Raw genomic sequence first — 144,179 nt, forward strand, 5'->3', positions numbered from 1 at the left:
AGGAGGGCAGGGGCGAGAAAAGAAAGGCAGAAAACACAGAAAGAAGCATTTCATATTCCAATGTACTTCTTAATGAACAGATAGGAGGAAGGTTTTTTAAGTTAATTTTACTAGAATGGCAAAACTTCTTCACCCTCTGATTTGCTTAAGTCTGAACAGAAGCATTCTGTCAATGGGCTGGTTAATGAAAATAAGTAACCAACTATTAAACTCACTACCTAGAAATACTAAGATACTTATTAACAGAAACCTTTCACAACAGGTTGAAAATACCAACAGTAGCATCTTCTTCAACCAGGGCATTATATATGTCAACTACGCATAAAAGTACCATCTTTAAGAGAATCTGGCCTGGGACCCTTAAACATTCTGATAAAGACAAAAATGAAGAATGCTAATTACCATCTCGTCTACGGATTCTATGTACCATGTCACTGTCCATGCATGAGTAAGCATCTGGCGAAATCATGTGCAGGTCGACATACTTTCAGACTATCAAAAATTTCCCTATATCCACGGCTAGATGTCATTCTCTACAAAAGAGAAATTTTGTAAATAGGCTCTTCAAGATCTCCATATCCCATAAAGGGCACTATTAAAGATCGAAAGTAGGGATACCTGAGTGGCTCAGTTGGCTAAGCACCTGCCTTTGGCTCATTTCATGGTCCCAGGGTTCTGGGATGAAGTCCTGTATCAGGCTGGCTTCTTGCTCAGCTGGGAGCCTGCTTCTCTCTCAGCCTGCCACTACCCCCCCACCTCCCGCCACTTCTGCCGTCTCAAATAAATGTTAAAAAAAAAAAAAGGTAAATACAAGGTGAAGGAACTTGGATCTCTAGGGAATGCTCTAATTAGAACCATTTCTTTCATCAGTTATTCAGTTTCTAAAATAGGATTTCAGAAAATCTTTCCCAAGGTGAAAATTCCTAAAATCTCAATAAGAATACTGTGACATAACCTCAGAAATAATATCTCAGTATAGCATTCCTACACTTCCTAGAGAACATGGTCACCTCAGGCTTTTCTTAAACTGCAGTTTCAAACAGATTTTTACCAAATTGCAAGCATTTTAATGGAGCTGTAATAGAAGTCAAATCACATTTACCACCTTTTCAGACCCCCTCATGAGAGCATATTATGGGACAAATATTCAAAGTTTGGCAGACCTTTATAAAAATGTTCTTTGATTTTAAACTCTTCTGGTGTCATGTACTTGAGATAAGCATGAGGGAGGATTATGAAATATTATATAATGTTTTAGAGTACATATTTTTTGAAAGAACTTTGTATGTTTAAGTTTCAATATGCCATACAAATAAAAATTAACTTAGCTTGAAAACAGATGCTCCCAATATGTAGAGAAGTTACTAGTTTCTTCCTCAAATGGTATTATTTGGACATGCCAGGATATGCTTTACTTAAATCGATCACAAACTTTAAAGAGACATAATGTAACTAATCAAGATATTTCTTCCCTTCAGTTTTAGGCTTAACATTTGCTGCTTCCATTAACTAAGGCTGTGAATGTGCGGGTCCCTATTGGTTCTGTCCTGCTTTATCAATCAATGAGACTCAGTTTTACTTGAGTGTCTAAGAGTCCCATTTCTCTTCCCTAAATATAAACAATTTCTCAAAATGCCCAGGAGGAGAAAGGAGGCGTTGAATGTTATGCCGAATGTTTACTGGTCACTCCACCATGAGCTTTCGGAGTTTGAGGTCTACCTCTGCAAAGGCTCTATTGATAAGAGCTTCCACAGCCTCTTTTGTTGCTCCGATGTCACCAGGAATTTTATCAACATTACAAGATTCATGACGTTGCAAGTTTCAATGCTACTTGCAGCGTGAGCCACTACTAATAGAACTACATGATGTAGCAACCAGCATTAATAATTTTAAAATCTTTACCAGAAACGGTTTTTCTGAAAACATAGAGAGGAAGTAAAACAAAGCCGGGGGCGGGGGGGGGGGGGGATTTATGAGGGGGGGAAAAAAAGAAATCAAACTTTAGATTCTAAATACATTTTGTAGTGGTTTGTTAAACAGTTACCTTGTTCCACAAGTGCTCTGTTTATGAGAGTACCATGAAAGTGCTTTTTTTTTCTTTCCTTTTTTTCCTGTGGGAGAAGGGAAGCAATGAAGGAAATGAAAGAGTTCATTTAAGTGCCATATTCACATAAGGCTAATTTGTAAAAACTCAATCCAGCTGAATATATTTACAGCCACCACTGGCCCACAAAACTGCAGTTGAGAAGACTAATTGAGATTCTTCAGGAGACGTCCCTTGTCTTTAGTAGTTACAGAATGTCTCATTAGGCATTCTGTGCCTCCCCCTTCTCTAGAACACGGAGTCTGACTCTGCTTGGCCTGGGTCTGCGGCTTGTGAATTTCCAGTAGATTCTAATTCACCATTATTATAAGGCTGTTGATTTTGTTTTGCGGCCCCCTTCGCTTTCTGGTTTTGGGGTTTTTTTTTTATTTTTGGTGTTGGTTTTTAGCTTTTTTTTTTTTTTTTAGTTTAAAATTGAAGTTTCATTTAAAAGAACTGTATTACTTATATTCAAAAAAACGAAAACAGAACTGTGCCCCACATCCAGGAATGTAACATACGGGCTACAGTCCCTATTAAACACCGTCTATAGTCTTGTACTGGAAACGTGCTTCCTATAAAAGAGGATCATTAGAGCTGATGGCTAGAGTTCAGAGAGACTAGCAAACTCCATAAAATCTTATTTTCTACCCATTTTCAATTCTCTATATAGATGCGATCTTTGAGCATTTGGCTTTTATTAGGTCAGCGAGAACATGACGCCCATTTGACTATTTTTATTTTCCTCGTTACTAAAATGACATGTTGTAGACTCCTCTGTGTTGCTTAAAGATGTTGGAGAAATTAGTGTCATGGGAAACCACGTGTTTACTTTAAAATATTTAATTAGAGGGTCTCTCCCATGAGCTGGAAAAGAATCTCTTAGCAAAATTACGGTATAACTCTTTTTCCTCTCACTGCTATCTTAACATCTAGTGTCACAGGCTGACAAGCCTGGATGGAGCTGAACTAGCCCGAAGGTCTCCAGGTATCTGCCATCATGACTGTTCTTCAGTTTTCATCCGTACGTTAAGCAGTGACTCACACGCACACATTTACATACACATCCACATGTACACGTACATACCCATCTGCCTAAGCCCAGTTTAGCTGAATTATTCCATTTGTGCTTTTCCCATAAGAAAAAAAACCTGCAGACTTGCTTCTAACTAAAAAGTAATGTCATTTTTCCAGAGTAAAGGTAAAATTCCCTACAGTCGTAAAATTTAAATAAGTATTTTTCTTCTAATTAAATGTAATTACGTATTTGAATATACTATTTCTTTTCACTTCTAACTACTTTTCTAAAATGACATTCTGAAGAAAGGTCTATTAGTAAATGAAACTCCACTGCCAATTTATTTCAGCCTTTAATATACTGTCTACTAAAAATCAAGTTGTCAAGACAGGAAAATATTACTGGTTTTGTTATTACAAAAAAGAACAAGTGAGAATTTTTAATTCACAAAGGATGAAAACACAAGACATTGATCTCACTGTACATACAATATTACAATAAACTAATTAGCTGCAGACTAATAAAACATTTAAGACTCCACATACATACATATGTACTTTGAAACAAGAAACACAGGACAATTTTAATCTTTGTTATGTCCACAGCTATCAAGAGAAAGAGCATCACTGGTTTGAGTCTAATGGTTATGCTGGCATACAATCACTATATAGGCCAGTTCTAAAGCATATTGTATTGTTCAGGACAAATATTTGTTAGGCAAATATAAACGCTCTCATTTTGGGGCTTTTTCTACCTGCCCAAAACAATCCGCTTTCCATAGCTATCAAGTAGCTTGGTTTGTTAGCAATTCAACAAGACCACAATAACAAACAATATTTTTACCACAAAACTCAACGAGAGATTTTTAGGCAGATTGCACAAAAACTACTTGTTCCCAAGGAAGGCAACCTGTTAATTACAAATGCAATTCTAAGAAAAGGAGTCTTGGTCACAAATCATTCACTTTCAAATGTTGATGAAGAAATAAAAATTGGAGGGGGGAGAGTGGAGGAGGTATTGGCATGGCAGGGAGTAGAAAAAGTATGAAAAAATGAAGAAAATATATTTACCACAAGAAATCTTGGATTCAGTTGATTTTTTAAAAATGAGGTATAAGAGTATGCCAGTAAATGCAAAAACAAGAAAAATATTAAAAACCAAAATGCACATTTCCAATGGAAAATCTCTAAACCTCTTATAGTTTTCTTTATTCAGATTAGACATTTCATATACATCAGTTAATCTAGAAAAATACATCTTAAAATATCTTCAACAGACCATGCTCTCGGTAACAAAACCTTCCAAACCCTGTTTTATTATACAAATCAATCTACATTAGTAATGTAAAAAGAAATTCTCAAATTTAGCAATGTCATTTTCCATTTGACATCCATCTAATTTACATATGGGTTTCCACTATTCATACTGCAGTTAGAATTTTGTAATAAATTTTTTTCTAATGTATTCTGTACATATTAAATTATCTAAAAGGTTCCTCTTGTAGTGCATTTACCATTTAGCAAGTCTATTCAGTATTTTTCCAGTACCATTTGCATTACAGTGATTTGCCTGTAAATGTAATTAAAATCTAAAAGTGCACACAGTTAAGTTTCTCAAATAACAGCCTATTTCTGGAGGAACCTAATATTCACGGAAAAGATTACCAATATCATGATTAGAAATGTCAGGTTAGGATGTACTCTGAGACTATACAACAAAATTATATACATAAGCTAAAGGACATTAGTCTTTAGCTTATATTTACATCAAATAATGTCTGTTTCCACAGGGTCATACCAAGAACTCAGTATGGCACTAGATATAATTAGGATTGTTAGCTACAAATCAGGGTAGCACAGACAGCCCCCAAATACCCTGAACTGACTTATGCTAAATTAAACTCCAGTATATCACAGTGTGTTAAGTAATATTAGTGTGCTGCCCAAACAAGCGACTAAGACACCCATCCAATACAGACAGTGTGCAACACAGTGAAGGTGGCAAGCCTTCGCCAAAGAATTACATCTGGGTTATGATGAACTGTAGTACTTAAGACTGCCACTGCATGCAGAACCTCTGAAAAAGAAATACACAGGTTTCAAAAAAGATATACTTCATTTTGTTTAGAATGCCCAAGAGCGTCTTCAAAATAACGGATAGTGAGTACTATTCTATCAAGTGATGAATCTAACGAATGATGAGAAGAAATTCTACATTATCCAGTTTGAGAAAAAAAAACATGTTTTTCTTACCAAATTATCCAGTGTATATGACTGGTTAGAATTGCAAGTTTCAATTTTTACTGAAATTCAGAGTATGAAATGCAAACATTCAGGATAAAATTAATTCAAAATTACACACAGTTATATCAACTTGCAACAAAGCAGCAAATATGAGGGCCTAATACACATCTTGACTCCCATTCCCTTCTGATCCCTCAAAAAAGTGCAAAATCAAAGAGTCACTGCTTGGTCCAAAAATAAAATACATCATGTTTAAGGGCTTGAAATCTGATGGAATCCAGCTTCTATTCCACAGGTTGTCTTCTGTAAGAATCAACGCCCGAAGATGGAATTTATTTCCAGCAGAATTAATTCTACAATCTGATTTTGGTAGACAGTATGAACTGCTATATTACCAGTCTCTTTCTCTGGCTTTAACAGAGTGGGACCAAAAACAATTGCTATACTCTGATAAGTCATTCGGTTTTTTTCTCCATTTTCTATAACTCTAAGGGGGGAAAAATAAATCGTTAAAGAAAATATAAAACATACAACAGGAAAAATTCTTCAAATTGCATTATAAACATAAACAGTTTACACTTAGAAATGAGAAATAGTGCTCATCTTCCTAAGATATATTCAAGCTACTTAAAACAAGTAGAATTCAGTCCAAATGTCATATGAAGACTTCTTTTGGATAAACACAGCTGAAAGGTATAATTATATCCACTCTAACAAACTTTGTACGTGTGATATTTCAGCTTAGTGCTTAAAGTAAGACACAGACTTAAGTATGAACTACAATTCAGGTAACCATAATTACTCCACTAAGGTGATGGGGAAAAATTTCATTAGTATACAGATTAAATTTTCATTTTACTAATTCTGTATTTGTTTGTTTGATTTTTAATCTCCTTCACTGGCATAATTTGCTATCTAGTGTTGTGTCAGAAAGCAAAAATCAGTTATTAAAATGGTTACATAGTCACCTGAAAGCCATGATGGCTTTTTCTCCAAGGTAATTTAATAGTCCTCATTTCATAACCAAAATCTTATTTTCAGGTTAAGTCAAACAACAATTTCTGAATCCTTACACACTAGGCATTATGTAAATGCCTCGCATATAATACTTACTTTAAGTATTTTTCGTACCAGACCATTTTACCTATGAAGAACAAGGCCCAAAGGAGTTCTCTTTCTCAAGCTACAAAGACAGCAAGTAGCACAGCTGGAATGTGAACCAGTGTATGAGGGACCCTGGCCTCATGACTACTATACCACACCTCATAACTGTGCACTTCTCTTACCTTTTTCTTTTTTTCTGCCTAATTACTATTTCTTTTCTGTGGTGAACCTCTTACCTTTTGAGATGTCTAAAAAGAATCTGCATTGTATCTTGATTTGGCTTTGGCAACTGTCTGATGAGGTCCTTAACAGCAGTGACTCGCTGTCTTGGTTCTTGTTCTTTAAAAAAAAAAAAGAGAGAGAGAGAGAGAGAGAGAGAGAGATGGAGAGATAATGAGAGATTATGCATGAAATTGAAAACAGTGACATATTTTAGAACCTAACATTTGGTAATACACAGTGACATCTGGTGGCCACATTTAAAACTTCTGAAGTAAAACAATCCTTTGAAATAATTTAAAAGAAAAGATCAAACAATGTAGTGGCTTCATCAGTACAGAGGACTTTCAATACGTAGAAAAAACACTGAGTGTAACAACATACTTACTAATTGCATTAACAAAATCATTAAAATGGTTAAATGTAAAAAGAGGTTCTGGTAATTCTCGAAAAAACATTTTGAGTGCTCCAGTAATAACATGAATATCTTCCCATTTACTATCATTCAAGTCCAATTTCTCATCTGAAAAACAGAACAGGAAATGTTTTTAAATAACTTTAAACCAATTCTAAAAGTTAAGAGTGCCTTTTTTTTTTTTTTTTTGCACATAGCAACAGGGACTATGATCTTACCATGATTAACAGCAAATCTCAGTTTCTGGATCACAGCAAGGTTGCCACTTACTCTGTATATCCCATCAATATCCAAACCTAAGAGAAAATTACAGTATTTTTGTGTTTAAAGTCGGTCTTTGCCTTTTCTAAAGATGCTTGCATGTTTCAGAATCCTTATTCATTAACATAAGCCTAAAATCAAGTGGGCAAATACTCTTTTCCTCTAACTGGCTTTTTTATAGAGCTTGGCAGAGGGAGAGGGGGTGGAGATACACTCTGAATTCTACTTAATAAACAGGAACAATTCTACTTTGTTTATTATGTAGACTGTGGATCATCTCAAAAAAAATCATCTCATTAAACTTGAAATACTAACAATTTAAGATAAACTTCTAAACCTGGGGATAGTTCAGAAAGTAAAAGAAACAAAGATAAAACCATTCCGTCCATTTTTTGGCACATTTCATAATGTAAATGTACATATTCAAGCACTCTTTTAAAAATGGTTATTCTGTTAAGTGCTTGTAATAAATAAACTTAATAATGAATTAAAATAAAAACTGATAATTTGATGTAGTTTACTCGTTTTTTTTTAATATGTGGAATAGAATCATTGGAATTCACCCAAGTAAGCCTAAAAAATCCAAATATTCATTAAATGATAATGCTGTACACATTTAAGAAAGCACATTATCTGATTTGCTATTCACAGAAATTCAAATAAAGGCACAGTATCTCCATTGTCATGTTGACAAGAAAGTCAAAGACAAGGTCTGAAATTGACAGAAATTACAAGTTATGCAAATGTTTTAATTTTACAAGATGTTTTTGATGATGTACAAGTTAATGTGATTACCATCATGATAGTTATTTTCTAGTATAAATATTAGGTTAAGATCAACCAAAATATAAATTGATTTGTCCTACTTAATAGGAAATGGCATAAGAAGGTTTGTCTCTTGTCTCTTTAGACATTTTATAGTTGACGTAACAAGTTTTAAAATGTCATCTCATTTTTATTATAAAGAGAAGCAACTTGCTCTTGGTAAGTAAACACAATCACCTATTTTCTACACTGTCAAATCACTTTCTAATAAACTCAGTTTCATAATCACCACCTTCTTCATTTTAAGCAAAGGCCAACTCCAAATGGCTTCAAAGAATACCATACACTTAATCAGATGGAAGTGCTGAGTTTCAACAGGTGCCTGAAAAGGTCTTAATTTAAAACAGATAGACGTAATCATTAAAGCGTGCAATTTTGCCAACGATGCCTTTCTTAACATCTACGACTGTTCCATCACTCAAAATCGTAAAAAATCCTAAGGATTTTAATGCCAAAACAATGGGTTAGTGTGCTTAACATAAAAAAAAAATTCATTTCCTTACCATACGCTTCAACATGTTCAATGCATAACTTCACAAATTTTGGCACTGTGCCATTTTCTCTCTGACAAAGATTAGCAAGATTGGCTCCAAATACCTGATCTGAAAAGAGATTTTATTTTTTTCAATCAACCACCCTGCTAAAATTGAGTTTGCAAAATGGCAATCACTATTCACGATGCTACAGAAAACATACAATGCACCCTGCTGTGGTCTGCCGTGACTCGTGCCGTCTGTAAGCTGTCTACCCACCCGTTCCCATTCCACTTCCAACAATTTTCCTGCTTTACTCAACTCCAGGCACACCCCCTTTTCACCTGAAAGCCTTTTAGTCTTCTATACCTTTTGCAGAGATCCGTCCTCTCCCCCAACTGAGCTCCTTTTATCACTCCCACCCCAGCCAAACTGTCATTTCCTTAGAAAAACCTTATGACCAGCCTAAGGTGACCCAGTTACAGTCACTCCCTATTTCATTACCATGGTAGACTGTTCAGAGTAGTCATAATTATCTGGTCTGTCTCTTGTTTTTAGAGAAGTTTCATGAGAGCAGGGACCTCTTAATTCTCAAACCAATAGGTATTCATGGCACACAGGCTCACACCCAGTACTTAGTAAACAACTAAATATTTTTTAAACTATTAAAACAAGCATGGTGCACATCCGTCATTGCTAACCCTTGATTTCACAAAGTATATTTCAAAGGCTGTTCTATTAGTCTTTCAATCCAACACTTCTGAAATGCCACATTAGTACTAACTATTCAGGAAAACAAAGTATTTGAAGTCCTGAACAAATAAAAAATAAATAAATAAAGCAGCAACAGTTCATATTTCTCAAAAAAGGCCTGGTAAAAACTTAATAGCAATTTCTATTCACTGATTTGTCAGGTTTTGTTTTGTTTTTTTAAGTTCTAAACATAATATGCTAAATTCTTATGTGTTATCTGGACGTCCCTATTTACCTCTCTTAAGGTTAATCTGAATCACTTAATTAGCCAAACTCTACCGAGAAGTTTTAAATATCTTTTTAATGAAACCAATTTGCGTATTTTAATTTAGATGCTTTGCAAACAGATGTTCCAGCGATGGTCTTTTTTAGAAACTTTGAGGACATATATATATGTTATATATTATTACCCTTATCTATGTCTTCATTTACTAATTAATGTCACTGAGTCCTTTATTAGAAAATTTCATCATCGAAATTAAAAGTGCTTGTAAGAACTAAAGGTATACAGGAAATGACAGATGCTGGCGAGGATGCAGAGAAAGGGGAACTTTCCTATACTGTTGGTGGCAATGCAAGCTGGTGCATCCACTCTGGAAAACAGCATGGAGGTTCCTCAAAAAGTTGAAAATAGAGCTACCCTATGACCCAGCAATTGCACTACTGGGTATTTACCCTAAAGATACAAACGTAGTGATCCGAAGAGGCACGTGCACTTGAATGTTTATAGCAGCAATGTCCACAATAGCCAAACTATGGAAAGAACCTAGATGTCCATCAACAGATGAATGGATAAAGAAGAAGTGGTACATATACACAATGGAATACTATGTAGCCATCAAAAGAAATGAAATCTTGCCATTTGTGACGACATGGATGGAACTAGAGCGTATCATGCTTAGCGAAATAAGTCAATTGGAGAAAGACAACTATCATATGATCTCCCTGATATGAGGAAGTGGAGATGCAATGTGGGGGGTTGAAAAAAAAATAAATGAAACAAGATGGGATCGGGAGGGAGACAAACCATAAGAGACTCTTAATCTCAAACAAACTGCGGGTTGCTGGGGGGAGGGGGGCCAGGAGAGCGGGGTGGGGTTATGGACATTGGGGAGGGTATGTGCTATGGTGAGTGCTGTGAAGCGTGTAAACCTGGCGATTCACAGACCTGTACTCCTGGGATAAAAATACATTATATGTTTATTAAAACATTTAAAAATTTAATTAAAAAAAAATAGACTATCTTCTCTGAAAAGCTGGGGGGGAAAAATAAAGGTATATACAAGTATATGTGATTTTAAAGAAGACTCTGCTATGAAGATCTTGTTAGTGCATTATTGCTATTGTTGCTCATAAATGAAATAATAAATATAAAAAATAATTAGGAAAAAACACCTTATACTAATTTTAGAATCATCTAGAATGAGAACTGAAGGCAAACAATCAAGATAAAATTGTTCATAGTTAAACTTTCTGTGTGCACTGAAAAATCAATTTTAATCACTCAAATGTATTTTAAACCAATGAACCTGGTAACTTCAAAGAATGAAAACATTTTTACTGTTAGAAATTTGTCAGTTTTTAATTTAAAATGTCTAACTTCTTATTTTGGCCAAAGTTCATTATTATAAACATCACTTCTACCTACCTTTAATATAACCCTTTTCACGAACAGCTTGCAAAGTGGGGCGTCGTGTAAGAAACTTCTTCAAGTTTTTCTTGGTTTTCTTCTGTTCTGAAGAATCTATACTAGATACTTTCGTGGCTTAAGACAAACGGATATTAAGCATTTCATAAAATAAAAACTTAACTGATGAAAATTGTTCCACCTAGCACTCAAAAATATTAATTTCATATGTAAAAATCAGTTATAAACTTATTCTAACCTTAATATAGTTTAAGAGTAGTATGTCAAGAATCAAGTTAACAAAGACCTAATTTCAAAGGGCTAAACCATTATCACCAAATACTGAACACGAACTTTACCTTCTTTGGTTTATGTGCTAAGACACTGGTTATTCTAATTTATAATCATTATTTCATAAATGATACTACTTATCTCCTTTGACTCTCCATCAGTTTTAGAAGGTAAAATGATGAGGGAAAAAAAATGTCCATAAAACATAAAAAAGTCTATCCTGAAGTATCCTTACAGGACTAGGAGTCTAGAAATATATATATCTATCCATCACTACTATTTGTACTTTAAGTTAAACACACCTCATCATAATTACCTCCAAACTAAAAATGGGACCATCTGAAAAATTTCCCACATTGCCATAACTCTGATTTCTTTTTTGGTTCCAAAAAAAAAAAAAAAAAATACCCAAAAAGTAAATTTCTTGAAAAGAACCATATTTGAGGAAAGTTGAGAGCATAAAGAACATATTAGTAAAGCATTAAAATAATCAAATTTTCATGTGTTTACACTGTTACATGTCAATGACAACGTCTGTTAATAGGCCTAACCTTCATTAGAATGTGGAAGAACAAAAGTAGAAATGGTTTTCTAATCATTCAGTTAATCCAGAAGTCAATCCAAGGTCAAAAATTCTCAGTTAAATGTGGACTTGTTAAAATATTTTTAACAAGTTCAGAGCCACAGCTAATTTCCTATTTAAACAATGTAATTCACAAGGGGCCTGCATCAGAAAATGCTATTCTCAAATATGCTGGCTTTAGCATGCATACACACACACACACACACACATATATATATATATATATATATATATATATATGAATGATCTGGGGATATGAATGCAGGCAGCTGCTCCTGCACACTCCTATCCTAGCAGAGATGGTTGCCCAGTGTCCTGTGTGCACTATGGTACATTGTCCCATGACTTTTGACGTCTTAAAGTATAAGATTCTATCTAGATCTTAAAGAGTAATTATATATATATATTAATTTATTTAATTATTTTCAGAAAAACAGTATTCGTTATTTTTTCACCACACCCAGTGCTCCATGCAATCCGTGCCCTCTATAATACCCACCACCTGGTACCCCAACCTCCCACCCCCCCCCGGCCACTTCAAACCCCTCAGATTGTTTTTCAGAGTCCATAGTCTCTCATGGTTCACCTCCCCTTCCAATTTACCCCAACTCCCTTCTCCTCTCTAACACCCCTTGTCCTCCATGCTATTTGTTATGCTCCACAAATAAGTGAAACCATATGATAACTGACTCTCTCTGCTTGACTTATTTCACTCAGCATAATCTCTTCCAGTCCTGTCCATGTTGCTACAAAAGTTGGGTATTTGTCCTTTCTGATTATATATTTTTAAATCAATATAGTTCAACTTCCTGGATACCTCAATAGAAGTGCATTCTAATACACTTTTTTTTCTTTTAAAGAACCACAACATCTTAAGAATAGTAAGATGCTGTATGGGTGCACACGATGAGGCTGAAAAGTAACAAGGAGTTAACAAGGAAGAGAGTACTCCTAAAATACTGAGATTGCAAATACCTGACCTTGGGATTTCCTGGTAACACTGGAGATTCCACTCAGCCTTTATATATTTAAAATACTCGAAAAGTAAGAGAAGATACTCAAACAACTAACAAAACAGGTAAAGAATAACTTACAACGAAGTTTCTTAGGATCCTTATGGTCCTTCTCTTTATCATGCTTTTCTATTCCTGGGGAATCTGGTATCTCCTCTTCGATTGCTTCATCGGTTTCTGTCTGTTGATTAGAGATTTCCCAAAAATGTATTACTTTTGAGATTATTTTAGATATAATAGCACAATTCTCAAAACTGATCCTCCCAACTGACTTTAGGGACCCAATCAGTACACAGAATATCTGATATGATTTAGATACTTGGTAAATCTTTAAAAAGGTATTCTTTTTCCCCCTAAACAGGGGGAATTAATTCTGAATTCCAAAAAAGAAAAAAACGTTGATTATTCACAGGATAATGAGTTTATATACTGATGATGAGGCTATCTTCACTCATGTAGATCAAATGCTTAAGAATGACAGTAACAAGAGTCAAAAGGTTCTGACCTACAGGCTATGGTGAGAGAACATGATGAAGCTACATTCTGTGCTAACAGTACAAGGCTAACTAGCCAATGGCACATTAATTTTTCACACCAACAATCTTTTCAAATTATATTTTGTATCAATAGCTAGTAATCGCACTCACAGACTCATGGATGTTAGGCACTGAAAGAAATCCTAGAGCTCGTGTACAGCCTAACCAAAGTCTCTTCTGCCGGTTAAAAAATTGAAGTGAGTTCTCAAAGCTAAAATTACTGCTTTGCCTTTCACACTGATGTCTTTGCTCCACTCAGAATTTATTTTTGTGTATAGTGTTAAGAAAGGTTCTGATTTCTTCCTGGATATCCAGCTGACCCAGCACCACTTAAAGTTTATTCTTCCTTACTTTTCTACAGTGCTACATCTGGCTTGAAGTGTCCAAAGAACGCTTGTTTCTAGGCTCTTTACTGTGCTCCACAGGTCTGTAGATCTACCCTGATATGGAGAGCATGTTGTATTAATTAATACAACTAGAGAAGTCTTGACATTGGACAGAGCAAGTCCTTACAGTTTCTTCTTCAACAGTGTCCTGCATATTTTTACCCTTTATATTCTGGTATGAATTTTAGAATAAGCTTGTCAAGCTCCACCAGAAAACCTACTAGGATTTTGAAAGAGATTCAAAAATCTCAAGTCTATAAATTTATAAATCATTTGGAAGAATATTTTATCTTTATACTATTGAATCGTTTAAACCATGATATACTTCTCATCTAATTAGCCTTTCTTTAGCGTTTAAAGTTTTGCAATCTTCCCTGTGGAAGTCTCATGCATCTTTCTACATTTATTGTGCATATTTCTACAGTATCTTTTGCTACTCTGTAAACAGTAAATGTTTTAAATTTCATAGTAATATGCTACTCTCTTTTCACGTGGGCTTATTCTCTGATCCTATGGGCTTCAACTAAAAACAAAACAAAACATGGGGGCATCTGGGTGGCTCAGTGGGTTAAGCCTCTGCCTTCGGCTCAGGTCATGATCTCAGGGTCCTGGGATAGAGTCCTGCATCAGGCTCTCTGCTCAGCAGGGAGCCTGCTTCCCTTCCTCTCTCTGCCTACCTCTCTGCCTACTTGTGATCTCTCTCCCTCTATATATATATATAAATATATAAAATCTTTAAAACAAAACAAAACATATTTTCTCTGCAAAGCCTTCCTGGACTCCTAACACTAGGTTAGCCCCTCACCATCATTAACCTCATCACATTTCATTGTATTAACTGCTCAGTTGTCTGCCTCCAGTCATCTTCTGCCTTTGGCTGTAAACTCCACGCAGAAAGGTGTAGCACCTGGTTGCATGCTGCTCTATCTCCAGGGCAAAGCACTCCCACATGTGTTAAATGAATGCAGCCATACTTGCTTTCAAGGGATTGGAAACAGATTATAGTGACTAGAGTGGAAAGCTCATATTAGGTAGAACAGAAGGTACATTTGAAAAGATAGATCAGGCTCAGGTTGTTGAATTTTAATGAGAGTCACAGAAGCTTTTCTGAGCAGGAGAAGATTATAAAGTTAACATTAGGAAGTTTTATATAGCAATGCTATTAAGAATGGACTGGTGGGGGATGAAATAAGACAAACCATTTAGGAAGTGACTCTTGTTTAATATATAAAGTCCTGATGATGGTTTCAAGAATAAACGGAAAGGAAGAGACAAGATTCAGAAATACACAATATTACAAATTGCAAAAGAAGAATATTTACATAGATGGGTAAATAATGGGCTAGAAGAGTTAAAAGAGAAGAAAAGTTGATACTCAAGATTCCAAATCTGGTTGTTCTGAACTGAGTACACCATAAGAATTTTAGAGTTTAAAAGGATACTTGGAAAAAAATCAAACCCAACGTTTCTATTTTGTAAGTGAAAACACGAAACCCACAGACGTAGAATACTTCAGTAAGATTACAAACCTCATCCTAAGATTTCACCTATAGTCTCTGAAAGACTTCTCACTCTCCAATAAAGCCTGTGATTCCCAAATTTTCTTCAATCTGTTTAGTTTAAAATGATAACACACTCCCGTAAGTATTCACTTTGCTTTTTGTCACTGACATATGATCCTTAGTCAGGAGTCATGTCCCCCTATAGTGAGGGACAAGAAAATAGTCTCAAAAAGTATAGCCCCTATCTGTTTCTTCCTGCTCTTATTAACAGCAGAATATAACAGCAGAATATAATTGGAGGTTCTTTTTGGTTGTTATACATATACGCTACATATAAAACATATTATATTATGTGTCTACTACATATACATATATATACACATTATACACACACATGTAAGAGGTTAATTTACCAGGAACATGAGGGTACTGAACACCTCCCTGGCTGGGGGACAGGGGAGAACTAGAACACCTCCAGGGGTAACTAAAGAGCTGTCACAAGGAAAGAAAATGTGCTCATGAAGAATCTACAGCTTCATTCATTTCATACCTTTACCTAGGGCCTGTCACCACCAAACAGTACTATTCCCAACTCATTAGTCATTGAATAAATACTATGTACTAGAAACGGTTTGTCGCTCTTCTTGAAGAGAAGACCATGGATCTCATGGTCTTTTTAGACCAATGCCTCATGGGAAAATTATTTAAAATCCACTACTAGCAAGTATTCTATAACTGAGAATATTAAATCATTCACCAGCCCCAAGGAATTGCTAAACCACCATTGCCTTTCCTACCTCTTGTCAAAATACATATTAAAGAAGTGTTTATCACATATAAACTGGAAACCAGATATGCAATAACCAATTAGAATGCAGAAAAGAAAAACAGCTCTGAAGTAAAAAAAATTTACATAATTCAAACACATACCTGATTACTGATAGTACTACTAAGAACTTTAAACCAATCGTTAATAACCGTGTCATTATCAGACTGAATTAGCAGTTCTGTTCCTTGACGGGTCTTCAGCTTTAGAGAGAAAGATGAAAAAAAGAGGATGGTTAGTGCTTTCAACCAAATAAATGAAATTTATGTATTTTTAAGATTTGATTTTTAAGTAATCTCTACACCCAATGTGGGGTTTGAACTCACAATCCCGAGATCAAGAGTTGCATGTTCCACTGACTAAGCCAGCCAGGAGCCCCTAAATAAATGAATATATTCAAGCCAAAGTCCACAAAACCCCTGGCAGAACACTAGATGCCATATTATATTGAGTGATGAAAGATTAATGCACAGCAATGGAAGACCTTTTAATATAAAATAATCCCAGAGGAATTATTTTATAAAACATGAAGTTTTCCTCACAAAAAATTCTCAGTGAAAATCCAATAATTTAAGGGTCCCAAATTCCAACACATAAATGCCATAAACCTTGCTGAAATCTAGCATCCTGTATCATTAAAAAAGTAGTTCAAGGAACAAAGCTGTGCATTTTCCATTAGAACTGAAAGAAAATTCATTTGTAAAGAAATAAAATCTGTGATATTTTTATGTAAATCTGAGTGTTTTTCTCTCTCCAGTTAAAATTAAATATAGAAAAAATATATGATAGTGTTAAAACTTTCATGATTTCCTACTTAATAGGCAAATAAATATAATAGCCTAATATAAAGAGAAGGCCCAGACAATAAATGTTACATCACTTTTGGGCAGAAAGTACTAAATTGTGTCAAATCATGAGCTAACTCATGTAGAAATACTACGTATTATTCTATATGAGGGCAGAAACTAATTTATGTAGAATTTCTTTGGTTCAAAGTTTCTTACACTGGATTGAGGAAAAATTTTGAGGTATTAAGAGAAAGCATTCCTCCTATTTTCTGGCTGGTAACTGTTTATTTTTCTTCCTTGTGGAACATATGGTAATGTTTCCCAAACAACATTCTGAAACATATGCCTCAAACATAGTTTCTAAAGTAATGTTTAAAAAAGGTATTCCACCAAAAAAAAAAAAAAAAAAAGGGAAAAAAACACTTAAATGATATTTATTTGGGAAATACTAGATTAAAGAAAGCTAATAAACAAGATTCTCTCCTTCAAAATGTCTCAGGGCTTTGATACTCCAGGGTGCTCTGATTTTTTAAGGAAAGAAAAACATCTATATCACTACCTACATTTATTTGACCATGGATTTGTTTTCACTCTGAAATCACGTATTAAAACTGCAAGGCTAATTCAGGAAACACTGACTTCCTTTCTTGTACTTCTTTCAAGAGAGTGAGTCAAACCAGTCAACCAATACTAAATAATCAGTGCACATAAGATAATCTCAGTTAGAGGTTCTTCCTTAAAGATAAAGAAAAATACAGTCTCTCTACTTAAAAAAAAAAAAATAATCATCTAGTGGGATGAGTAATTTACAGATGATGGTAATGTAAGGTACACTAAATTAAATGCTATTTTAAAAGCATAAGTAAAAAGGCAGCACCGGTGTTGTGGTAGCATTTCTGATGGGTCTTGGAAGATAGGTTAACACTTGACAAGCAGAGACTGCCATGGGTCAGTACTAATAAAGAATAAAAAACACAGCAGGAAAACCTAGGTCTCACTTGAAAACCAGCAACTCAGGAACAAGACAGGAAAAGATGGACACATGAGGTTATAAAGGAAGGCTGGGTTCTGGAAGACTGTTTGCAAAGACAGTCTGAGTAATTCCTCCCATCTCCACATATACACCCTTCCGCCATGTGCCTTTACTGCGCCCCCAACAACAGGAGAGCTCTATTTCCCCACAAACCTGAGTACTCAGCTGACCTTCTGACTGCTTTAGCCAAAGGAATACAATGATGTGTGACTTTCTAAATCTAAGCCTCAGGAAGTGTCGTAGCTTCCACTCTCATCCTCTTGGAAGCCTGGCACTGCCTTGTGAAGAAGCCTGGAGCAGAATCCTTGAGGGCAAAATCTTATAAAGAAGGAGGCCTAGCAAACTGCTGGCACTGATATCAGACACGTGAACAAGACCATCAAGATCCGGGAGAGTCACTGAATGACTAAAGCCTCATGAATGGTCCCACATTGAGATCGGAATCACTCAGCTCAGCACAGGCCAAACAGAACAAACAGAACGGCTCTTTTCCTAAGCTACTTAACCCTGAGGTAGTCTGATATGCTGCAATAAACAACTGATACAGAATCCTGTATTACAGGGAGGAGGAGGGGACTGTATTATTTATTTATTTATTTATTTTTATTTGAGACAGACAACAGAGAGGGCACGAGGGAGCACAAGCAGAGGGGAGAGCAGAGGGAAGAGCCCACTCCCCGCTCAGCAGGGAGCCAGACACAGGGCTTGATCACAAGACCCCGAAATCATTATCTGAGCCAAAGATAGCCCCTTAACAGACTGAGCCACCCAGGTGCCCCTACGGTGGTGGTGGTGGGAAGGTGTTAATGACAAAATGGAAAGGTCTCAATTTATTTTCCATATTAGATTTGGCAGGTAAAGGAAACCACCCCCCCCCCATTTTAAGATTTTATTTATCTACTTGTCAGAGAGAGAGTGAGCACAATAAGGGGGAACAGAGAGAGCGAGAGGCAGGCTCCCCACTGAGTAAGGAGACTGATGTGGGGCTCAATCCCAGGACTCTGGGATCATGACCTGAGATATGGGCAGACACTTAACTGACTGAGCCACCCAGAAGATCCAAATGAAACCATACCCTTGTTATTGTCGGTAGGGAAAGGCGAGATTATGGAACAAAGGCTCTTCATCTATAGTCTGAGATCCAATGACTTGTGCAAATGAAGCCAAGCTCTTCATGCCAGCTTCTTCTTAAATTATGATACCAAACTGGCTTAATGACCACCTTTCCCTTAATCAGTCACATTGAAATACAACTCAAAAGAATTCAAAAAGAAGAACATCCAATTAGTATAGTTAAGAATGTGAGTCATACTTAGAAAACAAACATATTACCTCAAATACATTCTTTTTGCTGGATTTATCCTTTGAAGCCATCTCCACTGTCGCACCCTTTAGGTCCACTGTGAACTCTGGCTTGGACTGATTACTCCCAAACTTCATTTTAGAAAAAAGGAAAAATCTTTGTGATGTTCATGTACATGTGCATATCAAAAAGATTTAAGACCAATTATTAACAATAAACCAAATAGGCGATTACCCCAAATTTGTCTTTATTATAAAATAACAATTCCTACTTTAAAATTGAAATGTCTGTAAGATATGAATATATTGTTCATAGAAATGGAAATAAAATAGCTCAACTTCCATCTTAATAAGAAAAACATAAAATAAGGCCACACAAATCTTTTTTCACCCATCAGTATAGGAAAAAAAAAAAAATCCAGAAGTTAGACGAAAAACTGTTTTCAATGATGTACTATATACTGGTTAACTGAACATAATAATAAAAAAAAATTCTTTGTTTTTTCATACAGTATGGAGCCTTCATATGCTGGAATAAAGCCTAGAGAGGGAAAATGGATAATACTGTATTTGCAAATTTACAAACACATGTATTGTTTGGTTTTAGCAATTTTATTTCTTGGAATTGATCCTAGACTATATATGACTATAGGAAATAGTCATATACCTATAAAATAGGTAAAATGATATGTTCAAAAAGGCAAGGCAATATTCTTACATATGTATAAATAATATCTGGATTTGTCATATTTATGGATTATGCCACAAAACAAAAATTAATCTGGGTATCTGCAGATATCAAGAGCTTTTCCACCTAATAAACATTCTCTAATCCTGATTCTGTGCTTTCAAGAGTTATTTCCTTATCGACTATTTATGCTGTCAACAACAGTAACTTGTAAAAACAGAAAGCTCTAAGATCCATATTCTTTTATTCAGCCTTTCTTAGAAATTATAACTAAAGCCAGATGCTAATAAAGCCTCACCAATTTAATAAGGAACTGTGAAAAGAATAGGGTGGTTTGAAAAGAAAAAGCACTTAGCAAGCTATTACACTTTGTTAACCAGATAAGGAAAAGATTAGCAAGTAGCAGAAAATTATGTTAAAAATAGACTTACTCTGTATCTTGCCATCATTAAGTTAAATTTTTGTTTAGTCTCTTAACTAAGAATAGAAAATAGCATTCCTATTTACTGAAAGGTTAAGAGGTTTTAAAATCTTAAAGGGTTAATGAATTGTAACCTTAAGGTCAAAGATTTATTTTAGGAAATTTCATTTCTTAAAGTATTTTCAAGTAAAATTGTGCTTGTCATTGGAAATGGATCTTACTCATCAACCTGGTAAAATCTTGTGCACTATTTATAATGTCAATAGCTACTCAGTAGCTTCGCATTTAATAAATGGTTCGACTTCATCTGTTTCCTTTTACTTCATCTTTTCGGCTAGCAATGTGGTCTTAAATAATGTACTTGTAACAAAACAGTATTTAGAATATTATATTGAATTTATTAGTGAAATCAAAACAAAGTTTAAGATATTATATTAAATTTTCATTAGTGGAATCTTAATAACAATCACAAAAATTTTAACTTTTCTACAAAGTCTTGGCCTTTTTAAGTACTTTTGTCATTCAAAAGACATTAACCATAAAGCTACAATGGGCAAAGGTAAGTTTTTGAGTAAAAATGACATATCTCAAAAGTTATAAACCTCAAATGTGCACATTTAACTGAACTGAACTTGTTGCCATCACACGCTCTGTCAATGGTTAGCTATAAGCTAAGATACAAACAACTAACCAAGTACGACAGAGCAACCAAATACAAGTACAATGATAGGGCACGGAATGCTGGTAAAAAATGCATTCAAAACGGTTGGCAAAATTTTGTGTTTGTTATTCATCCTTTTTCAAACTTTAGTCCCACTCTACCATACACCCTCCAATGTATTCAAGGCAAAGAAAGTGGAATTATTGTGGCAAGGAGCATGCAACAAGAACACATACAGTGACAGCTGAAACAGGGGCAGATTTTACATATGCAGGCCGTCGGCTGACAGAATTTTTCCAAGAAGAAAGCAGCGAAAGCAAGAACTCAGAGACTGAGCCCTGTTGGCAGAATGACTTGATGGAAAAAGGGAAGAAAATGATGATGTCATAATAATGCACAATGGTAAAATGACACACAAGAGAAAAGCATATGGAACTAAATGGGACACAAATACAATTCCACAAGCAGACACAACACAAAGCTTAACTTCCAAATATTTTTATAAAGGCCTTCGCATTTATATCTCAGAATATCATCTGACTCTTACTACATAAATTCATATTTGATTTTTAAGGTGAATGCTTTTTAGAAATTACATTAAACAAACTTGCCTTAGCCTATAATCACAACAGAAGACATGAGGGTTAATCAGGAGAATTGCATCGGGCCCACTGCCACCTTGCTCAGCCCACTACTCAGAAAACCCTGAGCTTCCTCCTTGTGACCTGCCGGGCAATGTCCTCTGGTATCCCTTTCTAAGTTCTCTCTGGGGAGTGGCCCTACCATCCAATTTGCCTTCCCCTTCCTCTAGGACAGTGGTTCTCAACCACGGGCAATTTTGTCCTCTAGAGGCCATTTGACAAAGTCTGGAGACGTTTGCAGTTGTCACAACTGGAAGTGGGGCTGCTTCTATCTCCTGCTAAATACCACAGCATTTATAGGAGGGCCTCCAGAAGAAAGAATTATCTGACCCAACAAGGAGACAAATTTTAGAAATTTTGAAGTACATATAAGCAAACTTGAATAACTAGTGATATTTGTGAGGTGATTTTTCTAATGCTCAAGGTACATGATGAATGATATCTGAAAGGGAACACAATATATGTCATGTCCTATTGTCACCATGCACTTGTCAGTCTTCCCCATTCCAGTGTAAGCCATGAAAACAGAGACCATGTTACTTACTTCTAAACTTTCAAACTTAACACAATGTCTAGAACAAAACAGGGTTTTATGTCTGTTGAACAAACTGGTGAAATGAAGTAAGAAAAAAAGCAAGTATGATTTATGCTATTGATACCACAATCTAGTAGATAATACTACACAGAAAACAACTGGAATGTAACCAGCCTAAAGGAGAAAAACCAGCTCATGGGATGATACAGCATCTATGTAAAGTGTATATTACGTGCTCGAGTTGCACGCTGCATATGTACATTTTGTTTACCCAATATTAACTACCCATGGAACCATACCTAAAATACAAAGCATGAATTATTTGAAAACAAAAACAAAAACAACTTCAAATAGTGTGGATGCTTTTGCTCAGTCTTCAGTGAATATATGAATATATGCTCAGGAGTGAGCAAAAGATTTGAACCAGCTCTTTTTTCAAGTGGACCAAGATGTAGGTTTTGTACTACATATGAAAAATAATCTTTAAAGAACCAAACTTCCACAACATGTCCCCTTAACATATACCAAACTCAAACTAATAATAATGATCATAATAACAACAACAACATAAACCAAACTCAACTGGAGGGAAAGCAATCTCTTCCAACCTCAAAGGTAAAAAATGGCTCTGCTACAGATCAACTAACACCTTCCTAAGAGATACTCAAGGACAATTTTCACTTATAGGTGATTTCTGGTTTTAGCTTTGATACCAGTCTTTAGAATCTCATCCTCAGGTGTGATTTCACTATACAAACAGGATACATTTTACCTACAATAAATCCACTTGGTGACTGAGCAAAGAAACAAAACTATGATCTTCTTCCAAATCCTTTTTAATAATTGTAATTACAGAGTTAATTAAGAAGTCTCTCACATATTTCATCAATTTTTAATATTTATGAATGTTGTATAATGCCAGAATACATTAGATACATTCATATACTTTTATTTGAATAATCTTACTTGCTTTTACTTAGACTATTTAGTTTTCATTCCCTTCATAAGTGTTACATATGGAAAGAAAAAGCAAGAAAGTCTGATCTTTAAATATGTCATAAAACAAAAATTAAGAATTGACTGCAATAACCAAGCACTTTGTCTCCTCCCACATTTGTTTAGTTTTTATTAAGACTGTAAATACAGTATGACTATATTTTATTTATACTAATCTGAAATAATATATTGTATGATTCACAATATATTAATAAAATTTCATTTAAAAGCAAAAATTCAAATACTGAATGAATCTCCAAAATTAAAAACCCATTAAGAATTCTACAATTTCCAAATTGGCTAGCTCAGTGAATTTTAAACTCTGCTTCCCTACTGCCACATGGCAACAAAGTGACACAACTCTGGCTGATGAACAGACATACCTCACACCCTTTGTCAGGATCGGATTTTTTTTTTTTTTTAAGATTTTATTTATTTATTTGACAGACAGAGATCACAAGCAGGCAGAGATGCAGGCAGAGAGAGGAGGTGCAGGAGGAAGCAGGCTCTCCGCGGAGCAGACAGCCCGATGTGGGGCTCGACCCCAGGACACTGGGATCATGACCTGAGCCAAAGGTAGAGGCTTTAACCCACTGAGCCACCGAGGTGCCCCTGTCAGGATCAGATGTAACTGTGAGTTCTCAATTATGTAAAACCCTCAAGAGTGAAAACCTTAAACAAAATGCAACCAGCCTCTACTAACAATCAACATCTTCACATTTAAAAAGAAGTTTCTATTTTCTTTTAAAAGCATACAAACCTGCCTACCTAAATGATGCCTCTTACCATAATGCTCTACTTTATTTGTATATACCACAACCTCCAATCCTTAAGTATCAGAAATTATCAAATCAATGCCCATTATCCAACTTTCTTTGGGTACTTTTTAAAATTTATTAATCTCTAACTGTTCTCCATTCTTCTTCTTTCATTCATTTCCTGCACTCAATTTCAAACAGAAGTTGAGCCATAAGTAGGAGGAAATAATTACATAACCCTGTAGGAATGCATTAACATAAATGAAAGTACCATATGTTTTACCTCAGGGGGAAAAAAGGAGAGACACATAATTATCAATTTACTTTAAGATAAGTGAAACCAAAATTTCAATCTTTAAATATGGAAAGCATATTACAGGTCAGTTCCACTGTACTGGCTAAACAATGAAGCAAATCAAAGGTAGAGTAAAACAGAAGAATCATTCTAGAATGTTCATTTTAGTGCCCAATCCAGAGAATTTGGGGGCTGCCACATCAAAGTATTTGTGGACTAACATGCTCTGTGGCATTCCTGGTTCAGAAGAATGTTAAATGGTTGCATTATAAATGCAGATGAGTAGAATTTGCTTGAATTTTATAAATAGATTTTTTTCATCAAATATAAGATCCATAGGTCCTGTTAATTTTAAAGCAACTCAGTAAATGTAAGAAAATATTGGTTAAGGTAGGATATATAAAGCAAATTAAAGACATTAGATTGATTTCACTTTAAATTTTACTTAAGCACTGACTTTTCAAACTCAATTACCAAAAATTTTTTTTTAAATATCCAGAGCATGGACTCTGGAGACAAAATGCTACCTAGATCTGCCACTTAGTACCAGCTATACAAAATTCAGCAAGCTCCTTAACTGTTTTATACCTCATTCTCTTAACTACAAAAGGGGAACAGGGGATGAGAAACAGTAGCTATATCAGACTTAAGAGAGTAATATATACATAATCTGCCCTTAGAACAGTACCTGATACATGAAGCTTTCAAAAAGTGTTAGCTGTTACATGTCACAAATTATAGTTTTTAGTATTTGTTTTACAAATTAACCAAACAGTAATAATAGTAAACATTCAGATACACAAAAACCTTCAAAATCCCATGAGTAATGGGACATTTACTTATTCTTCTAAAAGCGGGCTGACATTATCTACAAATACAGACACTGGAATCACCAACGGGTATCCAAAGATCAGATCACAATTCAAGGTGGGGCTTGACTTATTTCTTTGCTTATTTTCTAACTAAATAGCTGAATTAGCCAAGTCACAAGCACAAAAAAGCTTTATAGGTATCCCCTGCTTTTCGAAAGTTCACACCACACCACTTTGCTTCTACAAAACACAAAACACATTGTTGTTTTTGCTAACCAAAACAAATCTGATGAGTATTTTCACTTTCATTAAAAAAGGTGAAAAGTGAAAACAGTGTTCGGCATTTGCTGTGCTGCGAGCAACTACGGAGCCAGCACATACCCTGAACAGTGAAGGTGGTCCACTAAGCTCCTTTTCAGGAAACCACACTCAGCACGTCAGCACCTCAGTTTTAACTGTGTGAGCATCTGTGTTTTAGCTCCTTTGGTGCACTGGTTAGCAAGAAATATCCTAAGGTATCAGAAAAGCCTAAAAGAGGTTTTTTTCTTGGTGGGGGGGGCGGTCTGGGAATGCTCAAAAACTTTCCCATATAGATTAATGATAACTGCGTCTTCACAAAGGTTTCAGAAGAGCACCCTGCTTTCGGACAGCAGGGGAAACCTGTAATACCCTGGAGCTTATTCAAGAAATCTATTTTGTTCTATAATGTCCAAGTAGTAACACCACCTTTCAGTTCAATGGATAAAATGGACTCCGTTGATTTTAATAATACAACTAATCAAATTTCCAACTAGCCTTCCTCTTTTGTTTCAATTCAAAGTGCATCTTTTAAAAAACTTCATTTACTTTTATTTGCATACTAGTTGTAGCTAGCCAGGACTCTGAAATACTTTGTGAAAATCAGGTAGGATGCCATCAACGTAATTTAAATGTGTAAAGCCTTCAGAAAGAAGATACTTACCCAGCTTGTGCTGCTTCCTTGAGTTTTGGTGAAGAGTAAAGATGAACCTTGCAACACGGCCCAAGATGACAACCAGTTCTTTCTGTAATTATAAAGAGAACCAACTAGAGCTTTGCTATTCAGTTTTTCCAACCAAATTTAAAATATTACAATCTAGTTATCAATGTTGTCCACAATTTACATTCATTATTGAGATTCTAAGTGTTTTTATTGAGGATATACTGCTAATGGAATTACATTCATTTTATGATCCCAAGACGGACCATAAAGGCCCCCAAACAAATGAAGGTAATAGAGACACCTTATCAGAATAACTATATACCTAATTATGTTCACGTGGTAATCCAGCACACTGGATCAAAGGTACCAAACTACTTTGAAGGAACATGAATTGAACTCTGTATTTGGCAAAAATTATTCATTATTAAAAATCAGGCAAATGTGTCCACCTCACCTAATTCTTTATAGATACAGATTATTTTATATTTCTTGGATATCTCCCTTCCCCTAATAAGGCTATACCAGGTAAGTGGGAGATACTAGGCACCTAAGTAGATAGTAGGTATAATAAATTACATACTCATTGATCAGAGGTCACTAAGATGACGTTTCTTTTAAAATTTTGTGGTTTTTGTTTTATATTTTATATTTGTATATGTTTATATATTTGTTTATAATGACATACACAAATTGATTTTTATTTATTTTTGTATTTCTTGGTTATCACCCTTCCCCTGATAAGGTTACACTATGTAAATGGGAGATACTAGGTACTATAAATTACATACTCACTGATGATGAGGTTACTAAGCTGAGGGTTTTTTTAATTGTCTAAGTTATAAAAAAAAATATATCTATCTATCTATATATATATATATATATGGATATCTCAAAACTCTAAATATAAAAATGTATAAAAAGGAAGGCCCCATTTCTTCTCCTTCAATCCACATTGTAGAAAAAAACAATATTTACCTTATAAGAGAATTCAATTGATGGAAGGCTAAAATGAATGTCAAATATATATATGCATACCTTACTGCCAAACATACTGACAGTTTTGTGAAAACTCTATGGGCACTCAAAAGGAACACTTTCAGAATGTAGAATTCAGTAACTATAAATTAGACCTACTTTGTTATTTTCTATGTATACTTGAACTTCATGCATTAAAAGTGAAATAAGGTTTACTACTATTGAGTATTTTTCCTTTTACTTCCTGTTGGTTTTGCTTTTGGTTGTTAATGCTACTTATTTGGTGAATGGCTATTCTTAATGATTAGATCTTTACTGTACATTCATGGTTTTGACCTGCCTTTTTTTTTTAACTTTTCTGAATCATTTTTCTTTTTTTTTTTTTAAGATTTTATTTATTTATTTGACAGAGAGAGACACAGTGAGAAAGGGAACACAAGCAGGGGGAGTGGGAGAGGGAGAAGCAGGCTTCCCACTGAGCTATCTCTAGTGGGGCTGGGTCCCAGGACCCTGGGATCATGACCTGAGCCACAGGCAGATACTTAATGACTGAGCCAACTAGGAGCCCCTGAGCCACAGGCAGATACTTAATGACTGAGCCAACTAGGTGCCCCTGAATCAATTTTCTGATGTCATTCATATATATAATATTTAGGTGGGTTTTGTTTTGTGCTTCAATCTGAACATCGTTATCTTTCAATAGAGGAAGAGAGTCCATTTACATTTATTGACACTGATATATGCTTGGGCCTTTCGTTATCATTTTGTAACGTCTTCCTCTTATTATTTTGTTTTGTGTGGATCTTAAGATATTAGAAAGGATTTATTTTTATTTGTAAGTTTATTTTATACTCAATCTTCAATTTTATAGAGAACATCTACTAACTCCCTCCTCTGGAAAATGCTAAAATAAGTATATTTCCACTTTAAATGAACTTTTTTTTTAAAATTTTATTTATTTGACAGAGAGAGAGAGATCATAAGCAGGCAGAGAGAGAGGAGGAAGCAGGCTCCCCGCTGAGCAGAGAGCCCAATGTGGGGCTCGATCCCAGGACCCTGGGATCATGACCCGAGCCGAAGACAGAGGCCCAACCCACTGAGCCACCCAGGCGCCCCTTAAATGAACTTTTTAAATTTAATTTTCAAATTAAGAAAACTGCAGAACTAGTCAATGTATCTAAAATTATTGGGTATTTGAATACTGAATTAACAACAGCTGCCTCAAAGACTGAAGTTCTTGTGTACCTGGGTTGCAAGCAGAATTAGTCACATTTTTTTCCTGGAAAAAAATAAAAATGACTGACGGCCACACTATGGTTATTCAGACTTGTGTACCTGGCAGGTAGACATTATCTCAAAAATAAATGAAGTGAGCCTGTCATTTAAATGATAGTATTTGTTGACAAAAAACTGAAGCTTTCAAAGGGAAAACAGAATTTTGGAAAACTTGGCATATCTGCCACTGTGAGGTTGACAATTTTCCAATATCTAATGACTCTTCTGATGATGTTACTGATTTGTGATTCTTTGATATTGTAAAACATGTCAACATTTGAAAAATCAGCAAACTTAGTGAACCAGTGTTTTCCAAAGGATCTCCAAGATGCTACAAAATTATGTACAGGTAGAGATAGTAAAATGCACCACAGACCGATGGAGTTTTTTTTTTTTTTTAAAGATTTTATGTATTTATTTGAGAGAGAGAGAGAGAGAGCACGCGAGAGCACAAGAGCAGAGTATGGGGCAGAGGGAGAAGCAGACTCTCCGCTGAGCAGGGAGCCCAATGTGGGGCTCAATCCTGGGATTTCAGGTGCCGAAGGCAGACATTTAACCGACTCAGCCACCCAGGCGCCCCAGACCAATGGATTTTGAGGTAACCAAGTATGAAAAGTTCAATAACGGTTTTACTCAGTCTTAACTTGTGGCATTTTGGTGTAACAGAAAAATATATGCACTTATCTAAGGAGAGTATTAAAACACTCCTCCCTTTTCCAACTTTATATATGAAAGGGGGGATTTCTCTTCATATACACTTCAGCCAAAATAATGTGTCACAGAAACTGACTGCCAGCAGAGATGAGGTTCCAGCTGTTTTCCATTAAGCCAAATATTAAAGATTAGCAAAAATGTGAAACAATGCCACACCTCTCATGGAAAATTTCTGTATTGGAAATACAGGGGGTTTTCTTCATAAAAATGTTACTTGTATTAACATATAATGGGTTATCAGTTTTAAAAATTAAGAAACTTGAAATTTCTCAAATCTACAGCTATAAACTATACACACAAAAGTTCTTTGCAAGGGGCTCCTGGGTGGCTCAGTGGGTTAAGCCTCTGCCTTCAGCCCAGGTCATGATCTCAGGGTCCTGGGATCGAACCCCGCATTGGGCTCTGCTCAGCAGGGAGCCTGCTTCCCCTTCTCTCTCTGCCTGCCTCTCGGCCTACTTGTGGTATCTCTCTCTGTCCAATAAAAGTAAATAAAATCTTAAAAAAAAAAAAAGTTCTTTGCAATAATCACAAATGAAACAAGATGGGATCGGGAGGGAGACAAATCATAAGAGACTCTTAATCTCACAAAACAAACTGAGGGTTGCTGGGGGGTGTGGTTACGGAGAGGGTGATGGGGTTATGGACACTGGGGAGGGTATGTGCTATGGTGAGTGCTGTGAAGTGTGTAAACCTGGCGATTCACAGACCTGTATCGCTAGGGCTAATAATATATGTTTATAGAAAAATAAATATTATTTTTTTAATTTTGTAAAAAAGTTCTTCGCATTTTGCAAAAATTAATCAATAATTTTTAAGAGTTTTTTAACGAGGTCCTCAGATCAAAATGTTTAAGAACCACTAATAGGAAACTAAAAAACTGGTTTGCTCAACTCTACATAAATAAATTTAAAGATGATGAAATGGATGATATTCTTAGAAAACATAAATCACCGGAAGTTTTCCAAATGAAGTAGAAAATCTAAAGGGCTAATTACCACAGGGAAAATGACAACAATGAAAACAGAGAAAGTGGCCAAAGAACTATCCGCACTACACATGCCCAAAAGGGAGAAAAAGGAAAAAACAGACTCCATTCACAAGTGACTTCACCCATGGAACAATTTAAGGATCAAATAACTGCAGTATTTGTAAAGGTATTCCAGAGCACTTAAAAGAAAAATTTCCAAGTACTAAAATGTGACAAAGACAGGTCAGTTAAAGAAAATCTTAAAAACTTAACTATATGTAAATTTCAAACTCTTCTTTACACAACAGGCTGATCTCTGTTGACTATAAAATCATAGCCTTTTGGCAGTTCTTAAAAACTGGGGAAAATGCAACTTGCTTACAATTTTATTTTATTTATTTATTTGACAGAGAGAGATCACACATGGGCAGAAAAGCAGGCAGAGAGGGAGGCGGAAGCAGGCTCCCTGCTGAGGAGAGACCCAGATATGGGGCTCGATCCCAGGAGCCTGATCAGGAACCTGAGCAGAAAGCAGAGGCTTAACTCACTGAGCCACCCAGGCACCCCACAGAGTTAATTTCCTTAATTCATCAGGAGGTACCACACATTAACTAAAAAAGCCAACATCACAACAAACAGATAAAGGGGATGAACTGACAATTCACCAACAAAAAAAGACACACAAATGTCTTGGGATACTCTACCACACTGCAAAGTAATAAAAATTAAAAATATAATTCTCTAATCTCTATTAGCAAAGATAACAAAAGCAGACAACATATTGAACTGGCAAAGGTGTGGAGAAATCCACTGCTTCTGGAAGTATGAACTGATTCAATGCCTTAGAGCATAATTTAGAACACTATCAAAATGACTGCTGCATATAGCTTAGCAATTCCACTTTTGTAAAATCTATTCAACAGGGATATTTATATACTTGCAAATGAACTATGTAAGATCTAAGTACAATACTGTTTGCAACAGCAAAAGAATGTAAACATTCTAAATGTCTAGCAACAGACAGGCGTATTTACCTACCATATGGCTAAATAACTAGCTACACAGTATATAACCATGGAGAAGTTAGAAACAATGTGGCGGCTCCACATGCAACAAAATAGAACCATCTCCAAAATAAAACTGTTCAAAGACTGTGTTTAAAAAAATTAATCTATGCAGGGGTGCCTGCTTGGCTCAACTATTTGAGCATTGGATCCTTGCTTTCGGCTCAGGTCATGACCTCAAGGTTGTAAGAGCCAGCCCTGTGTTGGGACTGGCACTCAACTAAGAATCCACTCAAGATTCTCTCTCCCTCCCCATCTACTCTTCCTACCAATGTGCACACTCGCACTCTTTCTCTCAAATAAATAAAATCTTTAAAATATATATATTAAAAAAATTAACCATGCATATAGATACATATATATCGTCTATCTCAAGGAAAACACTACATCTCATTCACTTAACTAGTTACTTCTGGATAATGGAAACCATGGTTGGGTGACTGATTTTTGGCTAAATATTTGGTATATTTCATTAAGTGTACACTCAATGCTTACTGAAACAAATTACTTATTTTTTATTTTAAATATTTCACTTCTTTGAGAGACAGAGCGTGAGGATAAGCAGGGGTAGGGGCAGAGAGAGAGGGAAAAGCAAAGAAGTTCACTGAGCAAACAGCTTGATGTGGGGTTTAACCCCAGGACACTGGGATCACAACCTGAGCCAGAGGTAGACTCCCAACCAACTGAGCCACACAAGCACCCCTGGAAAAAATTTTTCAAATAAAGCTAATGCTTGCTCAGAATCCTCTGCTTTATCCCCTCTGCATTTAATATTACCTTAAAAAATATGTCAAGACAAAGGAAGACTTTCATACATTTTATGACAATACTACATACATTTTAGAAAATTTGAAATTTGAAAATTATTTGACTTTATGAAACTTGCAATCATTTCTACTAGAATATAACATACTCATAATAGATAACATACCCATAGCTTTTATTTATTTCAATCAAATAAAACATGTCAGAACGTTAATGGTTTTCGTACTTACCGAACCTTTTTCCCATTTTCAGTAATTTTTGTTACATTTAATAATCCATATTTTTCTTGGCCCTATGGAACAGAGTAATACCGTTTACATATCATTCATATAGACAATGAGGTCCAAATTCTTATATATGATGGAATCAAAATGATCTGGTACTTTAAAAATTAGCTTGGAAAAAGAGATTAGTCACTATGTAATGTGATTAGTTCTAAAGTATATTAGGAATACAATTTCCTAATACTTCTATATAGTTATTTTCAGTAATTTTGCAATTAGATCTTTCCTCTTCTCAAGTCCTGGCAGCCATAAGGTACTCTGCTATCAACTCAAATTTCCACATGAATACCACCTATCAGCAGTAGAAAAATGATTTATGACTTCCTGCTCAAAGAAAGAAATATAATACCATACTGACAAATATCATAAAAAGCAATTATCTACTTTGCTATTATTTTACAGCAATACAGTCTCAAAATTCTTTATGATACTAACCTGCTTTGTCAAATGTGGAAATAACTAGATAGAACAAATGCAATAACTATATTAATAAGTTACTCAAAAGTAAATGTTATTATGCATAGAACTGGCCTCAGGGTGGCATTAAAAATTCAATAATGCTTCATTAAATGTATTATCAGATGTACACTGGGGCTCTGCATAAACCAGATATACTAGTTTGCTGATGTCAAACACAGTGACACAGCTATAACATCAAACCCCATGAAGGCATGAGCCACTTTGCTGAGGTTAACGGTCATCTTAAAATTCCTCCAGGTAGAAGAAAGGAAACACTTTCTCATTGCTTTAGCTTCTGACATGGAACTGAATGTAATCAAAATGAGTAGATATCTACAGCAATCACCAATATTAGTAAGCACTGTGTGCACATGACAGAGCAATTATACTTCCACTGAAACACACACACACACACGCAGCACATAGAAAAAATATCCCCAATTAGGATTTATTTTTATTTAATCCATACCTCAGCTATTTTCTCAATGTACTTCCATTAGAAAAAAATAAATCTTTCTTGTATGGGAGATAAACATAATTTGGAGTATTTTCTCAATAAGGTTTAAAAATAATGCTTGAAAATTTTGCCTAGTCTGATAAAAATTCTCATCTATAGACAAAGCTGATAAAGTATTAATATTAATTCATCTATGGTATATTGGGAACTTGGGGAAATCGTCGTAGGAAGTTTTATTGTAATTTCTTCGTGAAGCATAGTATAGATCTCCTTAGATATCTAAGTCTGATGCTTCTAAGAACTGTGCCCCTTAACAAAAACATCAATCACACAGTTGTAAATATGTAAAAAATATTTACAAGATACTAAGTAAAAACATTCCTAATTTACTATCAGAAGCAGGAAGGAAAAAAAAACTCAAAGATACAGGAACTAAGTACAACATTAATCTGAGGATGGCACTGCTTATGTGAGCTAAGGAGCATGGGAATTAAAATAGCAGAGGAGTGGGAATCAAGTCTACAGAAAATGCTGAAGCTACAACTGAAGAGGACAAAAGAACTGAGGCATGAAGGGAATACAGAAGAAAAATGGAAGGGATAGCAGTAGTGACAGATAAGCTTAAGGATGAGAGAGAAATTCTAAATCAGGGATTCTTTTTTTTTTTTTTTTTTTTTAAGATTTTATCTATTTATTTGACAGAGAGAAATCACAAGTAGATGGAGAGGCAGGCAGAGAGAGAGAGAGGGAAGCAGACTCCCCGCCAAGCAGAGAGCCCGACGCGGAACTCGATCCCAGGACCCTGAGCCGAAGGCAGCGGCTTAACCCACTGAGCCACCCAGGCGCCCCTAAATCAGGGATTCTTACCTGAGTCAATGGATGGACTGAAACTGGTACAAAATTGTGCGTGGATAGTATATACATTGTTCAAGGGTCCAGAACGCTCATGAAATTCTCACAGGGATCAAGACGCCAGTACTACTGCTCTAAGTACTAAGCATTCTAATTTGAACATAAAATAAGGACAAAATTTGCCACATTCAAAATGTAAAAACACAAAAATACTTAGCATACATGTTAAGTGTTATGAGAAAGGTGTATCTAACTTCACCCAAGAAACAGAGGGAGTGAAGAAGATGGCTTCCTGGAGACTCCTGAGCTAAGGAATGGGGGTTAGCTAGATGATGACAGTGAAAACAACAAAGTACAGAGGTACAGAAGTGAAAGTGAGCCGATCATATCTGAGGGTCTTTAAGTTCCCTCAAAGTAACGGGTGAGGTGAAGTAGCAAATGAGACAGTGTAAAGAATGAACTAAGAAAGGGTGGAAAGACTGGAAACCAACCAGAATACATTCTAGTAATTACCACAGGAGATGGTGAAGGCCTGGGCTAGAGCAGTACCCAAAAGCAAGTGATGAGGAGCCAAATTTGAGAGATCCAGAAGACAGAATTAACTGGGAGTGGGTAGGAGGGTAAGAGGGAAGCTCTGAGGAAAACTCCCAAGCTTGAACAACTAGACAGATGGTGGTATCTCAGTTTTAATGAGACTTTTTTAGAGAAGTTTTCCCAGACCACTCTTAAGTGAGAGCTCCTCTACCCCTCCCATTATTTACCACTGCCCCCAATTTGGTTCCTTCATTGTACTTAATGCAAAGTACAATTAGGTATCTTTTATTTACTATCTATTTCATAGGGCTATACACTGAGACCACATCTGCTGTGTTCATCAATGTATGACAGGTATCTACAGCATGTAGTTGATGTTCAATACGATACATAGCTGTTAAAGTAATTAACCAACCTATTAGCAGTGCTATTCCAAGAAAGGAATACAAAAGAATGCCAGTCAGTGATGGAGAAAATAAAGCTTTAACTTTTAAACACTTAAGTTTCTGAATTTGATATAAAAAGTGCTGAACAGGCAGATGAATAATAGAGGTTTGGCTATACAGGCTATACAGGTGAGAAATTTGGGGAAAAATTCGGACAGATTTTGAACATGCTATTTGGTGTACTTTCACTACTTAATAGGATTCAAAATCAACCAATGTTTTTGTGCTGCTTACTAAAAAAACCCCTTAAAAATATCTTGTTAAATCTTACGAAAAATGGGGACGCCTGGGTGGCTCAGTTGGTTAAGCAGTTGCCTTCGGCTCAGGTCATGATCCCAGGGTTCTGGGATCGAGTCCCGCATCGGGCTCCTTGCTCGGCAGGGAGCCTGCTTCTCCCTCTGCCTCTGCCTGCCTGTCTACCTGTGCTCACTCGCTCTCTCTCCCTCTGTCTCTGACAAATAAATAAAGAAAATCTTAAAAAAAAAAAATCTTACGAAAAATGCCCATATTTACACATTAATATTTCTTAGTCTAAATACATTTGCTACTCCAAAGGAAACTTCATACTGAAAATTAGCAGAAATGTTTTAATAAGGACTAGCAAAATATGGTCAAATTTTAATCAAAATGACTGTACTTAGATTACCCTATCCTAACAGGGTAAGAAAACAATAAGATGTTAGTTCTATTAAGTAATCTGAGAAAACTTCTACAGGCTCATAATAACTTTACAGGCTCCAGAATTTTTTTTTTTTTTTTCCAATGTGAGGCTTGGAATCATGACCCTGAGAAATCAAGACCTGAGCTGAGATCAAGAGTCGGCTGCTTAACCAACTGAGCCACCCAGGTGCCCCTGCAGATTCCAGAATTTCTAATCAATGTTGCATACATTAGTAAAACGGGAATTTTCCCAATTTGGCTAACAATTATTATATACCAACATCAATGCAACCCATCAAAACTCTTATCTTCAGTTAATCATGCAATCAGTATTTTTTTTGTAATAAAGAGTAAGAAACTTTGCACGGTGATATCATTTGAAGAACAACCAGGTGAAGAAACTTCCAGAACAGGTAAGTTGACAGGGAGAGAAAACAAACTAGTGGTTGCCAGGGGAGAAGAAAAGGTGATAGGGAAATGTGGAGTGGATGCTTAATAGGTATGGGTTGCCCTCTCAGGTAATGAAAATGTCCTGAAGCCAGGTAGAAGTAATTGCTGCACACGATGACACATGATGCTGTATGTCATTTGAATGTATACTTTAAAATGGTTAATAACAAAATTTTCCATTATATGAATTTCACCTCAATAAAAAACATATATTTTAAGGGCACCTAGGTGGCACAGTTAAGCATGTGACTCTTGAATTAGGATGAGACCATGATCTCAGAGTCATAGGATTAAGCCCTGTGTCGGGCTCTGTGCTGAGCGTGGAGCCTGCTTAAGACTCTCTGCCTCCCTTTCCCTCTCTCTCTACCCACCTCTTCTTTCTCTTTCTCTCTCCTCTCTAAAAAAAAAAAATTAAAAATAATATACTTTAAAGAACTAGTTTTTTAAAAAATTAGATGTCTAAATCACATTTTTTAAAAAGGCTTAATGAAAAAAATCAGCAAATATGTCCATGATACTTTTGCTAAAGAAAGCGTTAAAACATTCTTTTCTCCAATGCGTTTTTTTTCTCTCCAATGCATTTTAATACCATAATTAGGGAATACAGGGTCAAAAACTCAAGTTTCCAAATTATATATTCTAAAATTTTATTCGGTATGCAATGAATAGAAACTTCAAAATGCATATTTATCACGAGTATTGCTCAGCCATAAAAAAAGAATGAAATCTTGCCATTTCCAAGGACATGGATGGAGCTAGAGAGTATGATGCTAAGCAAAATAAGTCACAGGAAGACAAATACCATATGATTTCACTCAGATGTGAATTTTAACAAAATAAAACAAAGGGGAAAAGAGAAAGGCAAACAAACAGACTCAACTGTAGAGAACTGATGGTGAGCAGAAGAGAGACAGGTGGGGAGATGGGTGAAACAGGTGACGGGGATGAAGGAGGACACTTGTAAGGAGCACGAGTGATGTATGGAAGTGCTGAATCACTATACTGCACACCTGAAACTAATATTACACTGTACGTTAACTGCAACTTAAAATAAAAACTTTAAAAAGATAAAATAAAATGCACATCTGCCACAGACACACTGGAACAAACGGAGACCGGGTTCTTAGATCAGTCCACAAAATCCTATTTAACCCACAGTGTGCTCATATTGTACATAAATAGAACAATGAGCTTTTTAAAATATGCTGGGTATTTCAAAAAAGGATTTGAAGGGGCCATGAAAAATAACAATAATGCATCTGAAAACTGCAAATGAAACCAAAAAAATAAACATGTTTAAAATTTATGTTAAGGGATGAAATTTTAAATCTGGCTTGATTAGAAGAGATTACATGAAAACATCATGCTAAATGAACAAAGTCTGTCAAAAAAGACTACATATTATAGGATTCTATTCTTGTGAAATGTGTAGAACAGGCAAATCTAGTGAGACAGAAAGTAGATTCCTGGTTGTTCAGGGCTTGGTGAGACATGGAGGTTAGACAGGTGATACCAAATAGAATGTGGCTTCTTCCTGAGGCGATGAAAGTGTTCTAAAATTGACCGTGATGATGGCTGCACATATCTGAATATACCAACAACCATTTAACTGTATACTTATGTGGGTAAATCATACATTTTAAGAATTACATTTCAATAAAGATTTTCATAAAAACAAAACAGAAAAGACTGAAGAGGCAGATGGGCAATCTGCAGAGATTTTAAGATGGCATCAGATAGCTAACACGGATTACACTATTTTTTTTTTTTAGGATTTTATTTATTTATTTGTCAGAGAGAGAGCGAGCGAGAGCGAGCACAGGCAGACAGAGTGGAAGGCAGAGTCAGAGGGAGAAGCAGGCTCCCCGCGGAGCAAGGAGCCCGATGTGGGACTCGATCCCAAGACGCTGGGATCATGACCTGAGCCGAAGGCAGCTGCTCAACCAACTGAGCCACCCAGGCGTCCCAACACTATTTTTTTTTTTTAAATGACAGCCTTTTTGGATTTTTTTTTTTTAAGATTGTATTTATTTATTTGACAGAGAGACCACAAGCAGGCAGAGAGGCAGGAGGAAGCAGGCTCCCCACTGAGCAGAGCGCCCGATGTGGATGCGGGGCTCAATCCCAGGACCCTGAGATCATGACCTGAGCCGAAGGCAGAGGCTTTAACCCACTGAGCCACCCAGGTGCCCCCAGATTACACTATTTTTATTCCTAAATGTGTAGATTCCTTTTTCTTACCACGAAGGCTTAGGATCTTAACGCACAAAGAGGGAAAAGATATCTCCTTGTATGAACTGGGTAAGAGTGAGAAAAACAGGTGAGACTCAGGGGAAACACAGTACAGAGGGAGCAGAGGGCCAAGAGAGGGAAAAGTCAAAGAGGGAAAAAGCCTCAGCATGGAGGGGCAAGACAGCAGGGAAGAGGTGCCCTCTGCAGTGGAAAAGCAGAGTTGTATGTTTATGTGAAAAAAAGAATGGACTCAGTTAGAATGAACAAAAGCTGTTTCATCTTTCACTCTAAGACAAAAGAATCAAAGATACTGGTTAGGCAGTTCCGTGTGGTGGCCAGCAGGGGGTATCGTGAATCCAGGATGGTCCAGTTACTGTCAAATTTGAGAAAAGGGGTAGATGGTTTGGGAAATAATTTGCAAACTGTCTTTTTAACTCCATGTGGAACAGTTGCAAATTCATGTTTCTAGGCTAACCTAGAGATTCCTTTTAACCTAAATGTAAATAATTTATAAAAGTTTTCCTTAGCAATTACGTATTACCCATATTTAAAATACATTGGAGAGGGTTTCTTCTTTTTTCTAGATGCACTGATAGAGTATTGCAGTAATACCACCTTAGACGGATACAACAATTGTTGACAGCACCACTAAAATCATGTTCACTTTTATGTTTAATGTTTTTGTACCCAAAACAGTATTAAATAATGCAAAAGACAAAAAAGAGAAAAAGAGTCACTATCTATCCTTTAGTAGGAGTTTAAAGCCTTCGGAGGGAGGAGTCCCTGAGGTAACATTTATAAACACTATCTAATAAGTGACTTAGAAACATAGGAAAAGGGGGCGCCTGGATGGTTCTGTGGGTTAAGCCTCTGCCTTCAGCTCGGGTCATGATCTCAGGGTCCTGGGATGGAGCCCTGGCATTGGGCTCTCTGCTCGGCAGGGAGCCTGCTTCCCCATCCCCCTCTGCCTGCCTCTCTGTCTACTTGTGATCTCTCTGTTAAATAAACAAATAAAATCTTAAAAAAAAAAAAAGAAATTCAGGAAAATAAGAAGAGATCATTATTATGCTAAGGTTAGTCTGGCAAGGCCTCTTAAAGAATCAGTCTTAAAAACTTTTCTAACTTTGGGGTACCTTGGTGCCTCAGTCAGTTAAATGTCTGCCTTCAGCTCAGGTCCTCATCCCAGGGTCCTGGGATAGGGCCCTGCATTAGGCTCTCTGCTTAATGGGGGGCCTACTTCTCCCTCTTCGTCTCCCTCTCCCTACTGCTCCCTCTTGCTTGTGCTCTGTGTCGAATATTAATGAAATCTTTTTTTAAAAATTTTTTTCTGAGTTTAAGTGTAAAAAGCCAAGGACAATTGTAGGCAGGGGGAACTCCCTGAGCAATGTCAGAAGGAAATGTGTAAAACATGTGATATGAACCATAAAAGATCTGATTCTGTTAGGGAAAGGACAGAGAGAAAATTCAAATGACTTTTGTGAAAAACTTTGCCTCTAAAAAAATCAGAAGTATCCCATAAACAACTCTATTACAGTTTTACAAAATAAGGAAGTAACAATAAAAGTTTGTCTTTTAAAAAGCTTTAAAAGTTTCATTTATTCATTCAATATTTACTGAACAGCTAACATATGGTACACAGTAGTTATGGAGCTTATTCCTGCTCTAATGAAACTTTTCTTTTTCTAGTAGGGAAGACTGACACAAATAGAGGGTTTGAGGTTTCCACAAGAAATAAAAAATGAAAAGTCCTATTCTACTTAATAGAATCAAGTAACATATAATTATATGCTACAAAGAGCATTACAGAGAAAACTGACCAAATCTAGAAGATTCGAATAAAATTCTCTGGGAAAGCTAAGTCTGCACCGAACTCTAATGAACGAACAGAAGTTAACAGGCAAAGATGTGGGAGAGAAATGGTTCAGTGGATAGAAGAATGCCATGTGCCAGGACCTTGAGCTGAAAAGTAGGCTCTTTTGAGGAAAGAGATACAGTGTGGCTGGAAGAAAACAAGCAGGGAGGCAAGAAGAGGACACAAGTAGGAAGTGAGGCTGGAGAGGCAGTCAAGAGCCAGCGCTTGCTCAGTCTTACAGTCCTCATTAAAAATTCTGGCCTTCATTCTGAAGGAGAAGGAAAGCCACTGAGGGGGTATAGCAGAATCAGCCAACTATAGGAAAGACGCAAGGGACTACAAAGATACCAATCAAGTAACTTTCACCCAAGTTAAACCAGGTTTCTAAAGTCAACTGGAGATTTTCAGTTTAGGGCAAACTTACAGCTGAGCTACAGATCTCTAATATCCACCTGGCATGGACTGGGTACTGTTATTTTAAAGTACAGAACAAAAGTGGTGCCTGTGGTCATTAAGAAGGAGGGAAACTGCTTACCTTTGGACTGCGGGCCTGAGGAAAAAAGATTAAAGTAGAATATGATAGCATTTTCCAGGGATTTTATGTTTATTTTTAAAAACCAAACATGAATGTCACTTGCAAATATGGTATATAAATTAATCACAGAGATACCTTATTTTGCATAAAAAGGGGCTTTTAAGTCTCTAAAACTGATTAAATTCTTAATTTAAACCTATCTTAATGGTTATTATCTGGAAAACCAATGAAAGTTAATAGAAGCCCAAGAAATAGTTATACGTTACATTTACAGAAAATTAACTTATTGAAACTGATTGAAATAACTGGACTATATTATACTATAGGCTATCATACTAACTGTATCTTGGTGCTTTGGTGAAGAGGGAGAAGACTCATTTTCAGGAAAGCAGGGTTTTGAGGCAGTTGGAGATTCCTACAAGAAATAAGTAATGAAAAATGTTACTCTATTTTATATCATTATAGTTCTCCCTCTATTCACAGTGGGAGAGCTTAATAAGGGAAGCTCCGAAATTTTTTTCCCTAATTATTTCCTTTCAATATTCAGCTCTGAAACTATTATGGTACGGATTTGCAAACTACAGTTGTCTGAAGGTTTATGAAATATGGTGTATTTTACACTCATTATAGTTTAATTTAAATACTGCATACAGAATTACTCAACAAAAATAAGGCATGTTGCCTTAAAACCATGACGTTTTATCCTTGAACTGACATTTAAATGGGTAAAATCTAAACATGCAGGGATAAAAATGTAATATCACCATACGAACTGGGCTCTTAGTGTACCATGAACACCAGGGACTAGGTAAGCCAACAGCCACAGGAATGACAGGCAACCGCCAGAAAGAGAACTTCATTTAAGTCAATGGCTACGTAAGACACTTAATTAAACTGCTATTAATATTTAAAGTAATTTACAGGTAACTTTCCAATTATTAGAAAAAATGAGATTTTTTTCAAATGCAAAGAAGAAAATTTAATAAGTCACCAGAAAAAAAAATCTTTTAACACCTAAGCCTACAAAAATATATAATAGGAGCAAATTAATAATGTGTTTTTTAAAAGCAATTCTACTTTGTCAGTATTAAAACACACTATGTGATTTCTACCTCAGGTGTTTATAAGATTCATTATAGAGGACAAGACTGAAAAAACACATTTTTGGCACCAACAGCCAAATCTTTTCTATTCCCCTAAATGCTTTGCATAATCTCATGAAAAGAGAATTAGAACAATCATAGGCCAACACCTCTTATTTTCTTATAAAACCAAATAATGTCTTTGCATATTCATCTCTACATTTTTATCAATCTACTTTACCATACTTATGAAACTGGACATGGTACTGTTAACAAATCTGGATATTCATATTATATCACGATATACAAGCCATTAACACATCCATTCACTTGGAAAAAATAAGTCTTCAGGTTTATACCATATAAAATTTGTAAACACAAAAACTAGATAGTAGTGCAAGTTTACTGGGAAATCCTTGAAGGTAAAACCTTACAAATCAAACATCCAAGGCCTATACTACTAGTGAAGAAAACATTAAAATGATATCAAATCATATCTTTGCCAAAAAAATTACACATAATATCCAAATCTAGTATACCCTCATTTTAAGTATTTTTTTTCTGACCACTTCAGATGTTTCACTTTTTAATTTCTTGACTTCTAAAAGTGCCTAATATTAAATGTTTGGAAAAAAGATAATGACCCACAAAGTAGAAAATAAGTGAATGGTAATCACAATTTATTTTTCATGGGATCATCAGTCCTACAGAAATAAAAACCACAGCAAATAGAGAATAATGTATATTCAATAATTATAATTACTATAAACAATGATTTTACACATATATTTATATATATTTATAAATGTATATGGATATATATCTTAAATGCCTACAACTAGCAGATTTTAGTAAAAACAATACCTAGGCAGAAACAGACGCACCCACACATCTACACACACACACACACACACACACACACACAGATACACACATCTACCTCCTCCAGTGTAGTCTGACAACTGAATTAGGACTTAGATAATCAGTTTGTTACATAGTAATAGGCTTATTACATTTCAAGTCACAAACCCTTTAACCTTTACCATACATTAGTCAGCGAGTTTGTTCAGGTACAGTCCTTCTTTCATACCTCAGATCTTAAAAACATATACAGTAGGTGGTGATAATAAACAGGTTAAGGCGCAGGTTTAAAAAAGAAAAAGAAAAAAGATATTTCTACCAAAAATAAGTAAATCTCTGTTCTCAAGAAAATCATGCTCCCATAACTCTGACTCAGATTGAAAAAAAAAAAAAGAAGTCATGAGAACTTCAGGTAACTTATTCTAATAACACACTGAAAATAAATCTCAAAAAAGATTTTAAAAGAGTAAGAAATTTTAAGTCTACATCAGCAAAATAATCATCCTTTTTGTTCCAAAATGAAGAGGCAGTGGAATTGGAATGGCTTTTGCATTAGAACATTATATAGGACATTTACAAGCCTGCGTGCACTGAATTGTTAATTTTGTTCTTGGAGTTAAATGAATTTTCTGTTAAAATCTCTAGGAATCTTAGCTACTCATGTTATTCTTAATGCTAAAATATTTTCAAGTTTTCTTCAATGTCAGATTCCAGACTTTCTTTTCTTTGATATGCCCTCTACGTTCAAATCACAAAATATCCTTACAAAATATAAATTACAAACTGGTCTACTACTTGCATTGTGGTTCTATTAGTCTATCTCATATGTGTAGACTGTTTCTACAGCTGTGCAAAAAGTCTTCCATTTAATTTCACGAAAACCAACATTATAGTCACTAAAAAACAAAACAAACTTGTTTTGACTGATGTGAGATAATTTGCAAAGGAATTTATAACTCAAAGTACCCAAACACAGAGAAATATGCCCTAAGAAAGTTCATTCTGTTTTCACTAACACCTGAAAAATGCAAGAAACCTACTCATTATGCCAGAAGAGAAGTCTGATGGTAAAAAAGAGTCCCCAGTGACAGATATCTTTTTAAAATATACTTTTTACAGTGTTGCCACCGCCCTCAAAGTTTTTACATATTAGTATGGCTAATGTTCTACAAATTCATACAAATTTCCTACTCCATCCCCCAAAATGAAGCTACAACATAAAGAAAAAACTCACAAGGAAGGTAAAAACTTTATGGGTTTTCCATTCTGATCTTTGCATCAAAATCTATCTCTTATTTGAAACAGAGAACATTCCTTCTCAGATTCATAAAAGAAGTCCTTTGTGCAGAGAACAATTAAGGAAACAGAGGATTGGGATTCCAATTCTCCCACGGGATGAAGAAATTAATTAAATATCTTTATTATTAAAACCTCCCAGAGGCCAAACAACTACAGATACAGAACTTTAAAACAGGGTTATCAAAAATATCTATCACCAGCTAGGCTCAAACATATACATTATCAAACCACAGATGAGTCAGTCCACTGTGCAAAACTCAATGAACTACAAAACCAAAACCCATTCCAGGACAAACTGATGCTACACACAATAAAAGAATTGTTACCAAAGTACGGGATGCAGCTAAGAAAAAAATAAAAGAATAAAAAGAACTTCCGATATTCTTAAAAAATTTTCTCACAAAGACCTACCTTGTCATTGGTGTCCAACACAATGGTGCTATGTCTCCACTTTGTTAATACAATTGGTTCTTGCAGCCGCCTGTCCAAGCTTCTACTTTTAATTATTTCTCTTTGCTGCTGGGATGAAGCATTATACTTTAAAAAAAAAAAAAATTACACCTTATAAATAATAGAAACGAAAGTGGAATCTAACTATGACATACGATGTTCTGCAAAGTTCATCACAGGAATTTTTCTGGCCTTGGTATTTTCATCTTTGACCACACTGTGCCCCAACTGAGATGATCAAAGATTTTGGTGTTTGAGAGACCCAGTTAACATAACTTTGGCAAAATATTTAGTCTCCCTATACCTCAGTTTCCTCAACTGTAAAACAGACATAACAGAAAAATCCTTTCATTCACAGATGTATTAATAACTGATAATAACATATTAATAACATAATAATTAAGCAGTATAAAAATGCCAATACTGCCCTAATAGTAGGTTCTCAATAGAATATTAATTACCGTAATTTCTAAAATTGGACAAACTTTTTTTAAGGTTCCTTCTACCTTGAAAATCTACATGAGTTCAATTTTTGGTTTAGGTTTTAAAAATGATGATTACATATACAACAGCATCTTCACTTATTTAAAGGGTTGGTTGTTTTTGGTTTTGCTTTCATTTATAGGCCAAACACACCATTACTTGTTTCTCTGAAGTTGTAAAACATAATCATGTCTGAAGGTAGAGATAGTACTAGTTTGAAAAACCAATCCTGAATATATCAGTTGTGTACAAAGAATAGATAATAACTGCCCCCGAAAATAACATATAAAATTAAGAACACATTATCAATAAGGTATTAAATCATACATTTGAAATTCAAGTAGACCACCAAGCACAAACATTTCAGCAATCTGAGATTTAACAGTTATGCTGTTCTATACAGCCAATTTTAATAAATTATAAATAAAATAATATTAAATGACAAAAGAAAATTAAAGGCTCTATTCTTCTGAAAGCAAAGGATACCTAATACCTATCTACCTCTCCCACTCCTAAAACGCCCAGTAAATCTTAAAATTTTAATGATTCATGGGGCACCTGGGTGGCTCAGTGGGTTAAAGCCTCTACCTTCAGCTCCGGTCATGATCCCAGGGTCCTGGGATCAAGCCCCACATCAGGCTCTCTGCTCAGCAGGGAGCCTGGTCCCCCCCCCCCCACTCTCTCCCTCTCTCTCGGCCTGCCTCTCTGCCTACTTGTGATTTCTGTCTGTCAAATATATAAATAAAATCTTTTTTAAAAATTTAATGATTCATTATACTTTCAGTAAAATTATAAGAATGTTTTTAATATTAAAAAATTCTTCCAACATCTTTCTCTACAATATGCCATTTCTTTACTTCCCAAAATGAGCCTACACACAAACTCCAACTATCTCCCAAATCTGTTACTTCATTCTTCACATTAAAATTTGCCAATGCAAGGCAATCACATATGGCATCTGCTTTTAAATCACTGCTGCTTAACAAATAGCAATCTAAAAATTTGTCACAGAAGTTCACAGAGGGATCATTTCTAGGAAGAACAAAGATGAAACTTAAAGGCTATCCCCCAAAAAATTCACTGTCAGAAATCTCTAAGAAAAGAGACCTAAACAGAGCTATACTTTCAACAGAATCATTAGCAATAATTAAAATGTACAGTTGTGTAAAAGCATGTGCATGAACTTTAACAGATACAACTACCTTAGCTTATGAGCTTTGTAACTAACTACTTCAATTGTTTAGAAATCCTTTCAATAAGGCAACAAAAATAATGTGAAACTAAACTGGGCAATAATCACAACTAATCACAACTGTAAATGTGCTGGTAGTTTTACCAGGCAACAGTATGTTCACAAAAACAAAACATAAATAAAATGTCAGATATAAAATATAGTCTAGTTAACAAGATGGCTAAGTTTAAAACTTTCTAATCCCCCTGCAAAGAAACCAAACTTTTCTAATCCCTTTACAAATACCTTTTTTAAGAATTTTAGAAGAAAACATATACAAAAGAATAAGGACTATAATGAAAACCCACCAACAAGGTTTAACATATCTAATATGAAACAATAGCTTTAGGTAACTAATATTAATTAATTAATTAAAATAAAAAGAGGGGCACCTGGGTGGCTCAGTGGGTTAAAGCCTCTGCCTTCAGCTCAAGTCATGATCCCAGGGTCCTGGGACTGAGCCATGTATCAGGTTCTCTGCTCAGCAGGGAGCCTGCTTTCCCTCCCCCCATCCCTGCCTGTCTCTCTGCCTACTTGTGATCTCTCTCTGTCAAATAAGTAATAAAATCTTAAAAAAAAAAAAAACACAGACATACTAGATCCCTTCTGAATACATCTTCCAGATTCCATTCCTCCCCCTCTTTCCCCAGCAGCACCATACAACTCAGTGGTCATCACTGTAATCACACTTTGATACATACTTATTTATCTATAAATACACATACTTGTGGAGTTTTAAAAGTTATATAAATGGAGTCCTACCACATGCATCATTTTTCAACTTGCTTCTTGCATTCAATAAGTTTATTAAAAAACATTCCATGCTGATGAGTATGCAGTTCTAACTCATATTTTCACTGCTATATATATTACATTGTAGATAGATGTAATTTAATAATTTTGCTATAAATGGACATGTATAAGGTGGGAGTACTAATTTACATTTCTACCAGCAGAACAGATTGGTTTGCACAACCCTAGTTGGTACTGTTGAATTTATATGCATTCGGGTATATAAAATCTTAAGTACACACACACATTAAAAAAAAAAAAATGTGAGAAGTGAAATGTTAGCTCGTTGTTTTAATTTACATTTTCTGATTACCTGTAAATTTGTACATCTTCTCACATACTTATTTCATGTATTTCCTCTTCTGATTATTGCTTAGTCATGTTTTTTACACAATTTCAACTGGGCTTTCTTCTAGTCTTACAGAAAGGACCAGGAAGTTCTTAATGTATTTTAACTTCAAAGCCTTTTTGTAAGCTACATGAGTTAAATATACCTTTTCCTAGTCTATAGCTCAGCTTTTCCCCTTTGTGATGGTACTTTTTATATTAGAAAGTGTTTTTTTTTTAATTTGATGTAATCACATCTGTCAATCTTTCCTTTTATAGTTTTTCCTGATTATAGTTTTAAGAAATCCTTCCCACTCTGAAGTCAAAGATATTTTTTATATATCCTTCTGTAAACATTAAAGTTTGCTTATTACATTTGTATCTCTCATCTACCTGGAATTAATCATTAAGGTGAAGTGAGGTCAAGAGCTACACTTCATTTTTTTCACATGAATAATAAATAATCTTAGCAACATTAATTGCAAACTCCAGACTCCATGCTTAACCCACTGATATGTAATGCTACATGTGAGCTTTTTACTCTGGTTTATTTCTCAACTAGTTTCTCTGTATGTCTGCTCTTACTATGCCATCTTAATCACCATAGCAAGAACCTCACCCCACACACACCCCACACACACCCCACCTGCCATTTTCAGGAATACTTTATTTCTTCATAGACCTTTGTTTGAAAATAAAATTAGCATCGGTTCTCAAAAACATGGAGAGGGAGAAAGTAAATGGAAAGGCAGTGAATTTATAGATTAATGCGGACACTGTTATAACACTGAGCCTCCCAATCCAAGATCATAATGGTATATCGCACCATTATTCAGGTTTTACATACTTCAATTCTGCTCTGAAATTTTCTTAAGATCTTACAAACCGGCGTACCTGGGTGGCTCAGTCGGTTAAGTACTGGCCTTCAGTTCATGATTTCAGGATCCTTGATCAGGGGGAGTCTGCTTCTCTCTCTCCTTCTGCCCCTCACCCCACTCATGCTCGCAAGCATGAGCTCGCTCTCTCTTGCTAATAAATAAAATTTTTGGAAAAAAAAAAGATCTTACAAACCTTTAACAGGCATATTCTTAGTTATACCTCTTCCTGTTGCTACTCCTGGTAATGAAAAGGGGATCTTTATTTCTGTCACAGCTCAAATCTGACTTTTTACTAGAGAGATGGGTAGTTTTGGGGTTTTTTAAAACATTTTATTTATTTGAGAGAGAGAAAGAGTGAGTGAAAAAGAGAGCACAAGCCAAGCAGAGAGGCAGAGAGAGAAGCAAACACCCCACTGAGCAGGGAGCCCAACATGCGGCTTGATCCCAGAACCTTGGGATCACGATCTGAGCTGAAAGCAGACACTTAAACGACTAAGCCACCCACGCACCCCAAGAAATGGGTAGTTTTTATGTTGATTTTATATCCAGCAAATCAACAGCTTCGAGTATGTAAATTCTCTTCATTTTTCTAATAATTAAAACAACTGCACCTTTCCTCTCGACTTGACTTTATTGTTGAACAGAAGCAGTGATTTTAAAAAGTTCAAATCTAGTTTCTAATTCTAATGAGAAAGCTCCTATAATCCCACAAGTATGGGATTTAAGTATGAAATTTACTGTAGATCTGACAAATAACCTTTAGCATGATATAATATCACATTACATTTGAAGTAATTTTCTTATGGAAGCAAATTGTTGGGTCATGGTTTTTTATTGTTTCTGAAAAATTTTTAACAGGTGTGTTTAGACCATTTATATTTAATGTAATTATATATGTTAGGATTCAAGTTTGCCATTTTGTTTTCTAACCTATTATTCATTTGAGTTTCTCTTTTCCTGCCTTCTGTGGGCTATTTGAAAAGTTTTTACTATTATAGTTTATCTATGGTTTCTTGAGTCTTTCGTTGGCTTGTTAGTACTTATTCTAGGGATTAAATTCACATGATTAATTTACCACAGTCTACTACTATCAATATTTCACTATTTCAAGTGAAATGCAGAAATCTTACCAACAATTATATTACTCTCCCCTCTTTATGGTATACAGCTGTTGTAAGTATCATCTCTACCTACAGTGAGTTATTTCAGAAATGTTTCGATTTTTGTTTTGAATGTCAAACATAATTTTTAAAACTAAGACAAGTGTCCTCAGATATTCACCCTTTCCATTGTACTTTCTTCATTCCTAATGTCTTCTTATCATTTCTCTCCTGTGTGAAGGACTTCCTACGGCAAGTCTTTGAAAATATGATGCTGGTAATAAATCTCTTAGTTTACTTTCATTTGAGAAGGTCTTTATTTACTTTCATTCCTGAAGGACATTTTTGTTGGATGTAAAATTATAGGTTTAGAGTTTTTTCTTTCAGCGTTTGAAAAATGTTATACCACTTCCTTCTGGCTTCATGGTTTCTAGTAAGACATCCACTGCATTCAAATCATTATCACCCTATAGGTACTTTCAAGATAGCTGCTTTCAAGATTATTTAGGAGGGAATGAAAGGGGAAGTGTTTACTTCTCAGAAAACTGACTACTATGTGTCAAGATGTGGATTTCTTTAGGTCTATCCTGTTTTTTAGGTGTTGCTCAACTTCTTGATTTCTGTTGGTCTTTTACCAAATTTGGGATGTTTTCAAACATTGTTTTCTGCAAATATTTTTCAACCTCACACTCTTTCTTCTCTTCCTCTAAGAACTCCAATGAAATGTTAGATCTTCTGTATTTTCCCAAAGATCTCTGAGGCTCTATTCATTTTTAAATTTTTAATTAAATTTTTAATGTTTAATTATAATTTTTGCTGCACATGCCCATTTCAATACTATACTTTGTGATACATTTACTAACAAATCATCAGGGAAAGCAAGTCATTATGACTGAACTCAGGTAACAGCAGAATATACCCCCACACACAGTGGAAGGCCTCTACAAAGGTAAACATCAAAGAGCACTTCTACTGGAATGGCTAAAGAATGAACCCAATGATGCAATCTACCACTGCTGGAAATCTGGTGATTTACCCTTTGATAGCTGTTATAATTGTCTCCCTATATTGAAGTTCTGCACATCCAGGAAAATCTGTCAACATATATATTTAATTTATCCTGGTCAGTATTTAAATTTTTTTGTTATTTATTTATTTGATAGACAGAGATCACAAGTAGGCAGAGAGGCAGGCAGAGAGAGAGAGAGAGAGAAAGAGAGAGGAGGAAGCAGGCTCCCTGCTGAGCAAAGAGCCCGACTCAGGGCTCAATCCCAGAACCCTGGGATCATGACCTGAGCCAAAGGCAGAGGCTTTAACCCACTGAGTCACCCAGGTGCCTATCCTGGTCAGTATTTAAGGCATATTTTCAAGTTATACCCTCATGCCTTCTTTTGATTTTAGAAAATTCCTAGAAATTATTAGAAATTAGATATTATTTCCCCATCTTTCCTTCATTCTTCTCTTCTGGAACTCCTAGTTTATGAATACAGGAAACTTCCCACCCATCTTCCATTTCTTTTAACTATGCTTTAGTATTAGTTATCTTTCTGCCCTTCTGTCTATAGTTTACACTACTGACTATACTTGTTAATTCCAATGACTAGCTTTTTCATCTGAAATATTTCTATTTTTTATCATAGTCCCCTATTCAGATATCACTCATTTTTATTTTTCATAATTTCTTGTACTTTTTATTTTTCATTTTATTTTTTTGAGTGCGCAGCAAAGCAAAGTTTACTGAGTGATAGCACAAAGCTTCCAAAGAGGGAGGGGACCAAAAAGAGTTGCCCTTCTTGTTCTTTCTAAATGAAAGCCTTTATTTAACTCCAGACACCTACAACATTATTTAAAGTCTATATTAAGTTATTAACAAAATTAATTTCAACTGGAGTACAATGTTCTGATTCTTAGATTTTTTTCGTGTTTATATTAGCATTGGTTTCTTCATATGTTTTATGTGGAATTTTGAATACCAGACTCATTTTGGGTGGGAGACATTTTGTTTTGTTCTCTTTTCTTTTTTTTTTTTTTAATAAAGATTATTTATTTATTTATTTGACAGAGAGAGAGAGATCACAGGTAGAGAGGCTGGCAGAGAGAGTGAGAGCGAGAGAGAGAGAGAGAGAGAAGCAGGCTCCCTGCTGAGCAGAGAGCCCGATGTGGGACTCGATCCCAGGACCCTGAGATCATGACCTGAGCCGAAGGCAGCAGCTTAACCCACTGAGCCACCCAGGTGTCCCTTTTGTTCTCTTTTCATTCATCCTTATCGCCTCCCCTCCCCCCACCCGAGTGCTTCCTCTAGTCTTGTTTTATGGTTCCCTTCACCTATACCCAATCTACAGCCAGGTATGCATAAATGTATATGTGTACATATTTTGTCTCACTTAGCTGTCATATATGTACATGCTTCTGCTTTCCAGATTTATAGCAAACTCCTTGAGGATAAAGACCAAGCCCTGTGCATCTGCATTCATGATAATATCTATACAATGCTGACCACCAAAGATGTACTCAAAAAACAAACGCTAAGTTTCTAATATCTGCACTGGGAGTTACAAAACCCTCTGAGAGACTTATTTTGGACTTACTAAGTAGAGGTTCTAAAACATTTTGCCTTATTTCCTCATTCCCACTATACCCAAATCCAACCTTCTCCTCACATTCATTTTAATTAGAAATTCAAAAAACTACCCATTCTGCTTTTATCCTAAGTGGCAAATCGTGGCCAAAAATGAGATAATACCACTAAATGGCTCAACAATGATCACAATCAACACCCATTTCCACTGTCGTGGAACTACCCTGAAAGGTTTTCATATGACTCAGTCCCTTCCCTTTCTTCTTTCTTTCACCCAGGACATCTCCACAAGTAGGTATTTTAATGTTGAACCTATAAGTTTTCTGACCAGGGAGAGTATAGGAGTTAATAAAAAAACAAATAGAATATTAAGCTATACATTAAGTATAGATTTCAAATTACTCCTTGTATTGGGTCATCTGGGAAGCCTCGTCTTTCAGTGGACCCCGACCTGGGACAAATGACTCAAAAGAAGTCTTATGTTCGATTCCATTACTCCAGGCAATTAGAAACTACTATGAAGGAAGATGCAATACAACAAAAGATTCCTCTATAACACAAATGGTGAGGAACTGACAGGAGCGACAACTGGAATTTGTCAACTGTTAGAAAAATGTAATATGTTTAAATTATGTAATTATTATATTAATAAAATATTTTTCTATAGTCTAAATCATTTTCAGTGACTTAAGCCTTCAGCAGATATATCTTTTGGTATCTTTTTTTAAGATTTTATTTGTCAGAGAAAGAGAGCACACAAGCAGGCAGAATGGCAGGCAGAGGTGGAAAGAGAAGCAGGCTCCCTGCCGAGCAAGGAGCATGATGCGGGGGTCAATCCTTGGACCCCAGGATCATGACCTGAGCTGAAGGCAGTGGCTTAACCGACTGAGCAATCCAGAAGTCCCTCCTTTGGTATCTTTAAGTCGAAATCAGATTTCATATTTTATAAGCCCAATAGCTCCATCAATGTCACACAGTTTTCAATATTGAACAGTTATATACCAAAAACATACTCCTTTCCCAGCACATAGGTATTACGTATATAAGATTTTTCTTTCCAATTTAATCACTAAATAGGATTTTATTTGTAAATGGTACTGGTTTTGAAAAATAAGAGCTGATGTATTCTATTTCTTCCCAGTATATTTACAAATAAAAATATTGTTAATCTTATTACATATATCTTTTCTCCTAAAAGTTGATAATAATCATATTAAACTTGGAATATTATTTCCCACTAAAACATTTTATTAAAGGACAATTAAATTAGGGAAATTTAGGCCATTTCATATCTAATTCTTTGTAAAACAATCAACCTCCTCCCCAAAAAACCACAATGAAACAAAGCTAAACAAACATCTCACAAACAAAAAAACCCTAAATGTTACTACAGTATTATTCAACTGCTATTCTCTAGTTTATAAAATACTATAGGATTCCAAGGGGTTGGTACAACTTCAAAGTTTAAAAGGTAAATATGGTTTTATCTGAAGAATCAGATTCCAAAAGTACTAATTAGTGACGAAAATGGAAAAAAAAAACCATGAATGTTTTACTGAACTCTATTTCATAATTTTAAAGAGTGATAATAGAAAACTTCTATCCCTGAAATATGTGAGGAGCGATTTATGGCATTTTAAGTATATTTTTATTTGGATCTTTACTCATTCTCAGTATTATTTTAGATATATATTTTTAGAAATATATATATTTAAATATATGTATATTTAGATAGATATTATCTATGGTTAATTTTAAATAAAAACCATGTGATAGGGCACCTTGGTGGCTCAGTTAAGCATCTGCCTTCAACTCAGGTCATGATCCCAAGGTCCTGGGATCAAGCCCCACATCAGGCCCTCTGCTCAGTGGGAGCCTGCTTCTCCCTTTCCCTCTGCCTGCCACTCGCCCTGCATGTGCTCTCTATCAAATAAATAAATAAAATTTCAAAAAAAAAAAAAAAAAACCAGAATGTGACATAACCATGAAGACAATAGAAAGATCAGTAGTTGCCAGGGGCTGAGGGAGGTAGTGAACAGAGGATTTTTAGGGCATTGAAAATACTTGGTATGATATTATAAGGAAAGACATATCAGTATACTTTTGTCTAAATCCACAGAATATACAACACCAAGAATGAACTCTAAGGTAGACTATGGACTTCAGGTGATTATGATTTGTCAATGCAGGTTCATCCTTAGTAAAGAATATACTACCCTGGGGAGTGATGTTGATAATGAGGGAGGTTGCACATGTGCAGGAACCAAAGATATATGAGAAATCTCTATACCTTCCTCTCACTTTTATTGTAAACCTCTAACTGTTCTAAAAAAATTAAGCCTTAAAAAAAGAAAGCCCACAATGTGATAATATCTTCATAATTCTTTGTATGTTGAGTTCTGAAATTAAAATATAGAAATTATCATCATTATCATTAATGTTATGTTGCAAACAGCATTATTTTCAAAAAACAATCCTATTGTCTATATGTAAATTTTAATACAACCTCTCATTTTGAAAGTATTAAAAAATGGTTAAAAATAGTTTCTTCTGCTGAGCTGTATTTTACTTGTATAAAATACATGCTAAAATACATGTAAAATACATAAATACAAATGCTTATTTGAAGATCTGACAAGGTTGTTGTTTTGTTTTGTTGTTTCTTTTGTTTTTTAAAGACTATTTATTTATTTATTTATTTGACAGACAGAGATCACACGTAGGCAGAGAGGCAGGCAGAGAGAGGAAGGGAAGCAGGATCCCTGCCAAGCAGAGAGCCCGATGAAGGGCTCTATCCCAGGACCCTGGGATCATGACCTGAGCCAAAAGCAGAGGCTTTAACCCACTGAGCCACCCAGGTGCCCCCTAACAAGGTTTTTTTTAACACAAGAAAATTCTGGGGCTGTACCTGATAGCTAAATTAACTAAAAGAATTATTATTTCCTTTATTCTCACCCCTCTCCCCCAAACCCTGAGTCAAGTTTGCATTATAGCCCTACATCGTTCCTTGATATCTAGGCATTTTAAAAGCTGTCAGATTTATAATGGAGTTCTTATGCTACTAACTCAAGACAGGTCACAAAGGTGTTCTTAATAATCAAGTGCTCACTGTATAGCTTATTACACTAGTATCAAACCTTATAATTTCATAAAATAGAGGTCAGATAAAATTCACAAAAGAAGAAACCATAATTATTACTACTTTACTAAACAGTGTTTTCCAACCTTCAAGTTATTAACATCTAGTGATTTTTTTCTATATCCATGTATCTTTATAATAACAGCACTTTTCTTTAAATTGATTTTCTTTGGCAAAAAGACAAATTTCTTTAAAAATTAAAGTCTATCTAACACTACAGATAGGTCTGCTAACATTATCATTTTCTAAAACATCAAAATTAACTACCAATTAAAATTTAAACTTTTGCTCAGATATCATTTAAAATTATCTCAATACTAATAGTGTGACAAGCACATGACCACTCTGAAGCCCACGGCCTTAAGATCAACTGAGCCCTGATGTACTCATCTGGAAAAAGACCCAGTGAGACCCTAGAAGATTTTATCAGCACATGCTGCTAATGACGGACACAATTACAACCCATATTCACATACGAGAATAAACTGGAATACTGAGTCACTTTTTTCTCTTAAAAAAAACACAAAAACGATTAAATGTTAAGACCAACCTCAAAAATTCAATATATGCAAGATGACTAGATATAAGATAACCTTATTGGCACTGAAGGAAATTCTTATTTCCAAGAATGATGGAAAAACCAATTTCAACCAAAAGAACTTTTGAATAGAAATTATCAGTATTATATAGCAAAGATCATACACAGCTTAGAATATTTTAGCCAAAGGATTCTCAATGAATTCCAAAAAAAAGTTCTGCTTTTTAAAAGTTGAATAAAAATTTTAAAGTAAATCTGCTGAGACCATTTTCAGATATTATTATATCTACTATTTTAAAATATAAATTCAATGTTAAGGTTTATTACCTTTGGCAATTCCCATTCTGAACGAGATCCATCTGCACTGTAGTAATACTGTCTACCTTGATCATCAACATGCTTGAGCCACTATAAAAACAAAACAGGTGTAAAACACAAAAAACAAAAAAAGTTTTATTTTTTTAATTTAAGTAAAAGTGAGTTTAAGCTTATGCAACTGGAGATATTAGATCTTTTTCTTATGAACTTTATTCTGCATACTCAAGAACACCGCAAAAAAAATTTACAAGCTTATACTAATAGATTTGAATTTTAAGTTTGGTAAAAGTAAATAAACTCAATATTAAATGTGAATTTATTTCCTCTCTCTTTCAGTATCAAGCTAGTTCTAATGTGAAGCACCACTTAACACAAGAAAATATAAAATAAAGACACACAGATATACATATATACTAGACACAGGGTCACTCACTTGAAAACAGGGTTGGGAAAAAAACGAGAGAGTATTTTTTAAATCTTCAAATATAAAACTACTAAACATTGTAAGCCAAACTTCATGTAAAACCCTAGGAATTACCTCCTGTAGCCAACACATTCCTCATTCAATATCATTTAAGTAACACTAATAATAAAACTTCATATGATAAAACATAGGGACTATGAGGGGCAAAAGACTGGAAGTACTGCTAATTTAACATATGATCTTAATTGTGAAATACATGAAAACTAATGTGTCATGTTCGAGTGCGAAGTAATTAAAGCAAGCACAACCAATCAGTTATCTTCTCTGATGATACCAGATGTTAATACATAAAATTTCAATATGCATTCCCAAACTAATTAATCATAAGGTACTAGATTCATGGTTTTTGTTTTACATAACTTGATTATAAAAGAAAAAGGAGTATAGAAAGTGAGGTGGTATATCATAGTGACACATGCTGAGAAAACTATTCCTTAAAAACCATTCATTCCTTGAGAAAAATACAAAATAATATGTTTACTGACGAAGTCTTAACAGAATGACACTCAACAGGTCTACTCTTAAAAAGTTGTCTTAGATGGTTTTGACACCACAAAAATCACTGTAATTATAAGCAATTTAAAACCATGAATCAGTAGTTATATAATGAGATTTCATGTTGTCAGTTGGCATGATTTCAGAATTAAAGAATATTTTCATGTGTTTTTTAAATACTACTAAAACTTCAGAACACGACTATTTTATGTAAGGATTCTGCCCCAAAAAACTAGGTGAGAAAAAATAATGTACCTTTTCATTAGTATAGTCACTGGTATATAAGGTATGCCCACGTTCATCCAACTCTTCTGACCAACCCCTTGGAGGAGAACCACACTGACTATCTGACTGGCTGTAACAAATGCTGTGGTAGTTTTCTTCTGATGAAAGAAGCTATAAATAGTCAGAAACATAAGGATTTTTCTTCTTTGAATATATATATATATATATATATATATATATATATTTACACACACACATATGCAGCCATTGCAAATCTAAACAATAAACTGTAATAGCTATAAGCACACTAAGATATCTTGACTATATCTGAAAATTTAACTCACAAATTGTTAGTCTTTTAAATGGTACAATGTTACATGGTAAGGGGAAATTTATAATAGTTATTTTATCACAATGATGTAACCCTGTAAAAATTCACCATAATAAAATTGAAAACTATGTTTTCAGAATGAGAGATAAAATGCTACCTTCTATTATTTAATTCTGCTTTTGAACTGAAATCAGATTAAAAACTGACAGGAGTATGTATGGATATATACATCCCTGTGTAAGCAAAATACAGGATGACAGTACTTCCTCAGACCGAATTTCTTGAAAATTCTCATGCCTGGCAAACAATAGTGCTCAATAAATAGAATTATTGTTTTTTTAATGTGTGGAACTGGAGGGGGGGTCACTAGTCTTGTAATACTGTATTTTATGTTCTCTCTCATTCATTGCTTTTATTTGGCTAATTTATTTCCTCAATCACATGTTTATTAAAGATAGTTGGAAACTAAACTTCAAAACAGGAAAAATAATATTGAAAAAATTCAAACGATAGAGAGGTGAAAATTCAGTATGAAAATAACTTAGGTATGCTTTACTTTTAAAAGCATGATAAAATCCAGACATACAAGAGAAGCAAATAAGATTGACAAAAGTTAATTTCTGCTTTTTCAAATAGGCACCATAATGTGAGTAAGTAGCAATTTGCTTACTGCACTTAAACTTCATTCATTCATGAATATTTATGTGATTAGAGTTCTTGTAAATGACCCCTCCAGGATCACTTCTAGGTAAAATACTTCCTGCAATTAAATCTGACTCAAACTATATCTTCTATCATCATAATTTGGTCTAAAACACTTAACTGTGTAGATTCTCAATGTTGTAGAAAAAAGAAACATACTAATAGTAACATGTTCACAAAAACTGACATAGACGACTTTACAGGAACCCTGCATAAAGTGACCTATATACATTTTTTAAGAGTAATGTTAAAAATGGAAAACCTATTTTAAAAATCAAGACTTGTTTTTAAATTGAGACCACTTAAGTACAGTACAATAAAATCTTCTAGAAACAGAGAAAAGAAATCTATACAATGGAATATTATTCAGCCATAAAAAAGAACAAAATTTTACCATTTGCAAAAACACAGATGGACATTACGGCCATTATGCTAAGTCAAATACGTCAGAGAAAAACAAATACCATATGATCCCACTTATGTGGAATCTTCAAAACAAAACAGAACAAGCTAACAGATAACAGAGAACAGACTGGTAGTTGCCAGAGGTGAGGGAGAAAGCAGGTTCACCCACTGGGAAAAGGGCTAAAAAGCACAAATTTCCAGTTATAAAATAAATAAGTCATGGGGATATAGATATAAAGTACTGCATGGAAAACACAATAATACTGTATTACATATGTGAAAGTTGCTAAAAGAGTGGATCTTAAAACTTCTCACATGACAAAAAAATTCTTTACTAGACTTAATGTGGTGATCATTTCACAATATACACAAATATAGAATCATCATCATTGTACACCTGAAACTAACAATGCTGTATGTCAATTATGTCTTATAATAGTAAAACTAATTTAGGAAACAAAGTCACTAAATCAATATTTTCATAGACATGACTTTCTAGCTAATGAAATGCTCCCATAATTTCCCAATTTTTGTGCAGTAAGATGTTCCTTTTTTTTTTAATTTTAAAATTCCATTTATTTATTTGGCAGAGAGAGAGAGAGATTTCACAAGTAGGCAGAGAGAAAGGGAAGCAGGCTCCCCGCTGAGCAGAGAGCCCAACACGGGGCTCGATCCCAGGACCTGAGATCATGACCTGAGCTGAAGGCAGTGGCTATACCCACTGAGCCACCCAGGCACCCCAAGATGTTCCTTTTTTGCATGAAGAGAAACATGTATCTCAATATGTTTTATTATTTTATAGAACCGGGGGTACTGGGATGCTTGGATGGCTCAGTCATTTGGGCATCTGCCTTTAACTTGGGTCATGACCCCACCGTCCTAGGATCCCACATCAGGCTCCTTATTCTTTTGGACGCCTGCTTCTTCCTCTACCTCTGCCTGCCTATGCTTGCTCGTGCGTGCACGCGCACTCTCTCTCTCTGACAAATAAATAAATAAATCTTTTTTTTTTTTTTTTTTTAAGGCAGAGGTACCTCTAAAATCTTGATATTTACTACTAGAAATTAGTGGTAATTAAATAAAATTGATTATTTTTGGTAAGCATTCTCTAAATGCTTTCTGTGCTATACTCATAACTCCATTCAACAGGGTACTTGGCTCAGTAATGTTGGGGTATATATTTTGCAGCAAATATAGCCTTATAGAGTGTGCTACAGAGGCGTTCCATTTACAGGACAATGACACGTAGGTACTGAAATGACCACCTGGATTAAAACAATAAAATATTACATAATTTTTTTTACGACTCCTCAAGAAGCAAAAGGCTAAGAAATACTCAGAGGTCAAAAACTAAGTAGAATGTTGGGGCGCCTGGGTGGCTCAGGTGGTTAAGCCGCTGCCTTCAGCTCAGGTCATGATCTCAGGGTCCTGGGATCGAGTCCCACATCGGGCTCTCTGCTCAGCAGGGGGCCTGCTTCCCTTCCTCTCTCTGTGATCTCTTCCCTTCCTCTCTCCTACTGTGATCTCTCTCTGTCAAATAAATAAATAAAATCTTTAAAAAAAAAAAAAAAAAACCTAAGTAGAATGTAATGACCAGCTTTCTCTTTGAAGGCATATGTCAAACCTCACACTAGAACGTTAGTTTTCAAGGCATCAAGTAGTGGGGAACAGGAGTTGAGACTACCAAAAGTACGGAGTATAACCAGATTTCCCCCTGATAAAGACCTGACACCCCAAAGTAGTAACCCTCAGATTACCAGTGAGGCAGAAATAAGTCTTGTCCTTTTATTCCACACAATGGAAATAACAGGAATCTTCCCAGATAAGTGGGGGGAAATGGGAGAATCCCCAACCGCAAACCAGGCTTCACGCAATCTAAATTACTACTACTTGGATGGCCTAAAAAACTAAAGCTGAAAATTCAGTTTCAAATGTTTACAGGATACTACCTTCCTGGCAGAAACAAAAGCAAGTCCTCTGTAACACAACAAGCTTTCAACCCCAGCATTAAAGACTTCCTATATATAAAAATTTCTAAGCACTATATATAGTCACATATTAAAACACACATACAGGGGACACCTGGGCAGCTCAGTCAGTTAAGTGTATGCCTTCAGCTCAGGTCATGTTCCCACAGTCTTGGGATCAAGTTCCACATTGGGCTCCCTGTCAGCAGGAAACATGCTCTTCCCTCTGCCTGCTGCTCCCCCTGCTTGTGTGTTCTCTCTCTTTCCCCCTCTCTGACAAATAAATAAAATCTTTAAAAATAAATAAATAAAACATATGTGGACACGATGTGAAACAAAACACCTTGATTAAGAGTCATCAGAAAAGCAGAATAATTCAACTCTTAAAGACCTTATATACTAGAATTATCATATATATATATATATATATATATATATATATATATGCACGCCCAAGTGGCTCAGGTCACGATCTCAGGGTCCTGGGACTGAGTCCCACATCGGGCTTCCTACTCAGCACGAAGTCTGCTTCTCTCCCTCTGCCCAAAACAGCTCACCCTCTACCCCACTCATGAGCTCTCTTGCTAATAAATAAAATCTTTAAAAATAAATTAAATTAAATTAAATACAAAATAACACTAAAGAAAGATATGAAATACATTATCCTTCACTGTGTCTTTCAGTGCAGGAAAAAAAAACTATAAGGAACATTACTTGACAAGTGAGAAACACTGAATATTAACTGTGTATTAAATAACATATCAATATTAAACTTCTTGGGCACAATAATTTTTCACCAAAAACTGACAACAGTTTTGCTGGAAAACATCCTTATACTTAGACAACAAAATATTATGTTGTCTTAATCCAAATGGTTTAGAAAAGAAATTACTAGGAGGTAGAAGGAGAAAGAAAAGAAGAAAAATGTGGCAAAATGTTCAAACAGATAAATCTACATGAAGCGCTACCTAGTATGTGGATGTTCACTATACTGTTTTTTAGGTTTAAAACTTTTCAAAGTAATAAGATGAGACGCTCTCCCAAATAAATAAAAACTAAGATGTTTTTAAAATTTAAGGACTGGGGCGCCTGGGTGGCTCAGTGGGTTAAGCCTCTGCCTTCGGCTCAGGTCATGATCTCAGGGTTCTGGGATGGAGTCCAGCATCGGGCTCTCTGCTCAGCGGAGAGCCTGCTTCTCCCTCTCTCTCTGCCTGCCTTTTCTCCCTACTTGTGATTTCTCTGTGTGTGTGTCAAATAAATAGATAGAATCTTTAAAAAAATAAAATAAATAAAATAAAATTTAAGGACTAGTTTAATAATAAAGATGAAAAATAATGAACAAGAACTACATCAAAAATCATTGAGAATGAAGCACAAAGAGAAACAGAGATAAAATTCACAAGTAGGGGCACCTGGGTGGCTCAGTGGGTTAAAGCCGCTGCCTTCGGCTCAGGTCATGATCCCAGAGTCCTGGGATCGAGCCCCACATCGGGCTCTCTGCTCTGCAGGGAGCCTGCTTCCTCCTCTCTCTCTGCCTGCCTCTCTGCCTACTTGTGATCTCTGTCAGATAAATAAAGAAAAAATCTTAAAAAAAAAAAAAAAATTCACAAGTAAAGGGAAATCAAAAGACATGACCAATGCAAGCAGATTAAATATTCATCTAATCAAAGCTCCAGAATGAGAGGAAACAGAAAGTGGGACAAAGGCTATATATAGACAAGTAGGAATTTTCTAGAACTAATCAAAGATAGGACCCCTCAAGTTCAAGAATCCCAACAAAAGGGGCACCTGGTAGCTCAACCGCTTAAGAGTCTGCCTTCAGTTCATATCATGATGGGGGTGGGGGGGTGGTCCTTGGTTGGGCTCCTTGCTCAGTGGGGAGCCTCCTTCTCCCTGTCCTTTTTCCCCTCCCCCTGCTTGTGCTCTCTCTCTCTCTCAAATAAATAAAATCTTTAAAAAAAAAAAAAAAGAAAAAGAATAGAAAAGGAAAAAAAAAAGAACCCCAACAAAACCCTGGGCAGGAAATAAGATACCTTCACCTAATCATATTATAGAAAAATTACAGATACAAGATCTTAAAAGCTGCCAGCCAGAAGGGACAAGCTGTTCTTCAAGGAATGAAAAATCAAACTGACAGCTGAATTTCCAACATCAACAACGGAAGCCTGAAAACAGGAGAATAAAATCTTTAGTGAACCAGGAAGAAACAAACAAGTAAGCAGTCAAGTTATAACTGTATATCAAGGGGCGCCTAGGTGGCTTAGCTGGTTGACTGACTCCCTTCAGCTCAGGTCATGATCCCAGGGTCCTGGGCTGGGCTCCTTGCTCATCGGGAAATCTGTTTCTCCCTCTCCCTGTTTGTGCTCTGTCAGATAAATAAGTTTTTAAAAATCCTTTAAAAAAGAACTGTGTATCAAGTAAAGATATTCTTCAAAAATGAGGAAAAATAAATTTCTAGACAAAAACTAAGATTCTATCACTAACATCATCACTAAATTTTAAACTAAGATTCTATCACTAACAAATCCTCACTAAAAAAATTTTAAATGTATGTGCTTAAGACAGTAGTTATCCAAGATAAAAGTTATCCAAAATAATCTGATTTGCATAAAGGAGTGTGAGGGGGAAAAAAGTGCCAAACAGGAGGATGAATTTAAGAATCACCATGTACAACAATACGCGGGCTAAAAACTGAAATAAAAGACAACAATAGCAAATGGCACATACAGTTCTCACTTGGCTCTAAAGAGCGAGAGGACGCTGACTAGGCTCTGGTGAGTATGCACGTTAACATTTCTAAGGCAGGGTTTGCAACAGCAGCACTACTGACATTTAGGGCCAGATGAGTCTTTGTTGTGGGAGCTATCTTGTGTATCACAGGATGTTTAACAGCATCTCTGGCTTCTACCCACGAGATGCCAGTACCCCTCCTTGAGTTTAACAAAAAAATGTCCCCATTGTCTAATGTCCCCCAGGAGGCAAAACTGTACCCAATTGAGATCCATTGCTCTAAGATAACCACTAAAATAATAAGCTCTGAATTACATGGAAGAGTTAACACTTATTCCCCTTCTCAAACCCCACTAAAAGTACTGAAATATGTTTTTAAAGACTTATACTACCAAGAATAGGGAGAACACAAGATGTAAGCAATCACAAAACTCTGGAAGCTGAGAAGCAAATGAACAAAAGACTAACTCATCTACAAAGAAAGCAGATTCTAAAATGGTGAAGGGAGGCTGTGGAGTTGGAGAGGGAAGTGAAATCCAACCACTTTACAGAGCAGAATCTTCAAATGGCTCAGGAAGTAACAGTATTAGGTCCTCCTGGAACTAGGGGTGAAGGCAGGGGTACTGCAATGAAGACTAAAATTGCCAGAATCCCTTTCCTTCTGGCCTGCTTGCTAGGTGTGCACCCTTCCCTTTTCCTAGTTGAAGTACAGGAATTCATTACCTCTTACAAGAGAAAAACAGTAAGATTCTGATTTGGAAGACAAGAGGCACAACTGGGACACAAGGTACCAAACAGAAACGAGGAGACTGAGGGACTATAAGCAAAACTAATACTGACTACCAAGACGCTGCAGCCCTGACTTTCTTGGCAGATTTTAAGACTTCTGTGAAGAGTGAAGACTGAGTAGTCTAAAAGAAAGACCTAATGGTCTTGATACTGGAGACTCCTGGCAAGCAGCTGATCTGTATCGCCATACACTGAAGTTCAAAATGCCCTCCAACTGTGAGAAAAAAGTATTTCCAACCTAGAACTCTATACTCAACAAGCTACCAATTAAATCTAAGTGCAGAATATAAACATTTTTCACAAAGTCTCAGTATCACCTCCTATATGCAACCTTTCTCAAGAAATTATTAGAAAATGTGCTCTAGCCACTTTGTAATTATTTTTAAACAGTGTGTGCAGAGGCCAAATAAGCAGAGATTCTGATATACAAATCACTCTCATCTATTTATTAATATGGAAAGCTAAAAAGCATGCTTAAAGTTGTGTACTTTAAATCTCCTTATTCTATAATTGAGCTCTCCCTAATTCTTCCAAATTATTAGATTTTACTTTATTATTCACATACAGGACAATGTAATTTGATATCTTTCTAAATCTACAATTCAAATAACTTTCTCAACATTTTTCTTATTATAGTAACACAAGAACAAATTTCTCTCACTACTCTTGATCTCAATCTTGAACACTAAAAAGTACAAGTTATCACCAAACCAAAGCTATAAATAACCAACTGAAAAATAGGACAAGAGGAGTCATTAACTACAAAAAGCTTTTCGATTCTGCTAAATACAGGATGCGCCACCTGATTTTTCCAGCTTCTACCTAACGAGTTGTTTTTATTCCACATGCTTTCTGTAAGAGCAGTGTGTCCTATGCAGGTATAGGGGCCTCCCTCTACCAAACAGCAGGATTTAATTCCATTCTGTCAATTCTACCCAAGCCTCTCCTGCATGTCTAAATGGTCCCAAGGAATCTCTCCAGATCTCTGACATGACTGTCTCTCAAAATATAGCTGGCCAAGTTCACTGCACCACCCTCTAAGAGGTGAAGGTGAAACAAAGGTTGGGGCGGGGCAGGGTGGGAGTAGTAGTATGAACACTAGATACAGAAAATAATGATTTTAGACTGAACAGTCATACTTTACAAGATGGCCCATTTATAGCAAAGGAATTACATTATACTTATTTTCCTTACATATAAATAAAAAGTGATCTTGCACCTCTGAAACACTGAAAAGCATCTCAGTAGTCACAGCAAACCAATACAGAAAGTGTCTATTTTAATTAGTTCATAACTTTGTTTTTATTTATGTGGCTAAGTCACATCATATATTTTCTTTCCTTTTTCTAAAAAAGTCCCTGATTTGGCAATAACAGTAACTAAATTAGTATCTTCTATAATGTGAGGAAAGCCACTGGTACTAAGCAATTTTAAATTACTTAATTCAGGAACTAGTAAACACATTATAAGGTTAGCTACTGTCTATTAGTTAGATATTAGAATTAGCATTAATATAATGAAAGTGGGAAAGAACATTTAATAGCTTAGAGATTTCAAGTATTCTATCATTTCAATACCAAGAAACAAACCTCTCATTTCCTTGGCCTTGAATAATGAAAAGAGAGAAAGTTTGGTAAGCCACTGGTTGATTCCTTAATTATTCATACCTCTTGGTCTCCTGGACTCTGGAACTCTCCCTTGCTTATGCTTGTATCCCGAGTCCAACGAGGTGGTTTCCAGGTTCTTTCCTGGGTTCCTCTGTTATAATAATAACAACGCCCTGAACTATCTTTATGAGTTTCCCATTCTCCATTAATCTGAATTGCTGGGCTCCCAGGAAGCGGAGGGAGAGCAGACTGGGATATTTTCAGTTCTTGTAGATTAGCATAGACAGGAGAATCCGGACGTCCTTGATTTGGAGGTGTTGTTGCCTGTGAAAAATGTGAAATATTCACGCTTAAACTGGAATAACATTTACAAATAAAAATTAAATGAAAATTAAATGAGACCCAGAAAATACATATAAGCTTATTTTAAAACACATATACAGGTATGTATATATATGTATTCTCTCTAAAGAAAAAACAATTTCACAGTATTAAAATTCATGATTTGGTTGAAGAAAACATAAAAGCTTCAAACACAATCCAAAATATACTTAGTAACTTTCCCTCACCCTGAAAGAATAGTCCACTAGAAGTCAGGAACTGTGAGTTCCAGTTCAAGATCTGGCACTAACAAGTTGTAGAACATTGGATTAGATCATCTCATCCTTCCTGAAATTGAATTTTTACATCTCTATAAATGAGGGAATCAGATTAAACCACATAGGTCTTCTTTGTCTCTGAAAGTCTATGATTTTAGGCAATTTTTTTAAAATACGAAAAGTCTTACACATGCGTAATTCAACATTTATTCAGAAAACTATCAAAAGAAAGATTTTGATAGAAAACTGTCAAATATTAAATCAGGAATGTAAAAGTGAAAGATAAAGGAGATAAAACATTTCAGCTAAGAATTTACTACATTCCATTCTTTCTCAGCTAGAATTTCTCAATACCAATAAATCATATAATCTCCTCCTAGGTTCCTTATTTGTGAATTTCCTAACAGTGGAAAAATAAGAATCAGCAGTAACTGATTTAAATGCTTAATCTCAATCTACATTTTTACTTATTATTTTTATATGTCTTACTAGATGTCAGTCAAGAGCAGAATATTCTTCATACACTTTGCATTCTCAACCTGCGCACCCGTAACATTTTGGGTCAGATAATTCTTTACTGCAGGGGGCTATCTTGTGTGTTTTATAATGTTTACTAGCATCTCTACCCACTAGATGTTAGTGGCACTTCCACTGTGTCTATTAAAAAGTATCCAGATGTTGCCAAACGTCCTCTGGGGAAATAGCTGACCCTGGGCTGCTTTACTATATGAATCCTAGGGTTATACTCAGAAATTTAATTACTTCTATAATGTACCCAAGAGCTTTATGAATGCTTAAAAATACAGAATTTAAAAAAGGAAATGCGGATGGATACACTGAATCAGTCTTAATAAAATTAAAGTACTTTAACTTCTAAAATATTATTTTGTCTGTAAAATGATTATAACGGATATAAGTCACAGAAGATTTTTAAAGTGAACACATTAAAAATAACTCCACACATGAATACGTATGTAAAACGATTACATTCAGTCTTTTTACACATGGTAATTACCCAACTACTGTATTCAATGATACAAATGAGACTGTTTTCCTTGAAATGTTAGCTTTGAAATTAGACCACCACCAAAGAGCACCTTTCTATGAAGAAAATCTATCTAGGAAGACAGATTTCCATGTAGTATTTCTCTTCCAGACTAATTCCATATCCTGGTGAATTAGCCAAGGTAACAATGTTTCTCTTACTACAATGAAGTCTTTTAATATAACAAACAATTCTATATAGCATATCATTTCCCAGAACCTTATCTAGAGAATATTTATTCAACAAGTGTTAAAAGAAGTTCTTACTTTGTTCCTAATGCTTTACTAGACTGGGAGAAATAAAGACACCAAGAAACGCCATTTTCTAAAAGCTGTTTATGGAAAATTATATTAAATCTTTAAGAAACAACCAATTCCTATTATTTAAACAGTTCCAACAGTTTTTCTAATTTAAAAAACTGAAATGCTTCAACACAGTTTATGAGGCTAGCATAATTCTAAAACAAAACTGGAGAAGAATTAAATGAAAGAAAATTATAACCAACCTCACTTATAAATATAAATGAAAATATATGAAGTAAAACATTAGCAATCAAATCCAGCACGGCATTAAGTAATTCAGGAAAGAAGTAGAAATATTAAGAAAGTCTGTCTATCTGTCTAAGCAAATAAAGCCTAAACCTAGCAGGGGAAGAGAAATAAAGATCAGAGCAGAAATTAATGAAATAGAAACCAAAAGAACAGTAGAACAGATCAACGAAACTAGGAGCTGATTCTTTGAAAGAAATTAGTAAGACTGATAAACCCCTGACCAGATTATCAAAAAGAAAAGAGAAAGGACCCAAATTTAATAAAATCATGAATGAAAGAGGAAAGATTACAACCAACACCAAACAAATACAAACAATTATAAGAATATATTATAAGCAGCTATATGACAGCAAATTAGATAATCTGGAAGAAATATATGCATTCCTAGAGACATATAAACTACCAGAACTGAACCAGGAAGATACAGAAAACCTGAACAAACCCATAACCAGTAAGGAAATTGAAGCAGTCATCAAAAATCTCCCAAAAAAACCAAGAGCCCATGACCAACAGACACATGAAAACGTGCTCAGCATCAACCGCATCACGGAAATACAAGTCAAAACCACAATGAGATACTGCCTCACACCAGACAGAATGGCTAAAATTAACACGTCAGGAAACAACAGGTGTTGGCAAGGATGCAGAGAAAGGGGAACCCTTCTACACTGTTGGCGGAATGCAAGCTGGTGCAGCCACTTTGGAAAACAGTATGGTGGTTCCTCAAAAAGTTGAAAATAGAGCTACCCAACAACCCAGCAATTGCACTACTGGATATTTACCCCAAAGATGCAAATGTAGTGATTTGAAGGGGCATGAGCACCCCAATGTTTATAAGCAGTAATGTCCATGATAGCCAAACTATGGAGAGAGTCATGATGTCCACCAACACATGAATGAATGAAGATGTGATACACACACACGAATATTATGCAGCCATTAAAAATGAAACCTTGCCATTTGCAATGATGTAGATGGAACTAGAGGATTACGTCAATCAGAGAAAGACAGTTACATATGATCTCACTGATATGTGGAATTTGAGGAACAAAACAGAGGATCATCGGGGAAGAGAAAAAAAAAAACAAGACGAAACCTGCTAGGGACACAAACCATAAGAAATTCTTAATCATAGGAAACAAACTGAGGGTTGCTGGAAGGGAGAGGGATGAAGGGGCGGGGTAACTAGGGACAGACATCAAGAAGGGCATGTGATGTAATGAGCACTGGGTATTATATTAAAGCTGATGAATCACAGACCTATACCTCTGAAACCAATAATACATGATATGTTAAATTAAAATTAATTTTGGATAATTTTTAAGACTTAAGTATTGTGCACTTAAACTAAACAAAGCACCTTGTTCATGAACTGTAGACAAGAATAAGTGTTTTTTCAGACCAAAAAAAAAAAAAAATTTAAAAGGAGAGCACAGAAACAAAGTTAATTTTATGGGCCATATCTGTCATTAATTAACAACTGAATTGGGACTAGTGCCTCTCCACATGACCCAATTTTATATTTAAAAAAAGCCCTGGCCTGTTCCACTTTATCTATACAGAGACTAAAATAGTCCTCCCACTATCCACAGAAAGAAAAAATTGGGGAACCATATATATAAGAAGGTAACTTTATTTATTTATTTTTTCATTTTTGGAGGCTATCAGGAGAAGGAAGGGAAAAATCAAGGTGGGGGGGATCAGAGGAGGAAGACTGGATTCCAAGAAACAAACTGAGGGTTTTAGAGGGGAGGGGGATGGGGAGATGGGTTGGGTTGGCCTGGTGATGGGAATTAAGGAGGGCACGTATTGCATGGAGCACTGGGTGTTACACGTAAACAATGAATCTTAGAACACTACGTTAAAAACTAATGACATACTGTATGGTGACTAACATAATAAAAAATATTTTAAAAAAAAAAGAAAATAACTCTAAACTTAGACTCTCCCTGAAGCCCTACTTTAATACCAAAAATACTGAGATTTGTCCCCTTTTTTCTTTAACATTAGTTCAAGAACTGCTTCTAAAATAAACTTCAGAGAATGGCAGAATACATATTAACTAAGGAGCTATACCTATTGTTTCTTAAATAGCATATGCTACTAGGTATTAATACTCAGGTACCTACCTTTATAATAACCACTAAAAAAACAGTAACAATGATGAATTATATTTACATAAATATATTTATGTTTATGTTACTGAATAATCACTTTAAGTCCCTGCAGCCTATAATCGTATCTTTGATTTAGTTTATGGGTAAACAAACAAAGCAATTACCAAATATCAGACTCCAAAACAAAATTTAAATTATTTTTTAACTCTATTTTAATTCATGTGGAAAGAAGACATTTATGTGCCTTTGGTAATTTACCTGCTTAAACTCTGCCTTACCATAATTGCTAATTATAATACTGGGCCAGTTAACAGAATAGAGGACAAAATAATAACCAACAAGCCAATATTCAGTTAACAACACTAAAATCTGTTTTAGTTTCACAACTGAAAATCATGTATCAATTTTAACTGGAAATATTAACTTTTCAAAAGAAATCTTTTTGCTTAAGACCAAATTTTAGAGACAAAAACACATTAAAAAACAAACACCTTGTTTGATAATTTTACAATATAAATTCTAATGTTTGCGTCTTAAAGCATGACTGCACTGAGATTTCAGGGTCTGCAGAGCACAAGGACATTTTCTCTGATTTTACTTAGCTAACATAGGAGAACTAATTTCGAGCTATGGGAGATGTAAGACTGTTCCTGTCCTTAAGGGCCAACAACCCGAAAGAGAGAGATAATAAAATGATTCCAATGGCATGACTTCTGCTGCAGAGAGCTCCATGTACAGGATGCTCTAGGGCACAAAAAAGTGGCAATAAACAAGAAGACAGTGAGATGTGACGTGGAGGAAAGGCTCACAGCAGAGCTTTAACTGGACTGTAAACGGAAGCAGGAGGAAGCCAAGGAAGTCCAATGGAAGTGGTGAAGGGCGCTTCAAGTACATTTAAACCTGTTTTTAGCTGACATAACACAAAGAAATAAAAAGCGGCCTTCCCAAAATGAAACATAACTGGTGGCTAAGGAAAGTCAGCACTGTGAAAAGCTTTAATAAATATTATTTTCACGGTAAAAAAAGAACCACACACACAAAAAAACCCTTTTCTGTTGTTTTTCTATTTATTGCACTTGCGGTTGCTCAATTCCTATTGGGTTTGATACCTTATATTAATATATTAAAACTTTTTTAGCCCCTCACCTTTCATCTTGCTTCTGTCCTCTTCCCCTCCTCTTTGATCACCTTGACCAACAACTGAACAACCCCTTTACACCATCAGAGATCTGCCACCATTTCTGCCTCTCCCCTGACAGACAAGAAGGCAGGCCCCAAGTAGGAAAGCTGTGAGGTAATAAATGCTTATTTCTAGGAAGCCTTAAACAAACATACTGATCAAGTCATTTCTGTGCTACCAACCTGCAAAATCAGATGCCAACTGACAATAGTGCAATCATGCCATGCTGCAAACTAAATTTACTGGTAGGTAAAGACAGTCTGTACCTAGAGGGTGTACAGGTAAGAGCTGACAGACACCACAGTGAAAAGACCCAGGTAAAAGGGACCTATCTATACATAGTCACGAGGGTGTGCACAATTAGGAAGTTTATCATAGGTACAAAGACTTGCCAAAGAAAGAACAAAAGACAAACTTTCCCTTAAAGATTAAGCCCACACCCACGTCCTCCAGTAATTTTCTGTTGTGCCCTTACAATGCACCTCTTCCTATAGCCTCACGATGCTGCAGCTTACTGTGGTACTTATTACACTGTACTGTAATCTCAGATTTACTTATCTGGCTTTTCTTCTAGAACTTGACTATCTTTAAGGTAGAAATGTTTGCCTCGTTTATCTCTTCATCTATAGTGCCCAGTATAGCACCTGCACATGGTAAACACTCAACACATCCCCGGATGAAAACGACTTTCATATAAACTAAGATGCTATCATGGAATTCATATACTGAAATTAATTCCTTACTCCTGTTTTATTAAGCCATGAATTTGAGCCCTCCAACATCCACCTCTCTCCCTTAAATGATGGACATGTATTTTCAAAGACCTACTAGAGTGGATCCTTTGCACACTCCTCAAATTCCTTATGTCCTCAGCCTGAACAACCATAAACAGCTAGTTCACCTTCTCTTTGAAAGTCACCTTCTCTTTGAGACGCTCCTCTATTCCTCAATGTAGAATTCCCATCTATCTAGGGCAGCACCAACACAAATATAATGTGAGCCAGGTATGACATGTAAAATTTTCTAGTGGGGACACCAGGGTGGCTCGTCTGTTAAGCATCTGACTCCTGATCTCAGCTCAGGTCTTGATCTCAGGGTTGTGAGTTCAAGCCCGACACTGGGCTCCATGCTAGGCATGGGGCCTACTTAAAAAAGAAGTTTCTAGTAGCCACTTTAAAAAGGTATAAAGAAGGAGGTGAATTGAATTCATATATTCGCTTAACCCAATACATCTAAAATATTAGCATTTTACTATATAATCAATATAAAAATTACAAGTCTTTAAAATCCAGTGTATACTTTATAGTGTATTTCAATTCAAATCCTAAAATTTCAAGAAGTACTTGATCTGTATTTAGATTTCATAAAATTTACAACTGAAAAAACAAATTCAATACTCAAATTATTCTATATCAGTTTTTAAATTTAACTTAAAACAATTGAAACTAAAATAAGTTCAGTTCTTCAGTCTATCAGCCACGCATTCAAGTGCTCAATAACCACACATGGCAACCGGCTGCTATACTGGACAGTATCAATCTACAGCATTCTGTGTTCACTTATAGTTCACCTCATACTAAATTATGTTTAGTTGTTATTTTTCAGTCTTTCCAAAGAAACTCAAAGCCCAAGAGTTTAGAGCAAGATCATGTCTTAAACACACTGTATTTTCAAAGTCTAGAAACGAATAAACTGAAGATCTCCTCTCAAGCCCCGACTCAGATTCTGAAAAATTTTCCCAGTAACTACTTTCCCAATCCATACAAAATTTTTGAAAAAAGAAAGATAAATGCAACAGCTGGCAGGAACTAATAATTTACTGATGAAACCTCATTGTTAAATGTGTACTGAAAGTATTCAACAAGATATGCTTGTCCTTGGTCAGTTAAGCAAACAAAATTCCCCAATAGGACATTATGCTGAAAGAGCAAGACTTAGCTACAATTTTATACTGATGAAGCAACATGTAATGGCCTGGTCCACTGCCATGCATTATCACAAATCTCTCTCTCTAGGGCCTTGAATGCTAACTGTATAATCAGCATTCAGAGGATGACTAAATAATACTCTGGCTTCTGAAAGTTCTAGAGACTAACAAGTTTATGGCACAATCACGAATGAAAAGAATGAATCTGTGTTTATTTGTTGAAAGCACACAGTACACGCAGAAGTCTAAGCTTAGACATTGAGGTTTCTCGTTACAGCCAAAAATAAATTTCAAAAAAAAAATAAAAATTAACCAAGTACACAGTACACATTTAATTGGCTGATATACCATCCTTTCTGTTATTTTCTGAAAAAAAATCCATTCTTCTCTCTTTTGGGGAAATATGATTCTGAAGTAAAATATTCTAAAAACTAAAGAAAATATAAATTGTCACTCAAATGAAGAGAACCAAATAAATGGATTTCTAACTTACCATATGTACCAATTTGTTAAGAAGCCCACAAGACAACACTATAATACAGTTGCTTGAATAATCTAATAAATTCCAAATTCAGTGCATAATTTATAGAGTTTAAAGTATGATATCCTTAAAGCTGTACTGAAAACCTTATACCTATACAAAGCAAATAAAAACTAGACGATTTCCATCACTTTAATGGCCACTTTATACTAACGAAGAAATATTTAAGCCCTGAATTCCTTAAAAGATATTCAGAAAAGGTATATTCCTATAGATGAACCTAATATAAAAATGTGTGTGTACATTCACTCATATGTATGCATGAAAAAAATCAAGCCTGTATATAAGTTCTTATAACTTGTTTCATGAAATTATGGCTGGTTTGTTTACTTGTATTCTCTTATTTATTCTGAAATGAGATTTTTTTTAAAAATTGTAGAAGAGAAAAAGGCCATTAGTTTTAAACCTATGTAACAATTCTGAAATGAAATTCTACAGCCTAAGCTATAAAGGCAAAAACACACTGATGATACCCATGGAAGTCAGTATCTAAAACTTTAAGTTTACCTAGAAAATCCAGAGCAGGCAAGGAGGAAGGGCTAGTTCACGGTCATGAATACTCTGGGTTCACTCTAAATCAGAAATGTAGTCACTGTGCTTAGAACTAAAAGCCTCATAAGCCACAATGAGAATATGGCTCCCAGTTAAAGCAAGTTCACCAAGTTGCCAAAGAATAAAACAGGACAGGGTAGAGAAAAGAAAGGTAAAATGCATGAGGTAGAAGGAGACTGTTTTTAACAACACTGATCAAAAGTCCAAGACCTGTCCAAACGAGCAGTTCATCCTCAAGTTTCACAAACTGAGGCCTGTTTATACACTGGGTAATCTCTCTGCAACCATCAGCACCATCCATTTCCAGAACTTTTTTCATCTCATAAAACTGAAACTCTGTACACATCACACAGTAATTCTCCATTCCCTCACTCCTCAGCTCCCCGCGACCAACATTTCCATTTTCTGTCTATAATGAACCTAACCATGCTAGGTACTTCATGTACGCAAAATCATACAGTATTTGCCTTTTTGTGACTGGTTTATTTCATTTTATGTATTGTTCTCAAGATTTCATCCATGCTGCGGCATGTGTCAGAATTTCCTTTTTAAGGCTGCATAGTATCCCACAGATACTGTGGACAGCATTTTGGGACTTTTCAGCCTCCATGATTGCATGAGACAAGTCCTATAAGTCTCTTAAAAAGTGTATCTATAGATACCCTATTGGTTCTTTTTCTCTTGAGAAACCTAATAAGAGCCCTTTTCTCTTCAAACACCTCAAATAAAATTTACCATCAACTCTAAAGGTCATCATTCAAAAAAATAACCCTGATACCTTACATATTTTCCACATCTTGACATCTTACATACACATGGAAGACTATTAATCCAAAAAAGGAGGAAAAAATCAGCACCTAAGTTTAAAAGTAATTTTGTTTCTCTAGACCTCCTCATACATCCTTACTGCCAAAGAGAAAAATACAAAACATTCTACTTATATTTCAAAGTACATGAAATAAAATTCATCTATTAAGTACACTCAAAATCTACAGAGTTAATGCTATCAAAAACTGTGGTTTATTTCCCAAATCCTCAGTTTCCTCTTAGGGCTCTTCAAAACTAGTTCAACTACAGTTTAGAATTTTTTTTAAAAGACTCTTAAATACAATAAATATGGGGTGCCTGGGTGCCTCAGTCAGTTAAGTGTGTGCCTTCAGCTCAGGTCACAATCTCAGGATTCTGGCATCAAGTACCACATCAAGCTCTCTGCTAAGCAGTGAGTCTGCTTCTCCCTCTCTCTCTCCATCTGTTTCCCCGCCCCCCACTTGTGCTCTCTCTTTCAAATAAATAAATATTTTTTTAAATGTTTTAAAATAAATAAATACAAAAGATACGTTCCCCTAAGTCAAATTAACTACTGACCCTCATCTAAAGACTCAGAATTACCCTATCCTGTCCTAATCCTGTTGGTCTCCTCTGATTCCAAATCGGTTATTTATACATGCTTGCAGCTTTTCATTAAGTATCTGAACATTCAAGAAGAAATAAAAAGGTTTTCATCCAGTGTTCAGAAGTCTCTGTGTATAAAAACAAATGAGAAAATCTGTGATAGAGATCTAAATTAAGATTTACTGGCTTCTTGTTTACTGTGTCTGTTTAGGATACTGTTGCTCTTCAGGATGAGACACACTGAACATGGCATAAAGATGCTTTGCTCCTTTTAACAGAACAAAGTGCTAACCATAGGAAGAAACAAGTCTGGTTATCACAGTTTTCAATCTTCATATTCTCTTTCAGTGAATTCACTAACATGAAAACTACTGCATAACAACAGTGATACAGCACAGAAGGTGACTACTATAAAAGTATCCATATTTTTCTATTTATATTTAGTTACTAGAGGAACATTAAAATTTATTCATTCCCACTTCAATCATTAAATCTGTAGCTGAAAGTTAAAAAGATCACATTCCTTCCCGCTTGATTATACCTAAAGAAAAGCTAGTTACTTAGCCGGTACAACTGATAAACACTATTTTTCCTTAACTCATTTAAATTACAGTAACAGGACTGTCAATGAAGAAAAAAATTACTTGAAATATGAAATAGATGCTCTTTCTGTAAAAACAATCTAATCTTTAGGTATATGTTACATTACTAGACTGTTTAACAATGCCACTGACATGACATGGGTGTTTAATAATTTTTTTTTAAGATTTTATTTATTTATTTGAGAAAGAGAGAGTACTAGCAGGAGAAGCCATAGAGGGAGATGACCGGGATCATGACCTGAGCTGAAGTCAGATGCTTCACTAACTGAGCCACCCAGGCGCCCCAACGCTTTTCAATAATAAGCATGACAAATCAAGTGAAGGAAAATCTGGCATACCTGAGAGAGAGGTTTTACTAAACATCTTACTTACTAAACATATTACTTACCAATATGTTACTAATACATTACTTACTCAACTAAGTAATAAAACTTTAAGTTTTACCATACTTTGCTGGCTAGAAAAGGGATGTGCTAAGCTGAACAAAGTATTAGACTCTTTTTTAAATTATGAAATATAGTTACAAAAGGCAAAAAGAAAAGTAAACTATCTTCTAACAAAAAAGGAATTTTTCTGAAAACAGAAAATAGGATTAAAAAGAAAAAAATACCACAAAACAAAACTTTAGAAATCTACTACTCCAGTAGAACCCGTTGATATCTTAAACGAAGTTGTGAACACGTCACTTAAAATTTTTAACCTTCAAACATCTTGTACTTCTATAATTTCACAATGAAACCCCTAAGCGTCCTTTAATACAAAAATCTGGACAGTCTTAAACCAGCTGATAAAGTTCTTGAGCAATCAAATAAGAGCAAAAGTTCTTTTTCAGATATTATCTGTAGGACAATGTTTCTGCAATTTTTATGAGCATTTTATTGTATTTCACACTTATTAGTGAGTCAAAAAAATAAAAACAAAAAAATAGCACAGCACTCCCCAATATTTGATATAGAGACAACCAATCTATAGTCCAAATCCAACTTGCAACACATTTTTGTAAATGAAGTTTTACTGAAACATAGCCATACAGTTTCCATATGGTTGATGGCTGCTTTTATGCTACAATGAGAGTTGGATACTTAACAGAAACCACATAAGCTCACAAAACCTAAAATATTTACTATCTGGTTCTTTATAGAAGAAATCGGCAACTCCTATGAAGATGCCCTCCCCATATTTAGCTAGATTTTACTAAAACCAAGTACATAAGAATTAGAAGTATTATGTATTTCACTGCATTCTTCCAAAGTAATTACCTCAAATAAATTACAAAATTTACATGCATTCAGCATTGACATTCTCCTATAAATTTCAGAAAGGAGTAGCAGAAAATGCAATCCAGCTTTTACGTTAATACTGAGTTTCAATTTTCTTAATTCACACGTAAGTTTTAATACCTATTTAAAAGACAAGAATAGTTCTCTTAACTACAGACTTAGGTATCACAAAGACCTTTAGAGAATGCCTTGAAAAGAATTTTATTTTAAAATAAAACTTCAGGGATACCTGAGTGGCTCAGATGGTTAAGTGTCTGCCTTCAGCTCCAGTCATGAGCCTGGAGGCCCAGGACTGAGCCCCATGTCTGGTTCTCTGCTCACCTGGGGGGTTTGCATTTCCCTCTCCCTCTGCCCCTCCCCTTGTGTATATATATATACATACATACTTTATTAGTTGCTAGCCAGCTTCAAACAGACACACAATTAAATGCAGAATCTCTAGCTTTAAAAATTAACTTACTCGGGCCACCAGGGTTACTCAGTACGTTAAGCTCTGCCTTCGGCTCAGGTCATGATCCCAGGGTCCTGGGATTGAGCCCTGTTCAGTGGGGAGCCTGCTTCTCCTTCTCCCACTCCCCCTGCTTATGTGCCCTCTCTAACAAACCTTAAAAAAAAAAAAAATTTTTAACTTATTTAACTTATTCTTCCCCAGATATTTTCCCTCTGACCTCACAGGTCATCCTATTCACTGCCTTATCCTACTTATTACCTGCATTTCAACAAATCACCTAACATGCTCACACTTGGTTCTAGTTTAAAAAAAAAAAAAAGAAAGAAAAAGTCAATACAGATTAACAGACTGACACTATAGGTTAGCAGGGTTTTTTCCTAGCTTATTTACTAAAATTATATTAAATGATATTGTTTATATTTCTTATGTGAAGTACATTAAAGACTAAATTGGAAAATCAAGAAAAGGACTTGTGCCAGAGAATAAAAGAACATTTCTGTTTGACAATGTATTTATTAATTGGGAAATTAAACTGAGAAGTCCTATTGTATAATGTCCAGGTCTTTTGATTTCACTAGTAGCCTTTTATGCTCTCTTTCATTCACTTACTCATTCAACAAATGTTCAACACATCCGTAACTGATAGGATAGAAAAAATTAACAGACAAATTGCTGTCCTTGAGAAGTGTGCCAACCCAGGAATAGGAAGCAAGATTCAGAGCAGTTGAGTGTACTTCCCAGACTTTAGGTTGTAAGTTCCTCAAAAAACTGTATCATATCAGTTTTCTAAAAAAATATTAAAATTGACAAAAGATTATCAAATATAAGTGTAGTAAGCAATATTATGTTAAAAAAAATAATAAAAACATGCCTAAAGTAGTAACATTGTCCATATATGTGGAAAAACAAGAATGCATGACCCAGGCCCACTGATACATTGTAAGAGGCCCAATACAGTATATAAAATACTAAGTACAAATTTAAGAATTTTTGGTTGCCTCAGAAAAGCTCTCTTGAACTTTCTGTTTGAGCTTCTCAAAGAGAAATCCACAAAGTTTCCAACTGTCTTTTTTTCCCTATAAAATTTTCCTTAAGCAGGAACAAAAACAATACATAGCAATTAATAATTATTAAGCATAAATTCCATTCACAGCACTTGACTTGACTTATCTGTTAATCTTCTCAACACCCAGGAGTTTAATTATTCCTCCTCATGAGGAAGTTGCTGAACTCAGATCAAAACGAGGTCTATTTGATTTCAAAGTCCGGGCTGTTACTCAGTACCTATATTCTTGCTAATGAGAAGAAGTAAAATCATTTCTTGGAGCTATGTTTAATAAACACTTTCACTACCACAGTGTAAAATATTTTAAAATTTAATAACTGAAACACTGTCTCTCCCTGAAACTGCAAACAGAAAAACAACATCAAGAAATACTAAGTGCTTAAAAAAATAATTAAAAAATAATTAAAAATTAAGTGCTAAGTTACTCAATTTTAATTCCAGTTTGCCTTTTAATGAAAGATCTGAATTTCATTACTGTTCCATACTTTCAAAAACACACCTAGCATAGCATAAGTAATCAATAAAGATTTTAAATAATTAAATAATACTCTCCGGTCTATGAGCATAGCAACCATACAGTTCAGTTCAGATTTCAGTGCCTCCCACTGTCCCCAGAAGTACATTCTCCACTTCCCATACTTGGTCACAACAAGTATGGGACAGACTTTCGTTCTGATTTTTGATTCATAAAGTATGGTTGCCATATCGACACCATCAAAAATACAAGCTCAAAAATTTTTTTCAACTGTCCAACTAATTTTTCTATGCACAATAAAAGTAGAATAATTAACAATGCAAAGTGTATCCCACTAGTAAACAGATTACTACTTTATTCAATACACAGTCATCCAACTTATTGAGTGCCTTTAAGTATGGTGCATGAGGTAGTTTTAAGCAGGAAAAGACAATTCTGAAGATTTATTTTCATGGCTCTGCAGTACTTTGGAAATTATAAAATAATGGTCATGACATACCCACCAATTTATCAAAATAAGTTTCAAATACATTTCTATTTTTTTTAAGATTTTATTTATGTATTTGACGGAGAGAGACACAGTGAGAGAGGGAACACAAGCAGGGGGAGTGGGAGCGGGAGAAGCAGGCTTCCTGATGAGCAGGGAGCCCAATATGGGGCTCAATCCCAGGACGCTGGGATCATAACTTGAGCAGACACTTAACGACTGAGCCACCCAGGTGCCCCTCAAATACATTTCTGACTGCAGCACCATATCTCTGTCTACTCTCCCAAAGTAAGGGACTGGATACCTTCTCCTCCATTAATTTCTCATAGAGAAAGGGAGGCAAAACAATTCCCCATTGTGAACCATTCAGCTAGATTATGTACGCAAATACTTACGAGATTTTAACTAACGTCACCTATGGTCTTCATCTGTGGAAAAGTTACTAGATACAAAAACTAAGAAGGCCAGATGTATACTCTGGGCTCTAACTAAGAGGCAAAAAATGATTAGGTAGAATTGTGAGGACAGAGTCTCCAAAATAAGACTCAAGTCTACATCTATAGGACTTTAAATGAATGTCAGAAATAATAAACACACAAACTCATGCAGTAGGAGAAATAAGTGCTCCAAACTTAGAGAGTAAGGGAAACAAGGTTTTTGTTTAGATTTTTTTTTTTTAATCAGACCAAAAGTTGAATATCTACATTGAAAAAATTATAGTAATCACAGCCTACAGTAAACAAAACTATTACCTAGAATTTTTCAGCATTTTCATTTTAGGTTAATTGGGCAAATTATATCTAATAGCACAATCCGCCCCCCCCCACATTACACTGAGTATGTCCTGGAGAGACACTAAAAACTAGCAAACTACTAAAAAGACAACTAATAGTAATAATTATGAAGACTACAAAAATCTTGGTCTCTTTACAGAAAGGTACAATAATCTTTCAAATACTGTAACTAATGCTGGAGCATGGATTAAAATACGCTTTAAAAAAACTCCATATTATGCTTAAGGAAGAACCAATATAGTAGGCAGACTTTTTTTTTTTTTTTGGTGAGTTTTCCATTTTTCTAACTTCAGCACAAAAGATATTTAAGGCAGTCTGATTCCTTCCTCTTTTCCATCCTTACTAGAGACATAAGTCTTTCACTTCTTGTCATTCCTATTTTTGCATATTCAAGGTTTTCAGATCTTGAAACTGAGTATTTTCATATTGTGCTTTCCTTGTGGGAATGTGACTTCATGCACAACAATTTTTGATTCAAGTATAAACTACTCCTAAGGCAAGAAATTTCCAACACTTTGGTATTACTATAATTCATTATAGTTTATATGGGTTTACATCAAAAAAATCAATTTAATTCTATGTATTGTTAAAAGACCACTGAATATATGCTTTCTGATTTAACCAACACAGATTTTAACAAATCATTCACCTAATCAGTTGTCAAACTGAAAAAGAGTTTAGCCAAAAAGTATATAGCCAACTTTTAAAATATTTTATCAAAAACTTTTATCATTGTGGGCACCTGGGTGGCTCAGCTGGTTGAGCGACTGCCTTCGGCTCAGGTCATGATCCCAGAGTCCAGGGATCCAGTCCCACATCAGGCTCCCTACTCAGCAGATAGTCTGCTCCTCCCTCTAACCCTCCCCCTTCTCATGCTCTCTCTCTCTCCATCTCTTCTCTCACTCTCTCAAATAACTAAATAAATCTTTTTAAAAAAATTTTTATCATCATCAACCACAAACCACTAACACATACCATTTACCTACTACACAAAGGAGTACATTCCAAGGGGAAGAATCTTGCAATGCCTCAATCAAATGCCATTATCACATAGCCAGATGTACACTTTCACCAAAACAGCAATTCTCAATCTGAACATTACTCGAGAGCACCAAAGAGCTTTTGTTCATGTATGTTCTATCAATTGCTACCTAGTCATTACAAATTAAAGAAATTTTAAAATTTGTTCGACTCATTTAAAAATAAGCCCATTATATGTTAGCATAAATATCTATTAGTGAAAACTAATAATAGTCTCCCCAAAAACATTAATGAGAAAGATGACATTGTTGAACATTTACAAATCTTTGTCCAGACTCACAAATCTACTTCTACATTAAGTCTTTTGTAATATTTGTTTTGAACTACATAAAGGGAAAACGATCTTATGAAGATATGCAGACAGAAAAGGGAGAAATATTTTAATAGCCCTTCCAGATAATTATGGACATTGTTCTGACATTCTACCAAAACTCAGAAAGTGGTAGTTTCTTCTCTTCCAAATATTAAAACATTTCATTAGGCAATATGAAAGACAAAAAACAAAACAAAATACTCAATATTACCAATGTTTCATCAGAAAAGTCTTAAGACTAAGAAGTATAAGCTCAAGGTGGTAGCTATAAATTTTTAAAATTCTAATTTGTACTTTAAAGCTTGAATTTTATCATTGCAACAAACACTGTTTTACTTAAAGCGATGGGCTTACTTTGTTCATATCTGAGAAAATATCTAACAAATGCCCTAGTTTCTCAATCACTCCCTCAGGTAAAACTGGTATACTGTGGAAAGCAACTGGTTCAACTCCTAACACAAAAATGTCAAGTTTTTATTTTGTCATATTTAAGTATTTTTTAAAAGATACAAGTACTCCCCCGACTTTGCAAACTGAGAATATAGAATTGTTTCTTCAGTGTAATAAGAAAGTCATCTCTACCTACCTTACATAGCCTGGGTGAAGCAACCGCATATGTGAGCATCTCTTCTGGTGCCTGACGCACTGAAATGCTCAGCAACAGCTAGTTGCCCTTTACCTTCCTCTCCAGTTGTGGTTATTTTCATGAGTCCCCTCTAGTGTATTTTTGTATCTCTCATCGGAAATCAATTTGTTACCCACTTTCCAACTATGTTCAAGTTATCGAATTTTACACTGCTATGAGTCAGAAAAGCAGGCAAAGAGAGCAGTATCCAACCACAGGTTCCAGAAAGAGGGCTTCAGAAGTCAAATATCTTGTAGAAAGGCCCTGAGACAAAAATTTCTCTGATTCAGAAGACTATTCTGCATCTCCTTCCTTAATGTACCAAGTTACATTCATGATTTTCCAGAAATCTGAGCTTATGTGTTACTATACCACACTTCACAGTAATTATGGTGATAAAATTATTTGTTAGTCATTCTGAGTCTAAACCATCTGTCTGGCATTTACTGAAGCAATTGCTAAAGATAGTCTATGCATACAGATGAGATTTTTCTGAAGAAAAATGCAAAAATGTTTCCACATCTGTTGTTTTTGTTGATATGTCACCTAGATTAGCAAATTCTTTCCTAGGCAGGAAACAGGGTGAAAACATAGAATATTTATAATGTACACATTTTTTAATGACTCTATTATGTCATTTTTTCAACCATATTTTCTATTACTACTCTACTATGATCCTAATACCATTATATGTGTGTCACACACACACATATCAAGAGACAGAGAAATTTCCAATATCCCAAGTTAACTGACACAGTGACTTTAAACATAAAGTCTGACTTTTTAAAATCAGACTAGAATATTCATGCATTTAAAGTCTATCAGAATTTCCCTACAGATGTGAAGAAATTTGTGTGCAACTGACCTTACTGAGTATCCAAAAATTCTGAAACATAAATATATTAACTCCATATTCCAAAGGATAGATATATCCCAAGGTATAGCAATAACTGTGCTATATGAACATTCATTGTTTCTTATTGTCTAGCATTCTCCTTTTCACATACTAGCACTACCCCCCATTCCCTTCTTTGGTTATCTGCCCTCCCCCAAATGATGTGATTCTGATAGAACTGCCAATTACATTACCCTGCTCACCTCACACATTCTTTGTGAAGAGACTGGAAAAAATGCAGTTCTGACAAATTGGGAGTACTCAACCTAACAGAGTAATTGGCCCAGAGATGAGCACAAGACTTAATCAAGCTAGGTTGAGATGTCCCTGCAAAGGATTTTTTTTTTAAGATTTTATTTATTTATTTGACAGAGAGAGAGCACAAGCAGAAGGAGCAGCAGGCAGAGGGAAGGGAGAAGCAGGCTCCTGCTGAGCAGGGAGCTCAATGCAGGGCTTGATTCCAGGACCCTGACATCATGACCTGAGCCAAAGGCAGACACTTAACCAACTGAGCCACCCAGGAACCCCTGGCAAAGGATTTTACATATGAACTTCAGGTCTTCCTTTCGGATCTAACTATGATGATAAAGACTGGAATAGACAGTTACACATCCGGTGTAGTCGGGAGGGTTCTCCAGTGAAACAGATCCAACAGGATGTGTGTATATATAGAGAAAGAGAAAAGTAAATTGGCAAATCCAGAATCTGTGGAGTAGGCTGGAAGGCTGGAGACCAAGGGAAGAGTAGCAGTTTAGGTTCAAAGGCAGTCTGCAGGCAGAATTCCTTCTCGCTGAGGGGAAGGTCTATTCTGTACTATAGTCTTTCTAATGAGACCCATCCACATTATGGAGAGAGTATCTGTTTTACTCAAAGTCCATCGACTTACCTGTTAATCACATCCAAAAGACACCTACACAGAAACATTCAGAATATATTTGACCAAATACCTGGGCACCATGGTCCAGCCAAGTTGACATACAAATTCAGTTCTTCATCACAAGTTCACCTCTCGGCATCTACAGGCATATCTTAAGGTGGTGTTTTCTTTTAAGTGAGTACTGTACTCACAATACAGATTATTTACTAAATTATTTGCTATCAAAAGTTTACTGGCAGAAATAGAACACAATCTTGGGCTTTAAAGACTACATTCTGAAAAGGCCAAGATATGCACAAAGGAGAATATTACTTTGCTGTTCTAATTTTATAGCACAAAGAATTCTCTCTACTTGAAATCTGGATCTTCAAAATTTTCTTTGCTGAACCGGAATCAGTCTGGCAGTTCCAACTTTGCCAGCTCCCTCTCTGGCCTTCAGAGCAGCTTGGTGTCAATGAATGACTTGGTACACAGAGAGGTATAATGTGGGAAGACCTCGAGAATCAATCTCAGAAACAGAGGATATGGTTGGTAAGTACCATTTTGTCTCTCTGAGATTTCTCCCTTATTCTGGGAACTACTTACAACTTCTCTGGAGGAACAGTTTCTCTAAAATAAATTCCAAATATGCAGTTTGGGTACAGCCCAATCATGCCCCTGGCCATAAGTGTAAGCATGTCACAAGCTAAGCCCAATTCCTTCTCTGAGATTTTCTGAATTAGAACTAAGAGAAGAAAATAAAATACCCTAATACAAAAACGAAGGACGTGAGCCTAGTAGTTACTAGCAACTCATCTATAGCCATGTGGAAGAAGTCTGTTGGGAAGTATAACAAAATCATGGAGACATAATCAGAGACAAGAGACAAAAGCAATGAAAGGAATCGTGACAGTAAACCAGACCCTGGCTCCAATGAATAAACCCTTCCTGTAGTCTGGTTACATGAGCCAATAAATTCCCTTTTGCCTCACCATGGCACAGTTGGTTTCTGGCACTTACAGCTAAGTTCTGATTAATCATCAGGCTTAAAGTAGAAAAAAAGTAAGTGAAAGTAAAATAAAATAAGGCAAAATGCATTATGGATTAATAAAGTAAAAGGACAGGTAAACTTTAGAAGAAAGTTAAAAGAGACTCTAGTTGTCTTAGAAAATGCAAAGGCGAGAAAAGGTCAGGTAAGAGGTAAAAGGCAGGCAGACATAAAAGGAGTTTTATTTACATGGATAGTGAGCCCAATGCAACTGTAGGCACTGATGCAATGTAGGTCCCTTCTTAGTTAGACAGTTCATGGCTTTCACTAGATCCTCAAAAAGATCACCACCAAAAACAACTGAAGAGGAAGCGGCCGGATAAACAGGTCAATACTAAAATAAAGCAGGCTCTTAGTTCCAGAAAGAACCTAGTAATACCAGTTATCCTAAAAGATCTCACTCAATTTTGCCTTTGGAATTAACCCAAATATAATTTCAAGCTGATCTCCTCTACCAAATTTCCATCTATCTAGTATTCATGCCTAAATTTCCCTAAAGATTTATCAATCTTTACTCCTAATTACTCTGCCAAAAACTTTCACTTCAAGAATCTAGGTTTCTGGGGGCACCTGGGTGATTCAGCCAGTTAAGTGTCCAGCTCTTGGTTTTGGCTCAGGTCATGACTGTGACATTTTGAGACTGAGCCCCAGACAGGGCTCCAGGCTGGGTATGGAGCCTGCTTAAGATTCTCTCTCTCCCTCTGCCTCTCCACTCTTGCTCATGCTCTAAAAAACTAAAAACGTGCAGGGGGGCGGGGGGGGAAGAATCTAGGTTTCTGGATACCTTGAAATTTTAACACAATTTGGTGCAAATGTGCATTTCTTGAGAAAAGGGTTGGTATTTTTCATCAAGTAGTCCATCAAATAAAACCAAATTTTAAAACTATTATTCTTTCCTGTTTGGATTAAGAATAAAGATGTGAAGAGAAGATAATCTTGGGAAGCAGAAACAGAAGATGGAGCTTCCCAGATGTCTCAGGGAGGAAAGTTAAGGACACTGAATAGTCTTAAAACGTCAACATTGTGCCTAAATGTGGCTAAATAATGACTGCACTTGCTCCAGCAGTGTGGCTAGGGGAGGACTTAACAAAAAGATACACTGAGCAAGGATTTGGATGACAGGGGACATTATTAGTTGTTGCTACACAAAGCTAATTCATATCTGTTTTTAGATTCAGCACCATCTATGTGGAAACAGATTTAGGTAAATCTCTAACAAACACTGAAACCTTTTATACCTAATCTGTATTAGCCAGAAAATCCAATTAGCCTGAAAAATTACATCCCTCAAGCATTCTTCTTAGTATAACAGATATTGTTTGTATTAAGGCACAATTTTTAAAATGTTCCCTACACTGAAATTGCACATACAGTATGATTTTTACTTTGTAAATATATATGTATGTATGTATAGTTTAATTTGTATTTTTAAATACAATAAACATCTATACTAGCAGTCGACACTATTTCGGATTAAGGAAAGACTAAAAATAAATATTTAAATGCTTTTCAATTAGGAACAAAGTGTAGATCTGTAACAAATTACGAAATTGATTTCATGAAACCAGTACAGAAGAGTAATACCTTGAAATGCTGACGAACTATTTCATATATAAAATTTTCCAGATTAATTTAAGATTAGGTTCCAAATGCCAGAAATGGATCAGTTTATCACTATTAATGAAGATATTCTTTCTATAAATGTATCTACCACCTAAAAATCTAGAACTTAAACATTTCTAGATTTAAGACCATGATAAATACTCATATTATATTTTAAAATAATGATTCTAGGCATTAAAGTTGTTTGGCCTTCCTAAATTTATGTCAGGTTGTCAGTCCTCTAACTGACCTTTCTCTGTCTGGCATTTTGTCAGGCTTATAGACAAAGATCTACCATACCATTTCTACTCTCCAGCTTTAGACAACACTTTCTAATAATTATATGGAACTGAGAAACTCGATACTCAAGCCTGGTAAAATATATATTAAAGTAGCATTAGTGAGATCATGAGAAGCAAACAGAGCATATTTTTTTTTAAGATTTTCTATTTATTTATTTTAGAGAGAGATTAAGTGCATGAGCGGGGGTGGGGGGGTACCGAGGGCAGAGGGAGAGAGAAAAGCAGACTCCCTGCTGTGCATAGACTGATATAAGGCTTGATGCCAGGATCCTGAGATCATGACCTGAGCTGAAGTCAATGGCTTAACTGAGCCACCAGGTGCCCCTTTTTTAAGGCTGTTTAAAAGGTTTAGAGCTCTGAACTAACTTACTGATTTTCAAAGTTTCATATTCTCTGCAACCATTAGTATGAACTTTGAAACGACCTAAAAATCTATTGCTCATAGGAAGACAATAAAATTATGTATCCATTTTACTGGGAACAAAGAGCCAAACACAATTTTATAATTTTTTACTCAAATTTTGGAATCTCTGCATTGAATTAGAACTTTTTACCTCTGACTCCATCTCCCTAATATTCTTTGATATGCCTGTAGGCAAGAATCACAGCACTTCTAGGTTACTGTTTTTCAGAAAGAAATATGCGTCTTTACCAGGACATTAACCTAGGTTTCCTTTTCCCCTTTAACTTGAAGTATTTGTTGCTAAACACTGGTCATCATTCCAGAAGCCTTTAGCCTATCTACTATATGCCAGGTACTATACTAAGAACTCGATAGGCAGAGACAGACAAAGGCATAGTAACTAGCACGGCTTGGAGATTACAGACTGCCTAGCAAGAAGGAAGAAAATCATCATAAATGTGGTGAGCACAACAACGGAGGAGCACAGGATGTGATGAAAGCTAACGAGAGGATATCCCATGGATGACCAGACTAAGAACACTGTTAAAAGGACAAGAAAATTAATACTTAAAAAGTACCACTGAAAACTTATCAATCACTTCCAATTCTGGATAAAAGGAATATATGTACATTCCCTATTCCTCAAACTAACTACAAATAAAAACACTGAACATAATACAAAGCAAACAAGAAAACATCTGTCCTTCGGTAGATGAAAGGATAAAGAAGATGTGTACATACACACACACACACACACACACACTGGACTATTACTCAGCCATAAGAAAGAGACTTGCCATTTATGACAGTATGGATGAACCTAGAGGTTATAACGATAGGTGAAATAAACCAAGCACAGAAAGACAAATACCATATAACTTCACTTATATGTGGAATTTGGAAACCAAAACAAATGACTGAACAAATAAACCAGAAACAGACTCATAAATACAGAGAACAAACTGGTTGTTCCAGAGGGGAGAAGGTAGGGGATGGGTCAAATAGGTGAAAGTGATCAAGAATTATTATTAAATAATTCAAACACACACACATACACACACACACGAAGACTCTGAAAGGTAAAGAGAAGGTAGACCAACTAGTGACCTCAGGACCCAATGAACAACAACATGGTGGTTGAGTTTCCTATATTTAATTTTGGCTTCATATATCCCAGATTTAAAGGGGGAAGTCAGCAAAAACCAGAAACACTAACGGACACAGACCAAAAAGCCCCAACAAATTCCTGCTCTGTCTAGCAAAAGGACCAGAAAAGGGGAAGAATGAGCAAGACTGAAAACTTTTTTACATAACCACTCTACAACAGCCAAATGCTATAGGAAAAAAGCCAATAGCCCTACCACACATCTCCAGCAATGGCAAACAGGTAACCTAGATTTACACACTTGCCAGGATGTTACAAGGCACCCCAAAACCCCCATGAGAGTGGTGTCAGAAAAGGCAAAGAGAAAAGGACAGTCATTGTCAGACAGTAACAAAACATGTTCCACCCCCAACACACACACACACACAGTCTACTGGGAAAGTCAGAACTTTCACTACTGCCAAGTGGTAAGGAAGCCATCCTCTAAATGGTATTAGTGAAAGGTATGTGGACCAAGTAATGAGGTACTTCAACCCCTCCCAGACAGGGAGAGAACAAGGAGACCTAGTGGGGAACCACAAATTAATGAGAAACTCATGGATACTTGAGAAATTTAAAGCCTCTGGTACCTAAAAATCACAACAAACAAACACAATTCAATTTCCTTCCAGATTAGTCTAACACCTCACACTAGGGTCGAATCACTTTAGTTCCCGTTACCCAGTAACACATGTCTGACTTCGACAAAAAAATTAGAAGATATGGCAAAAGGCAAGAAAACATTTGAAGAGATAAAGAAAGTAAAGTAAGACATAAAGAGATATAGAAAGCACTGATGTTAGAATTATCAGGGAATTTAAATAATTACATGTTAAGAACTATGAAAGAAAGACAACATTCAAAAACAAAGTAGGCAGGCAGATGGAAAAGCTAAGACAGAATCAAAAAGAAATTCTAGAAACTAAAACACTATAACAAAAATAGAAAATGTCTTTGATAGGATGATCACTAAATATGCTGGGAAAGAATCAACAGCACAAAGATATGTCAAAAAAAGGTCCCAAAATGAAAACAAACATTTTCAAAACCTACAGAAAAGCGTATCATACACAAACTGCAAAAAAACAAAAATGCGGAGAAAAGCTTGAAGAAGCCACAGGAAAAGACACCTGAACTATTGAAGTAAAGAGTAAGAAAGAAGTACAGCATACTTTTCATAAGGAACCATGCAAACAAGAAGAGGGGGTAAAATACTTAAAAGTGTTGAAAGAAAAAAAATCACCAACAAAAATAATCAGTCTAAAGCCATAGGAGCACAATATTGCATAATCTTTAACAAAAGGTTTGTGAAAAAGTAGGGGAAAGCAGATCTGAAGAGACTGCCCTTGGATAAGAGAGGCAATGCTTGCGCTGTACGAGTGGGAAAGGGGACTGCTGATACAGGTGTACTAACAGATTTGATGGGGGAAATAACATTAGAAACGACGACAACAGCTCTCTCTGTAAGTAAGTACTGAATACTTACTATGCTAGCCAGCCCCAAGATGGCCCCCAGTGATCCTCCTCTCCTGACATTCGTATCCCTATGTTGTCTCCTCCCACAAGGAATACAGCTAAAACGTATAACCAAAAGGAAACGATAATGTTCGACTTTCAAGACTCTGGCTTTTAAAAGATAATGCCATGTCCCATCTTGGACTGCTCCCTCTGAGGGAAAGCTGGTCTACATCATTCCAGCACCTGTGAGGCAGCACAGCTAGCTCCCTGTGAACCAGATGGAACCAGAAGCAGCTTCTCCAGCCCCAGCCAAGCCTTCATTAAGACCATACCCTTGAGAGCCCCAAGCCTGTAAAACCACTCAATTAACCTACCTCTGAGTTACTGAGCACAGAAACTGAGATCATGTTTACTGTTTTAAGCCACACCAGACTTAGCAGTAATGTATCAAGGAGAAACAGATATGTAATGTATTTATGCACGAGGCATAGCTCGAAGTATATTAGCTACAGCAGCCCACATAACCCTCAACAACTTTGGGATCCCCATCTTAAGAGAAGGAAACTGAGCCACACGGAGGTTAAGTACTTTGCCGCAGTTATGGCGCAGCTGGTAAGTGGTATGGAAACACATCCAAATCTAAAGCCAGCACTATCAACTGCTGTGCAATACTTCCTCTCCAAAACCAAATATTTTCCATCCCAAAGCTTTTATTTAGGCTGTCAGTAGAAGGTAAGGTTATCTGAGATAAGAGAGCAGGGAAAAACAGGTGAATGAGAGAGAACTGAAAAAATGAAAAAGTTTTAAAACACTTGAGGTGAAGAGTTAGGAAAAGGACCAGCTAGAGAGATCTAACAGGATTTCCAAATGGTGTTAGGGGTTCAGGAGAGGTTAGGCGCCACGAACTTCCATGCAGTGAATTTACAATGAGCATGATGAAGAGAATCCAGGACTGCTAGCATACCTAAAAATAAAACATAACCTGAAGCGCACAGTAACAGTGATGATTATCGGCAACGGAAAACATGTCCTTCCCAGGTCCCGCTCGTTCAATAAGGAGCATGAACAAGAAAAAATCCAAGAAACATTACATATCCTATGTCCAAGTATCACATAAGACTACAAAAAAATAAAAGCCTGCAAAACACATGACAGTGAACTGGTAGTGCGACCTCATGTAACTGCCTTGTTTTTGTTTTTGTTTTTTTAAGATTTTATTTATTTATTTGACAGAGAGAAATCACAAGTAGATGGAGAGGCAGGCAGAGAGAGAGAGAGGGAAGCAGGCTCCCTGCTGAGCAGAGAGCCCGATGCGAGATTCGATCCCAGGACCCTGAGATCATGACCTGAGGCGAAGGCAGCAGCTCAACCCACTGAGCCACCCAGGCGCCCAACTACCTTGATCTTAAACATCATAAGTTTCTCTTAAGAATCTTTCCTTTTCCTTACTTTCATTCAAAATGTCACAAGAAAATTTAAAAGCTACAGGAAAAACAAACTGGTTCTATCACAATTAGACCACACCTAAGAGCAGCCTCACAAATACTGACTCAACTGGATGACTAAATCTTACAACAGAGCTTTGGGCCAGAAATTAATCAATTTTCAATTTCACTTAAAATTAGACTTACCCAAATACATTCAAGTTCAATTTCCTGCATTTGCTTTTAAAATTATTTCACTTGACTTGACAAACTGGTAAAAACTTAATCTCAAAATAAAATTAGGTAAGGGAGCAAAAAAAATAAAATAAAATCATGGACACAAAATTTTTTTCAGGCTACTGTTCTAGGCAAGAACACTTAGACACTTAGGACACAAAGTGCAAGAATGAAGGTAGAGATTTAAATAAATATTCAGGGCACCTGGGTGGCTCAGGTCATGATCCCAGGATAGAGCCCCACATCAGGCTCTCTGCTCAGCAGGGAGCCTGCTTCCTCCTCTCTCTCTGCCTGCCTCTCTGACTGCTTGTGATCTCTGTCAAATAAATAAAATCTTAAAAAAAAAAAAATATTCAAGGTCAATAAACCAGTTTCAAAAAACAAGTAGCTAACATTCCAGGGGTATCTTTCCTCAAATGCCCATTAGTACCTGAAAACTTAATGGAAAAAAATGAATCCAGTTAGAAAACAAATTTTGTCTAGTAAAAGAAATATCATAACTGGGTAAGTTAAGTAAATTCAATAGAAAAGAAAAAAATCTTCTCCACACATAAAGCCCCATAAAGGCATAAAAAATATGGAAACCATAAAGTCAACCTTTATGAACTTGACAATTTGTTATACTATTCTCCATCTCATTAAATCAGGACAGAACTCGTGTAGTCTAAAAACAAAGCAAACAAACAATTCCTAAATCCTACAAAGATTTTGATTAAAATCTGTAGTATTTTTGTTATGATGGTGTAAGTGTTGCATAATTCTACTATTCCTCTTACCCTTATTTGTTCAGTGGAGCTGCTGCTAAGTTCATCGCCAGACTCAGAATCCTGATGTACTCTTTCAGAGCCTTCTCCTGCTGAATCACAAGACTGCTCCTGGGAGAAGCTAGTTTTCTCTACATCCAAGAACTCTGGACCGGGAAAGTGACCAAATAAGCGCGTCCTATTCTGGCCAGAAACCTTAGGAGAATGTGAGTCACTGTTAAACTTTCCGTTATTATGGGTCAGGTCCAAGCTTAGGGTCACAGTCTGACCTGGATTATAGTTCGGTCCAAAATTCTGATTTGCATCACGAATAAGACCTGTTCCTTGAACAGACGATGATGGCTTTCCAAAACTTGAAAGCTCAGGCAATTTGTTCACATTTTCTGTTGACCTCTGAAGATGGAGATTCTGTATCATTTTCATAGAATTATTTGGCAGTCCAGCTGCCTGTTTAACAGGCGGCATGAGAGCTTTACGGGTGACCTCCTTAACATACTGGGCTGGCACATAAAACGCCTTGGAATTCTCATCGGGTTTGACTTGCCACCAGTCATCATTGGTCTTCTTCACCAAGATGTATCGTTCCCCTTGTTTTATCACAATCTTTCTGTCCTTAGCTTCATATTCATAATCATATTCCACTTCAATATACACTTGTCCTGGAATAATCTTCCCACTTCTGTCAGCCATTTTTATTCAACAATGTTCACCTCTCAAACAAGATGGTATGCCACATTATGGCTTTAAAGCTTGTTGTATTAATAGAGCTATTTTTATGTAAGTGGAGGAAAAGAATGAAGAAAACGTTAACATAGCCTAGATTTTTTAAGATTTATTCATAAGCACCATATAATATAGGCCCTTAAAGAATATTACCTTCAAATCTCAAACCCCAGAAACTAAACATGTGTCTAGTATCATATGTATTGTCCTATATTAAAAACACTAATTCTAACTGTAATCTACATTCTCTAGTCATTTATGAACAAAACCAAATCAATTACTGGAATAGTAAATACCCTAACCAGCCAGAGAGAAAAAAATTCAAAAATGAGAAGTGAAAACTTTCCTTCTTTTCATGACTGCCTCAAACCTCCTTCACTTTCTTAGAAAGGCTCAATAAATATGTCTCAGGCACTTACCAAGGGCCGGGCGCTGAGCTAGGTTCATTTACCTGAGAACTTTTTTGAAAGTGGAGCTGAATTCAATAACCCTTTACCCCTTATTTTCTAAAATGATCAAGAGTACTAATGACCTTTTAAAAAGTTAGCCAATTATACAAGTTTCCCTTCCTAACATAAACAGATAAAAAGGACAGTATTGTAACAGTTGGACAAAGTACGCACACAAGGAAAAGAAACTCCTAGCTTACTTTGTTTCCCTCTTACGTCTACCTCAGGAGGGCCACAATTCTTGTCAGATTGAATCCCACAAATGCAAATAACAAGCCTTTATATCTGGATATGTTAAAAATTCTCATCCCCTCTGCCAAAGTCTGAAATAGATATAAGCCCTAAACTGGCTTGAGAAATCCAAGGATTCATTTTTATTTCTGTATCAATTCCAAAACAGTTCAGTACCTCAGAGAGAGTACTCAAGCCTCCAAGTGATCACAGCATCTCAATATTGCTACAACTCAAGTCAAGGCCCAACCATAAATGTGTTGTGCTGAATTGTGTTTCCCAAAAAAGTATGTTCAAGTCCTAACCTCAGGACCTGTGAATATGACCTTATTTGGAAATAGGATCTTTGCAGATGTAATCAATTTAAGTGAAGTCATACATGATTAGGGTGGGGCCAAAACCCAATGACTGGTGTCTTTATAAAGAGAGGGGGATTGGAAACAGGGAGAAGACACACAGAGGAAAGAAGGTTACGTGACAGCAGAGGCAGAAACTAGAGTGAAGCAGCTTTAAGGACTGCCAACTGCTAGGTTGGCAAAGCTAGGAAGAGGCAAAGAAAGATTGCTTCCTAAAGCCTTCATAAAGGGAGCAGAGCCCTGCCAATGTCTTTATTTTGGACATCTTGCCTCCGGAACTGGGAGATGATAAGTTTCTACTGTTTTAAGCCACTCAGTGTGTGGCACTTCGTTACAGCAGCCCTAGGAAACTAATATTCAACCCAGAGCTCAAGGCTCCCAAGGGAAACCTAAGCAATTCTGAATACTGAGATATACCAGAACTGTGTAAACCTAAGGTGCCGTGACAACCTACCAATCTTCAGCAGCCAACTGTTGGGCATCATATTGTGGAATGTATATGTGCAGTTAACAATCATTCCCCTCAAGACAATTTTCTTCTCTGTAATAGTTAAAGCCCATAAGCCCAGATGACAAATAAGTTACTGATCCAATTTCGGTAACAGAAATTTACTTTCTAGACAAACTATCTGGATAACAAACTTAATATGGTAATGTTTCAAAAAAAGAAAAAGAAAAAACTTACCTTAAAAGAAATAAATATCCAGTATTACACTTAAACCTATAAAAAAAATAAAGTTCATTAATTTCAAGCAGGAATGCTTTAAAAAGGCTAATAATGTAACGCTGCTCTTGCTTTAGAATAGCTATAATGGATTGCTCACATTTTTATAATAGCTCCAATGTTACAGATCACAATTGTGTTGCGTGCCATCCTCCAAACCGTACCCCATAAAAAGGTATGCTTCAACACGACCCCCTTCTACTTCACTTACACGTAATTTCAACTTTATTTCTGCCCTTTATTTTTTATCCTAACAAATACCTTTTTAAATTTTCTAGTAATATGAGAAACAACTTTTGTAAAATTGTTAAAGTGACGGAATACATTTTCAAGTTTACGGTACTGAGCAGATAGACTGAAAACAAATACTAAAAAGCTACTGGGAGTCCTAACATATTTCCCCACAGACTACTTACTAATTATAAATAGAGGGATATGCCCCAAATAAGAGAAATGCAGCAGTCATGAGCTTAACCAAGTGACAAACTTAATTATACCAACAGTGGGACAACCTGGATGATATATGCTTCCTAATGTGATATACACAGTGTCACCTAAGTTGTACTCTTGTCAAAAACATTTTAAAGCTAAGCTAATTATTAGAAAACAATTCCAAAGTGTAGACATCCTATTAGATAACAGATCTGAACTCTCCAAAAAATTCAATTTCATAAAAAATGAAAAAGGGAGGAAGATTCTTCTACATTAAAAGAGACCAATGGAGGCACCTGGATGGCTCAGTGGGTTAAAGCCTCTGCCTTCGGCTCAGGTCATGATCCCAGGGTCCTGGGATAGAGCCCCGCATCGGGCTCTCTGCCCAATGGGGAGCCCACTTCCCTTTCTCTCTCTGCCTGCCTCCTTGCCTACTTGTGATCTCTGTCAAATAAATAAAATCCTTTAATAAATAAATAAATAAATAAATAAATAAAAATAAAAAATAAAAGAGACAAATGAACCACAGAAACCAAATCCACCTAGTGTTCTACAAGGTACCTAAAACTTACCATATCCAAAAGCTACTTTCTGTCTCTATCCCACCCGGAGCCCCAGCAAGTCTGCATGGTGTCCCATAGCATAGCAGTAATACAGATTCTAACCTTCCAAATGTTCAGCCTTTACTTTCGTTTCCAGGAAGTCAATCACAATGTGCTTTTATCTAAATAGAAGTTTTTCACTACAACTTTTCAAAATTCCACACTGAAGTACTTATCCTCAGGTGATTTTTTTTTTCTTTTTCCTTCCAGGAAGTAATAGAATAACTTAAGCAACATCTCTGAGCTCAGATGTACTATAATTAGTCAGATATTTACCCACATGAATGGAGAAAAGGAAAGTATGAAGAATAACAAGAAAACTGTAAATCACAGTAGGAGCAGAGAAGCTAGGCAATGGGGAGCAATGATAGGTTAAAAGCCAGTCTGAGTTCAGCCCCTTTCACTGCCAGGCTTTATGACTACGCCTTGCCCAGTGACTAAAAAGCTAAGTATGAAGGAGGAGTTAGTGAGAAAGATAAGTCAATTCAACATGAGACACGTAATCTAAAGCTTTAAAGAAAATGAGACTGGAAGGATAAGGAAAATGGAGACATAGACAAAACTTCTATACAGAAAAGGCAGCTGGGTATCAAGGCAAGCGATATGAGCAAGAGTGGACACAATGGGATAAGAATAGGGGAACTGGAGCCAAGATCGTGTTCTAGTTATAATACTGGGGTGGTGAGATGGGGAATGAAACTGGGAAGCCCCAAAGAGACACTATTAAAATTATAAACTTCTAAAAAGTCACACAACAGGAATTATGTATCACAACCCAAGATCTGGGAAAGTTACATAAAACAAGAAAAAAGCCTTATTATAAGCTATGGGTTCAAAGAAAATCAAAATTGTGGGGTAGCTCTAGAAACTCAGATCTAAGTGAAAATCATCTTTAAATATCTAAGTTATGTTACCTAATTTTATTTAAAAATATAACCTATATTAAAAAATTTTTTACCTTTTTAACTTTTCATTTGTTTCTTTCCCTATTTTCCAAACTTGTGGAAACTAGTCTTCTCTTTAGACTAGGTTAACACTGTTTATCCTGTTATCTTAACCTCTCAAGTATTTTGGTTAGATTCCTTACTGATCCAACTATAATGTTCTGAAGGCAACTCTCCTCCAGTTGAAATATGTTCTATACTCATCATCACAATCCTTTACCCATATTCATCACGAGGTCACTTACAAGTAATTACCCAACCACCAATACATATAAAGTTTTCTCATACCTACTGCCCAGTACCAACCACTTGTTTACTTGGCAGTTTCATAAATAGCCATGAAGGCTTTCCATGCCTCCTACCAGTCTTCTTCTTTCTCATGTTTCAACAAGAAGAGATATACACAGAGATAAACACACACACAACTGCTTACATCTTTTACTTCTCTTCCCCCACATCTGATTCAGAACTTCCTACCAGGCTATTTTAAAATCTAATGGCCTCCTCCTTTTTCTGCCATTTTTTCTCCTTTTCTTTCCTACCACAAATTACATAGCTCAGCACATGTTATCTTCCTCCCCCAGGACATCTGTTTTAATCAAGTACATCTCTCAGCATGATATCTTTACTAGGTGTATCCAAAAAGTAAACAAGTAAACACAATCTTAAGAGACATATAGTAAATGCACCCATAATTAATAAGTCTACAATTTTTTTGGAATGAGTCTACACATTAAGCCTAATACACAAATGTACAACCAATTTAACAATTCTAGTGCTATGAGCAACAAAATATTAATATAGCCTCACACATAAATATTAACTAATTTCAAAATATAATTTAAGCCATTATCCTTGACGTGAAGTTCTCCAAGAAGATTTAAAAGTACTTGTTTAAGGGGCACCTGAGTGGCTCAGTGGGTTAAAGCCTCTGCCTTCGGCTTAGGTCATGATCCCAGGGTCCTGGGATGGAGCCCCACATCGGGCTCTATGCTCAGTGGGGAGCCGGCTTCCCCCTCTCTCTCTCTGCCTGCCTCTCTACCTTGTGATCTCTGTCTGTCAAATAAATAAATAAAAAGTGAAATCTTTAAAAAAAAAAAAAAAGCACTTGTTTAAAATGAAGAATCCCGGGGCGCCTGGGTGGCTCAGTGGGTTAAGCCGCTGCCTTCGGCTCAGGTCATGATCTCAGGGTCCTGGGATCAGAGTCCCGCATCGGGCTCTCTGCTCAGCAGGGAGCCTGCTTCCTTCTCTCTCTCTCTCTCTCTCTCTCTCTGCCTGCCTCTCAGTGTACTTGAAATTTCTGTCAAATAAATAAATAAAATCTAAAAAATAAAAAAATAAAATAAAATAAAATGAAGAATCCCTAAACAGGCCTCTACTAAAGAAATCAATTAAACTTAATGAGCACAACAAATAGTTAAGGACAATTCCAGTATTAAGTTTCAGAATAAGAAATTATAGTAAATAATTTTGTAAACCCTATACTTGTACAACAAGAAATCATAGGCCACTAGTGAGCACTTTGTTTTTCATAATGCATGATCCCTATTTTTCTAAGAATAAAAGAGTACAGAATATAAGACATTTATTTAGGTCTAAAGAACAGAAGAAAAATACAGTAACTGATATTATCAACTATTCTAGACATAAGGAAATAGCAAAAATGGGGACAGCAGAGGGATACAGGAAATAATTGGTAACTAGAAAGCAGGACAGAACACAAACATAAACTAGTAAAGGAAATTCAAAACCAAGATTTAAATCTAAAACAAAAATGAGGAAACAACAAAAAAAGCATTTGGGGAAGCAAGCATATTCTACTAAAAATGATATTTGCATGGGGTATTTTAAGGCAATTTGTGCCATTAAGTCTTAGTCAGAAATGAGTGTGGACATGATGACTTTTTTTGAGCTGTTTCAAGAATGGAGAAAATATTCTTATTTAAAGGAAAAGAAATATGACCTTGGGTTTGACAATGAGTTTCAAGATAAACCACCAAATACACAATCCATTGGGGAAAAAAAAAAAAAATAGGAACACCTGGGTGGCTCAAATGGTTAAGCATCTGCCTTCAGCTCAGGTCATGATTCCAGCGTCCTGGGACTGAGTCCTGAATCAGGCTCCTGGCTCAGCAGGGAGTCTGCTTCTCCCTCTCCCCCTGCTCAAGCTCTCTCTCTCTCTCTCTGTCTCAAATGAATAAATAAAAAATCCTTTTAAAAAAATTAGAACTTTATTAAAATTAAAAACTACTGCTTTGTGGAAGACACTGCTAAGAGAATGAAAACATCAACCACACGCAAGGAGAAAATACTTTCACTTATCTGGCTAAGGATTTGTATACCAAGTAAACAAAGAACTCTTAAAAGTCAACAAAAAGAATTTTATATGGAATAGGTTCTGAATGGAATGGAAAAAGGATATGAAAAGATACCATGAAAGAAAACATAGATGGCAAATAAGCACATGAAAAAGTGTTCAACATTATGTCATTAGGGAATTACAAATTAAAACAAGACACACAGCACACACCTATTATAATGGCTACAATCCAAAAAACTGACAACACCAAGTGCAAGTGAGGATGTAGAACAACAGAATTTCCATTCATAGCCCGTAGGAATGCAAAATGGTTCAGGCACTTTGAAGACAGTTGAGCAACTTCTTACAAAGCTAAACATGGTCTTCCCATCTGATCTAGCGATCACCCTCCAAAGTATTTACCCAAATAAGTTGAAAACTTACGTTCAAAAAAAAAAACTGGAAGCAACCAAGATGTCCTTCAATAGGAGAAAAGATAAACTGTGAGACATCCATACAATGAAATATTATTCAGTGATTAAAAAATAAGGTATCAAACTAAGAAAAGATACAAATTAATCTTAGATATATTTTGCAAAGTGAAAAAGGCCAGTCTGAAAATGCTACACACTGAATGACTTCAAGTGTATCACATTCTGGGGAAGTCAAAACCATAGAAAGAGTGATTGCCAGAACGGGAGAGTGGGAAGGAGCATTCTGTAAGTGAAGCACAGGAGATTTTTTAGATCAATAAAACTATCTTGTATGATCCTGTAATGGTGGATATATAACACTGTACACTTGTGAAAACCCATTAATCTTTATAACACAAAGCATGAACGTCCATGTATGCAAATTTTAAAAAATCATTCAGGTGGTTGGGGGAATCACAGGATTTCCCAAGAAAGCAGGTGAGACAATATAGTTTAACAATATGACAAATACATGGAACAACCTCTGGAGAAGGATGATGGAATTATCTTGGAAATAAGTGAAGTCTATAAGAATATAGGCAAAAGAACTACACAAGTACTCTATTCTAAGCTGATAAAAACATTTCCCATGGGGGTATAAGTCAAAAACTCTGATACCGCCATATATGTACACTAAAATCAAATAATTAATTAAATGGAATTCAGATGATGGGAGCCAGGTTTCTCGATGACTGAGTGGGAATTTATAATCCTGCAGAAAAGTTTAGAATGATCCATGGATTAGATTTGGAGACATCAATATAAACTCATTTTTAGCTTACTACAGATAAAGTTACATAAAGGTGATTTCAAAAAGAAATATTACAAATGGGTTGGGGGGAAGGGGTAACAGGATGGTGAGTATTAAGGAGGTCATGTGTTGTGATGAGCACCGGGTGTTATAAATAACTAATGAATCACTGAACACTACATCAAAAACTGATGATGTATAACTGAACACAATAAACAACAACAAAAAAAAACAGGAATATTATAGATATATCTCTATATATTGCTTAGTATACATATGCATATTTCCTTTCTGTCAGCAAAAATGACAGCCTAGCAGCAATAAGTATACCTAGCACCCAGATACAGTTTCTAATATCATTCCCAAAGGAATCAAGGCTCTTGGAGAAATGGCCGATCCAAGTACTGTGGCAGAAAATACACAAGATGAGCCCAGAGCATCTTAAGTGCCACACTGACCCTTCCCCTCTGGATTTTAAGGACTCGATTTAAATCCAAATTAAAAGTGATACCATGCATATTTTATATTCCTATTAAAATACCTTACATTATGCCGACATATGTTTGAATAATTTAAATAAACTCGTGCTTCTTTAGGTACTTTATCATCAAAACATGAATTACAATTATTTAACAGGTAGTGTTCTCTATTATCAATGGTTGTTATATTTTCAAAATCATTCTAAAATAATCTCTATGTGGAGAGTAAATACTGATCTAGCTGATATATGACAGCAGAAAGTTAGGAGACTACTGTATCAAAAATTTCACACACACAGTACTGAGTATTGTACCCTGATCAAGCCTTTCAGACCAAAAAGGACTAAAGATTAAACTAGAATTTATTCCCTTCAGATCCATCTGCACACACTAAGAGTTTTTTTTTTTTTTTTTAAGATTTTATTTATTTATTTGACAGAGAGAAATCACAAGTAGATGGAGAGGCAGGCAGAGAGAGAGAGGGAAGCAGGCTCTCCGCTGAGCAGAGAGCCCGATGTGGGACTCGATCCCAGGACTCTGTGATCATGACCTGAGCCGAAGGCAGCGGCTTAACCCACTAAGCCACCCAGGCGCCCCACACTAAGAGTTTTAATGTGGTGGTGCAGGATACCGGAAGATTGCCTATAAGGTAAAAATAAACAAACAGAACTAGTAAAAAGTCTAAGGAACAAAAAGGTTTTCTTGAGTCAGTAAGTTAACTTCCTCTCCCTTCAGATTCTCCTACTTCATAAGCACCTATATTGATAATGGCTCCATGCTAACCTTTAAAACCACCCTTCTTTGATGCTCAATTCTGCTTCCATATTTTTCAGTTTTTTTTTTTTTACTCTCTTCTAAATGCACTCCAACCAATGGATTCTTCTATACCCTCAACACCTGAGTTCCATTTTTTAAATTTCTTATTAAGTACTTTGAAAAATAATCATTTTTAATCGAAAATAAACAAACAAAGAGGGGCACATGCGTGGCTCAGTCAGTTAAGCATCTGCGTTCAGCTCAGATCATGACTGGGATCAAGCCCCATATGGGGCTCTCTGCTCAGGGGGACCCGGATTCTCTCTCTGCCTGCTGCTCCCCCTGATTGCGCTCTCTCTTTCCTACCAAATAAATAAAATCTTTAGGGGGAAAAAAAAACCACAAAGCAAAATAAAGAAATTAACTTTTTTTACAGTTCACATAAATTTGATCTTGCCTCTGTGGCATCTCACCTGTCCCCCTTTTTAATAAGAACACCTTGATTTTCCTTTGGGGAAGCACCCACACTCATGATCTCAGACCATACCATTACACAAGTTGTCATACATTAATCAGAAAATCATAACCTTGGTCTTTATAAAGCTTAATAGGATTTCTAGCCCTCTAATAACTTACTCTAGAAAAAAAAGTTCATTTTCTTAAACCATTCAGATTTACCCTCTTAAAGAAAATCTTTGAAATGAGTATTCACATTCAATTACTTTCAAATGTTTACCAAATTCTTTGCTTTAAAAAAAGATATAATCTACAAAACAGAGGCAAATACAATTGTAGTGATTTAACATCTGGCCACTGCAAAGTTCTAGTCAGACATCAGTAACTTAAAATTTAAAAAAAGGAAAAAAAGACTATTCTTTTTAATGCTTAAATGATGCCAACCTACTCCAAAATTAACAATGTGATAAGAGCCACTATAGGCAAAGGACTTGAATAGATATTTTTCCAAAGATGATACACAAATGGCCAATAAACACAAGGAAAGATGCTCAATGTCACTATCATTAGGGAAATGCAAATCAAAACTTCAATGACACCACTTCATACCAATCGGAATGGCTATTGTAAAGAACAAACAAAACAAAAAACAACCAAGGGGCACCTGGGTGGCTCAGTGGATTAAAGCCTCTGCCTTCAGCTCAGGTCATGATCCCGGGGTCCTGGGATCGAGACCTGAGTTGAGTTGGGCTCCCTGCTCAGCAGGGACCTGCTTCCCTTCCTCTCCCTCTGCCTGCCTCTCTGCCTACTTGTGATTTTTATCTGTCAAATAAATAAATAAAATCTTAAAAAAAAAAAAAAACACCCAAAATAAGTGTTGATGAGGATGTAGAGAAACTGCCCTTTAAAAAAAAAAAAAATTATTTTATTTATTTATTAGAGAGAGAGAAAGCGCGCAAGCGAGAGCACAGGAGAGGGAGAAGCAGACTCCCTGGTGAGCAAGGAGTCCAATGCGGGGCTCAATCCCAGGACCCCGGGATCATGACCGAGCTGAAGGCAGACGCTTAACTGACTGAGCCACCCAGGTGCCCCAGAAATTGCCATTCTTGTGCATTGCTGGTAGGAATGTAAAATGGTACAGTCACAGAGGTAAACAGTACAGTGGTTTTTCAAAACACCCAGCAATTCCACTTTGGGTACACATCTGAAAGAAGAGAAAGCAGGGACTTGAAAAGATATACGTAGGTCCATGTTAATAGCAGCACTAATCACCACAGCCAAAAGATGGAAGCAAACCAAACGCCCATAGATAAATGCCTAATCAAAATGTGGTATATATATACAATACTATTGTCTATGTATTACCAAAATAGTCACTACAGACTACAAATCACCTTATATCCGTCTACCCAAAAACCACAAAAGTCAATAAATCCTCACATAGGTTTTACAGATCCTCTTTCAAAGTAAATTTTAAAACGCAAACATTCAAACTTTTAGAAAACCGAAAAGTAGCACTTATGTAGCACACAAATGATGACCTACTACTACTATCAATGCCTCAGAGCTTTCTGTCCTCTCCTGGGAAAGAAAACACACCATGATTCTTAATTTGTACTAAAATTTAAGTTCTTTTACAAAACACTGAAAATCCAATAATGCAAGTTAAATTCAAACAAGATATCACATACCTACCACAATACAGTTATTTTTACAAAACAAGACAATACAAAGTGCTGATACCAACAACTGGAACACTCATACAGAGCTAATGGAAGTGCTACAAATGGGACAGCCAGTTCAGTAGTCTCCTACAAACATACATTTTCTGCAGACTGTATTCTGGGCCATGAGACAAATCTCAATAAATTTAAAAGGACTGAAAACATACCAAGGTATATTCTCTAACAAGTGAATTAAGTTATAAATTAACAAAACATAGTTTAAAACCCACAAATTTGTTGGAATCTAAACAACATACTTCTAATTATCTCATAAGGCAAAGAAGAAATCAAACAGGAAATCTGAACTGAAATGTACATGAAAACATGACATCTCAAAACTTACGGGATGCAGCTAAAGTAGTGCTCAGAGAAAATTCATAGCACTAAATACCCATATTAGAAAAGAAGAAAGGTCTCAAATCATTGATGTACACTTCCACTCTAGGAAACTAGATGAGGAGCAAATTAAACCCCAAATAAGCAGAAGAAAAGACATGAAAAGAGCATAGAAGAAATCAATAAAAAAGAGAGAGAGAAAAATGTTAGATGAAATCAGAAGCTGGTTCTTAAAGATCAATAATACTGATAACCCTCTAGTCAAACTGATCCAGAATAGAAGGGAAAAAAACACAAATTACCAATATCAGGAATGAGACAGGGGATATAACTATAGATGTAAAGACATCAAAAGGAAGATAAGAGAATATTATGAACAACTTTAAGCCAGTAAATCTAACAACTTAGATGACCAGACAAATTTCCTGAAGGACAAATCACCAGAACTTCAGAAGAAACTGATAACCTAAGTAGCCATGTATCTAATAAAAAAATTGATCTGTCTTTAAAAATCTTTAAGATCTTCCCACAGGGCACCTGGGTGGGTCACCTGGTTAGGCGTCGGCCTTCGGCTCAGGTCATGGTCCCTAAATCCTGGGATCAAGCTCCCTGCTCCCTCTCCCTCTGCTGCTCCCCCTGCTGTGTGCTCTTAAGCATGCACTCTCATGTTCTCTAATAAACAAAATCTTTAAGAATAAATAATAAACAAATAATTTTCCTACAAAGCCCTGACCCAGATGGCTTCCCTAGAGAGTTTTACCAAAAATATAAGGAAGATAATGCCTGTTACACAAAGCTTTTGAAGAAAATTGAAACAGAAGAAAAACATCCCAATTCATTCTATCTGGTCACCATTATCCTCATACTAAAAGCAGACAAAGACATTATAAGAAAAACTAAAAACCGACTTCCCTCATAAATATAGACACAAACTTATCTTCAACAAAGGACTCATATTTAAATATACAGAGAACTGTACAAGTCAATAACACAACTCAATAAAAAATGGGCAAAAGATATAAACACTTATCCAAAGATCTACAGATGGTAAGACCATTAGAAGATGCCCAATATCTTTAGTTATTAGAGAAATGCAAACTGAAGTCACAAAGAAATAACACTATACATCCACTAGAATAACTAATATTTAAGACTGACAATACACCAGTGTTTTCTAGAATGTGGAGCAATCAAAACTCTCACACACTGCTAGTGGACATTTTATAAAAATGGTAAAACCACTTTGGAAAAAGTTTGGCAGGTTCTTAAAATTTTAAATATATATCTACTATAGGACCCAGGAAATCTACCCCTAGGTATTTATCCAAGAGAAACGAAAGCATGTATCCACGCAAAGACATGTAGGTGAATGTTCACACCAGCTTTATTTCTAATAACCCCAAATTGGAAACAATCCAAATGACCATCAAGAGGTGAATGGATAAACTAATTGTGATATATCCACACAATGAGATATCACTCAGCAACAAAAAGGAATTAACTATTAATACACACAACAAACTGGAAAAATCTCACAATAATTTTCCTGAGTAGGAAAATTAAAAAAAAAAAAAAAATCCAGACAAGAAAGCGCATACTATAAGGTTCCATCTACACACAATTCTACAAAATGCAAACAAATCTATAGTGCTGGAAAGCAAATCAATATTGACCAGAAAACAAGGTGATGAATTACCCTTAAGCTCAAGGAAATTTAGAGGGCAAGGTGGGAGTTAGATATGTTCAAATTACACATTTAAAATATATGCAGCTTATTACACAGCAATTATACCTCAATAAAACTGTTTTTAAAAAACCCTAATGAGGGGCACCTGGGTGGCTCAGTGGGTTACGCCGCTGCCTTCGGCTCAGGTCATGATCTCAGGGTCCTGGGATCGAGTCCCGCATCGGGCTCTCTGCTCAGCGGGGAGCCTGCTTCCTCCTCTCTCTCTCTGCCAAATAAATAAATAAAATCTAAAAAAAAAAAAAAAACAACAACAACAACAAAAAAACCCTAATGAGGGGCACCTGGGTGGCTCAGTGGGTTAAAGCCTCTGCCTTCAGCTCAGGTCATGATCCAGGGTCCTGGGATCAAGCCCCACATCGGGCTCTCTGCTCTGCAGGGAGCCTGCTTCCTCCTCTCTCTCTCTGCCTGCCTCTCTGCCTACTTGTGATCTCTGTCAAATAAATAAATAAAATCTTTAAAAAAATAAAAATAAAAAACCCTAATGATATAAATTCAAAGTACCAGCTATCACTCCCACACACACACACTAGAATGGCTTTAAATACATATAAAGGCTATTTCATGTGGTAAGGATGCCAGCAACTGGAATTCTCGTTCACTGCTTGTGGGAATGCAGAATGTTAAAGCCACTTTGGAAAACATTTTGGCAGTTTCTTATAAAGTTATTAAGCATGCATTTACCTTACGATCTAGCCACTGCTTTTCAATACCTCTAGGTATTTACCCAAGAAAAATGAAAAAATAAGTCCACGCAAAGGCCTTATATGAACATTCACAACAGCTTTATTCATAAGTGCTAGAAACTGGAATCAACTCAAAGGCTTATCAGCTAATGAATGCCTAAACTAATCGTACATCCATCTGTAAAACACGAAAGAATACAAACCAAAAGAGATCCTGGGAAAGGGTTGGAGGGGGATGGGCAAAATGTAAGGTTAAGGGGACTGGGAGATACAAGCTTCCAGTTATGGAATGAAAAGGTCATGGGAATAAAAGGCACAGTATAAGGAATATAATCAATGATATCACAATAGTGTGTATGGTGACAGATGGTAGCTACACTTGTGGTGAGCAAAGCATAAGGAATAGAGAATGCTGATGGGTGCCTGGGTGGCTCAGTTGGTTGAGTGTCTGCCTTCGGCTCAGGTCATGATCCCGGTGTCCTGGGATCGAGTCTCATATTGGGCTCCCTGCTCAGCAGGGAGCCTGCCTCTCCCTCTCCTATTCCCCCTGGTTGTGTGCTGTCAAATAAATAAATAAAATCTTTTAAAAAGAGAGAGAGAGAGAGCCTTCTACATCTGGCTTGTTTCACTTAGAACACTTTTGAGAGTCATCCATGTTGCTGTATGTAGCTGTAGTTCACTCCTTTCAATTACTGAGTATTACTCTATGTTAGTATACACATATTATAACTCAATAAAACTGATTTTTTTAACAAATCAGTAATATGCAGCCAAATATTGGCATTTTAAAGATACCACTCGAACTGCAAAATGTAATCTAAATTACATTACTCAGGGTTAGGGACCTGAAATTTAAATCTAGGATTTGCCGTTTCTTGGCGCTCAGACGCTGAGCCCCTTAACTCACCTGTAAAACAAACAATATAAATCTCCAAAGATTCTTGTGAAAATGGAAAAGAGAAAAAGTATTCTGTAAACATAATATCCACACTAATCACTGCTTAACTCAAAAAAGGGTAAGTTTCAGGGGCACCTGGGATGGCAAAGTCATTTAGCATCCAACTCTTGGTTTCAGCTCGAGTCATGAGTTCAGGGTTGTGAGATCGAGCCCGGTGATGGGCTTCACACTCAATGCAGAGTCTGCTTCAGACTCTCTCCCTCTGCCCCTCCCCACTGCATGCGTGCTCATTCTTGCTCCCTCTAAAATAAATAAATCTTTAAAAAAAAAAAGTTGTGAGTAGAAAAATTGTGACAAATTAACTAATGACTAAAAAAAATAATCCCTCCTCAAATGCACATGCCTCTGCCTCTTCCTAGCTATGTGATCTAAGACAAGTTACTAAACCTCTCAGAGTCTTGTTTCCTTCCATTTGTGAAACGGAGCTTATTAACAGCAGATACCACATATTGAGAGAATCAAATGAGTAAATATGTGTAAAGCACCTGGTATAATGCTTTACAGATTTTAGATCTTCTTACAAAATACTATTATTTCTATGCTACCAAACTTTAACTTAGCAGCCATCCTACCCATCCAAAGTACAATAGTGTAGGTAATATCAGTGATCTAGATCAGGGCTTCTGAAACTTCTAGTGAGCAGAATCACCTGGAGAGCTTTTCTTTAAAAAAACAAAAAACTTTTTTAGATTAGTACTAGACTTAGAGAATTATGCAAAAATAGTACAGAGAGTTCCCATATATCCTATACACAGTTTCTCCTACCATTAACATCTTATGTTAGTATGGTACATTTATCATATCCAGGGGTATATATGAATATATCATTTTCAGTAACATCCATGCTCTATTCAGTCTTCCTTAGTTATCCCCTAATAGACTTCTTCTATTCTAGGATCCCATCCAGAATAGCACATACACATTTTGTAGTCATCATCTGCAGTTTTTAAAACACAAGTTACTGAAACCCAGACATTCCTAATGAGAGCACTATAAGGTGGGGCCCAAAAATTTGCATTTCTAACAAGTTTCCAAAGGTTGCTGATGTGGCCAATCTAAAAATACATGGAGAATAGCTCTGGTCTAGATTCTAGACTCCAGAAGTGATGCTCAATACAGCAGCCACTAGCCAAATGTGGCTACTGACCACATTAAGTGTGTCTAATCTAAATTGAAAAGCCCCGTATTGGGGCGCCTGGGTGGCTCAGTGGGTTAAAGCCTCTGCCTTCGGCTCGGGTCATGATCCCAGGGTCCTGGGATCGGGCTCTCTGCTTGGCGAGGAGCCTGCTTCCTGCTTTCTCTCTCTGCCTGCCTCTCTGCCTACTTGTGATCTCTGTCAAATAAATAAATAAAATCTTTAAAAAAAAAAAGAAAAAGAAAAGCCCCGTATATGTAAAATACACCAAGGATTTAAAGACTTAGTCTGAATAAAAGAATCATGTTGATTACATGATGAGATGATTAAAAAAAAAAAACTTATTTCACTTGGGATTTTTCCCCCTATTTTTACTTTTTACCATGGGAGTACTAAAAAGCTTGAAAATTACCCAAGTGAGGGGCACTTGGCTGGCTCAGTTGGAGGAATACGCAATTCTTTATCTCTGGCTTGAGTTCAAAACCCATGCTGGGTGAAGAGATTACTTAAATAAAAATAAAAATAAAATAAGGTTACACAGGTGACTGGCGTTATATTTCTATCGGACTGCAGCGTAGTTTGTGGTCTGGGCAGTAGAGCACCAAGGGTATCACCTGGGGACTTGTTAGAAGTTCAGGTGATTCCCATGCACATTAAAGTTTGAGAAGCACTAATTATCAACAGGGGAGGGATACTTAGACACGTCAGTATTTGGCAGTCTGGTTCAAATAAAAAGCTAATCAACTGCAAACTGAAACTGCATGATATTTGTTAAGTCAATAAAAGTAGCAGGGAAATGGCTGAATCACAGCAAAGCCATCAACAACTAAGGATGTGGCATAATTAGACCAGTTAACAATTGAAGAAAAGAAAAACCACAAAGATAGTGACCCAATGGGTTCCTCAAAAGAGGATGATATGAAAAGCATGATTTGAGGATTATAGGTGATACCATCATATCATACTTTTTCATGTCTGACTCATTCCACAAAACAGTGCATATTTGCAATTAAAACTAAAAATGTAAATACAAGAAAATAAAAGTTTAATTTCACTTTTCTCTCCCACTACTAGAAAACTGGAATGTCCATTTTGGGCAGATTCACCTTAAGTTACCTTTTCTTAGTACCAATTTTCTCAGGTAAGCAAAATACTGGTAGTGCCACATAAGGATTTTACACATCACTGTATTCAGTTTTATTTCAGTCAACTTCGAATTTTTATTACCCTATTATTCTCAGGAATGTCAACTGCACAACTTCAAGTACATAAATTTGTAAAGCCCACGGTCTACCCACCTATTTTTAAAAAGCACCAAACAAAAACTTTCTAAATGAAATGAAAACCAAATGATTAACTACAAACAATAAGCTGTTCTTCTACAGCATTTATACTACATATTTTCACTTGTGCCCCACAACTGGTATAGTAAGTAAAAAATAAACACCAAAAGATACATATTGACTATATACGGATAACAAATCTTTACCAATGGCACATTAAGAATCAATGAGTTATCGACCTTTTCCAACTTTTATGGCTGATAAAGCATGAACAGAAACCCATCAACAGATACAGGCATACACATACACACATACAATCTGTTTCATTACACTTAATTGTTTTTCCCCAAGAACAAACACCTCCAAAGCAGAAAGCTACATGCAACCACCGGTCACACATATGCATCCAGGTTGTCTGGTTCTTCAGGGTGCATGGCTCAAGGTTAACTCTTCAGATCCTGCTTTTAGGCACTCTGCTGGGCTCCCAATCCCTATTCTGAAACGTTTCCAAGGCATTTCAAAACAGAGCAAAAGAGAAAACTACTAGCACCAGGAACCGAATGTCTACTCAGACAAGAAAAGGTACAGAAAGATGACCCATTCTGTAACACACCTTCCTATAGCTCAGGTAAGGAACATTGGATATGGGCAAATAACCGCTCTAGGCCACTGTTTCCCCCAGTTTTCGGATGAAACAGGCGTGGCTAGGGGCTAGATACTTTTTAACAACCTTTCACTAACACTGAGTCTTCCGGGTCTCAGCTTCGGAAGTGTGGCAGAATCTCAACCAGAAGCCGAGCTTTCCTCCACATTTCCTTCCCTTTTGGAATATGTGCATAAATATTCGATAAAAGCTGCTCTCGTGTGTCATAGACTAAACATAAAGCAATTCCAGTGTTAGCTGACTTTACCCATCATAAACACTTCACTTGGAATGACATCCGAACTTTCCTAAAGGTATGCTTTAAACATTTTGCTTTAACCTTTGCAAATGCATTGAAAACTGCTGCTGCAGTCAGAAGAAAAACATCACAAGCCTCTGAAACTGAAGGCCCTGCATTTTTCCGTAATGATGACCCTGCAGACATTTCTTCTCAGAGGGTCTGCAGTAACTAAAGACACAACACGTAAAGGACAGCCATTCTTGGAAGACAATCAACTACGCTAAAATGGGAGGAGGGCACCACGCTTGTAAAGAGTTTTTTTGTTTTGTTTTGTTTTGTTTGTTTTTTAATTCAAGGACTTTGAGGAGATTGCTCCCAGAAGAGCCAGAGTAGCAAGTGTCCATTCAATGGGGCAGGGCACTTCTAAAGACTGCAGAGACAAAAGTACCCGTTTAAGGTCAGCAGTCCTCGAGGGGAGGCCTCAGGTAGGCTCCCCGGGGGGGCGGAGGTTTACACACCCAACAGCAGTTTGAGAGCGGGCACACGCAGCTGCAGAAGGCGAGGAAAGAGGGCGGCACCAGCCTGCCTTTTACACACACACACACACACACACACACACTCCTTCCTAGGGGCGGGGCGGGCGGGCGCTGCCCTCACACAGGAAGTCAGGAAACCCGGGGGGTAGAGGAGCCACAACTTCGAGCCATTTAAACCCTCTCGCCCACGTCAGTCAATGCGCTGGCAACGGCTCCCCTTCCCCCCCGCGCCCACCCTGCGCCCTGCGCCCCACCCCTCCAGAGACGCTCCCGGCCGCACCTCGCGCGCACCTTGGCGGCGACGCGCCTCCCGCACACACCTCCCCCTAACTCCGCCGCCCTCGGCGGGCACAGCCCCGACCGCGGACGCCTTTGTGCAGCACCTCACCAACCTGCCCTCTGTCCACGGGGACCCGCGTCCCGCCACCTTACCGAGAGCACGGCGGCCTCGCAGGAGGCAGCTCCCTCTTGTATTAGCACGGGGTCTGCGGGACGCCGAGGCGAGCCCGAAGGTCGCTCACACCGCGGCGGCTGCGGCCAGCCCGTCCCCGCAGGCTGGTCTCCGAGGGAGGGTAAGTTCCAGGGCACGTCGGAGCGCGCCGGCGCGGGGGCGGGGCGGGGCTGGGGGCTCACGTGACGGTAGGGGGCGGGGCGAGGCGAGGCTCACGTGACGACCCGGGCGGGCGCCGGGTGAATCGGCGGGGGTGGATGCGGGAGGAGGGGAGGCAGAGGGCGGGGCGGAGGGATTGGATTAGGGACTCGGGCTGGCGAGGTTGCTGCCCGCCAAGTGGGCGTAAGCACTTTGTAAACCTGAAATGGGAAACGTTGAGAGAAAACGCTCGGGAGAAAACAAGTGAAAGGCATAGGGGAAACGGACCCAACAGTAGGATGGCAGGAATGGGCCCAGGGAAAGAGGGGCGGTGGGCATTGCCCGCACCCTTTCTTGGCCCACTGGCCTGCTGGGAGCTGCTGCCAGACGAGGTCAGTCCGTTGTTCACTGCCCCGGAAATCCCGCGGGGAGACTCGGAAAAAGTGCCACACGCCACTTCAAGGGGACGAAATGGAACTCTGGAGGCACTGAGTCCATGTAGTGGGGCCATCCGGAGCTGTCCTGCGCTGGGGCTACCAGGGCAGATTGCTTCACCAGCTGTACACAGTCAAAGATGACGGAGGCCCTGTTCCATGATCAGGCTGCTCCAAAGCAGCATAACCACTCATTAAGCTGCCTACGGGGCCTGCTGTGTGTAAGCCCCAGGGCCACAGTGTCGTTGGCCAAAGTCATCACAGATCGCAGCGTTTGCAGTTTGGCAGCACAGAATCCAGAAGTCAGAGGCATTAAAGGTTTTTCATGTGGGGGTGAGCCTATGGCGGCAGTAGTACTGGAATGGGAATTTGGAAAAGACACCTAGCTTCTGCCTTTGTCGCTTCTTGACCTCAGCTGTCAACGGAGTATGTTGACTGAGCGAAAAGACTCCTTCTTCTAGCCCTAAATTTCATGACTCTGAGGAAAACTAACTCATAAGTATTAGGTTCTAAGAAACCAGTCATTTAGTAATCAATTGTTGAGTGTGTCTGTTATGGTGCTGGATAAAATTTTAATGATACCGGATTTAAAAAAAAAAAAAAAAAAAAAAAAAAGCAAGGTATGGTTGGGGAGGCACTCTCCGGAATTGGCCCTTTTCTGTTCTTATCTCATACTTAAAGATGCCATTTGTGTCTGGTGTCCTCATAAGCTGAACTTCCTGTTGTTTTTTAATGACTGCAAAGAACCCACTGGGCTACTGGTAAGAGTTTAAGAGCTGTAGTTTTCCACCTTCTTATTAAATTAAATTAAATCTAAGGGGGGATAGTGCTTAAGTTTAAAATATTTCCCTTTTAGAAAGGAAAGCTACAGAAAAAGAAAAAAAAAAAGCCAAGACCATACTGTCTCTATCATTGCACTCCCTTTCCTTGGCACTGATTTTTTTTTTTTTTTTTCTGTGTTTCTCAGTTTCTACATGTTCTCTTTTCTATGCCCTTGTTCAGTGTATGGAGTAGTGCTCCTGTATGCTTCTGAAACTATTTGCCATAGAATCCCTCGTGATCTCTTTCTAGAACCAAAACAAGGAACGACTGTGAAAAGTAAACTGTGCCCTGATAGGAATGTGCTGATAACTTTATCTTCCCTACTCCTCACCCCTGAACTGGGCACCCTTGGTTTCAGGAATAGATAGAGCTGAACAGTTTGCACATAGTTGCTGATCTGCCTGTGACTCTACTTCCTATTTCACAACATAATCTCAGATGATACCACAATGCCCACAGTATGCTGATCACTACCAACAGCAGATGGAGTCGGATAAAAAGAGCTCTCACCCATGTGTGTTGTTTGAAAAGGACCTGATGGAGAGCTATGCAATCATTTGCAACACTGCCTCTAGTTAGTTTTTAAATAACACCAGTAGCATATGTCTGGCGCCTGTGCTCAGGATCGCAACAGATCATTTTCAGGATATTGACATTTAACTGGCTACTAATGAGGTAGCATAGAGTTCCAAAATGTAGAATTCAAATGTAAGCTCCACAAAGGCAGAGGTTTGTGTTTGATTTGTGTGTATGCATGCGTGTATGTGTCTCCAAAGTGCCTGAAACACAATACATTTTTGTTGAATGTATTTTTGAGTGAAAACGTACTCTGTAAATGGCTAGATATGCCCTGCTTTCTAATTGTTTAATAGGTAAACCCGCTTTTCATTGTGTATTTCTAAATGAAAAGGCATGAAATTATATCTGGCATCCCTGCTTTGGCTAGGCTCTAAAGGAAGGGAATTTGGCAGTATCTATCAGAATTACAAATGCATACACATTCTGAATTTACTTCTAGGGATTTATCCCGCAGATGTATTTCCACACATGAGAAATGATAAGGTATTTCTTATAGTATTGTTGAGAATAGCAAATGATTGGGAATAACACTAATATCCATCCTTGGGACCCCTACTTAAATTAGGATAAATCCATACATTCAAATGTGGCTAACAATAGAAGCAAAGATCTTTATGTTTTAATATTATAATCCCCATTTTTTTGTTGTTGTTGTTAAATGAGAAAATGGTGCAGAGTAATGTATTGGCTTGTATATGCATTAAACTAGGACAAACTAACTGTTGAGGTATAAGAAATCTGTGGATGGAAGTCATGGAAAAGAGCCTTTATTGTATTCATATCTAAAATTTTTGATATTCAAACCATGAGAGTGCTTTATCTAGCCAAGAAGATAAATAAAGGGGCACCTGGGTGGCTCAGTGGGTTAAAGCCTCTGCCTTTGTTTGGCTCAGGTCATGGTCTTGGGGTCCTGGGATTGAGTCCCACATCAGGATCTCTGCTCAGCAGGGAGCCTGCTTCCCCCTCTCTCTCTGCCTGCCTCTCTGCCTACTTGTGATCTCTGTCAAGTAAATAAATAAAATCCTAAAAAAAAAGTTAAATAAAATATTTTATTTACATTTTTTCTGGTATCTTTATTTTGTTATTAAAAAATCCAGGCTTCGTCTATTTATCAAAGTTTACCTAATCAGAATAAGTATATCAAGTAAACTGGTACATACATTAGATAAACTTTTTAAAGATTCAGTTATTTTCTTTAACTTCTGATTGAACAATAAATACTCCTGAAATAATTTAAGATCCAGGTCTTACCCTTAGTTTGAAGCCTGGTATACACCATATCAAATATACGTACATTTTCAAAAGTACTTTATTTTTCTTGAAGTAGAGCCTGACTTGAACAAATTATAATGACTTGGATCCTCTGATTTAAGTAATAAAACTAGAATTTTGTGAACCCTCTGTTCATCTCCTAATTAAGGTCAAGAAAAATATATTTGGGATAAAACCCTGAAGGCATATCTTCTGTGTGTATCTGTTAACTCGCCCACTTTGGAATATCAACTGCCTCCTGTCTTCCACAGTTCACCAAGATGCCCTGGAAATTATTTTGCCTATGCTTCACCATCTTATATATTTCTAGGCTTAATTCCCAGAAATTTAAAATGAATTATAATTACAAACTACAGTAGCATTCAAATTTACATACCACCATCTACTTAAGGATTTCAAGGGCTTGTAAATATTTTCTTGTGAAATCTCAGTTTTCACCATATAAACTTATATGAACAGTGTTTTTACACTCTTGTGAAAGACGAATGCAAACATAAATAATTAGGACTAAACGGCGAATTGCCACCTGGAAATTTTTCCAAAACTCCATAGGCTGCCTGATACCGGAAAATGCATAATGGGCTTTACAATTTAAACTATGTAACCAGCCAATCAATAATTAAAGACCTATTTTAATTTCTTCTGCTCATATCCTTTAAATTAAATATGAACTCTTTTAAGCTTTATATATAACTCAGATATAAGAAATGACCCTAAAGTTAATAAAAATCAATGATGAATAACTCATCATCTAGAACTCATGAAAAACCTTTGGTATTTGTCACGAGTAAGCAGTAGAACAGTGCTTCAACATGAAACACAGCTAAGATAGAAATATTTCTTGATTTAAAAACAAAGATACTTCTCTAACTTTGGGAATTAGGCAAAAATGTCTGCTTTCACCATTCCTAGTCAACATTGTACTGATGGTTCGACCAAGTATCTGGCAATAAGTAAATTTGTAGATAAAACTTTAATGTACATTTATATAATGTTGTACAGTAGATAAAACACACAAATCACATTACTAAAATCCATATGATTGGGCAAGGGGGATTAAATAAGATAAAATAAATAAATAACTAAACAAGATAAAAGTACCTACCCCAAACCTGGCATTTGGTAGGTAGTCAGCAATGATAAACTTGAAGTTCTTTTTTTTTTTTAAGATTTTATTTATTTATTTGACAGAGATCACAAGTAGGCAGAGAGGCAGGCAGAGAGAGAGAAGAAGGGGAGCAGACTCTCCGCTGAGCAGAGAGTCCAATGCTGGGCTTGATCCCAGGACCCTGAGATCATGACCTGAGCCCAAGGCAGAGGCTTTAACCCACTGCACTACCCAGGCATCCTAAACTTGAAGTATGTGGAGTTTTTCAACTCTGCGAAAGAGTCATTTGTTCTGAAGTAGTGGAAGACAGACCTTTACAGGTTTAAACAGGCAAGGGATGAAAATAGACTTCTTTCTGGGATGCCTGGGTGGCTCAGCCGGTTAGCACCTGACTCTTGTTTTCAGCTCAGGTCATGATCTCATGGGTCCTGATCTCATGCGAGATCATGTGAGATCAAGCCCCGCATCAGGCTCCACACTCAGCACTTGGGATTCTTTCTCTCTCCCTCCCCCTCTACTCTCCCCCCACCTGCACTCTCTCTCTCTCTCTCTCTTTTTTTTTTTCTTCTCAAATAAATGAATAAATAAATAAAATCTTTAAAAAAAGAAAAGATACCTCTTTCTTAGTCTGGGCTCCTCCAGAAGCTGATCTTGAGGCAAGGATTAAAGTACAGGACGTTGATTTGGATGTGAGGGAAGGAGATAGGGAAGAGAGGAATTGGTAAAGAATGTCTGTGGTGGGCAGTTGGAGGTTAACCCCCCCAGGGAAACTCTGGGAGCAGAGTGAGAATAACTTCTATTTTCAAATAAAGCTGATAGCAGTCCTGAGCTCAAACACAAACTTCAGTTTCTGAGTTTTCTTTAAGATATACACAAGATGGAACCAGCCGCCATAATCCCATTTTCTTAAAGATGCTGGCTGAAGCCTCCTCCTCCATGGTAGCAGGGGCCTTGGCTCCTTTTAGGTGAGTGTGTGAACTTTGCATTGCTTGCAGTGTATGTGCTGCCAATTCACTCTTATAATTCTGTATAGTATTGGTTTGAAGAGTCAGTCCTGGAGAATTTTCTCTGTTCCACAGTTAGGAAGAAACATTTGTTTTTGTGTGGCCGGAATTATGTTTAAAATACTAGAACATTAAAATGCATATTGTCACGGAAGCTAGGGGGCTCATTCGTTAAGCGTCTGCCTTTGGCTCAGGTCATGATCCCAGGGTCCTGGCAGGGAGCCCGCTTCTCCCTCTCCCACTCTGCCTGCTTATGTTCCCTCTCTTGCTGTGTCTCTCTCTGTCAAATTAAGTAAAATCTTTAAAAAAAATAATAAAATGCATATTGTCCTCTTTACCATTATGTAAATTAGAACACTGTCATTTTCCGGAATCAATCCAAGTGTGATGCTATGACTACAAAACTCGAAGTCAGGTCAACTATAAATCAAATACTTGGCCATTTGGACTGTCTAAATTGCTGAGAACCAAGGAATTTTTTATTTTCTATTATTTATTTATTTATTCTTTTTTTTCCCAAGAAATTTTTTAAAAGCAGGGACACTGGTACATGGAACAGAATTCATGCAAAAAACTTACCCAATTTGAAATTCTGAGTTCAATGGGCTGGTTATTCTCCTTACTAACCACCATCCCCAAATCATTCTGTGCCCTTCTCTGTCCTGCTTTATGCCCTGGAAGCCAGTCCCTTGGAATTGTATCCAAACCCAGGCTTCCTTGTCCTGTTGGTTTGGGGTTGGGAAGTACTGACAAAGATAGAAGGTGCAAAGAGAGGAAGGTCTGGTGTTTCCTACCCCCATTCCCTGTCTTGCCAAGGTTCTGGTGGTGAGGTAGATGCTCACCTCCACAAATGCAGTTCCCTTTAGGCAGCTCTCAGGTCAGGATGGTGGGAATGATTCTTGACTGTTCTAATCCTGGAGTGCCTAATCACCCACCCTCTTGTTGGCTCCTTTAACTCTACCCACACCTCTGTGAATGGTCCCATCATTAAATTTTCTTCCACTAAATTCATTTAAGTGGACCTTTTCCTGATTGGTCCCTGCCTGACACATTGGATTGACCGTGTTCCTAATCAAGAGCAGCTTAGTCTTTGATAAATTGTGATGATTTTTTTCTGCCACTGAAATTAAAAGGATTCCAAAGACACCTCAGCAAAATAATAATAATAATAATAATAACAACAACAACAACATCAACACCCTGAGGGCAGATGAAATGAAAGGAGAAAAACACTCTATCAAAAGCAGCAGCAAATGCTCAAGCCCAATTTTGAAAGCATTTAGTAAAGGCATTTCAAGAACCCTCAAGGTCATTGAACTTACTCTGATGTTCATTTTAATGACTCTACGTGCTCCTAGTAATTGGTAATAGAACAGTAATTGGTAATCCTAAAAGACATTGTGAACCTCCCAAAAAGTAAGATCTTTGAAATAAAAATAAGAACCTCTGCTCTTGTTTCTCTGTTCTTATTAATGGTTTAATCACTGGAATAGAGGGAAGGAGGGACAGAACATCTACTTAGCAAATACAAACCCTCCACAGGCAGGTTCTTACATGATATAATTTGCATAAAATGCTGGCACACATAAAAAAGAGTCCGTTACCACAAGATGCTGGCTAATGCTTAAGGTATTCAGATTTGTTTTTGTAAATTTGAGTTCCTAGACTTAAAGAAAACTGATAAAACTTTATTCTTTTTAAAAGATTTTATTTATTTATTTGACAGAGAGATCACAAGTAGGCAGAGACGCAGGCAGAGAGAAAGAGAGGAGGAAGCAGGCTCTCTGCTCAGCAGAGAGCCTGATGCGGGACTCAATGCCAGGACCCTGAGATCATGACCTGAGCCGAAGGTAGCGACTTAACCCGCTGAGCCACCCAGGCACCCGATAAAACTTTATTTTTTACTTCTATTTCAATATTCATTTCAATTTCTAAAATTATAATAGGCAACATCATTTATCAATCACCACTCACTAGGAGAAATACTTTTTTTTTTTAAAGATTTATTTATTTGAGAGAGACAGAGAGCACACAAGCGTAAGTGTGAGGGAGGGCCAGAGGGAGAGAATCTCAAGCAGACTCCCCACTGAGTGCAGAGCCCCACAGAGGGCTTGATCCCATGACCCTGAGCTCATGACCTGAACAGAAGCCAAGAGTCTGACGCTTAACCGATTGAGTCACCCAGGAGCCCCAGGAGAAATAAATTTTAAGTAAAGAGATGAGTTGTATCTTAATACAGCAACCTATCTAGTTAAGTAAAGGATTTTACTGGGACACCTGGGTGGCTCAGTCAGTTGGACATCTGCCTTTGGCTCAGGTCATGACCCCAGGGTCCTGGGATTGAGTCTCGCATCAGGCTCCTTGCTCAGTGAAGAGCCTGCTGCTCCCTCTGTGTGCCGCTCCCCGAGCTTGTACACTCTCTCTCTTTTTCTCTCTCTCTCGCACTCTGATGCATAAATAAAATCTTTTTTTAAAAAAAGAGATTTGGGGGACGCCTGGGTGGCTCAGTTGGTTGAGCAATTGCCTTCGGCTCAGGTCATGGTCCCAGCGTCCTGGGATCGAGTCCCACATCGGGCTCCTTGCTCGGCAGGGAGCCTGCTTCTCCCTCTGCCTCTGCCTGCCATTCTGTCTGCCTGTGCTCGCTCTCTCTCTCTCTGATAAATAAATAAAATCTTTTAAAAAAAAAAAGAGATTTTGCTAATTCTTTAGATCAACTTCGCATAGTTATTAAAGAAGTTCAATGATTAAAATTACTGAAGTTTTGGAAGGGGAAAAAATTCAACTTTCAGGGAACACTGTACTACATCTGTTGATATTATCATGACAGCATTTAGGTAATTGTCATGGCAACCACAATTTAATCCTCCATTAGTGTCTTGGAACACTCAGGCACCCCAGGAAGTGAGGAGGGTGATTCAGCAGGCAGCACACTCCTGTCCTTGTGAGTCAGGAAAATACCAATGTTCTCACTCAGCATAGGAAATAGAAGATACAGCCACTACACGATCTGTGACAGTTTCCATAAGCTCAAGGTACTGGTTTCCTTAAATATTCTTTTTTTGTTGTTTTTTTAAAGATTTACTCATTTATTTGACAGAAATCACAAGGAGGCAGAGAGGCAGGCAGAGAGAGAGGAGGAAGCAGGCTCCCTGCTGAGCAGAGAGCACGATGTAGGGCTAGATTCCAGGACTTTGGGATCATGACCTGAGCTAAAGGCAGAGGCTTTAACCCACTGAGCCACCCAGGCGCCCCTCCTTAAATATTCTTAATCACATTCAATGTTCATGGATTTTGAGACAGATTTTTCACTTTGTGCTAATGTGCACCCTTTATTTGTCTTCCTTTTGTTTTCAGGCAATTCAAAACATATTCTTCACTTTTTTGGGATGCAAGGTCAGTGGAAAGTGAAACAGTTCTTTTTGCTGCCTTACCAGTTTTGTTTCGAAGTGAGAAAAGAGGGGCGCCTAGGTGGCACGGTATGTTAAGTGCCCAACTCTTGGTTTCAGCTCAGGTCATGATCTCAGGGTTGTAAACCCAGGGTTGTGGAATCAAACCCCACTTTGGGCTCCCTGCTCAGCATCAAGTCGGCTTGAGATTCTCTCCCTCTGCCCCTCCCACTTGTACACATGCGCTCTCTCAGTCTCTCCCTAAAATAAACAAATAAATCTTTAAAAAAAAAAAAAAGTGAGAAAAGAGATTGAATTTAATGGTTAAAATGAGATAGTTTTTTTCTTCATTTCCTGGCATGCCATCACAGAATCTCAAATTGTCAGGACTACTGAATTCAAATCCAGAATTGTGGTAAAGCTCATATGTTTGTGTATTCAGTGAGATCTGTGAAATCAGAGCAAGTTATTTAATGAATCTTAAACACCAAGTGTCCACAGCATGATAAGTGGTAAAAAGTGTCAGAAAGAGAGAGCGCACAAGCAGGGGAAGCAGCAGGCAGAGGAAGAGGTAAACTCCCTGCTGAGCTATGAGCCAGATATGGGACTCAATCCCAGGACCCTGGGGTAATAGCCTGAGCCAAAGGCAGATGCTTAACCAACTAAGCCACCTAGGTATCCTAAGTAGTAAAAGATTTACCTTAACAGTAAGAATAAAACTAGGTAAATAATCTGGCTACTTTGAAAAAAAGCATCACAAAAGTTCTTGCCATGTAGAACTTCCTAGGGTTTTTTTCTGTCTGATTAACTCATAACATTTCACATGTGTGTGTGTATGTGCACACACAGAATAAAAGAGGAGAGATTCTTTTATATCTAAATATATATTTTTTTAAAGTTTTTTTTTTAAAGATTTTATTTATTTATTTGAGAGAGAGACAGTGAGAGAGAGCATGAGCAAGGAGAAGGTCAGAGGGAGAAGCAGACTCCCCGTGGAGCTGAGAGCCTGATGTGGGACTCGATCCCGGGACTCCAGGATCATGACCTGAGTGGAAGGCAGTCGTCCAACCCACTGAGCCACCCAGGCAACCCCTATATCTAAATATATATTAAATCCTACTTGAGTTGGGAGAAAATATATAAAAGAAAACAAAAGTTCCTTAACCGTTAAAGAAATTGGGGGAAAAAAGAGATTCTCTCTTGATTTGACGGTGTGTCTCCCCTCTCCATCTAAGCACCACTTATGATTACGTTTGATTTTTTTTTTAATTTTTTTTTTTTTTTTTTTTTACAGAGAGAGAGATAGCAAGAGAGGGAACACAAGCAGGGGGAGTGAGAGAGGAAGAAGCAGGCTTCACGTCAACCTGGGAGCCCAATGCAGGACTCGATGCCAGGACCCCAGGATCATGACCGGAGCCCAAGGCAGATGCTTAACAGCTGAGCCATCCAGGTGCCCCAACATGTTTGAATTCGTGATCATTTGAAAGTATCTACTGGTATGATTGATTCCCCTTAGCCTCACACAAATAAATCAACCTGCTGCCTGTTTTCCCCGTCTTTGATGAAGAGGATTCTCTGATGTATTGGTACTTGATTTCCTCATTGCAATCCACATTAATTCCATAGAGAGTTCCCACATTCCCTTATCTGATTAGCTGGAAAGAGGGGCATATATTGTTAAATCACAAAGATTCTGAAGCCCTCTTCCTTAGTGTAACAAATTTGTTTCTTCTGATATTTATCAAACTGTTGAAACCAGATTGCAGGCTCTCTGTCAAACTGGTTCCACTTCATTTCGGTGACCTTTGTCCTCTTGTGTTTGCAGCTCTGCCCCAGCTGATAGACAATGGTATTGCATTGCAAGTGTAAGTTTAAAAAGATGCTTCCGCTGATTAAAACCTGCTCTTTGATGCCTATTTCTTAAACTTTCAGACATACAGTATTTTATGTTTCAATAAACTCACATTCTTTGTCAGAAAACTTTACATACATATTTTAGCCTATTTGAAATAATCTTTTTTTTTTTTTTTTTTTTAAAGTAGGCTCTCCACCCAACATGGGGCTCGAACTTACAACCCTGGCATTCAGAGTTGCATGCTCAGACAGGTGGCCCTGAAATAATTATTTTTACTGTGAACAGAAATTTAGCTCTCACAATAAAGACGGAGCTAGAAACAGTTCCTGTTAAAGATGATCAGAAAATAAAATATAATTCTTTACTCTTAGAAGTTTTTACTCACTGCATGAGGGGATAGAGGCAGGACAGATTTCTTGAGGCAACTTGGGATTAGTATGCTAACTCTGACAGGAATTAGCAGCATCACTTTATACAAGTGTAATTTTGGATGAAACCTCTCAGAGCCTCAGTTTCTTCTGTCAGACAAGAGAGTTCACTCTGATGATTCCATGGTACTTAATTCTCTTTATTGACCTCAGGATATTTGAGGGGAGAGACCATTTTTCAGTCTTGACTTATGTTCAAAAATGACATTTATTGGGGCGCCTGGGTGGCTCAGTCATTCAGTGTGTGCCTTCAGCTCAGGTCATGATCCCAGGTCCTGGGATGGAGCCCCACAGGGGCTCCACAGCCTACTTCCCTCTCCCACTCCCCCTGCTTGTGTTCCCTCTCTTGCTGTTTCTCTGTCAAATAAATAAAACCTTTTAAAAATAAGTAAATAAAATAAAAATAACATTTACTACAATGTAATAAACACTTAATGCTAGTTCTTTCAACCTCAAAGATTTATCTCTTATAATGTAATCTTCAAAATATCCGTTGGATAAGAGGAGGAACTATGATTACCTGCATATTTCAGGTTGGGAATTTAGGGAGTTTCAAGTGCCTATCAGTATCCGAGCCCTGTTTATCTTGAGCCCCGTCATTGCCCGTAGGAGGAATGTTCTCTGAGCCCGGGTCTGGATAGTCACCTGTGCAGAGAACAGTTCAGTATCACTTCTGGGCTAGGAGTCTGCATTTATGCCCCCTTCTCTACTTGCTCTCGTTGTATCCATGTAAGAAAAATTATACATGGAAGTGCCAGCTTCCCAGGAAGGGCTAGAGAATAAAGGATGACACTCCAAGTCAAATTAAATTAAATGATAGCTAATTAGATCATTTTAAAAGATGACCCTGGAATGGCAACATCTGTGGAACAGCCATGGCCCCACTGTGACTCATACTGACGTGTATTTCTGGTGTTATATAATACAGAACGTAACATTTGAAAAGTGGTCAAAACTTACTAGAAGGCAGTTTTCAACTGAGAGCTGGGTTCAGCAAAGGAACAGAACATTTTCACCACGGCAATGTGTTCTTTTTTATTTCATCTGTACAGCAGAGGGAAATATATCACCGATCTTTCCTGCCCTTCCTGGTTTCTCCCTCACGGTGCTATTCTGATGGATGCTGCCTCTGACAAGACTTGAAAGACCAAGACTTGAGGCGCCTGGGTGGCTCAGTCCTTAAGCGTCTGCCTTTGGCCCAGGTCACGATCTCAGGGTCCTGGAATCAAGTCCCACATAGGGCTCCCTGCTCTGTGGGGAGTCTGCCTCCCCTCCCCTGCTCCTGCTTGTGTTTCCTCTCTCACTGTCAAATAAATAAACAAAATCTTAAAAAAAAAAAAAAAAAAAAAAAAAGACTTGCAAGGGGAAGAATTCCAGGACGTTGCAGACAGAAGGTTCTCTGGATGGGGCTTGGTAGTTCTCTTTGTAAATGGGGATTACAAAGACCCCAAGAGATGAACAGACAAAGGGCATAAGTAAACAATTCATAAAAGAGAAAACTCAACTGTTTAACAAACAGTAGGAATAGGTTCCATCTCACTAGTAATCAAAGACATGCAAATGAAAGCACCAGTAAGAGGCCTTTTAGCAAACTGTTCCTTTGCTTGTTTTTTATCAGAATACCCAGCAATGGCATCAGTGTGAAAGCTACATTCTGCACATTGTTACTAGCAGTGTAAACCGATTTGGCTCCATTAAAAAGAAAATTGGCAGTGATCGAACTCAAAATTAAAGCATTAAAATATTTTATACTTTCTGGGGCACCTGGGTGGCTCAGTGGGTTAAGCCGCTGCCTTCGACTCAGGTCATGATCTCAGGGTCCTGGGATCGAGTCCCACATCGGGCTCTCTGCTGAGCAGGGAGCCTGCTTCCTTCTCTCACTCTCTATCTGCCTGCCTCTCTGCCTACTTGTGATCTCTGTCTGTCAAATAAATAAAATCTTTAAAAAATATATTTTATAATTTTTGAATTAGTGATTCCATGCTTGGGAATCCATTCTAAGAAAGTCTAAATAAATGTGAACAGTATTTTGAATACACCAATGTGTTCATCACTGTGCCATTTGTTGAACAATAAAGGAGAAACAAAATCAATGTCCAACAATAGGTTAATTAAAGTACAGCTCAATCCTTACTAAAACACTATGAAGCAATTGAAATTATTTTATTGTTTCTAATCACATAAGAAGATACATATGTTATCATGAAATGTAAGAAATCAGGTCATAAAAAGCATGAAATCATCAAGAAAACAAAGGTTTTCAAAAGATAAAAAGAAACTTATTTCTAGAAAAAAACTGTGTGAGAAAATATGCTAAAATGTTGATAGCAGTTGTCTTCAGATTGGTAACTCTTTTCTGTTACCAGAATTTCAGGACTTCTATCCTTTCTTCTTCTTTTTTTTTTTTTTTTTTTGTTAGAATTTTAGGATTTCAATTTTTTCTATTGATCACTTATAATGAAGACAAAAACATATTTTAAAAAGGATAGAAGTTTTATTACAGTTCCCTTTATAAAAACATTGTCTAAAGGGAAAACAGAATTCCCTGGATTACATCTCTTCTCACTATTGTCTTTTTTTTCCCCCTTTATACTTTACCTACATTAAATAGATAATTGTTTTGTTTAACAAAACAACAAGAAAAAAAAATGTTCGTAGCTGTTTCGTAGAATTTTTGTATGGTTGTGCTCTAATAAACAACTTCTTTTTAATTCTTTCCAGTTTCTTTTGAACTCTATTTAAAATTATAACCTTTATCTCATAAGCTAGAGCTTCTTTTTAAAATTTGGGTGACTGTATTGTTATTTTTCAAAACAAAAGAAAGGAAAATGGTAAAAACAATGATAAAGGATAGTACTATTTAGTCTTCAGAAATAACAGCCTGGCTTTTACCACAGGAATATTCAGTACTTAGAAAAAAGAACCCAGAGGAGGAGAAAATGACACATACCCAGTGAGAGAAAAATCCTTTCCCATGTAACCTGCCAAGGTATAGAACTGTACAGGAATTTTGCGCTATAGCATTCTGGGAATTATATGCATAAGATAGTGTAGCAAAGCACTGGATTTGTATGCTTCCACCTAAAATCAAAAACAAGTAGGTATGCTCAATGAAAGAGAGTTTGAAAGACCGGTGAAGAAATATCAGGTTGCCTGGGTGGCTCAGTCAGCTAAGCGTCTACCTCCGGCTTAGATCGTGATCTCGGGGTTCTGGGATCCAACCGCGCATCATGCTATGCCCTCTCCCTCTGCCACTCCCCCTGCTTGTGCAGCCGCTCCCCCTGCTTGTACTCTCTCTCTCTCTCCCTCTGCCAAATGGATAAATAAAATCTTGGAAGGAAGGAATGAAGGAAGGCAGGCAGGCAGACTGAAATGTTTTTTTTTTTTTAAAAAAGAGGGGTTCCTGGGTGGCTCAGTTGTTAAGCGTCTGCCTTTGGCTCAGGCCATGATCCCAAGGTCCTGGGATCCAGCTCCTCATCCAGCCCTGCATGGGCTCCCTGCTTCTCCCTCTCCTGTTCCTCCTGCCTGTGTTCCCTCTCTCACTATGTCTCTCTTTGTTACATAAGTAAATAAAATCTTTAAAAAAAAAAAAAATGTCAGCAGGATTCCTCTTCAAGTCATGGTGGCAGGGAAGAGAAATGGCCTCAGGTTTCAAGAGCAGTTCCTAAAGATTCCTGTCCTCTACGCTCTTCTGAAAATACTCTGAATCTGTGACTTTTTCTTTTAAATGAAGGTAATTTTTAATTTATTTTTTAAGTAGACTCTATACCCAACGTGAGCCTCAAACTCACCAACCCAAGATCAAGAGTCTCACACTCTACTGACTGAACCAGCCAGGCACCCCTAAATTTGTGCCTTTGGTTAGGAGTATACCGTGTGTTTTTGGTGCTGAATTTGATAAACCCTACTTGAAAATCAACAGCTTCTCCACTCTATTAGCTTGCCTTCCTATGTGATTCTGAAAACAAACAAAAAAGTAACAATGGTACAGCTTGTTGTATTCTTAAATTTTATACCGATGAAGAATCACCGTGTGATTCCTTTTATGATGGCTGTGATGGCTATGATGCCGATTTAGCAACCCCTTATTTATTGTCTTCTCCCGGGACTCATCATTTTTCCTACATTACCACATTGCAAGCTCATAGCCTCTAATGCTCACGCCCTTGTGTACATTCCATTCGGCCTGCTCAGCCATTATGGATTATTGCCATCTGGTGGAAAAACAGGGTGGACGACCAGATGGTAGTTTTGAAATATCCGGAAGTTTTCATCAGGGGAAAATATGCATTTGTTTCTCTCATGCATATTCTGGGGTTCTGAAAAAGCAAGCATTTTCCTCTTCCATTTCACTTTGGGGGAGTATACAATATGTTCTGCGGCTGAGTAGACGAAAGATCTGACTTTCTATAACAATCACACAAGAACAGTGCTTGTGAAAAAGTTGGGCCACATTTTTAACCCTAGTACTATAAAACAAAAGTGACAAAATGAAGCTAAAATGTCTCAATTGCCTTTCCCTTCGCCAGGGAGGAATGCAGTATTAGATGTTTTCTACTTCTAATTTCTATAATAGCACACTTGAGTCATTGAGCAATTTTCAAGGATATTAGTGCTTAAAATGAGATTTATTCATATTCAAAATTTAGCATAGTCTTCAAAGTGACAGGATGAATATAATTCTAAAATAATGAGGAGTTTCTCTTTCCCAAATTGTCATAAAATTTACTAACAGTATCACAATTTTTAAAGATCTAAATTGAATAAGATAGCAGGCCTGAGCTCCTCAAAAATGTCAACATTATAAATACAAAAAATATCAGGGGGTTTGTTTCAGAGAAAAAGAGATTAATAACACACAGTAACAAATGCAGTAATTGTCAATTGGATTGTGATTCTGGAAAGAGAAAAGGATAATTAAAGAAATTTGAATGTGGGCTGTGTAATAGCTAAAATTCTTGTATCAGTATTAAATTTCTTAGGTAGAATAATCCTATTGTGGTTATGTTAGCCTTCCTTGGAAGGTGAAGGATAAATATTTAGGTGTGAAACTGACTTTCAATCAATTAAAAATATATGGAGATAAAGCATATGTAGTAAAATACTAATTTGTCAAATCTAGATGAAAGGCTACGGATTTTCACTGTTCAATTTTTTCATATTCTCCAAAGCCTTCACATTTTTCAAAATCAAAAGTTGGGAGAGAAAACACCCCAAACAAGGAGAATAGTCTTTTAAAAAGACCTTAAAGGGGAGGGTGCTTCTTTTTTTTTTTTTTTTCCAAGATTTTATTTATTTATTTGACAGACGGTGATCACTAGGCAGAGAGAGAGGGGGAAGCAGGCTCCCACTGAGCAGAGAGCCCGATGCGGGGTTCGATCCCAGGACCCTGGAATCATGACCTGAGCCGAAGGCAGAGGCTTTAACCTACTGAGCCACCCAGGCGCCCAGGGAGTGCTTCTTTGTTAGCACATAATACTAAATGTCACTGATACACAGTGGATATTTGACCGAGTGTTTTACTCTCATTATTAGGCTTATTTCTCTCATCACTAGATCTCAGACCATGAGTAAAGTCATTTAATAAAACCAAAACCATCAAGTGGTTATTTATTCCAACCGTAATGGAACAGAAATTGGATTTACCTTCCCATCTTAAATAAGAAATTGGACAAAGCCTATGAAACATCTGTTCACTGACATTGGATAACAGAAAGCTTCCCCCTGGGAAGGAAAACAATTGAGGTGAGCACTACCATTGTCACAGTTTACTGTCTACAGTTTCCAGACTATAGCTCAAAGATGGGGGAACCCAAGCAGAGCCTAAGTTGAGGAATCAGTCGGAAATTATAGAATTGAGGTGAAGGTGGTTAGAATTTGGGGGAAGAGGGGTGGAGTACTGGACAGGAAGGAGCTGTATAGAAAGAGAGCTATGGGAGCTACCGGGTGTGCCCCTCAGGTTTCCAGTTGAGTTTTGATCAGTATATGCCTGTAAGGAAACTACTTGAGGCTAGAGAAAGGACCACCAGAAGGGAGGAGGCAGGGGCACCTGGGTGGCTCAGTTGGTTAAGCAACTGCCTTCGGCTCAGGTCATGATCCTGGAGTCCCAGGATCAAGTCCCACATCAGGCCCTCTGCTCAGCAGGGGGCTGGCTTCTCCCTCTGCCCCTCACCCCTTTCATGCTCTCTCTCTCTCTCTCAAATAAATAAAATCTTTTAAAAAAAAAAGAAGAAAGGAGGAGGCAGACTGATCCTCAGAGATCAAACAGGGTTGGGAATGGTTATTGTTCCCACCAGCCAGAATGAAAACCTTGTAATTATTAGGCATTAATTCAGGTAAAGGGTCAAATCAGCTTTAGAGTAAAGCTAGTTTTTGTTCTACCTCCCAAAGTATAAAAGTAAGCCTTGACAAGATCAGTTTCCAAGTGACTTGATTGCATCCAAAGGCAAAGCTCAAAAGATATGTATAGGCATTAAAAAAAAAAAAAAATCCAATACCTAACAATGTAAAATTCACAAAGTCTGGCATCTAAACAAAATCAAAGCATAAAAAGAAACAGGGAAATACAACCTATAGTGAGAGGAAAAATCAATCAATAGAAGCAGACCCACCTATGGAACATATGATAGAATTGGGAGACAAAGTCATTAAGACAGTTATTATAGGGGCACCTGGGTATCTCAGTTGGTTAAGTCTTGTTCAGCTCAGGTCTTGATCTCAGGGTCATGAATTCAGGCCCCATTTTTTAAAAATATTTTTTAAAAACACAGTTATTATAAATATTCTCCATGTGTTAAAGAAGCATGGCAAAATAAAAAAACAACCTATATAGAAGATATAACCCACATAAACTTCTTAATGTGGAAAAAAAAGGGGGGAGGGGAATTAACAGCAGATCAGACACCAGAGAAGAAACAATTCGTGAATTTGAAGACAAAGCAATAAAACCTATCCAAAATGAAAAACAAAGAGAAGAAAGATTGGATGTGAAAATGAACATAGTTCAGTAAGCTATGCGACAACATCAAGCAACCTAATATATGTGTGATTAGAGTTCCAAAGGGAGAGAATGTGGAATGGGTGAGTGGAAGTAGAAAGACTACTGAAACAATAACGACCAAAATTTTTCCACATTTGGTGAAAAGTATACACCCACAAGATCCATGTAGCTCAATGAATCCTAAGAACAAGAAAAATGATACAATTTATAAGACTTTATAACCAAATTGCTTAAAACTGTTAATAAAGAGAAAAAAAAATCTTAAGAGCACAGAGAAATGACACAAGCATCTCACTGAAAATAATGCAAACCAGAAAAGAGTCAAGGGACATCCTTAAAATAATGAAATTAAAAAACAGCCAACCTAGAATACTTTAATTGGTAAAAATATCTTCACAATTAAGGTAAAATAAAGACATTTGGAGGCATATAAATGCTGAAAGAATTCATCAGACCTTTGACCAACCCCTCAAGGTAGGTGAAAGTCCTTCAGGCAGAGGGAAGTGAAACCAGATGGAAATCATCTGGATGTCAAAGGAATGAAGACTACAGGCTATGGTAAATATGGGAATACTCTTTAAAGAAAACATAGTGCTAATAATTTTGAGGGTTTAATACATATTTACATGTACAATGAATAACTGCAATAGTGGAAAGACTAAGAAGAAAAAATGTAGGTAAATTGTAAGAGTCTTTAACTTATATGAAATTCTATTTGGCAGTAGATTGTGGTAACTGAAAGATGTAAATTGCAGCCCCTAATAGAAAACAGTAAATGTATTTTTAGATCTGTGATATATTTTCTAATCTTCCTTGTGATTTCTTCTTTGACCCACTGGTTGTTTAAGGGTGTGTTGTTGAGAGCCTGGGTAGCTAAGTAGGTTAATTATCAGACTCTTGATTTCGGCTCAGGTCATGATCTCAGGGTAATGTGAGATCCGAGCCCTGCATCAGGCCCATGCTGGGTGTGGAGTCTGCTTAAGATTCTCTCTCTTTCCTCTCCCTCTGCTCACTCGCTCCCTCACTCTTGCTCTTAAAGGAAAAAAAAAAAAAATACTGTATTGTTAGATTCCCAAGTCTTTGTAAATTTTCCCATTTCCTTTGGGCTCTTGATTTCTAGTTTTATTCTCTTGCATGCAGAAAACATACTTTGTGCAATTTCAGAATTCTTAAATTTTTTAAGACTTCTTTTGTGTCCTAACATGTGATCTGTTCTGGAGAATATTCCATGTATACTTGGGAAGATGTATTCTGTAGTTGTTGGATGGATTGTGTATATCCAGTATATATCTGTTCTTCACACTTGGTTTATAGTGTCCTTCAAGTCCTCTGTTTTGTTATTTCTCTTCTGCCTGGTTTTTGCATCCATTATTAAAAATTAGGTATTGAAAAATCCTACTATTTTTATGTTGTTGTCTATTCCTCCTTCTAATTCTGTCCCTGTTTGCTCTTATATTTAAGAGCTGTCATGTTAGGTGGAGATATATATATAATCATTATAGTTGGAGTGCCTGGGTGGCTCAGTCAGTTAGGCATCTGCCTTCAGCTCAGGTCATGATCCGACAGTCCTGGGATCAATCCCCATGTCAGGCTCCCTGTTCTGTAGGGAGCCTGCTTTTTCCTCTCCTCCTCCTCCTCTCTAACAAATAATATTTATTACAGAAAGAGAGAGCATGAGCAGGGGAAACAGCCAGCAGAGGGAGAGAGAGAAGCAGGCCTCCCACGTTGCAGGAAGCCTGAGGTGGGGCTCAATTCCAGGATCCCTGGATCATGACCTGAGCTGAAGGCAGATGCTTAGCCGACTGAGCCACCCAGGCACCCCAATAAATAAAATCTTTAAAAATTTTTGTTATATCCTCCTGGTGAATAGACCCTTTTGTAACTATATAATGTGCTTTGTCTCTTGTGAATTTTTACTTAAATTTTATTTTGTCTAATGTAAGCATCTACTCCTGCTGTCTTTTGGTTGCCATCTGCATGGAAAGTCTTTCTTTTTTCCATTCTTTCACTTTCAGGCTATGTGTCCTTAGATCTAAAGTGAGTCTTTTGTGTAATTTTTTTTTATCCATTCAGCCAATATGTGTCATTTGATTGGGATTCAGTACTTTCACATTTAAATAGTTACTGATAGACAAAGACTTAATATTGCCATTTTGTCAATTGTTCTATCTATGTCTGAAGCTATCCCTCTTTCACTGCCTGCCTTTGTGTTGCATTGATTTTTTTGCAGTCACATGCTTTGTCATTTTTGTTCTTTTTTATTTGTTTGGAAGGGGGTTAGTTTTTGTTTTTTTTTAGAAGATTTTTAAATTTTTTTGTTTGACAGATGGAGATCACAGATAGGCTGAGAGAGAGAGAGAGAGAGAGAGAGAGAGGAAGCAGGCTCCCTGCTGAGCAGAGATCCCAATGTGGGGCTCGATCCCAGGACCCTGGGATCATGACCTGAGCCGAAGGCAGAGGCTTTAACCCACTGAACCACCCAGGCGCCCCGGGGGTTAGATTTTTATGAGTTTCTTTAGGCTATGCTTTTATTTTTTAAAAACTTTAATTTTTAGAACATTTTTAGGTTCAGAACAAAAATTGAGTGGAAAATACAGAGCATCCCCATATACTCCTGTCCCCACACAGGCTAAGTGCCCCTGCCATTGACATCCTACACCACCATGATACATTCTTTATGACTGGTAAACCTACACTGATATTTTATCATCCAAAGTCCATAGTTTACATTAGGGCTCATTATTGATTTTGCACATTCTGAGTTTTGACAAGTGTATAATGACACCAATTCAGTGTCATCAGGAATAGTTTCACTGCTCTAGAAATCCTCTATTCTCCCTCTCGTCATCTCACTCTCTCCACACCTCTACCTACCAGCTTTCAGTTACCACCAGTCTTTTCAGTGACTCCATACTTTGGCCTTTTCCAGAATGTCATATACATGGAATCATATAGTTTGTAGCCTTTTATTTTTATTTTTTTTAAAGATTTTATTTATTTATTTGACAGAAAGAGAGATCACAAGTAGGCAGAGAGGCAGGCAGAGAGAGAGGAGGAAGCAGGCTCCCTGCTGAGCAGAGAGCCCGATGCAGGACTCGATTTCAGGACCCTGAGATCATGACCTGAGCCGAAGGCAGCGGCTTAACCCACTGAACCACCCAGGAGCCCAGTTTGTAGCCTTTTAAACTGGCTTCTTGTATTTGGTATTATGCACTTAAGTTTCTTCCATATCTTATAAAGGCTCGAGAGCTCATTTCTTTTCAGCATTGAGTAATAGTCCATTGTCTGGATATACCACGGGTAGCTTATCTTTTCACATACTGAAGGACAATCTTGGTTGCTTTTAAGTTTTGGCAATTATAAATAAAGTTGCTATAAATACCTGTGTGCAGGTTTTTGTGTGGACATAAAATTTCAATACCAAAGAGCATGACTGCTGTATCATATGGTGAGAGTATATGTAGTTTTGTAGGAAACTTCCAAACTGTCTTCCAAAGGGGCCGCTCCACTTTGCATTCCCATGAGCTGTAAATGAGAGCCCCTGTTTCTCCACATCTTTGTCAGCATAGGGTGGTGTCAGGGTTTTTTTTTTGGGGGGGGGGTGGCCATTCTAACAGAAATGTAGTAGTGTCTCATTGGGCTTTGGATTTTTTTTTTTTAATTTGTCTTTTAGAGGGGGAGGAGGGGCACAGGGAGAAGGAAAGAGAATCTTAAGCAGGCTCCATGCCCAGTGTGGAGCCGCATGCTGGGCTTGATCTCATGACCCTGAGATCATGACCTGAGCTGAAATCAAGAGTCAAACACTTAACTGACTGAGCCACCGAAGCACCCCATATTATTGTTTTAATTTGTAATTCCCTAATGAGGTATAATGTTGAACATCTTTTCATATTCTTACCTGGCATCTGTTTATCTTCTTTGATAGGTGTCTATTCAGGTCTTTAGCCTATTTTTTAAATCAAGTTTTTTTCTTGTTTGTTTCCTATTATTGAGTCTTTAAGAGTTCTTTGTATATTTTGGACAATAGTACTTGCTCTGAAATGCCTTTTGCAAATATTTTTTTCCCAGTCTGTTCCTCATTTTCTCATTCTCTTGGTGTTGTGCTACAAAGTGCGGAAGTTTTTAATTTTAGTGAAATCCGTTGTTTCTTTCACAGATTGTGTTTTTTACTGTTGTATTTGAAAAGTCACCAAAAAAAAAAAAACACCTATATTTTCTATGTTATCTTCCAGGAGTTTGATAGTTCTGAATTTTACATTTAGTTCTATGATCCATATTGGATCATAGTTAGTTCTTGTGAAGGGTGTAAGGCCTGTCTAGATTCTTTATTTGCATGCAGATATCCAATTTTTCCAGATCCAATTGTTGAAAAAGACTGTTTTTGTCCATTGCATTACCTTTGCCCCTTAGTCAAAGATTAGTTAACTATATTTACGTGAGTCCATCTTTGGGCTCTCCATTCTGTTCACATATCTATTTGTCTATTCTTTCGGCATCTGGATTAGTACAGTTTTTTAGTAAGTCTTGAAATGTCAGTCCTTTGTTCTTCTCTCTCAATATTGAGTTTGCTATTTGGGGGGTTTTTTGGTTTTGGGGGGGTTTCTTTTTGCTTCTCCACATAAACTTTAGAATTACTTTGTCAGTAGTCACAAAATAATTTTCTGGGACTTCGGTTGCATTGAATCTATGGATCAAGTTTGAAAGAACAGCCTGAGAATGTTGAGGTTGCCTGTCCAAGGACATGGAATATCTCCCCATTTATTTAGTTCTCTTTTTGGTATCTGTTATGGATTGAATTATCCCACCCAAATTCGTATGTTAAAGTTCTAATTGCCAATGTAGTGGCATTAGGAGGTGGGGGTCTTTGGGAGATAATTAGGTTTAGATGACATCATGAGTTTGGAGCCTCATGGTGAGATTGGTGCCCTGTAAGAAGAAACAGAAAATCAGACTTTTCTCTTTTCTGCATATGAGGATATAACCAGAAGGCAGCTGGAAAAGCTGCCATCTGCAAGCCAAGAAAAGGGCTCTTACCAAGAATTAAATCTGTTGGCACCTTGATGTTGGACTTCACATCTTCCAGAACTGTGAGAAATAAATCTGTTCACTTCTGATAGAGGGGTGTAGACTCTGCAACAACAATAGTGGATTTATCTTTTTCTCTTTGTGCTTCTATCAGTTTTTGCCTCGCTTATTTTGATAATTTGTTGGTACTTTGTAGTATTTTGATACTTTGCATGTACAGGGTAAGGATATTTATGTATGTCTTCTTTAGGTATGGATCTCTTTATCATTATGTAATGGTCTTCTTTATATCTGATAACTTACCTTGCTCTGAAGTCTTCTGTCTGAAATCAATGTTGTTACTCCTACTATCTTTTGATTAGTGTTAGCACAGTATATTTTTCTCCATACTTCTCCTTTTTTTTGGTTTCAAGTTTTTATTTAAATCCTAGTTAGTTAACATATAGTGCAATATTATTTTCAGGAGTAGAATTTAGTGATTCTCACTTACATATAATACCCGGTGCTCATCACAACAAATGCTTTCTTTAATAATCATCCCCCATTTAGCCCGTCCACCTGCCCACCTCCCCTCCAGCAGCCCTCAGTTTGTTCTCTGTAGTTAAGAGTCCGTTTTATGGTTTGCCTCTCTTTTGTTTTCCTCCTATGGTCATCTGTGTTGTTTCTTAAATTCCACATATGATTTCAATCACATGGTTATCCCTTTCCTTTAAATCTATATGTGTCTTTATATTTAAAGTGGATTTCTTGTAGACAACATATAGTTGGGTCTTGCTGTTTGACCCACTTCAACAATCTCAGTCCTTTTGTTTGTTTGTTTTTTAAGATTTATTTATTTATTTGAGAAAGAAAGCTGGGGGCGGGGGTGGGCAGAGGGAGGGAGAGAAGGAGAGAATCTCAGTCAGACTCCCTGCTGAGTGCAGAGCCCAACGCAGGGCTCAGTCTCACGACCTTGACATCATGACCTGAGCCAAAGACAAAAGTCAGATGCCTAACCTACTGAGCCTCCCAGGTGACTCTCCGTTGGTAATCTTAAAGAAGCTCCCTTACATGAAAAATGACAAATCATTTTTCTCTTGCTAATTTCAGTATTCCCTCTTTGTGATCTTTGGCAGTTTCTTTTTCTTTTTTTTTATTTTAATAATATTTGTTAAAAAAAATAAAAAGCATAGCATTTAATACTGCTAACCCTGTGGAGGAAACGAACAGAAGAACATCAGTGATTCTCACTTTTTTTTTTTACAAGTTTTTATTAAATTCCAGTTCGTTAACACACAGTGTAATATTAGTTTCAGCTATATCATACAGTGACTCAGCACTTCCTTGCATCACCCGGTGCTCATCACGAGTGCTCCCCTTAATCCCCAGCACCTATTTAACTCATCCTCCCTGCCTCCCTGCCCTCTTGCAACCATCATTTTGTTCTCTATACTTAATATTCTGTTTCTTGGTTTCCTTTCTTTTCCCCCCTTCTCTGTACCTTTGTTTTGCTTCTTAAATTCCACATACGAATGAAATTGTATGGTATTTGTGTTTCTCTGACTGACTTACGTGGCTTAGCTTAATACTTTCTAGCTCCGTCCATGTTGTCGCAAATAACAAGATTTCATTCTTTTTAATGGCTTAATTCTCTTTATGTGACAACCCACCCCGGCAACTAAAAATGTCTGCCACCTTCAAAGGCAACAGCATGGTCATCAAGGAGCTGTTCAAGTGCATTTGGGGACAGTTCACTGCCATGTTCCAGCGCAAGGCCTTCCTTGTACATGGTACACGGGTGAGGGCAAGGATGAGACGGAGTTCCCCAAGACAGAGAGCAACATGAACATCCTGGTGTCTGAGTACCAACAGTACCAGGACACCACGGCCAAGGACGAGGGTGAGTTTGAGGAGAAAGCTGTGTGAACTGTTTATTCACTTGCAACTTGTTCTCTGTGTGCACTTGTACTCCTTCCTGTCTTAATGTCACATGTGGTACAGATGCCACCATTAAAGCATTTTCATAGTGAAAAAAAATTCATCAGTTGATACTTTGGGGCTCTTTCCATAATTTGGCTATCATTCATTATGCTACTATAAACATTGGGGTGCTTGTATCCCTTTAAGGCAGTATTTTTTTTTTTATCCTTTAGGTAAATACCCAATAGTACAATTGTTGAGTTGTAGAATAGTTCTATTTTTAACTTTTTGAAGAACCTCTGTACTGTTTTCCACAGTGGCTGCTCCTGTTTGCATTCCCACCAACAGTGTAAGAGTTCTCCCCTTTCTCTGCATCCTCACCAACATCTGTTTTTTCCTGAGTTGTTAATTTCAGCCATTCTAACAGATGTGAGTGATAGCTCACTGTATTTTGCTTTGTGTTTCCCTGAGGATGACTGATATTGAGCATCTTTTCATGTGTCCATTGGCCATCTGTATGTCTATTTATGTCTTTTGCCCATTTTTTAATTGCATTATTTGATTTTGGGGTGTTGAGCTTTATAAGTTCTTTATATAGTTGGAAACTAACCCTTTATCAAATACATCATTTGCAAATATCTTCTCCCATTCTGTAGGATGCCTTTTAGTTTTGTTGACTGTTTCCTTTCTGTAGAGAAGCTTTTTATTTTGATGAAGTCCCAATAGTTTTTTGTTTTGTTTTGTTTTGCTTTGCTTTTGTCTCCCTTGCCTCAGGAGACATATCTAATAAGAAGTTGCTCAGGTTGATATCAAAGAGGTTGCTGATGTTTTCTTCTCTCAGATTTCAATGGTTTCAAGTCTCACATTTAGGTGCTCGTCCATTTTTATTTTATTTTTGTGCATGTTGAAAGAAAGTGGTCCAGTTCCATTCTTTTGCATGTTGCTATCCAGTTTTTTTTTTAAAGATTTTATTTATTTATTTGACAGAGATAGATCACAAGTAGGCAGAGAAGCAGGCAGAGAGAGAGAGGGAAGCAGGCTCCCTGCTGAGCAGAGAGCCCGATGCGGGACTTGATCCCAGGACCCCGAGATCATGACCTGAACTGAAGGCAGCAGCTTAACCCACTGAGCCACCCAGGTGCCCCTGTTTCTATCCAGTTTTATCCATACCTCTTATTGAAGAGACTGTCTTTTTTCCATGGGATATTCTTTTCTAATTTGTTGATTAGTTGACTATAAAGTTTTGGTTCCATTTCTGGGTTTTCTATTCTGTTCTATTGATTTATGTGTCTATTTTTGTGCCAGTGCCACACTTTCATGATCACTACAGCTTTGTAGTGTAACTTGAAGCCCAGAATTGTGATGTCTCCAGCTTTGTTTTTCTTTTTCAAGATTGCTTTTGTTATTGGGGTCTTTTGTGGTTAAATACAAATTCTAGGATTTTTTATTCTAGCTCTGTGAAAAATACTGTTGGCCTTTTGATAGGGATTGCATTAAATCTGTAGATTGTTTTGGGTAGTATAGACATGTTAAAAATACTTATTCTTCTAATCCATGAGCATAGAATGTTTTTCCATTTCTTTGTGTCATCTTCAATTTCTTTCATCAAAGTTTTATAGTTTTCAGAGTACAGATCTTTTACCTCTTTGGTTGGGTTTATTCCTAGGTATCTTACAGTTTTTGGTGCGTTCATAAATGGGATCAATTCCTTGATTTCTCTCTCTGCTCCTTCTTTTTTGGTGTACAGGGTTGCAACAGATATCTATACATTAATTTTTTATCCTGTGACTTTACTGTATTCATGTGTCTGTTCTAGTAGGTTTTTGGTGGAGTCTTTTGGGTTTTCTACGTAGAGTATCATGTCATCTGAAAAAGTAAGCTTGACTTCTTTCTTACCAGTTTGGATGCATTTTATTTCTTTGTCTTTTCTGACTGCTGTGGCTAGGACTTCTAGTACTATCTTAGATAACAGTGTTCCAAGTGGTAGTTCCTGTCCTGTTCCTGACTGTAGAGGAAAATCTCTCAGTTTTCCCCACTAAGGATGATGTTAAGTGTACGTTTTTCATATATAGCCTTTATTATGTTGAGGTATGTTCCCTCTAACCCTACTTTGTTGAGGATTTTTATCATGAATATGATAATGTCAATTTGTCAAATGCTTTTTCTGCACTATTGAAAGGATCATGTGTTTCTTATCCGTCTTTTATTAATGTGATGTTATAGGTGGATTGACTTGAGAATATTGAACCACGCTTGCAGTCCAGGAATGAATCCCACTTGATTGTGATGAATGATTTTTTTAATGTACTGATGAATTCAATTTTCTAGTATTTTATTGAGAATTTTTGCTTCCATGTTCATCAGGGATACTGGCCTGCAGTTCTCTTTTTTTTTTTTTTTTAAAGATTTTATTTATTTATTTGACAGAGAGAGGTCACAAGTAGGCAGAGAGGCAGGCAGAGAGAGAGGAAGGAAAGCAGGCCCCCCGCTGAGCAGAGAGCCCGACTCGGGACTCGATCCCAGGAGCCTGAGATCATGACCTGAGCCGAAGGCAGCGGCTTAACCCACTGAGCCACCCAGGTGCCCCTGCAGTTCTCTTTTTTAGTGGAGTTTTTATCTGGTTTTGGTATCAAGGTAATGTTGGCTCATAGAATGAATATGGAAGTTTTCCTTCTTCTTCTATTTTTTGGAATAGTTTGAGAAGAATAGGTATTAACTCTTCTTGAAATGTTTAGCAGAATTCCCCTGTGAAGCCATCTTCTTATATTGGGAGATTTTTGATTACTAATTCAATTTCTTTGCTGATGATCAATATGTTCAAGTTTTCTATTTCTTTCTGTTTCAGTTTTGTTAGTTTATATGTTTCTAAGAATTTACCCATTTCTTCTAGGTTGTCCAATTTATGGGTTTATCCTTTTTCATAGTATTCTCTTACAATCATTTGTATTTCTGTGGTGTTGGTGGTTATTTCTCCTCTCTCATTTGTGGTTTTATTAAATTTGGCTCTTTTTTCTTTTCTTTTTGATAAATCTGGCCATGAGCTTACCAATTTTATTACTTTTTTTCAAAGAATTAGCTTCTGGTTTTATTGATCTGTTCTACTGGTTTTGTTGCTGCTGCTGTTGTTGTTTCTATAGCATTTATTTCTGCTTTAATCTTTATTATTTCTCTTCTGCTGTCTTTAGGCTGTGTTTGTTGTTCTTTTTCTAACTCCTTTAGGTGTAAGATTAGGTTGTTTATTTGAGATTTTTCTTGCTACTTGAAGTAGGCTTGGATTGCTATATACTCCCTTTTAGGACCACTTTTGTTGCATCCCGAAGGTTTTATACCATTTTGATTTCATTTTCATATAGTTATAAAAATTTATTCTTTGATTTCTTGGTTGACCCATTCATTGTTTAGTAGTATATTATTCAATCTCTATGTATTTGTGGTCTTTCCAAATTTTTTTTTCTTGCAGTTGACTTCAAGTTCCATAGCATTGTGGTCAGAAAATACCCATGGTATGATCTTAGTCTTTTTGTACTTGTGTTGAGGCCTGATTTGGGACCTAGTATGTAATCTGTTCTGGAGAATATCCCATGTGGACTTAAAAAAAGAATGTGTACAAACTGCTTTAGGAGGGAATGTTCTGAATATATCTGTTAAGTTCATCTGGCCCAGTGTGTCATGCAAAGTCATTGTTTCCTTGTTGATTTTCTGCTTAGATGATCTGTCCATTAAAATAAATTGGGTGTTAAAATCCCCTACTATTATTGTATTATTATTATTTTTTTTAAAGATTTTATTTATTTATTTGACAGAAAGAGATCACAGTAGACAGAGACGCAGGCAGAGAGGCAGGCAGAGAGAGAGAGAGGGAAGCAGGCTCCCCGCTAAGCAGAGAGCCCGACGCGGGACTCGATCCAGGACCCTGAGATCATGACCTGAGCCGAAGGCAGCGGCTTAACCCACTGAGCCACCCAGGCGCCCCCTATTATTGTATTATTATCAATTAGTTCCTTTATGTTTGTTATGAATTGTTTATATTTGGGTGCTCCCATCTTGGGGGCATAAATATTTACAATTGTTAGATCTTCTTGTTGGATAGTCGCATTTGTTATATACAGTGCTCTTCTTATCTCTTGTTACAGTCTTTGCTTTAAAATCTAGTTTGTTGGATATAAGGATTGCTACTCTGGCCTTCTTTTTACTTCCATTTGCATGATAAATGTTTCTCCATCTCCACACTTTCTGGGTCTAAAATGAGTTTCATTTTAAAAAACAAGATGGGTCTTGGGTTTTTTTTTTATCCATTCAGACACCCTATATCTTTTGATTAGAGTGTTTAGTCCATTTACATTCAGAGTAATTATTGATTTATATGTATTTAGTGCCATTTTATTACCTGTTTTATTGTTGTTCCTGGAGATTTTCTCTGTTCCTTTCTCATCTTTGTCACTTTTGGTCTTTCTTTTCCACTGAAAGTGTCCCCTTTAATATTTCTTGCAGGTCTGGTTTAGTGATCATGAATTCCTTTAGCTTTTGTTTGTCTGAGAAACTCTTTATCTCTCCTATTCTGAATGATAGCCTTGCTGGATAGAGAATTGTGGGCTACAGATTTTCCCATATATATAGTGTATATCATGACACTCTCTTCTGGCTTGCCCAAGTTTCTGCGGCGATATCTACAGGGAGCCTTATGGGTCTTCCCTTGTAAGTTAGGGACTTCTTTTGTCCTTCTTCTTTTAGGATTTTTCTTTATTACTATATTTTGCAAATTTAATTATAATATGTCTTGACCTGCTTTTGTTGATTTTGGTAGGAGTTCTCTGTGCCTCCTTGATCTAGATGTCTATTTCTTTCCCCAGATTAGGGAAGTTTTCAGCTATGATTTCCTTAAATAAATTTACTGCCCCCTTTTCTCTCTTCTTCTTCTAGGTCTCTTATCATATGAATGTTATTGTGTTTGATGGAGTTACTGAGTTCCCTAAGTCTATTTTTGTGTTCCATAATTCTTTCTTTTGTTGAGCTTCATTATTTTCAATTCTTCTATCTTCTATGTCACATAATTATTCCTCTGCTTCTTCCATCCTGGTGCTCATTTCTTCCAGTCTTTTTTGTATATGTGCTGCCAAAGTGAGCATGCATCCAGTCTTTTTTGAATCTCAGTTATTGTATTTTTCATTTCTAATTGTTTTTATCTCTTTTATCTCTGTGGTAATGGCCTCCTGAAGTCTTCCATTCTTTTCTCAAGCCCAGCAAGTATCCTTATGATTTTTGCTTTAAATTCTCCATCAGGGGGCGCCTGGGTGGCTCAGTGGGTTGGGCCACTGCCTTCGGCTCAGGTCGTGATCTCGGGGTCCTGGGATCGAGTCCCGCATCGGGCTCTCTGCTCAGCGGGGAGCCTGCTTCCCTTCCTCTCTCTGTACTGCCTACTTGTGATCTCTCTCTGTCAAATGAATAAATAAAATCTTTAAAAAAATAAATAAATAAATAAATTCTCCATCAGGCATATTACTTATATCTATTTTGATTAGATCTCTGGATATGACCTTCTCTTGTTCTTTCCTTTGGGATGAATTTCTTTGTCTTGGCATTTTGTCTAAAGTCTCTGTCTTGGGACGCCTGGGTGGCTCAGTTGGTTAAGCAGCTGCCTTCGGCTCAGGTCATGATCCCAGCGTCCTGGGATCGAGTCCCACATCGGGCTCCTTGCTCGGCAGGGAGCCTGCTTCTCCCTCTGCCTCTAGCCTGCCACTCTGTCTGCCTGTGCTTGCGCTCTGTATCTCTCTCTCTCTCTCTAACAAATAAATAAAAAATCTTTAAAAAAAAAATAAATAAAGTCTCTGTCTTCACCTTTGTGTTACAAGAGTCCATTACATTTCCTCCTCCTGAAAGTAATGACTTTATGAAGAAGAGGTCATATAGTGTCCAGGGCCTGGCACTTCCAGGAGTTTCTCTGGTGTGTACTGTGCTATTGTGTTTTTACTGCTCTATCCCTCAGGTCAGTCAGCTGCAGAGAAGCTCCTTGCCTGCAGTGAGCAGTATTTGGTTCTTAGCCACAATGTGTGGCTATTTATACACATATACAACTAGGTTTCCTCTGGTCTGCTTGTTAAATGAGACCTGATTCTACTTCCACTTGAACGAAATCCTTGCCAAACTTTCTGGTCAGCAGACATGGTGTGGTCAGTAAATTTCTGCTGGTCTTCTGGGAAAGGGGCTTGCTGCACTGCGACTGAGGTACACTTGACCAGCAGTACCAGTAAAGCACAAGGGAGTGGAACCCAGTGTAAGCAGATTAGGCAGCGTGTGTCAGTGATGTGCTGTTTACTGAAGGTGTTTCCACATTTATGTTGAGAGGCGGGGGAGGGAAATGGTGCCAGCCAACTCCTTTGTTCCTGGAGAGGGATCTCTATGTTTACTGCCCTGCATCTATGCTGAGATGTGCAGAAGGGAAATTAATGGCACCACCAGCTCTTTTGTCTTCAGAGAGGTATCTCTGTGAATGCCACATCTCACAGATATGCTCCAAGAAGAAAAATCAATACCCACTCGTGTGCCACAGGCATTCCTCAGATCGTGCTATCTGTCCCCTGGATTGTCTGCTTACCTTCTCTCCAGGAATAAGGCAGTGACCTTAGTGCTCTATCCCAGCCAAGCCCACTAACTTTTAAAACTCAAGTTTTTGAGCCCTGCAAGTTGCAGAAACTCACAAAAATCATCCCCTTTTATTTTCCCAGTCAATAACTAGGGATGTAGTCTCCTTGTGTGTATCCCAATGTGCTCCACTCTCTCTTGCTTTTCTCCTCAACTATGGTTCCCAACCCTCCACAACACCTACAATCTGTTTCTTCCCTAAATCACATCTCTGCACTTCCCACCCTCCTTGATGTGACCTCCTCTCTTCTTCTAGTTATACAGTTTGTTCTGTCAGTCCTCAGGTTGATTTCTTGAGTATTCCAAATGATCTGATAATTATCTGGTTGTGTTCAAGGGATGAGATAAACCTTGGGTCCTCTTACTATGGACTTTGGACAGTTTTATATAATGTGCCTCATAGGTATCCTTGGGTTTTTCTTAGTTGAAATTGTTTGAGCTTCTCTAATTTGCATGTTCATTTTTCCCTCAAATTTGAGAAATTTCTGGCTACTTATTTCTTGAGAAAAACTTTCTGACCTTTCTCTCTCTTTCTTCTCCTTCCAGGTCTCCAAAAATGCATATATTAGTCTGCTTATTGGTGCCCTATAAGTCCCCTAGGCTATCTTTACTTTTCTTCATTTTTT

General features: G+C 36.8%; 1 protein-coding gene across 5 annotated transcripts; it reads right to left on the bottom strand.

The window, feature by feature from the left end:
* Positions 1–3,419: 3,419 nt before the first annotated feature.
* Positions 3,420–112,034, bottom strand: ARHGAP12 (Rho GTPase activating protein 12). 5 transcript variants are annotated; one of them, XM_059404360.1, is made up of 19 exons: positions 111,946–112,034; positions 94,997–95,032; positions 92,565–93,319; positions 65,442–65,705; positions 56,881–57,021; positions 55,656–55,736; positions 44,224–44,349; positions 40,911–40,985; positions 32,040–32,101; positions 26,050–26,131; positions 19,312–19,413; positions 16,263–16,361; positions 12,990–13,089; positions 11,043–11,159; positions 8,672–8,770; positions 7,301–7,378; positions 7,056–7,190; positions 6,685–6,787; positions 3,420–5,831 (listed from the first exon to the last, which is right to left on the bottom strand). In XM_059404360.1, the coding sequence occupies exons 3-19, from the start codon at positions 93,240–93,242 to the stop codon at positions 5,657–5,659; spliced, it is 2,517 nt and encodes an 838-aa protein (XP_059260343.1). In that variant the 5' UTR covers positions 93,243–93,319; positions 94,997–95,032; positions 111,946–112,034; the 3' UTR covers positions 3,420–5,656. The 5 variants fall into 5 exon arrangements, with proteins under 5 accessions (XP_059260343.1, XP_059260344.1, XP_059260347.1 ...); XM_059404361.1 differs by lacking the exon at positions 111,946–112,034 and adding an exon at positions 106,120–106,140; XM_059404364.1 differs by lacking the exon at positions 56,881–57,021.
* Positions 112,035–144,179: the final 32,145 nt, after the last annotated feature.

Source organism: Mustela nigripes, chromosome 6 (genome assembly GCF_022355385.1).
Source record: "Mustela nigripes isolate SB6536 chromosome 6, MUSNIG.SB6536, whole genome shotgun sequence".
Lineage (NCBI taxonomy): Eukaryota > Metazoa > Chordata > Mammalia > Carnivora > Mustelidae > Mustela > Mustela nigripes.

Excerpts from the sequence above, each read along its gene's own strand:
- ARHGAP12 (XM_059404360.1), bottom strand. The coding sequence starts at position 93,242 with ATGGCTGACAGAAGTGGGAAGATTATTCCAGGACAAGTGTATATTGAA. Across the intron at positions 32,102-40,910 it reads CACCAAAGCACCAAGATACA|GGCCAAGAAAAATATGGATT; the intron begins GTTAGTATGATA and ends TCTGTTCCATAG. Across the intron at positions 5,832-6,684 it reads CTTTTTAGACATCTCAAAAG|AGTTATAGAAAATGGAGAAA; the intron begins GTAAGAGGTTCA and ends TTCCCCCCTTAG.